General features: G+C 43.9%; 3 protein-coding genes across 6 annotated transcripts; 1 reads left to right on the top strand and 2 right to left on the bottom strand.

The window, feature by feature from the left end:
• Positions 1-10883: 10883 nt before the first annotated feature.
• On the top strand, positions 10884-68052 carry efnb1 (ephrin-B1). Its single transcript, XM_069531418.1, has 5 exons — positions 10884-11925; positions 34865-35142; positions 55892-55984; positions 61392-61511; positions 63853-68052. The coding sequence occupies exons 1-5, from the start codon at positions 11810-11812 to the stop codon at positions 64242-64244; spliced, it is 999 nt and encodes a 332-aa protein (XP_069387519.1). The 5' UTR covers positions 10884-11809; the 3' UTR covers positions 64245-68052.
• A 29269-nt stretch (positions 68053-97321) lies between these two features.
• On the bottom strand, positions 97322-108352 carry LOC109646647 (progesterone receptor). 2 transcript variants are annotated; one of them, XM_069531103.1, is made up of 9 exons: positions 106722-108352; positions 105587-105684; positions 105216-105332; positions 104676-104819; positions 104331-104537; positions 103155-103299; positions 101514-101644; positions 101242-101393; positions 97322-98509 (listed from the first exon to the last, which is right to left on the bottom strand). In XM_069531103.1, exons 1-9 carry the CDS (start codon positions 107588-107590, stop codon positions 98345-98347), a joined length of 2028 nt encoding a protein of 675 aa, XP_069387204.1. In that variant the 5' UTR covers positions 107591-108352; the 3' UTR covers positions 97322-98344. The 2 variants fall into 2 exon arrangements, with proteins under 2 accessions (XP_069387204.1, XP_019968073.1); XM_020112514.2 differs by having other exon boundaries at positions 105587-105723; positions 106722-108351.
• Positions 108353-108435: 83 nt separating this feature from the next.
• Positions 108436-119474, bottom strand: LOC109646887 (moesin-like). 3 transcript variants are annotated; one of them, XM_020112691.2, is made up of 15 exons: positions 119206-119474; positions 118536-118583; positions 118227-118310; positions 118052-118147; positions 117739-117861; positions 116388-116539; positions 116201-116284; positions 115963-116109; positions 115057-115153; positions 114381-114544; positions 114118-114248; positions 113785-113945; positions 113268-113360; positions 112089-112322; positions 108436-110084 (listed from the first exon to the last, which is right to left on the bottom strand). In XM_020112691.2, the coding sequence occupies exons 1-15, from the start codon at positions 119287-119289 to the stop codon at positions 109920-109922; spliced, it is 1863 nt and encodes a 620-aa protein (XP_019968250.2). In that variant the 5' UTR covers positions 119290-119474; the 3' UTR covers positions 108436-109919. The 3 variants fall into 3 exon arrangements, with proteins under 3 accessions (XP_019968250.2, XP_069387205.1, XP_019968322.2); XM_069531104.1 differs by having other exon boundaries at positions 112089-112247; XM_020112763.2 differs by lacking the exon at positions 118536-118583 and having other exon boundaries at positions 119206-119472.
• Positions 119475-120571: the final 1097 nt, after the last annotated feature.

The following is a 120571-nucleotide window of genomic DNA, read 5'->3' as shown; positions in this document are numbered from 1 at the left end:
CACCTCGCGCTCATTGTTGTGGAGCCACTTTCGCTCGTCCCCAGTCGGCCTGAGCTCTGCAGCGAGGATAATAACGTTTCTCCATAGCAGCAAGAGGAAACAAGATTATGGCTTTTCAATTAGTGAAAGGGGGTTGAGACTGAAATACAAAACAAAACATGAGAGCTGGCGAGGTAGCGGTGAGCCACACAAGGCCCTACTTTCCTGCTCCTCCATTTTCAGACCCCTTGAAGCTCATTCAAAGGTGACCTGGCGGATGACTGAATGCGTTTTCTGGGCCAGGCTGCCTCTACTGTATCAGTGAGGTTTGGATGAGTGTCTTATAAGGGCGTGATGAGACAGGTTCCTATAAAGATGACGAAGAGCTCCGCGTGTCACCAGCCCCTGCCAGGAAACCCCATTGATTAACGAGGGCCGGGACACCTCTGCTAATAAGACTCATCTCTTTAATTGGCTCGATGATATGACTGTGAAAATGGCCCTGGGGCGCTGGTGTGTGTGTGTGTGTCTGTGTCCATGTCTGCGTTATGTCCATTAGTGCATGTATGTTGGGCGTGTCTGCACGTGTTTGCGGGGGGGGGGGGGGCATACTCATGCATGTGCCTGTTATTAGCTCTCTCACATCCCTTCTGCACGGATACGGCCCAGCGACAAGATGGGGGGGGGGGGCTCATTAGAAAAGAGAGCATTTCTATTGCTGGCCAAGATTTAACACCTCACCCAATAATTTATTCAATCTATTCTTGAGTATTGCATGCGCCGGGTAGATAGGGGTGAGGTTATGTAAGAGTGCGACAGTGCCTGGTTTGAACGTGATATGATGATAATTATAAATCCGAGGGAAACGACAGATGGCAAGGTACTTTAAAGGTTCAGCAGGTATAAGTATTACTACTCCGCTCACTGCCAGATCAGCCCCCGGGAGAGTGAGAGGGGAGAAAAGAAGGGGGGAGAGGGGAAAAAAAATTAGAGGCAGTCAAAGACAAGAAGAGAGAGTGCAGACACAGTACAAGGGAGAGCTGGTCCCCGTTAGCACGCTATTCATCAGCCTTGATGAGGTCGGGGTTCAGGGAGGCCTGAGGGGTGCTGCGTGACCCGTCACCTCTCACCCCTGACCCTCGCAGCCAGCACCTGGAGCTGAGGTATTTCCTCATAACATTAACTTGTAACATTTTGTCTCTATTACCGACGTCGGGCTGAGCGGTTTGGCTTTGGTTGTAAATTTGGCCTCTATCTGCGGACTTTATCGCACACCAGCCTGCCACAGCTCTGTGTTGGAGAGCGAGCAGGGAGCGGCTGACCCAGGGGCGAATGGGAGTGGGGAAGAGGACGGAGGAAGTGCCGAGAGGACGGGGAGGTACAGGAGACAGGCGGGTGGGAGGGAGGAAGGGAGGGAGGAAGGTAGAGGAGGGAGGTCAGGGTCACAGCTGCAATAAAAGAGGTCAGAATGAGAGATTGTTGCATCAGTGCTGCCCATGAGGAAAATAAACATCCTCCTAAAAATACTTGGCGAGTCCTCCTCCGCGTGTTGTTGCCGTGGCTTCGGCCAGGTGTCAGCAGATTTGCAATAAGACATGTGGTGTCTGCTGACCTCTGTGCAAACCAGATAAATAATGTTAAGAAAAAATGTTCCGCTCGCCCTTTATCCTAACTTCTTCTCAGAGATTGTGTTAACTCCTCCAATAAATATGACATGCCTGTCTGAACCTCTTATCCGCTCATGACCGCTTTGAAATTTAACCCAAACCAGAGCTGTTGACCTTCCTTCTCTTCATATGTCTTAATTTCCTGCGGAGATTCGTTTTTGTGTTTGTTTGGTTTTTTTGAGGGGTGGGGGGGCACTGGCTGATTGACAGATTGCAGTGAGAATGAGTCCAAATGCTCGAGGCAAATAAGACAAGCTGGAACCCACACACACACACACACACACACACCTCCCTCTGCCTTCATCTTTCACTATCCGTTTTTCCTCTATATGCCTTTACATCTCTATTTCCCCCTCTACACTTCTGCCCTCTCTTCTTCTGGATGCCCCTCCTTCCTTTATTTATGCCCGCAGAGCCACTTTGTTGTGCTTTTAGTGGCTGGGTTTGTATATTGAGCAGATGCTGGAGCTGATATTCCCTGATCCTGCAGCGAGCCGAGATAAGAGCAGATTTATGCCAGAGTGAGGGAGCATGGGAGTAATTGCTGAGGCTTTGATGATGCGGCTGAGAGCACTCGTGTACCCTCGACTGCTTACTAACAAGGACACCCCTCAGATTTAGGAGTTTGTCTCCCTTGGTTTTAAAAAGTCGGACTTATTTTCCGATGTGTATGCGTTTGGTCGCCAAAAGGTTTGTTTGTGCAACAGTGCGTGCAGGGGTGCAATCCTTTTCCCCTTCTTTGCTTCAGTTCAGAGTTTGCGTGTCGGGGCTTGTGCAGAGTAGCTGCGTGTGCATTAGCTGTGATTGTTCTTGCATCTTTAAAAGTGTGTCACAATTACTACATTGGCTGTGTGTGTGTGGAAGCACTGTGCAGTCCTCCTCCAGGATTTTTATGGCTTCTTTATTTATAGCTGCACAGAATCGCACTCAGCTGAAAACACATGACATAATCGGGATGACGGATAACATTTTATCTGCAGATAAGGTTATCTCAATGTGATTCTCTGTGATTCATATATAATTGGATTTTCCCCAAAACACATGAGGGCTACTTCTGGATCTCAACTAAAAGTATATTCACTATAAGGACTGCATGCAGGACCCCTGTTCTGCCCCTTAAAATATAAATGCATGATCAAAGCTGCAGCAGCCTCTGCTGTCTCACTGCACCTGCAAAGAGGAGGAAAGCCAACGCTGATGAGGTTGTTGGGGCCTGCTTTATTCTGTTCTCTGATTAGAGTTGGATTCCAGCAGCTCTTCAGCTTCTCGACTGACGATAGCTGAATCGTCTGCTCAGTGTCCCTGGGTGATGATGTCACTGAGGACATGTCAGTGACACCAGGCGGCAACAATGACATGTTGATCCCAGGGGGCTTTGGAGCCAGATCTGACTCTTGACTGGTGCAAGTGGGCTCAGACAGGACAGATATCTAACGTGAGGTATGCACACACACAACCACACAAATACCAAAGCCCACAATACACAGACACACACAAATCTTATCTTTCTGCCTGCCCTGGCCATCACCCCGGGTCTTCCTGTTATTCTCGGGGGCCCCAGAAAGATTCTGTGCAGCAGTCGTCAGATTCGTGTGAGGCTATTAGCCCTGCTGGGAGAGCGCTCTCAGTGGTATCTGCTGTCGAGAGAGAGGAGAGGGGTGATAAGTGGAAGATCATTAGAGGCCCTGAGCCACAACCAAACATGAATTAGATGACGCACAGCACAAGATCATAACACAGGCCAAAATCAGTAAGGACGCTGAGATCAGATTAGATTCGAAATCCCTCCATCGTTTAGCAAAGATAATTTCTTCAACACATCAGCTCTGTGGGCTACTTGTTTCTGTTCCAGTCCTGCCAAACAAGAGAGCCTGCGCCTCGGTTCAGAGGGGGAGAGCAGTGAGTCAGATCCTCTGCCCCAATTATATCTGCATTCTGCAGTCTGCTCTTAAAGCAAACACACACAAACACACATCCTCAAACATGCAGGACAGAAAATACACACACACACAAACACACACACACAAACACACACACACACACACACAAGCAGATACACACTTTGAAATCCACACTGCATGCATAGGTGCCAAGAAATGCATGTAGCAGTCAGAAAATAACAGATGGGGGAAAACAGAATCACACATACCGTGACTGCACACACACACACACACACACACACACACACACACACACACACACACACACACACACACACACACACACACACACACACACACACACACACACACACACACAGCACTTGAGCAGGAGCTTGTTGACCATCACACAGCCAAGAGACTGTGAAGAAGAGAGGAGGGGGAATAAGCTCACAGAGGTCGCTTTGAAGTTTCTATTCAGGTCTTTGTCCCATTCAGGCTGCTGGCAGTAGACATCTCTACTAGAGGCCCGGCCCCTCCCATCGTCACACACACACACACACTCAAAATGAAAAGGAGGCACGTCCACAGGTCCTGTCCATCACACAGGCCTTGATTAGAGTGGATTCGAATGCGCCCCTTTGTACCCCTCTCACTCTCTCCTCTTTCTTTAACCCCCACCCTCACTCGTTTCACTCTCTTTCACCAGTTCTCACCCTCTCTTTTTTTCACCCATACCTCCCTCTCTCCCCTAACCCCCTTTTTTCACTTTTGTTGCCCTCCTTTTCTTGGCAGCGGGTGAGGCACCTCTCCAGACGTTTTCTTCTCTATGCCTTGAGCCCCTCTCTACCTCCCCCCCCTCCCGCATGTGGAAGCTGAGTGTGACCTAATGTTTGACAGACAAGTAGCCTCGGAGAAAGGACTCATCTATCAGAGGCTTGTAATTCTATTAGAATGGACAGAACACAACCCCCCCAGGCCAGCATTTGGCATATTCTCTCCATCAATTTAGCTCTTCTTCTAAACCCCTCTGGCCACGGGGCTACAAAATGCAGTTTACCCTAACAAATAATCACAGCCAGTTAATACCACGTGTGAGTCTGTGTGCATTCTAACTTTCTGCCCAATGTTTTCGCAGGGAATTGTTCAGCATTGATTTCTTTGATAATAAGCATCAAAGGACAATTTTTCTTTTCAAATTCTAATCTGGGCTGAGAGGCTGAAATTGTAAAAAATTCAGGGAGCTGCGATAACTGTAGATGGGAGGATCACATCCCAGCTACTAATCAAGATTGTTATCGTGTTTCCACAATGTTTATATGTAGACACAGACGGTTACACGAAACATATATTGTCTCGGCTCCTTATCAGCCCTAATTACTGATATGTGAGAAGCAGGGAGAGGAGAAGAAGACAGGGTTTCGCTCACATCTCCGGCTGCCGCGATGTTAAATTTAGGACATGTTTAGCTCAGATTGCTGTTTGTCTGTAATCAGTGCTTTCCTGTCAGTCGTGATGGCTGAGATGAGTGGAGGACAGGAGGTAGAGTGAAGCAGCAGAACGAGAACAGAGAGGGAATGAGATGAGGAGGAAGATGTCTGGACAGCAATCAGCAACAAACAGGAAATGATGGCCTGGATGCCCCGGCTGTTGTGTTTGGCCCACTCCAATGTTACAATGAAATCAAAGCAGCATGAATAGCTCAACAGAACAACTTTTTTAAGTGTCCGCCTCCGAGAATAGTCGGTTTACATTAACAGAGTTTTCCCACTGTTTCAGTTGGACCAGTGTTTGGAGTAAATCTGTGTTGTTTGCGTTTATGCCCTTGTGTTTCCTTTTGTGAACACTTTACAGTATGTGAGACGGATGGGAAACATGTGCTGCTAAGTGCCTGTGTGTGTGTGTGTGTGTGTGTGTGTGTGTGTGTGTGTGTGTGTGTGAGTGTGAGTGTGTGTGTGTGGATCTGTTGTCTCAGTGGTTAATGGCTGTTCGATATTGATTACAGCTGGAACGTCTAAGTCACATGTTCCTCGTCCTCTCCAGATAACGAGGGTTAACCACTTGACCCAGTGCATGCCGATGGGGCTCTGCTCATACCTGGATCCATACAGCCCCCTCTTAACGCCACATCTCTCACTACCACGACCAGGGCCACAGCCCTCTGGTCTCCGGCCCTGGCCTCTGTGTCACGGTGCCGCACCGGAGGGAAATGTGCCAGACTTCATTAAGGGCAGATTAAAAGCAAGAAGAGGCCACTTTAGCTGTGATTTATTTTCACTGTGAGGTTGCTGGACCGACTGCAGGCCCACTGTGGCTTCACTCAGGAATGATGATGTCATGGTTTCAGTGTTTGCTCAGTGTAAATATCAGACTGGAGGAAGGAGCTATGTCCTCAGCACCACGGTTCATCTTGGAGGTTTTGAGAGAAGCAAACAAGAGATATACAGCAAATGACTGTTCTCCATTTGAGAGCTGAAACTGATCATTAGGCGATTAAGGAAATAATAACTTACAATTTGGATGATCAGTTGAGGAACCTCCCCCTCAAAAAACACAGATGTGCCAACATGTCTGTCAACACAAAAGGAGGTCATCACCAATTGTGGGTTTACGAGTGTTGCGTATGCACAAATGTGTCTCCACCACTTTTATTTTGCAAAACAATCAGTGCCTTTCAGGAGAGACTGTCTGAAATTGTGTGCACAACACAAGTAAAGTGAATAAACCTCACTACACCAGTGACACTAAATTCAAATGTTCAGACTTTCAAAAGCACATGAAAGCTTTTTGTTATGTCAACATTTGTTTTTGGATTTTAGTTTATTTGACTCAAGTCTGCAAACAGATAATTCCTAATTAGTTTAAGTAAATTTGTTGTTTTTTTGGCCAGAAGCATAATGTCCGTGCTTCAGTGCTTCCGTCCCATTATTGTGAACATGATACCTCAAGAAATGCCCTGAGGGATTTTCCACAAATGTCTGACAAACGTTCAGTTAAACTCAAGGATGAACTGATTAGATTTTGGTGATCAAAGGTCAAAGTTGCTTTGACTTCACAAGGCACTCTCTCTGCCTTGTGAATGAAACATCTTAGGAACACTTTCAGGACATTTCTTCAAACTTAGTAAAAAAAAAAAAGAATTGAATAGATTGTGCTAGTCAAAGGTCAAGTTCACAATGACCTCATGATCTTGTGATATATCAGGAACACCCATTGAGAATTTCATTACATGTCGCAGAAATATTCACTTGGACTCAAGGATGACCTGATATGAATTAGAAGGTCAAAGGTCAAGGTCACTGGCCTCACAAAACCGTTTTTGTCCTTTTAAACATGACATCTCAAGTCTGGCTTTAGGAATTTCCTTCAAATATTGAACAGTTGTCACTTGAACTCAAAGATGATCAGAATAGATTTCAGTGGTCAAAGGTCACGGTGACTTATATGAATCTGAAAAAAAATTGTAGATGGAAACTGCACTGGTTGGTGGAGGAATACAACCACAGGGCGGTGCTCTGTGTTTTTTATGGTCATATAAAAAGTAGGAGGTAATAGGTGATGACGAAGCTACTCTCAGCCCCCCCCCCAACCCTAACCCTTTTTCCAGGTTTGGCTCGGTGAGATATGAGCGGGGCTGAGTGTTTACAAGAGTCGGTTTTGTAAAGAGCAGTGGGTTGTCCCAAATAGAGACGCAAACTTCCACTCATGTCTCCTCAGACTGGGACGATCCTCACAATGTGCAGAGAGTTTATGGAGCTCGTTCAGAGGAAGGTTGTTGTACTCAGTTCGGAACTTGTTGTTGCTTTGCCGGTCGGTGGTTTCTTGTAGTAGGTTGTCAGGCACATCAGCTGGCTCCACATTAAACAGCTCAACTAATATCTTCAGTTCCTTTGTTTGCCTTTTACGTCCTGAAACCTCTCGCCAAATGCCTGGAGCAGTTTTGCACTCAGCATCATATTCAGATGTCATAGCAGGCTTTTGTTCTTGCAGAGTGGGAAAATGCACCAGTGTTTGCACACATTGCACAATTTTACTTTGTCTGCTCCTCGCAGCTCCGCAGTTCCAACAAGGCCCCTTCACAAAGTTTCCCTCTGTACTGGGTTTCAGCTTCTCAGCTATTAGCTCACTCACCACAGAATTTGCCTGCGTAACATTGTCTCTGTCAGAATGCGGTTTTGTGAAAGAGGCTTGTTGGGAACACAAACTCCAGCAAAGAGCATTAACTTTATTCGAGCACATACGTCCTTGTAACTGGTCCAGTTCAGCTGCATGTTTCCAGCTGTAATGACGCTCCGGATTGGACTATTTCATCTCTGTGAGCACGTCCCTGGAAACTGGGCCCACTGGCTATTCTTTTACCTCGACCAAAAATAATCGTTTGTCCATTTCTCTTGGAAAGCACAACATTCCACATGGACTTTTCTTTTGTCCACATTCGCCATGATGGTTTTAAGTGATAACACGTAACAGCTACATGTGTTTCATTCACCCTGACTGTGACCTGACAGGAGCAGAAGGAGACCACCCTGTAGGACATGATGTCAGTAAATTATTTTCATTTATTTAATTGCAGAATTAAATTGATAACTATCATGAGAATATTTTGGTATTTCTGAGTTGAATTCTCTCACAGATCAGATTAAATTGACCTGCGTTTCTGGCCTGAGCACCAGAGGTTCCCCTCCCTTGAAGCATGTCAGGACTCAGTGGTGGAGGAAGTACTCAAACATTTTACTGCAGTAAAAGTACAAATTAACAGACATAAATGTACACAAGTAACAGTAAAAGTACTACATTAATGTTTCTAGAGTAAAACTAGTACTAGTAAGTACTTGCTTTTAAATAGACTTAAAGTATTAAAAGTAAAGGTAACTTGCCAAGTATTTCCGTAATGCAACAGTCTACTACATCTTGATGTCTGAACCCATTTTACATGTTTCTTCTTTACTAGTAATGCTGCTGCTGCAAGAGGCGGAACAAGTAACACAATGCATTGTAAAAAATGTAGTGGAGTAGGAAGTACAGATATTTGCTGATATATATATATATATATATATATATATATATATACACACATATATAGTGAAGTAAAAGTAAAGAGTACCTGAAAATAAATCTACTTCAGTAAAGTACAGATACATGAAAAAGGTACATAAGTACAGTAATTGAGTAAGTATACTAAGGTACGATCAAGCACAGAGCACACTGTGCTCATGTTAGAATGCTGACATTTGCATGTAGCCTAAAGCAACACGGTGTGCCAACAGCTTTCACACCCTCACAGAGTAAACACATGGCTGTAGACAAGCAGCTTGAAGACGTCACCTTGGATTCTGTGAAATAATTTAATCAATTTAAATATTTATTAATCATTAATATAAGTTGCCACCCTGTTCCCTTCTGAAGCATAGGATCTGTGTTATGAGCTTCTGTGGTATCAAAGTACACTTGAGATATTTTTAGAGGCACTAATCAGCCACCTATACAGATTAACACCATGACCTCATTCCTTGGAAATGTCACTATTTCATACGTGGTTGGGTGAGGAGGAAAAAAAAGATCAGATTTCCTTCCGTGGAGTGTGTGGCTGAACATGAATACTGTGCTCAATAATACACTCCTTTGTCCTTCTGTGCACTGCAGTGTTAAGTTGTGCTGATGTAGAGTAATGTGCACAGTCCATTATCTGCTACGTATCGTCTATAATCCTCTTGTACTATATATAATGAGGTTCTCGTGGCATGTGTACTGCTAAAGTCTATATAGTCATAAAACGTCTTATTGCTTCCCAGGGCAAATCTCGGTTTAATGTTGCACTTGGCTAGTAACATGTTTTTGATTCTCCTGATCCTGGCCTGTGATTTAATCACACTCTTACAACAACAGCTTGGCATGTCCGCCATCATTGTCCTGCAGCCACCGGTCACTCGGCCTTGGCCGCAGCTGTGGCAGTCGTCAAAATTGTGCACATCCAGGAGGCGTCTCATTGGCTCGCAGAAGATCAGGTATCTATCTGTGACCTTTTGATTGGCTGTTAAGGTATCAGGTATCGCATACATCCCGGCCATCGGAAGGGGACATGCCAGCCTCTGTGGCAACTGGCCTGTGTTTGCCATTACTATGACAACACGCCGATGGTCTGCACTGTAGCCAGGCTCCTGAGGATGCAGCTATGGCATTCTCCAACTTTTGTGACACCACACGCACACACACACACACACACACATAAATACACACATACATACACACATAAATACACTCAGGTAATTAGAGAGTATAATTATTTGTGGTGTTAAACTGACATTGAGCTCATTGTTTCGTAAAGATTTATGGGCTGTCAGCCGACAACAGGATGTAATAAAAATAAATTCTGGAACCCACAGACGTGTATTTGAACGTCTGTTATCTTTCCTCTCCAATTATAATAAATTCCCCTTGTGTTCCTGTGGGTCTTTTTCATCACAACCGACAGGGGGCGGCATTGGTTGAATAAATGCAGGCAAATGAAGGGAAACTGTCCCTATTTCTCTCTCTTTCTGTCACACACACGCACACGCACGCACAATGGGGGCACAGACATGGACATGATCAATTATGTGTCAAGCGTTTCTTCCTCAAAGAATGAATGGCCCAATGACTATAGGATACCCGGCGTCTATTGTCCACTGTCACTGGAGACTAAGTTCTCATGCAGTTCATTATTTCAGAAAGGGGACAACTAGGAAGAGATCCAAAGAGACCATTAATCATCATTCCCTTCAAGGAAGAAAAAAGAAAGGACTAAAATAACATACTGCAATCCTATACAGTTACCCTTAAGGGCTTTTAAACACTTCAAATGCGTATCAATTTAAAAAAGGCTCATAATATTATTATACAGAGAAAAATATCACAAATCCACTTATCCCCATACCTACCACAGACGTAATTGTGATTCCCTGCAGGAAGATTTTCACAGGCTTATGTTGTAAAAATGTTATGGCATATATGTTTGGTTGGGGGATCTGCTGCTGGGACATTTCAGGCTCTGGACTTAAAGGGGCCAAGAGGTTTTTTCCCCCTTTTTGCTCCTGTAAGCACTTTTACGCACGCTCCAGTGGCCTATCGTTTCCCCCCCTCCACCGAAAAGCTTTTCAGTATGACGAATAGGCCTAACTCCAAAGTCCATTTCAATTTGGGTCGATGGCTCCGGCCGAGGTGGGGGGTGGCGGTGGTGGAGATGTGGGGGTCAGCCCAATAACAGATCCCCCTCCCTCTCTCCACCATCCACCCCCTCCACGTCCCCATAAATGCGTGCGCTTCCTGCTTCCAAGTTCGGACCGAGCGCTGTGATTGGCCGCGGCGCGCTGTGTGGGCCGTCCCCCGCTCCTCCTTAGCTTCGCTCGGTGCTCGGGTTACAGTCGAGCTGGAGCCGCCGCACGCACCGGAGCAGCAGCGGTGAATGTTTCCTCTGTCACGCACGGCTTAAACAAAAAGAGACATACCGGCAATGGACAGGTTGGCAGAGCGGATTCACAGCCACGGATCGGGTTGGTGAAAAGGTCGAGAACCTTCACCTCGGCACCTCGGAGAGACGGGGGGACGCGGCTGGTAGATATTTTACGCACCGGCATGCCACTGTGCTGCCGCTGGGACTATAGAGGCTGGAGCGCAACACGCTGAGAGAATTATTTACAATAGAAACTCAATTCCTTCGCAGGGGAGAATAGCAGGAGGGAGGAGGAGGAGTGAAAGATAACACTGGAATGAAGTGGACCTCGAGATTCCCAGCGTGCTGCGGAGTTGTGACTGATGGATGAATGTGGTCATCTGTAGGGGGGATCTACAGCGACAGGTACAGACACCACCAGGAGAAAGAGAGCTCTGACAAAGACATCAGCAGCCGCATCGCGTCTCCGAAAAAAAAAACTGGTTAGATCTGTTCCATTGCGCATCACATCCTATCGCCGAGTCTCCGCTGTAGAGCAACAGAGGCCGTGAAGGGCTGTTTGTGTCTGAGCCACAGGTCATCCAGGACACTCGGGGCTGCTTTCCTTCCACATCCCGTCCACAGCATCAACAAGAAACCGGGGGGCTCCTGCGGACAGTTCAGTGAAAGACACGCGGTTGTGGAGCATTTCGTGTTGTCCAGTGGGACATGTATCTGACATCGACCTCACATGCTCCCGACTGATCGTAGCTCACCTTCCCACCGCGCTTAAAGGCTGCCAAGCGCACCGTGCGTCCGACTTGCTCTGAGTTCCTCGGCCGCACTCGTCTGCTGCTGTCCGCACACCGATCAGAATGGCGGGACTCGCGTGTTGGAAGTATTACCTCTGGATCTTTATTTTACTGTGCAGGTCGGCGCTACCTTCGGCGAAGTCGCTGGAGACTATAATTTGGAGCTCACAGAATCCCAAGTAAGTCTCCTGTTTCATTTTGTGCCTAAGCTTGCCAAACGTCTCTCTCTGTGTGTGTGTGTGTGTGCGTAATGGAGGGTGGAATGAACATTACTGGAGAAAAGTTGCCATTGTGTGCAGAGTTGGGTTTAATGTTCTGTTAAATGTAGTAATTATCCCCCAAAAAAGAACATAATTTATTTAGATTTAATTGCCACATCCAGAGTTTGGTGCTGAATTTATTCCTCAGTGGGGGAATTTCCCAACAGCAGAGAAACACAGGAGGCACAAGCATCTGCAATATACAGTGTTCCGAACCTAATCCACTGTAATGAATGGTTTCTTGTGACTATACATGCACCTGTATTTTACCAGACTGGAGGTCTTACACACACCTGAGAGATGGTCCACTTTTTCCCTGCAATATTTTTATTTTGCTGTGTTACGAATGAGAGAAAACTCTGGTAAATGTCCCGAGAGGGTAAAGATGTTACCGAGGGTGTTTCCTCCTCTCAGCCCGTGTCAGGAGGCCTGGACATGGGCTCTGTCATGGCCTCAGAGAGGGCCCCAGCTCTCCCAACTTTGAAATCCCACAACAAAATGTACGATAAGATGGTTATTCCTCATATCAGAGGCAGCAAATGCTTGAAATTAATTTAATTGTCCTGGCCTGGATCCAGCCTGTAATTTCTCACCATCAAATCAAGTTCCACAAAAAGGCAAAGCAGCCGAAGCAATTTTTTTTCTGAACATTTATATTATTCCCATCAAAACAAACAGAGTGAGCCCAGACTGCTCATAATAAAACACACTCTGGCAACAATTATCACCCACTTAGACTCGACTCCCACATTTGCATGATGTTGGAAAGCGTACATGAGGTGGGGGAAACAAACTAAAAGAGAGAAAGAGGAGGAGAGAGGAAAAGAAAAGAAAAGAGGAAAAAAAAAATCTCCTGTATTTTTGGAGCTGACCTTCATTTGAGCTGCACAGCACCGAGGGGAAATGTAGAGGAGCTCGACCAGCTTATAACTAGAACTTACTCAGTCAAGTGAATCCATGATTTATCCCCCAAATGTCAGATGTCATAGGAGCTCGTTGTGCAGTCAGTGAGTATGAATATTGCCTGCCATGTTCACTGGGGTGTGTGTAGATATGTGTGTGTGGCCCAGGCCCTAATGGTGAAACTACGGCCCATCAGCTTTTATCTGACTATGGCTTCAGAGGTAGTGGAACAATGAGCGTCATCAGACACACACACACACGTTACACAGACACACACATATTACCCAGGCACACTGAAAAACCTCACACCCTGTGTCAGCCATGTAAGTTAAATGAAAAGAGAGGAAGGGGAGGCATTTATTGATTGATGATGTCACCTTTGTGGAATGTCCAAGAAAGTTTACCACGTTGGTTCTTTTAGGGATTGGAAGATCATTTCTCCATCTGTTCCTCCACTTGTAAAAATCCCCAACGCCGGCCGAATATTTCATAAAGTTCACAGTGGAACAATAATGCGCTCTGCAAAGTGTTCCCTCAACCTAATTATCCTGCTGCTCTGCGCCGTAGAAAACAATAGACAGTTATCTTGCTGGTTGCAGCCTTTGGAATAACAAAAGACAAACCTGTTTTTCGGTGTCTTGATAGGTAATAAAAAAGGAATATTTTTTGACAGCAATCAACATCTGCCTTGACTGTTTGTTGTTTTTTAAACTCCCTTCTCTCTTGTCTTGGCCTATATGTTGCTGCGCAGCGATAACACACTCTGGGAGAAAGAGAGAGAGGCCTATAGAAATGTACTGTACACTATCTGGTGACTTATCTAGATTTATGATGTCTTACTTCCTGTTCCCACTTTTGGGAGCACTGCTGCCTCGGCTAATAAATTAATCTGGCCCTCTGCTTGCACACTGTACCACATGCACACAGAATATAACAATACCAGTGCCTCCCTACAGGCCATGAGTTATGAGACAAAGTGTAGGAAACCAGCAGGTTTGGGCCACTATGGAGTGTGTGTGTTTTTCTTTGAGTGTGTGCAGGTCTATGTATAGGTCCCCCCTTGAGTCTTCCTTCTGTTATGGATTTCCATGTGAGGATGCCATCACTCCCGCCTCAGCATTATCAATAACTGGGGTTTTCTTAATTGATTTCACCCCAGCACGCTCGAGCAGGCGACATACATCACCAACGTTCACGCCACCTGGAAGAAAGAGGAAGAAAGAAACATCCCAAAGTTCTGTAGCTGTGCTGCAGGATGTTTGAGACCTTTTTTTGATATTTAATTTGAGGCCAGATGAGTGAAATGGGAGGGGTTGTGCATGTGGGGGGTGCAGCCGTGCAGAAGAAGGCTGGATGTGTCAGCGTCCCTAGCCGGTAAAGAACCGTCTAACATTTGATCAGCGCAAATCGGATTAGCTCTCATTTAGCTGAGTGGGATTACGCCAGAAAATGTCACTTTGTTATGACTGATCACGTCCCATCGGTTTGGCTGGATCTGCACAGCCACCTCGATGTACAGACACATACTGCGAGGAGCGTACACTCTCACGGGCACATTCGCAGCGTGCTCAGGAATGCTGCAGCCATGCCAATTTTTTTTTTCCACGATAATCTGACAAGGTTGCTGTGAGAGGATCTTGCACGTCCTTAGCTAATATTTACCTCATGACCTGTAGCTCCTCCACGGCCTGTTTGCAGCAGCCCAGGAGACAAACAAGATGATGGGAGCTGGAAAACACACAGGCACCTTCTGAAAACAGCCAGCCTCGGCCTGGGCAGGAGTCCGCTGCACTCCCGCTGAACCCACCTCGCATTTCGAAGAGGCTTGGAAACACTTTGACATTTTTATGAAGCCCGCAAAAAGAACACAAAATAGCCTAACAGAGGGAGGTGTTTGTGCTGATAAAAGTCAACTTAAGCCTGTGTTGCTGCGGGCCTTTTCTTACTCATCTTATTTTGCTGGTCGTTGACCTCAGCCGCCTGGCTCACAGTTTAACAGTTGACTGATTCGGTTTATAACGTGCTTGCATGGTTTAAAGGTTCAGCGAGTTTGATGATTACTGCGGATTTGATTACCACTGTGATATTTAGCAAAACAGAAAAACAAATTTGTTATTTTTTTCTTGGGGGGGAAAAAGCCCATGAGGTGGCAAGTTTATTTTTAAATGCCATTTGGAAGCAGCATAATTGTATTTGTTTGCTATTAGTAGAGTTGGTATACAGAAGGCTTAATTAAAATTCTGGTTTTGTTTTCATGATTAGATTTTTGTGGTAATATAACAGGAAAAAGGAAAAAAACGAACTTCTGCCTTGTCTTTGCTTTTGGAAGCTGCTGTTATTTAAAGCTTTATTCCAGAACACAGAAACCTTGGCGCTCACAAAAGCTCACATTCACATACAACAATGATTTCAACAGGAGCCTACAAAAACAAACTGCAATTGCAAAAGCTGAAACTGCCACAACCTGTTGAACAAGAGCAGGATGAAACTTCAGGACGGGACCATAAACAGGATTTGGTTCCTCGCTAGAGTCTCACCGAATGCTCCTCTCAGCCGGTACGCTGCGGTGCGGGTCACCGCTGAGAGGGTCAGAGGCCTGTTTTTGTTTCTTCCTCGCCGCCTTTACCCTTTTTACCCCTTTTGCGATATACACCTTCTCCTCCTTGCCTGCCCGAGTCCCCCCTTTCTCTCCCCCTTTAGACTCTGATCATGTTTCCCTCTGATACAGATCTCATTACACACAGAGAGGACTTAGAGCCTGAGCCCCACTCATGGAGAAAGAGCGAAGGCCGACCAATAAGAAATACTTGCGGAAAGCAACTGGCCCACAGTTCTGCAAAAAGCCACCCTGTGTCTCGCTGTAAGGACAGCTGCGTTTGCTCTGTGTGTGTGTGTGCACTTCTGTGTGGACGTAACTGTTGTTTCAGCGGTGTGGAACGACAGATTCTTCATTTGGTTATCTATGTGAGGCACCTGGGCTCAGAGAGAAGGGGGCTGCGCGGCTTCAGGATGTTTCTGGAGAAAGAAAAAATGCTGTTTTTCCATCATGGTTTCGCTCCAGATGGACTCACTTTATCCGCTGGTGGTTTTGGCTGCCACATCACTGAAAACTGATCATTGTGCCTTTTGTGTGTTATTGATGCGTACATTTCTTTATATTCAAGCAGCGGTGCACATGAAATCGAGCCCGTTCCCCCGGCTTGCAACTAATTTTTTGCTTTTTTTCCATGTGCATGGGGCACTGCCTGAGTTCCAAACTGGTCCCATAGTTTGGCTTTCTTTCAATTTCAACTACATATTATAGACGCTGTTTTTACCACAGCAGAATGCAGTGAACCACATGAGAGTTTTGAAAAGATTAGACTATTGATTAGTTAGTTGACTGAAAAACAATCAACAGCAGCTTTAAAAAGCCTCCACATGTTAATGAAATCTTCTATTACAGTTTATTGAATTTCGTCACAGTATCAGTAGATAATGTGATGTGCTATAATTTCTACAACCAGCTGAGACACTGTTTGTAGTTATACTAATCAAGCAGGAATGTCTGAGCTTTTTTTTGGCTTATCCAGGAATTAAAAACAATTATTTTATTGTCTCATGGCGTATATAGTATAGCTTCATATTACCTACACATATAATGAATTTTTTCCTTTTAAATTGTCAAACAAAAAAAATGTTTCCAGCATTTCTTTTGTGAGGATTTCTTACTTCTCTGTTTTGGACCATTTTAAATTCACATCTTTGTGTTTTGGAGAATTTGTTGGACAAAATTAACAATTTCAAGGGTTTTATATCCAAGAAACAAAACATGAACCTCAGAAAAGCCCCCAAACCAGTAATAGATAAATAAATTAATAAATCAAAATAATCCCTAATAGAGAATTTAAAGTATCTTGACAACCAGAGTCTGGAACAACAAGACGCACACATAGGCGTGACAGACAGAGGATTAGGTTGTCTGTGGTGACTCATAAAAACTATGACAAATTGTCGAAACATTGCCTTACTCAACATATTTTTTATTTTTACAAAAAACCACAACAATGAAATGTATGAAAAAAAACAAAGTATTTTATATTTGGTCTGTTTCTGCATGGTCTCATAATTGCCAGTCCATTTATTTTATGAAATAAACTGCCAATCAATCTGAGTATTGTTTATTTGTGCAAAGTTTCTGTGTCCATGCTGCAATTAAAGGACATTAAGGCTCATATGAAAGGGACAAGTATAGGATTATGGGAGTGAATGAGTGCTTGAGAGTGCATGTCGGTGTGCTATTGTTCTTTGTTCAGCCACAGTGGAGCATTAAGGAAGTGTTAGGAGCGTGCCAGTGTGCCCCTGTGAAAGTGTTGAGGGCCGAGCGTCGGACGAGTGTGGAGAGGCTGAAACAGTGGCTGCCTCACAGGCAGTTAGTGGCCGGCCTTCATTAGATGGAAGCCTGGCTGGCAGTGGCCAGGAAGTTCCCATCAGCCCCAGCTCTGCCAAGCGGAGGCACAAGGCACTGGTGCTGGAAAGCGTCCCCTTAAAGATTTCAACACGCTGCCTCGACTCGAATCGAGAGAAAACATAGGGACGCAGAGTTACAGGAAGTGGGGAAAAGTTGAATGGGCAGAGTCTGCCTTTTGTTTGCCATCTTAGTTCTTTTACATAAGAGCAGTTGGAAAATAAGGGGATTAAACAGGAGAGGAAAGGAAGCTAATGTAGAGCGTTGAGACGCAGCTCTGGGCTCAACCGCACATCCTTTCAGTCCAGCATAGAGCTCCCAGATTACTTCCATGTGTCAGTGCGATGGGGAAAGAGAGGAAGAAAAGAAGAAAGGGGTACAGGGGAGAGAGAAGTTGAGCGATTGAAAAGCAAGCAGACTTGGGTTGGTGTAGATCAGTGGCGGTGTTGGACAGTGGAACGGATCTGTGTGACAGCCATCTCTAAAACCATTACCCCTGCGGCTACGACTCGGGAACTCGTAACCTCCTCCTCCGGACTGACCTCATAGACTTAACTCTTTCTCAGAGAACCCCTCTGTGCCGTGGAGGCAGCCCTCATCAGTTGCCGGGCTCAAACAGCGGGCAGGCAGCCTTAACAGCCAGCTGCACTACGAGTTTCTTTAAGACGTCATGAGTTGTCACCGGCACACAGGCAGCGAGGGATCTGTTTTCCCCGAGTTTGTGGCACTCCAAAGACTTTAGTGGGAAAGTTTGAATTTAGTGTGCCAGGACTTAGGAGAAGGGGATGACGGATCCCAACAAATAATGACAGCAAAATGAATAGGGCAGGGCGAGTTGTGCATTTGTGGTTTTGCTGAGAAACTGAGTTTGCTATATAAACTATGATGTAAGTGTCGATAACTTTTTCTCGCCTTTTGAGCTAAAAAACAAAGAGATAAAAAATGTTAACTCCGGGCCTGTTTCCTGTTATTTCATGAGCTTGTATGTAAATAATTACAAAACATATTTTAGACTAAAAACATCATAACTCAAGGTCTGCTTACAAGGTTTATGGGAAACTTTCATCTGAGCCTACGAAATTACAAGAAAGAATTAGATTATACATAAAAACATACAAAATATAATAATATCTAATAATATAAGTGTTTATATATATATATATATATTATCTGCACTGCCAGCTTCATAAACAATTAACCAATTTTCTGGTTCGAAAAGCGCAGCTACAAAATTAAGATTTTTTTTACATGTATTACACAAAGTGATTGTAAATTCTAAATAAATTATTTACAACAAACAAAAAAAAGGCAGTAAGTCAGATTTAAGTTGAGTTAAGATATTATAATAGTCAAATTATTATTTTCCGCCCCACAAATAATTTTATACACTCAACAATAATACAATATAATATAATATACTATAATATGCTATAATATAATAGTGACTCCTATAAAAAGAAGAATAGGGAGATTGACTTTTGTAAAAGATAATATTTTACAGGTAGACAGTGGATGAAGCATGACCATACCCAACCAGCCTGGAACATATCATTAATGATCATCATGGAGCTCTTTGTTCACTCTTATGAGTACACTAATGGAGTGACAGTGTAATTGAATGGAGTGGTAGGATAATAGAATGATAGAATGATAAAGTAATGGAATAGTGTGGTATGGAAGCCTCCCTTTCCCAGGGGACACCCCCCGTAAGTGTGTCAGCGTGGCAGACGGGCGGTCTGTAACAGCCCCCCTCCCCCATGTTAATTATAAAGCATCATAATCCATCTATGGCATACAGAGGCAGGACATGGAGACTATTAGGGGGAGCATGGAAATGGCACAGTGTATAATCCTCAGGACTTTACCACTATTAGGCTCCCCAGGCATCGAGCGAATAACCACTAATTTCTCCGGTAATCTAACTTGAGCAGTCCCTCTCTTGCTTCTCTCGGAATGTGTGTCCCAAATTTTCAGATGTTAACTGGAGGTTTGATTTATCTTTTATCTTCTTTCCCCCCCGACTTCATTTTTTTCCCACCATGCCCACAGGCAATAGAGGCAGCCCCAAAAGCTTTCTAGTTTGTGTGTGTGTGTGTGTGTGTGTGTGAGTGTGTATGCATGCCTCCGTTAACCCATTCTGCCAAGTCTTGGCTGAGCCTTTTCTAAGCAAACTCCCAGCATGACCCCGGTCCCCCTTGTGCTGGAGAGAGGAGCTGGAAGAAAAGGCCTATGGGACTCCCGCAGCTCCCAGGCCCGGCCCCGGCCCCTCCGTCCGTGAGGGCCGGGCCTGGGATTTGCCGCACGCCGGGGCTCTGTGTGGCAGCTGTGACTGACGCTTCAATCGCCTCTCCCTGGGACACCCCAGTGCAACCCTGCATTCCCTTTCACACCTCGGAAACGGGGGGAAAAAGACAATTACACACATATTCAGCAAACCTCCCTCTCCCACTCTCTCCACAATCCTGAATCTCTGATGTACGGCCATTGACTAGACCTATAAAAAACATTTCTAAAGTTTCCTGTGCTTTTGCAAATAACTCTCACTGAAAACAAATTACAAATGAGTTTATTTGTCTGGACTGCCTGTCTGCAGTTTCATTAAGTGTTTAAAGTTACTCTTGTTTATTTGATATTTTCCGAGTTGTCCTTTCCCTAAGTAAACACTATAACTCAGCTATTTCCTCTGCATTTCCCCCCCGAAATTTAGAAAATGTAAGTCATGGAAAAAGATTTGAGCCTTAAAGTGGAGTTAATGCTATCATGTATGGGTTGTCAGTAAATCTAGTTTGTCTCTGGGCCATTGGAGCAGGGGCTCGTAAGCCAGCGGGATTTAAGTCTCTTAATTGAATTATTTTGATTGCCGACTTGATTGATGGAGTCAGATGTGGAGCGTTTTCCATGAGTTTTTGTGCGACTAATTCTTCTTCCAATAGAGCCATACCAGACAGATACAATGGGGGAACTCGCAATCAATCACGACTGCAACCCTGAGCATTTTGTTCGGGGTGAAATGTGCCTGCCATCAGGTCCGAGTTCCACAAGCCATCCAGACAATGTAAAAACCAACAATGACATCAGATAGTAGAGCTCCTCTAAAGTCTAATCTTCCCATAATGCCATGCTAAACCCCACAGAGACCCACGGCAGGGAGAAAGGCTTTTTTTATGCCCCAGCACTGCTCCTCCTCCTCCTCCCATGGCCTGTGGCTGTATGTGTGTGTGTGTGTGTCCATGCATGTTGGGAAGAGTAAAAGAATTCATGAGTGAATGGAGATGTCACTGTCAGACTCTGGCCTCCACATGAATCCTCTGCAGAATGGCCATATTGGCAGCTTGTGTGTGTTGAGTGAGAGAGCCTGTTGGGGGTCTGCTGTCCCCCACAGCACCCCCTTCACGTAGACTCCTCGCGGCCGTGATTGGAGCACGGCGGGGCACAGGTCTATATTTCATCCTATTCATATGAGGGAGGCCGTTTCATCTCCCACACACATGTTCCCCATTAGATGTGTGTGTTTATTCTCCCCCATGATGTGCTCGGGCACTGGAAGCCTCTCATCTCTGCGATATTGGAAGTAGAGAGCGAGAGTCTGCTAAAGCAAACACAATATCCTAAACCTCTCCGCTCACTTTATGAACTATGCAGAGAATAAGACTGAAGGCTTTGCGTCGACTCGATGTAATGAGTAACCGTGGCAGTTTTCCCTCTAAAAGCCCCGTAATATTATACTTCACACTGTGATTTTTAACTCGCTATAATCTTAATGTGCCGCACCGGCCTGCTCTCTGCCGTCTCATCTCCGATTTTTCCCACTGCATTGAAAACTTTGACGACTTTTAGCTGTTCTCCTCATCTGTCTCTCAACTCCCCCACTGTGAAACATGACAGGCCGAACCTCCACCACATCACTCCTCGCTCCTCCTGTTCCTTCTCCAAGATGAAAGCTTCTCTTTGGAGACAAACCTCTGTGAGTCTTTTCTGTATGCAACTGGGCCCGGGCCCGTGTTGCTGCTTTTAGTAGCTCTGTTTGCTGCATTTTCTGATTTATTTATACACCTCTGATTGTGGCACCTTGTGCACGGCAGGAAACTCGCAGTCAGAACCTTGCATATGCTGGCTGAGTCAAATTCTGGTCTGAAATATACATGAATGCATGAATATATTTATTGTCGAGAAGCCCCCTGTTCATCCGCCGGATTCTCATTTCCTGCAGTGGCCCTGCTCTGGAATGGAGTGGCGTGATCCTTAAAGGCGCTCCCCACATGCGGCCACCAAATAGAGCCGCCTGGTGCACCTCACACACAATGGAATGGCGGAGGCACGGGAAATGATTTGGCTCCTATTGGATTGGCTGGAGCCCTCCCTTCAAAGCACTGTGCCTGGCTGAGGCTTTAACCGGCCTTCTCTCTGCATTAGATGTGCGTCCTGTGATGAGCCTTTGAAGGGTGCAGGCAGCTCTGGCTGGGAGATTGCGATTGCATTGCACGGATGTTGGGGTTCAGGCCCCGCGCAGAATGTTGCGAGCCTGTGGCTTCAGCAGGACTGTGGTGCTGCTCCACGCTGCGTTGTCTAAGTAGGCCGGACTAAAACGTGTTGACCTGAAAGCCGCAATGTGACGAGGGAACAGCTGCTGTGTCATGTTTAGATATACACACACGCACACATATATCACTAGAGCTGAAGGTAGTGTGTAGATGTATATGTGTGTGTGTGTGTGTGTGTTCACTAGCTCAGTAGTCAGCTGTGGTTGGCTTGTGCAGATTAAGGTTTGAGTGTGCGTTACAGATGGCGGTAATAATGATCAGATAGCCCTTGTAATGGAGACGGCCCAGTTTGTAATGGCTTCCTAAAACAACACATGGAGCGTCTTTACGAGGCCACAATCCACCCGGTTATCACAGAGCAAACTGTGTGAATGAGAATAGCATCATGTCAAACAAGCAATTTATTAGCACACACATCACACAGACACACACATTTCATTTTTATACCGACAGCCCGCTTCTTAGCCGGCGCTCTGCTTGTTAAAGGCGAGTATTATCAGCGGAGACACAGACTCCCGCTGCACCAGTTAGGCCTTCCTCCCCTTTTTACATTCACTGTTAATGAGCCTAATGATGTGTGTCTCTGAGATTGCATCAGTCAATATGCCGTTCAATATGGGTTTTAGAAACCCACTGACAACTTAAGCATGTCCGCCTGGATAAGATCTACCATCCGACGGCAGGCGGGGGGAAGAGAAAGAGCAACTAATTTGTCTTGGATTGGATGGGACATGTGTAGCTGTCTTTTACAATCACGGGCTGAGATCGTAAGCAGAGAATAGACGTGTCACTCACGTTCTCTGATAAGAAGCTGCTTTTAAGGCGCAGCTGTGTATTAAAACAGAAAACACCGTGTCCCAGATAGAACAGCGCCTTGTGTGCTCTCTTCTATGGAGATCTATTGTGTGTTTGGTGTAAATTGTTTTCTGTTGTGCTCCCTTTTTTTTCTTTCACTGGAGGGTTTTGTTTCGGTTTCAACTTTTTATGTTTCATAAGGGGATTTAGCCGGAGTTTTGTTTCAGTTTATGTCAGAAGGTATTTAAGATGTTAGAGAACAGGGGGAACTTTAGCTCCGTGCTTTGTCAGAGAGTTGCAGCAGGAGTTCAACAGTCTCCGTCTACTGATTACAGATGTGCCCTTTTCACTGCGGAACATTTTTCCATCTCTATATTTGGCTTATTATTTTTAGTCACGTTAGTTTTCAGCACAAGTTACCTTCCTCTACTTTTTATATTTAGCTTACTGCGCTATTTGCTTCTTCTATCAGAAATGAAAAGAGTCAGCAGAGACCCCGGTGACACAGAAAAGCTGTTTCTTTCATAAACCACAGTGCGTTTGATTGATCTGTCCTTTGGTCCTGATCCCTGGGCTCGGCTGATTAAACATATCCATCAGCTCCTCTTATCAGCTCCCTCACAGATCGACTGCAGGACACTGAACTAAAACCCCTGTATTGTTGCTACACAGAAAAAGTCAAAGGCTAAGGACAGGGAGCGGAGAGTTTTACCAGCACTCGTCTCTTCAAGGCCTTATGAACAAAGACGAAAAAATCCCCACCATGTTGTTTTAGAGAAAATAGCTCCCGTTAAAAAAAGGTTATGAGATAAGTATCTCTCATGTTACTCACACACATTTGTATAATTGTGCTGCATATGTTGGAGTGACCTCTAAATGAGGTCAAACAGTAGCATTGCAGATTGTGACGAGAGTGTTTCCCCTCTGGAGGGAAATCAGAAAGTAATGTTTCCTGTCCGCAGAGTGTCAACTCCCCGCTAGTGATGTGACCCTGCCCCCCCTCGGTCACAGCTCGCTCACAGACATCAGGCAGATAATGACATTTCTTTCACTGACAGGCTGTCATTCACGCGCCTGTTGCAAGCATTGACTCACACACACACACACACACACACACACACACATTCTTGGACGTATATATGTGCAGGCATGCTTGCGGGCTCGCTGGAAAACAAGGGCAGAAAGGCACGGTCACAGTTATGAATCATTTGAATGATTTGCAAGTCAAATGGCCGGTTTCATAAGACGCGCCTGTTATTTTCTGAAATAAATTTCAGTTTCTCATCGTCCGGGTGACTGTTAAAGCAAATACATCAAGGCTGCTAAAACGTGGATGATTGAATGTCACTTTGCTCTCATTTATCTGCAAGCATCTATTACCATCATGTTGTCACGTCAATGAAAGCAGCAGCGGGAAAAGCCAACAGATGGGCTTTTAAAACTCACAGATGCATGATTTTGGGACAGTTTGTAAAAGATAAAACCCTCTATATCTTTTTTTTTTCTTAAACTTCTTAAACTGCATTGATTTACGATCCTTAACACCCAGAAAAAAACATTTCACATAGTTTGAGATAAACACAGATTTGTAAGGTGGATAACAGTCACAGCCTGCGTGCTGGTTTATCGTGACTTTGCAGCATATCAAAATCAGATAGTGCTGAAGTTTGCAACTTGCTGCCTTATCGAGAGATGATCAACCTGAGTTTACGTAGCCTTGATTTCATGTTGAAAGAAGATAGTTTATTGAAATCCTGTTGAAGCATGCCCTGCAGAGGCAGGTGTGGACCTGCTGCAGGCTCGCCTATTTGCCATTAGGGATTTCTGTGTGCGTGTGTGTGTGTGTGTGAACCTTCCTCTAAATGCTAGACGGCAGAAGTTGCCTGCGTGGCACATTCATTAACCTGGTATCTAACTAATCTCCTGCCTAATTCATTTAGTCCTCCCAGGACTCCTGTGTATAAATATCCTCTATGTGCTGCCGCTCATGGGCGCTGCAGTAGGACCGTAGCCATGGCGATGATTGTGTCATTATTTTGCAGTCAGATGAGTGATATCCCAGAGGGCTGTAGCTGGGTTGTCCAGGCCAGTTGAGAGGGCCTGATTAGAATTGCAAATGGACGCCAAGTGTTGTGTTTATTGTGTGTCTCAATATTGGAGACAATCAGGCGAATCAAAGCCCTCAGCTGGAGAGATGGGACCGAGGCACGGCGGGCCTCTCTGGTTGGCACCATGTCCTCAGTGCTTCCTCCCCCTTCCTCACTCTCTTCTTCCTCTTCTCTCTGTTGCCCCCTCTCTCCTGGTCGACTTTGTCGTGTGTGTCGCTCCTGAAGTACGTGGACACAGCTGGAGAAGGACAGACGAAGAGAGAGCCACTAAATCTAGTGCACTCAATCATTTGTAGTGTGGCGCTCCTCTCACACAGCTGAGAAATATTAAAGACGCTTTATGATAATGAAAGTGCTGGCGACAGACATAAATATCAGAGGCAAAGTGCTGAAGGATTAAAATGTCTTGTACGTTTGCTCATAACACAAATTTGTCATTGATTTCATGGCTCCCTGAATCGTTAGAGGCAGAATTATCAGCTTTTCATCAGTCGAATTCCATTTTTTTTCTCTTCGAAGCCCTGTGTGCGATGAGGAATATCGAGGCCCGGCACATATTTAAGAGGAATATTCAGATATCTGCATGTAATGCTATCCTAGAGCCTTGCAAAAATAAGAAGCCTATTGGCAGCATGTCTGTGTTGTGGCTGGGCGACAGACTGCGGTGCAAAGTGCCCCAAACACATTTTCTCCGCAAATTACTTGTGAATTGTTCTTCCTCAGCGATTGGCCATTACCCTGATATTGACTCTGTGTTTGTTCAGGATTCAGCGAAATCCATCTGAAAGCCATCCAGTGCTGTTGTGCGAGACAGGAAACTAGTGTTTTAGCTCACCGTGTAATTCACTCTGTCAGTCGCACACAGAGAGGCCTATCTTCTCTTGTTTCGCTACTGTTGGCTTGTGAAGAATGTGTGTGTGTATATATAATGTACATGCACATGCCAGAATGTGTGTGTGTGTGAGTGTGTTTGTGCACTCATGCATATGTCCCTGCTCGAGCACAGGATAATTCCTCAGGTCATACATGCTCCCCATATAGCACTGCATGACCAGTCACAACAGGCATATGTGAGGCCCAGGTACGGGCATGCACACTGAGCTATGGGGAAATGACTGTTTAAAGCTACGTTTTATTGCACCACACACGTTCTCTCAAGCCCCGGACACTGTAGGCCAAATGAATAACTAATTTAAGAGGAATGTGTTCGCACTTGACGGAAATCCCTCAGATTTACTGGGAGCTTTCACCGTGACTTGTGAGCGAAAGAGAGAAAGGGCCTGCAGCAGCCATAAAGACTCACATGTCTGACATGATATGATCAAGAGTCACCGGTCTTGAAAGGCTACAGTCGATGCTGGTGGGACTGGAGCAGCAGCAGCAGCTCACTTGTTTGGACAGCGCTGTGTGTGCTGTTGAGCTTGACGAGCAATTGATGAGAGATTGTGTGCGGAGAGACAAAAAAAAAAAAAGAATGGTTGAGAGGGAGAGTGTGCGTCAGATCGCAAACGTGGCTGTTTGTGAGTGTGTGAAACCGAGGAGAGAGTTCATGAGGTGACATCTCGTCAGCTGTTTGACTTTCCCAGTTTCCCAGGGAAGCAGTTTCAAGAACAATGCAGAAGAAAAACCTCCAACCACTGACAATTGAAATGCCACAAAAAAAAACCCTGCGCTGTTTGTTGGGGACTGAATTATTGCCGTTGCTTTGGACTGGAGACGGGGGGGAAATGTGTGAGCGACTGCACTGGGCCTGTAGCAGACACATATCACCTACCGGACTCGTCCACCCATCCATCTCCCATATATAGCGCTCCTCACAATAACAGGAATACATTAAAAAAGAGTGAGTCAGGAGGGAAGGCGACGCAAGATAAATATTGTGTTTGTATTTTCCCTCCCTCTCCCTTGCAAATGTCTCTCACACTGACAGATGAACAATAGAAGTATTTTGAACTTTGCTGCGTGCTATCTTTTTTACTTCTGGATTCAGAGCTGCGCTGTCAAAGCCAGACGTATTCTGACAGAGATTGATTGATTTGCTTTTCTGTGCGCCGTTGTCTTCCCTTTGTTCTCCCAGGAAGCCTTTTGGTTTCCCTCCAGTGCTCCAGACTTTCTGTAGCTGTGTCACATTAACACCTGTTAACAACGCACAGACTCATAAAATATCGATTCAGGCCCCCTTTGATCGTAAAAAGTGTGGCCATAAAATTCGGCAGGTTATTTCTATATTCTGAGAAGAGAAGAAAACCAAACCTTTTTCTGCTCGCTTGGAAGGCAGGGGGCAGGCAAAGAATAAATATCCCTTCAAGGAAATGTCGGTATCAGCTTTCTTGCCAAGGGTTGGATGAGAATATTGCTATAAGTCTCTTCATGTCTGCACACTAAAGCCACAGTTAGCTTCGCTCTAAAACTGGAAACAGGTGAAGCAGCTAGCTCTAGCATCTCTAAATCTTCTAATTAATAAGATGTATCTCATTTGTTCAACCTGCTCCAAATTACACGTTGTGCTGTTGCAGGCAGCGCTCGCAGGCGTATTCTGTTACCCACTGGTGGAACCTGTTTACCCTTGTTTCTAGTGTTTATGTTCAGCTAACAAGCTCCTGGCACCAGCTCTAATTTTTTTGAGCCTCACAGATATGAGAGCGATATCAGTTTTTGAGAACTTGGGAAAGAACGCAAATAAACATATTTCCCCACCATGTCAAATCGTTCCATCAAAACCGGCCTCATTAGTAATGGGTGTCAGGTTTGTTTGGGAGACGTCTTCCCTGATTTGATCCCCAGATGTGTCAGTGCCCAAATACTGTCCTGCGAGGGCAAATAGAAGGTCTGAGCACCACTTAGAAAAATTAGGCAAAGTTAAGCCACAGGCCGTAGCCTGTCCCTCATCCTCAATGAGCTTTTCCGTTTGCTTCATTATTCAGCGTAAAACTGGGATCCCTGACTAAATTTGAACCACGCTGAGATAGGAGGGCAATTGTTAAAAATTGAATTTAACCATGACTGGCTCTATCTAAGCCCAACAGAGTTCTCTACAATATGGAGTTGTGTAAGTGTGTGTAGTCGGCGCGCATGCTTGCGAGTGTTTATTCGCACAGTGTAATGTGCTTATTGAGTAGCGACATTAAAAGGCCGTGTTTTGTCTCAGAATGCTTTCTGAGGCCTTATCAATGGGGTTGGAGATACACAGCAGAAAATGGCCGCTGGTTAGCAACACGGGCAAGCTGCGTGGGTTTGATAATGGTTATGATTCTTTTTCTCTCTAGTTTCGTCTTCGCTCCCCCAAGTGGGAGTGAAACACAATCGGCTGAGTGTGAGACACGCTATTGTTCATCTGGGAGGTTTCTCCTGCGTTAGCTCGCCTCCTGCTCTGCTCGGCACTGATTACAACCTTGCATCCTGGTCCAGATCTTGACACTCGGCTCTGCAGCTCCAAGTCCCGGGAGGATTCCTCTCTCAAGGACTGTCCAGCTTCCCGACCACCGCACACACACTCACACACACACACACACACACACACCAACTCTGGGTGTCTGGCCCACTAACACACACCCACTCAGGCATGTATGGGCACACGTATATCTGCACACACAGTCACACAAACTCGCTCACACATACAGTGGGCTCGGGCCAGGCGGGTTTGGCAGCGAATGTAGACTGGGCCTGTGGAGAGATCTTTACGGAGCATGCAGAGCCCATCTGTGGCTGCTCCTCGGTGATGGGAGGCAGCTGGCTGTGTGTGAGTGTTTGTGCATGTGTGTGTGTGTGTGTGTGTGTGTGTTGTGTCATGGCCAGGGTAGGAATTAGGCAAGGAGGAAGGAGGCTTGTGTGTGTTTGGGTCACAGATCAACACCAGAATGAGGCTAAACTCGAGCTGAAACGGACCCAAGCTCTCCCATCTTATCCAGATCTCCTCTCCTCTCCTCGCCTCTCCTCCCCTCTCCTCTCCTCTCCTCTCCTCTCCTCTCCTCTCCTCTCCTCTTCCTCTCCTCTTTTACCCGCCAGCTGGAAGAGCTCAGTCCCTGGGCTCCAGGATGAATAAGTGGAGACGCAGAGAGCAACAGTCTGGGCCTTCTCTCGCTGTCAGTGATACCGTGGATGACGTTCAATCACGACCGCATACACCCGCGCTCGCTTAACTCCCCTGCTCTTAGAGAGGGATGGGCTCTGCATTGACGGAAACCACAGAGGCCATAAGAAGAAACAGATTATGCTCTTTCTCCTCCCTAATGACTTCTGACACTCCTCTCGCTCGACAGTCCTCCTCAGCTTGTTCGTCGAGCAACAACGTCCACTTCTGTCCTCCTTGTGGCAGGGCCATCTGGGTGTCATCTTGTTAGCTCATTATGGCCGCCGATGGTGCGATGCTAACCCCTCATGTGACAGTGATCGAGGGCAAGCATACTGAGCCTGTTTGGTGAACATGAGAGGTGTGTGTCAGCCGCACTTGTGTGTGTGTGTGTGTGTGTTGAAACTTGCCCCTTGCTATGAGTCACACTGAATCTCATTTGCTGTGCATGCCAGCCTGTTGACTGAGCTAACTGATGCTAGTGTGTGTTTGTCTGTGTGTGAGAGAGAGAGGTGTCTGTGTTCACACGTACAAAAGCAGTTCTCTGCAGGGTGGAATTCAGGATATTCTGTCTGTCTTTTTTGCCTCTGACATCTTCATTTATGTCGCTCTAATGGGGACAGCCCGAAGGGGAAAATACCAAGCTTTTCTGCTTTTCAGCAGGTCGCTGTTGCCAAGTCTGGTCTACTGGAGTTTAAATGAAACTTGGAGTGAGTTTATAGTTTATCCAATACCACTAACCCGTTGGCGAGTTTGTCTTGCTTTTCTATAATAAGGGTCAAATCCTTTCTGCTTTGCTAAACAGTTCTGGAGCCAGATGGTCCTTGTTTTGCTTAATTTCAGGATCCCTGTGTTTCTGCGTGTGCCTCTTTACGTGTGTGTGTGTGTGTGTGTGTGTGTGTGGCCTGCACGGGCATTGAGGGAACTTGTTTACTGTGTTTGACATGTGAGGAAATCGGTGTGTGTACACTCGGGGGCGGGTGTTTATGCATGTGAGTTTATAGTCAGGACTTCCCTAAGAACATCTGCCCCTGCCTGAAAGAAGAAGCCACCTCTGTATACAAGCACTTGGGCCGGGCCGCTGATGACGAGCGCACACGTGTGACCGGGTCACCTGCTGCAACGCTTCAAATACTAGAGGGACACTGGTTCCAGATCTGCTGGTCATATACTGCTGATGCTTCGTATTGATCGACAGCGTTAGAGATGTGGCCAACTTCTCCCGAGCATTACAAACACACTGACAGTTTGATGATACATGTTTTCTCTTTCCCCCCGAGTATGAAATGATCACACAGTGTCAACTGCATTCAGTGGTTCTTAACCACATATGAAGAGCAGAGGCATTTCAGAAGCCGCCGTTTGAATGTTTCCATTGTGAGGCCCGAGCAAGCGTGAGACTCTATCTTGATGGATCTGAAAGCTGTTTGGGGCCGAAACAGTCACTGCTTGCAGACAATTATTTAATATTGATTGACTTGAATGAGAGCAGGATGTGTTTGTAGCCTGTGATTACACACAACATAGACCTTCTCGGGCCAGTGAAGCTTTAAATCCCCACAGCTATACATATATAAATTACACAAGAGCTCAGCGGCAATACTTTGCATTATGCAGCTTTGTGTTCTTTACAGACTTAAGTGTAACTCCCGTCATGTGGGTGAATTACTGTAATGTTCCTCAATCTGTCTGAAGTGTAAGCCCATAGGATATTGATTGAGATGGCTATGAATATGGCGGCCGTATGGAAAGTGGCATCTGTAATAACAGGAGGGAAGCAGCCACGCTGATTTTGTGGATAATGTAAGAGAGGAATGATAATTGGTGAGGGAACACTTTTCCTGTTGTGATAATTATCGTGCTGATAGCGAGGGGGGTAGAGAGTCTATTGTGGTGATGATTGTGTGTGAATGTGTGTTGGTTTTTGCAAGGCGCAGTCATGTGCTTTAACGGGCCAGAGGGAGAGCTAGGCATCAGAACCTACATCCGGGTTGTTCCCTGGTCAAGATGGATTACGGATACGCAGTTGAGGATAATTGATTTTAATTGATATGTATGGAATGTTCATGCTGCCACTCAGGAAGAACAAATCAATTTGACACCATTCTGTTGATATGAGCCGCCTCTTGCCTCTTTCTCTAGCAGTTCCTGTGCCTCGGGTCCATCTATTCAGCGGTCGAGGCTGCCTGCCAGTGCAGTGCTCGGGGCAGAGGCCTGAGTTGACTGGACGGGGGTGGAGAGCGCTGGGGGGAGGGGCCGGTTTGAGGCTCTGTAAGGGGCTTTGAGTGGGCCTTAGTGTAGGCAGCGTTTTATATGAAAGTCTGTGAGGGCACGGCGCTTGAATAGGGGCGGCTGGGAAGTTGGGCTGGGAAGGTCCATGATGCACCCCACAGTGCTTTTGTGTGCTCTCACATCCGTGTGTGTGTATGTGAGGTGGTGGGGGGGCGAGTGTAGCATATGTGAGATCATGTGCTCATATTCACCAGTGGAATGTAAAAAAAAAGGGAGGGGGGGTCTCCTCTCGCCTCGCTTTTCCTCCACTCCGTTGTTTTCTGTTCTCTCTCTGCTGTGCTGCAGCGTTAGGTCTGTTTGTGTAAGCTCTTTACAGGATTGAGCACGATGTGGAGCCGTCCAGATGAAACAAAAAACAACCTCATTTGGTTGTTTTGAAAATGATTCTCTTTATTTAGTTTGGTTCGGGCAGATCCACCTCGTTTGACATGAGGGGGATAAAGGGTCCCTCGTGTCCGGGGTCATTTCCCAGAAACATCGTTTGTATCTGCTCGGCTCTTCCTCTGTGCTCTCAAACTTCTTTCATCAACAGGTTTTAAAAGTCTCCAGACAACATGAATGAAAGATGCAATTCAACCTCCCTTTTCCCCCCTTTTCCCTTTTCGACCTCCTCAAAAGTACAATAATCTTCAGTCGCTCGTCTCCTCCTCTCCATTGCGTGGCTGTGTGTAGCACCGGAGTGGTGCTGATTAAGCCAACAGAGAGACAAACGGGAGACAAAGTCCCAGCCCACCAGTTTAGTTTCGCATCCTGGACTGGAGCTGGGCCGCTGCTTGCCAAGTGTAGGGCTTTTAAACTGGGCTAAACACTAATTGCTGCCCTATTTCTTTTATGTTGCTTCTTTCCCATCTGCGATGGCGCTTCCAGACCTCCACAGCAGCCAGAGCCTCATTATAGCAGACAGTTAACAAAGGCTGGGAAACAGAAGCAGAGAATTCACTTAGGATAGCTATCTAACCGCCAAATAGGAGGCCTGCTCGGAAAATTGAATCAATGACAGGGGGCCGGATTGTGATTAAATCCTTCAGGGATATTAAGATATTACGATTTTGGGAATCTTAATTATTCATCTAAATTGTGGCGGCTCGCTTTGATAATCAAATAAATGGGATGTAAAACTGGGAAGTCGGTTTGTGAGGCGCATTGTTCTATTTTGAAATGGATTATTTCAGGGGGGAAAAAGTTGCACACGGTTTCCTGACAAAGGAGTAGAAAATAGAAAAGACCTACTTGTTGCTTGAAACATATCAAGGTTTAATTTTGATGCACGTCTCTTCTTTCTTTTTATTTCTTCCTCTGGTTCCACACTTGTTTTTCTCAAGGTGTTTTTGTGTGTGTAGAGTGTGTGTGTGTGTGTGTGTGTGTGTGTGTGTGTGTGTGTGTGTGGGGGGGGGGGGGGGGGTAGGAGGAAAAAACAGAATGAGGGAAATGTTGAGGAGGTGAATGAGAGGGAAGGATAAAGCAAGACGGAATGAGATTTTGGGCTAGAAATAGAGGGGGCTGAGATTGGGGGGGGTATAGGGAGGAATAGTGAGAAGGTGGGAAGAGGGAGGAGGGGGGTGGTCAGCAACAAAGCCGAATGTTGCCATGGAAACGTGTTTATGCCTCACTGATGCATCTTGTAGATCCAATTAGAGGCTGATTGTGTCCATGTCTTCATAGACACAAACACGCACATGCACGCACACACACACACACACACACACACACAGATAAAAACATAGGTACGCTGAGCTTGTACACACACACATATACACATGTGAGCACACGGTGAGTGTTGTTGCTGAAAAGCATCAAAAATGTCAGGAGAGGTAGGACAAAGGATACCCCACATTCTTGCTCTTATCGGCCCTTGAATTAGCGAAGCCTACCCCCCCCAGCCCCCGGCTCATCCCCGTGAACATTAGACAATAGCGGGGGAAATAACGTCTCACCCGCTTTCAAAGCTTCATACGAGAGCACATGCTTTCATGACATCATATTCAGAGGGTGGCGGTGGGAGGGCGGCGGACAGTATTGTAAGTATTGTGACTGTTTTGCAAATTTCATTTTGCATTTATCTCTTTAGTGAATGAACTCATTTATTTGGTAATGCCCCCTGTCCGAGGAGAATGTCCATGAATGTTGAAAAGGCCTTAATCCAATCATGTTCATTTTCATGGGGGGTATTTCTTCAGGAAATGGGACTTTTTAAATGATCCTTTTATTTCTACAATGGCCGGCTGTTTGCCAGTGTTTAACATCAGAGCAGGAGGGATGGCGATCATAAGCACCCCCCTCACACACACACTCATACACATCCTCACACACTCCTATCAGTCTCTCTCGGGGGGCATCACGGTCTTCCCTTCCCCGGCCGCAGTCTGAGGAGTGAGTTATTTAGCGGTGAAATGATGTGTGTGATGATGAAATGAGTGGCCGTAGAAAAGGTGAGATTGCTCTCAGAGAGAAAGAGGAAGAGACGGGGGAGACAGAGAGAGAGGAACAGAGAGAGACACCCTGCCCCTGATGTCTTGTTAAAACGTGAGGGATCAGAAAGAACAACAAATGCATTGCGCGCTGCTAAATCCTGCTTAAATCCGCTGGCATGGGCAGATCTAGCAGATAGCCCTGCTGCTGTGCTCGCTGTCTGCAACCACAACACACACACACACACACACACACACAAATACACACACGTACATAAGCACACCCGTGGTCAGTCCGGCTGTCTGGGTTAATGCTTGGCTAACTGGGACAGCAGAGCTGAACCATGTTGACATTTTAAGCCTCAACAAGTCCAGAACAATGATTCAGCCCGTCTGCCCCCCACCCCTCAGCCCCCCACCCCCCATCAGACCGCAACCTCAGCCCATTTTGCTGACCGGGTAGCAAACACACACACACACACACACACACACACACACACACACACACACACACACACACACACACACACACACACACACATAAATGCATAAACATACACACCACTGCCCAAACACACTGCAAGCTCTCAGTTCACCGCCGCCCCCTCTCTTCACACACACTTACACACGCATACTGGGTTCCCTCCTGCCCCCCCCCCCCCCCCCCACCTTTTGTGAATAAAAGAGAACAAGAGCTGATCTGATTGAGTTGGCAGCAGAGAGCGAGGTGGAGAGGTACAGTAAGGCTAGATGGATTATCTTAATCCTCCAGTGGATGATCATGGCAGAGGGAAGATGAACCAGGAAGCCTTAACCTCCCCACTGACCCCTGCGCACCTCTGAAGTAGAGGCAGCCCAGATATTGCGTCCAAGCTGCGGGGTCTTATATGGACCTCCGAAAAATATGAAAAAAGAATCCGCGGCATACTTTGGACGTAATCCTATCTGTAGCCCCTCCTGTGGCGGCCATTTTGTGTTTGGCCATCTTGTTTCCGTCCTCGCAAACTTTTGGTATGCTTTGATTTGGCTCCAAGTATGAAAGGGAACTTTTAGGGGATTTGTGTGCCGCTCTGTTGAGTAACACCGAACAATGTCAAGCTGTTGCATGTAGAGATTTTGTGGGGCCAAATTAACTACGCTCTGCTAAAAGCCCAAGCCAGACAAACCTAAACCCATAACTCCTGTAGCTCAAAGTATTAAGACTTTATAAACTATTATTGAATTATGTGGCTGCTTTTTCCAGACGTCTTTATAACGTGCAAGTAACAATCTGTCGCTTTTGTCTCGTCCCCCAGGTTTGTGGCTGGAAAGGGCCTGGTGATCTACCCAGACATCGGGGACAAGCTGGACATCATCTGTCCCAAGGGGGACGAAGGCAAAGAGTATGAGTTCTACAAGCTGTACCTGGTGAAGAGGGAGCAGGCAGAGAGCTGCAGTACAGTCCTCGATCCTAATGTCCTGGTCAACTGCAACAAGCCTGAGAAGGACATCAAGTTCACCATCAAATTCCAGGAGTTCAGCCCCAACTACATGGGCCTGGAGTTCAAGAGGAACGTGAACTACTACATCACCTGTAAGTTAAGCAGCATAATGGCTGATGTTTAGGCTTTTTAACTTTCATTTCCCCAGAGGAACCTGACTGAGCAATCTGAATATTAATCTCTGCTTCACAGTCAGTTACACACACTCACACCTGGGAGTTTTCAAGTAAAATTGTATTTCCATAGCAACAAGTGGCTCGTACACAAGACGTGCCTTAGCTTATGGCAGAGTTGGGTTAGATGTTAAACACAGAATTTTCTCTTTGTTCTCTGTGTATCAGTGAAAAGAAATTGGCAACCCAGACTGCACAGGTGATAGCTGCTTTGAGACATCGTTGAACTGCAGATATTCCCCAGAAATTATCAAGAGGGGCTGTGTGTAAGAACGCAAATGACGCAAAGTCTGACATTTTCCGGAATTTTTCCCGCCAGTCCCACAGTAAAAAGTCTGGAAAAAATATCAAAGTGAGCTCAAGTGAGATTACAGCAGAAAAAAAACGTTAGGAAAATACAAAGCGAGTGACGGATGCAAAATCAAATGAATAGAATACTAATATCTCATGATGAGGTGCCATACACGTAGGAGATGCAGACGACAGTCAACTTTTGGTGATTATGGCTGACGCAGTGTAGATGACTTTGAAGCATGTTTGGGAGAAAAATATCCTCTCCAGGATATTTATTCAGGAATTTTACAATTTCTTTCAGAGTAAAAGATTAGGGTTAGATCGATTGAGGTAAGAATGCAGCACACCATACGAGGCAGGCGTGGACAGAGGGGTTAATATATTTCTCCTGGGTTAACATTATTCACAGTTTACTGAGCTGCTGGTAAAGTATGCTGAGGGGGAAGCTCCCACAAGCCCTGCACTACTCCCAGACCAACCTTTAGCGCCACCTCTTGTGGTTAGAGCACTGTGGAGCTGGGTGCTAACCTCCTGCTTTCTTGTCTGGATCTTGGCAGTCTTTTGCCAGGCTGACGACTTGAGGATGTCTGTGGGTTATAGTCAATAAAATTAAAATTTAAACCCTTCAGAATTTCACAGACGTATTTAACCACAGATCTTCAACTGGTGATAAATAATGTGTGTCAAAACTGACTCACTGGAAAAATAAGAAGTAAGGCCTCTGGGGGATGGAGAAGCATTCCAGACTTCAAAGTCAGCTTCCCACATTTGATTCCTGATGTTCACTCCTCACACCCGAAACAAGAAGTTACATGTGAATAGAAGTTTTGAAACATTTAGAGATTAAATCAGCATGACATAAGCATTTACTGTAAACTACTGTAAGTGTCTAATTATAGTTTTACCAGCATCGGAATACGTCCTCCACATCCAAATCCACATCCAATTAATTCATTTCTCATCAGCTTGCGACACAAGCAGACTTCATGGTGTATGTGTGTGTTGTTTGTGTCTCAGTAAATCAGGGCATTTTCAAAAAGTCAAACCATGGTCCAAACCAGGCTTCTTATCTTTGTTACATTGTTTAATTTGATCTGGTTATCTTTAGTATTTCTAAACTTTTAGCAGTAAGTGCAGGAGAAAATTAATGAATCGGTTCACTTTGTTAAATATCATTGCAGACACCTGAGATTGTTCTGCTGAAGCCTTAGGAGCTCCACAACCACAAGACAAAGTTTATACAAATTCACCTGTCAGATTTATGGTTTGGCCTTCGAGGGATGAGTCTTGTAACTGCTTGTGTGCCAGCAGAACTGTGGAGCTAGATTGTTCATTAGTTTCTTTGAAAACACTTTAAAATTATTTTAAATGAAACTCACAGCAAAGATACTGTGATGAGTCTGTGGACGTTCCTGCTTCCTTCAAGAAAATTCATACGTATTTATTTACTGTATATCACAATAAAGACACAACCAAACTGTCAAGACAACAACCACTTTTTTAACGTATATGTGAGACGATGGACCTGAGATACCTCAAACTTGCTCCTCACACAAATCAACAGAGTTAACAAATCTTTTACAAATATACCTTTCATTAAATAATTAGGTATAGAAAGACCTTTAAAATGCATCTGTGAATAGATGCAAACATAACACTGTATAAGAAATACTTTTGGTCATCACAATCCCAAAGAATAAAGCTAATGACAATCTGCAGCTTTTATCATTGTCAACAAATCCCATGAAAACACCAAAAGTCCTGGATCGGCATGAGAAGTTTTTCCAAAATCGTACCATGTGTTGCGGCTGATCTGGCCTGAGGATGTTCTGTCAGCTGGGGGGCTCCGCTGCATCTGTAATTGATTCCTCTCTGAATCAATGAAATGATCAGAGTTGATTCAGATGTAATGTCTAAATTATAATGCAACCAGCCGTTCCTTAAGAACTGCTGGCACCTTGAGAAATCAATAGCGTCGCTGCAGGCAGGTTGGAAAAAACACTTCCAGTTTACTCTTATGAAGCGTAATAAATAATATTGTAAAACTGTGACACGATTAACCTTTCAATTTAGTAGAAGAGACATAAAGCTCTTAATATATTAACCTTAACACATGGAATTTCTTTCTCCTGAATATAAATTTACTGCTTCCTTCTATGCTTCGGAGTATATAAAGTTACATCTCTCCTATCTTTAGATAAAAACAGGCTACAGTATGTTTTCCCCTAGAAAAGGTAGCTTCTTTATATATACATCATCTTACAGTGAAGGAAAAGTGCACGCCAAATTAAATCTCATATATGTTTTCCTTTTGATCTGCAGTTCAATCGATATTTGCAAACTCTCCCTCAAAGCCAGAAATGCAGGGCAGCATGAAGCCTGTGATGTTATCAAGCAACTGGTTTTATTTGGAGGAGGAGGGGGGAGGGGGGCAAGATATCATGTGGACTTATATTTCTTTGAGCTTTATTACACCCACATGTATTTAGAAAACACCTTGGGCGATTTTGGCGTCTGCTCAAACTTTCTCCTCGCCGGCTGTTAACGGGGCTGCTCCACATATTGTCTCCTGATTACATCATAAATATTTTATCCGACTCCGCTGACACGTACGTGGGCATGCTTCTTTTCTACAGTGGGATCCAGCACCAAAAGCATAAAACATCAACTTTACTTTGATTTTGCTTTTTGTAACACTCCTATTGTGTCTCCGCAATATCCTTGCTGATGTGAGTATTATGCAAGTGCTAGAAACACTTAACACGGACTACATATCATTCCTGTGACTGTGAACTCATAAGAGAGCCGCTCATAAATCCGTCATGAGGGGGAAGCTAGTCGTGCAGGATCCGGCCTGATTGTGGATCATTATTAGGCTCATATACTGTAACGTTCCTCGCGTCAGCAGTAATCGCTTGCAGTATTTGTCTTGGTATTATGTTAATGTTGTTGTCCTTTGCAACAGGAAGAGCGTGCTTTATTTATGCCACTGCAGCCTGTGCGCACACACCATGACACAATTCATCTATCATTTAGATAATGGCCATGTGTGGATGCTGAATGTGTGGTTTTTTTTCATGGGGGGGGCAGCGAGCACCTATGCTAAACACACTTCTTTTCCTGTCCAATAGAGTCCTCATGTGTGTGTATACATGTGATTGTGTGTGTGTGTGTGTGTGTTGAGGCCCCTTTAGACCAGCTTATCCCCGCCTAGAAGATGTGAGTGTGTTATCCCACCGTCTCTGTTGGCGATGAGGTCCAGTCAGTCAGCAGAGTGGTGTAAATCTCCTCAGCCTATAAAGACCCGGCTTATCTGACCTGATTAACGGCCGAACGTGGCAGACACCGTTGTGAGACGAGAAGAAGATGCATAGGGAGTGGACATTCCACTGAATCTTCCAGCCGCCTTTTTCTCGTCCACCCCCGGTCTCTGCTCGGACTACGCGGCTCCGTTTGTCAATCATCCCCACCCCCCTCCATCTAACTTCTGCTATGTCCAAGGGGAAGAATAGCAGCAAAAGGTGTGGGGTAAAGTAAGCAACAAATGGTATGTGTGTGTGTTTATGTGTGTCCCGTGCCTTGGTGTCACCGCAGGGGATCCCAGTCCACTCGGTCCCGTCCATCCCGGCCCGACTCTTGACAGGAGTCATGGGGAGGGGAGGGGATTAAAGGTCAAAACTCGTGGGCAAGGGGGTCACAGAAACACAGCAGGGGGTCAGTAATGATAACCCTGCAGTGCACTGATCTAAATCCCAGAGCCAGCACCAGGTTGTGCTGTCTGTCATCACCCCCAACCCCCTATGTACACACACACACACACACACACACACACACACACACACACACACTGTATATACATACATGTTACCCCCCTTCTGTGTATGACCAGACAAACTGGTTGTATTTCATAGCGTTGTCTAAACACAGGATACAAAATGAGCTGTTTGGGAGGAAAATGGCCGCGCTGTGTTTAGGGGGTTAGAGGCAGGAGAGGAGTGATTTTAGACAGGAGCCTTTAAAGGCAAAGGAAATATTATGGAGAAAATGAGCAACAGAGTGGGAAAGAAGGGGCACTCACATACGTTTATATACAGACAGTCTTTGTCTGCAGCAGAGTCATTTGCCCCACATTGAAATAATGCTCCGTGGCTGCTTGGTGGTTTTCGGTGGTGAGCTGAGCTGGTGAGTCTCTGTTCTATATAAGGGTAAGGCCATGAGGCAGTAAACAGAGGCAGCCTGTCGTCGTGCACTCCTCTTCCCCCTTGATTTCCTATAGCGGGCAGTGTAAGCCTGATCCTTCCTGACAGCTGTCACTCTCCATCTCAGTGTACCGTCGTGGACTCTGACACACACCAACTTCCCCACCAGAATACGACATGCTGCAGCCGAGCACACGCTATCTCACCTCCAGGAAGATTGCCTCGGTGAAATGCATAATGCCCCCTGCTCGCAGCAACCGGGCCAAGTTGTTTACATTCTCCCTGCTGAAGTTTCTTTGACTTTGCAGGTAAATCCTGTGAAACTTCCTTCTCTTTTTTAGCCTGGAAACACAGAGTGACTGATAAGCACTTTAATATTCCAGGTTAAATTGGAAATGGAAAAGCTCTTTTTATTTCCTTACTCATTGAAACACGTGTGCTGACCCAATCTATGAAAAATAATACTTAGGAATGTATCTGACAAATCGCATTTGATACTGTGGGATGATCCTTCTGTGCCTCTCACACCTGACAGGATTAAGGTTCGGAGGTATGGTGCATATCGCTCACACTCCTTAGCGAGGGCTCTTTTGTATCTCTGTTATGTTCTTCCTCTAACATCCTACACATTATACACCCCTCAGTCCAAAGGAGTCGTCCTTCATTGGCTGATATGCATCCAGCGCTATCTACTTCAGCTTCTTCTTCTCTTTTTTTGCCCTTGGGAGAATTGAAGGTCAAGTTTGAAATCCCTGACCCGGCTGTGGCAGATCACAAGATCCTCCGCTGCCCTACATTTGCGAGGATGTAAACACTCACAGCATATGTGCACACGCGCTCCCACGCAGGTACCGACAGTATAAATGCAAGCAAGCTTGAAACGTGAAAACATACAAATAAGTAAAAACTGTCAAATAAATACAAACATGGGCAGGCTTGTAGCCTGATTTAACACAATAACAGTAACCTGATCAGGAAAAATAAGTGTTTTAAGAGTTAAAATAACAGGACGTCATCAAAAACAACTCATTTGGAACATTCGAAAAAAAGACAAAGGCATTTTGATTATCTGATTCCAGCGCTGTCAATAACTTGCACATTTCAAACTTGCAATTAAAAAACATTTTTTTGTCAAGAAATGACAACTGCTCACATCTGGTAACCTCCCCCTCTGTAAAATCACACCGAAACATTTTAATTACAAGCCAGAGACACTGCAGGATTTTCCTTGTGCATCAATTATGGACTTCCACTTGTGTTGCTTAAAGAACAAAAGACACATTGTTTTATTGCATTAAAATAACACTTACAGAACCTGAACTAAGGTGTTGTTGCACAGATTTCTATCCATTCTGCTTGAAAATGCATCAGTTTATATTATGGGGTAAAGAAACATAAAAATTCAAATGATAAAAAAAAAAAGGTGTTTCACCATTTCATTCCCATGACTATAGAAGTTGTCGTCCATACCTTTAAATGGTTCTATAAACCACTTCAATTACTTTCATCCCAGTATATTTGGGGTTTTGTGAACTAAAACTAAAGACTTTTAAAGTTTGTTGAAGACTAACACAGAGTAGCTGTCATTGATGTTACCATTTGGGCTTTTAAGCAGCTAATCGTGGAGCCTTAACGGATTTCATTTTCAAAGTAAACCCGGCTAACAGGTCGGGTTAGCCCCGGTGAAGCAGCAGCACGGCCGGGGATAAGGAGATTTAACCCCCCCGGCCCCCCTATCTCCCTCCACCACCCCCCCACTGTGAGTGAATATGGCCCAGTGTTTATTAGAGTGCCATAGTAATATATGACTTTGTGCTTGCTTTGCAAATCTATCCAGGCTGCCTCTGCTGCTTGCTCCTCTGGATATTTCATTCGGAGAGGGTTAGCAGGCACAGCGTTATTGTCGCTGGTTATTGCCTTTCGTTTATTACAGAGGAGTTTGTTTGGAGTGGGGGTGGAAGGTGGTGGTGGTGGTGCGGGGAGGACATGAGGATTTTCTTGTAGAGGGAGGGCTGTTCACGTGGCCGCACAAGTGAATGGTAACCATTGGTTACGGCTGAACCCCCGTCGCTGCTGAGATGAAGCTGATATATTCATTTATTCATCTCAATTAGTCCACGCCGTGCATCTCCAAACGCAGACACTCATCCCTCCTCGGCTGCGCTCCATACTTATCTTATTAGAATATTTTATCCTGCATGCAAGTCCTCCCTCGATCCCTCTCCTCGTCTGTCATCCCTTTCTCCCACTCCTCCAACCATCCTATTCTACTTCCATTATTCTGCTCTCCCACATTTGGAAGTTGTTTGTTTGTTTGTTTGTTTGTGTGTGTGTGTGTGTGTGTGTGTGTGTGTGTGTGTGTGTGTGTGTGTGTGTGTGTGTGTTTGTTTAGGTGCTGTCGGAAGCCTGTGTTCCAGTCATGTTTGTTAACTGATAGCCCGTCCTCTCAACACACAGACCACGAGAGACCACAGAGCAAACTCTGCGGAACAACAACACTGTTGATTTCTTTTTTTGTTTTTTGCTCCTCACAGCTAATTCAGACTCATTTGCTGAATGACTCTGTTCTCTGTGAGCAATTTTCAATTGTTGAAAGTAGCTTCCTGCTTTTTTCTTTAATTCCATCTGCTATGCAGAAAACGTCTCTGTGGTTTTGCAGCCCGAAAATAGCTGCAGGCAGAAGAAGAGGAGACATCTTAAGATGATCTGGAAAGATGCATGTTTGGAGTAAGAGTTCACAGTGACGAGGAAAAGTAAATGTAGGACACCAGAAGATGAGCATGATTGTCCATGAGGCAGATTCTATCAGACAATAGTGCATCGCTGTATAAAAAAAACATAAGTGCAGGATAAAACAATGACAGCCCATAATCTAAAACACTCAAGAAACGCATATTTCCCTTTCCATCTGAGATGTCTGAGGTTGTTTGCCCTCTGCTTTGCCAACAACACATATTCTCAGTGTCTTTCTTCTCCGGCCAACAGCTAAGCTCAAATCACAGCTCTCTGTCTGTCAGACAGAGCTCGCTCTCCCTCTCCACCATCCCTAGAACAGTGGTTTCTCTTTTCCAAGGCACACTCTGAAATGGCTTTGTTTTCCGACAACCATTCAGTGGCACCCTCAGCCTGGGTCTGCCAAGAAGTCCGCCTCCCCGAGCTGGAGCCCGGGCCTGTTTACACAAACTCATCGGAGAAATATGGATGTATAATTATAGAGGCTGTTAGTTTTAATGTCGCATCCTCGCTATGGAAACCACTGCATGCTTGGTCAGCTACGATGAGGGGTGGCTGATGAAACCCTGACCGGGGATGGCGTGAACATTTCTGCGGGAAACGTTTTGGGGGAGCGAGGGAGGAAAAAGGAGCTTCTTGATGGGATCGAATCGGTGCCGAGCAAAGCAAACAAACATGAATCACAAGGCGGTGATAGAGATTGCTGTGGTTGTCCGATGCATAAATACAGAGTCTAAATACTGCACACCAGGCCGGGACCAAGCCCGTTTCTGTGAATTCAGCTCAGTGGCAAAATGTCCATGTTCCATTCCAGCACGACCGCAGGCTCACAAACACAGTAACAGGAGCAGACAAACACACAAGAGGCGTGTGTGCGCACAAATACACAGGCATAAATAAGCACAAAGCCACATAAGCAAATTCAAATATATATATATATATATATATATATATATATATATATATACTTATAAGCTCACACAAGAATACAAATAGATGCTCACAAAAAAACACACGTCAGTCCTCTTCTGCTATATGCATTGTGCATTTGTTAATGCACATTAGATAAAACTAGCTTAGCAGAGCACACGATTCTTTCAGACAGCAGTTCCATGGGTATGGATGTGTGTGCTGTCAGAGTTTGTGCAGCATGATGGATGCTGACTGACACGTCACGTCTTCAAATGTGTTGTGTTTGACTTCAGGCTGCGCCACCGTGAGCTGATGATTTCGTCGATGGCGATGGAACAATTTTGCCCCCCCCCCCCGTTGCAAACCCGCAACTTCTTCTTCTGCTCACGTCCCTCTCTCCCCTTTTTTCATCCCTTGACTTAATCTCTCTCTCCTTCCGCCTTTGCCATTCCACCTATTTTCACTCCTCCTCTGCCTCCTCTCTCCTGCACAGTGACGGATCCTTCAGGAAATTGTTTCGAGTCTGCCAGACATTTTTGTGTTGTAGCTGTTTATTTGTGCTGGGTATGGGGCGGGGGGGGGGTCCGGAGCCTCAGTCTTTCTCCCCGCTCCCGGACTAGAGGTTAAGCTCCCGAACTCTTTCACCGCCCTGCACCAAAACACTCCTGATCCTCGATCAGCGTGGCTTTACCGCGTAACCGATACCGGGAATGAGGACAGAAGAGCACCAGAGAGGATGTAATCAGTGTGTGTGTGTGTGTGTGTGTGTGTGTGTCTTTCTGTGTGTGTCTTTCTGTGTGTGCGTGTCAGCTTGCTGGCTTTGTGTGTATTAGGATGTAATCAGCAGCATTTTCTCTGTGGTCTGCTGTGCTCTCTGATTGGGGTTTTGGCGAATAACAGGAGAAGGGAGGAAGAATGTGTCTCTTTTCCTGCTTCTTGTGTTGCAGCCACGGCCTCAGAGCTGGAGGAGCCTCCACTGTGGTTTGGGGCTGCGCTCGAAGCTCTGGCGCTTTACACATAAGCTGCATCAAACCCCTCTATCTATTATATATCTGTCTGTCTCTACGTAGCCGTGTGTGTGTGTGTGTGTGTGTGTGTGTGTGTGTGTGTGTGTGTGTGTGTGTGTGTGTGTGTGTGTGCACTGACTTGGGTCCCATGTTGGCTGCAGTCAGCTTTGTTCAGTTGCCTCTATGTTAGCAGGTACAGAGAATTCCCTCAGGGTTTTAGCCACACATGCTCACGCATATACACAATCACACTCACACACACACATGTGCATGGACACAGGGACACACACCTGTGCACAGTCCCCTCTCTCTCTCTCTCCCCCTACTTGCTCTCTATCTCTTCCTTTGTTCTGTCTCTCTTGCAGATTTAGTTTTTGTGGACAACAGATGGGCCGACATCGACTCTCTCCTCTATAACAAGTACAGTCTCTGTCTCCTGCTCCATCTCTCACATCTCTCTCTCTGTCCATGTCGCTGACTTGTAATCACTCTGGTGCTGAAATGTTTCGTCATCTATTTGTTCGAGGCAGTTTTCAAGCAAGAAAAAAAAAAGAAAAATCCTAAACATTGAGTCATTCCAGCCTCTCAAAAAGTGAGGATTTGCTTCTCCCTGTGTTTTTTATCACTATAAATTAAATGCATAGGTTTTGGACTGGTTCTAAGACATTTTGGAAACATCACCCGGAGCCCTTGGAGAGTGTGATAGTCATTTTTCATTATGTTCTGGCATCTCGTAGATAAAACAATGAGTAAATTATTCCAAAAAATAATCTGCATGTCAAAATCAGTTAGTGGTAGTTCTACATCTTTCCATTTCTTTCCAAAGTTTCATTAGCCTGAATGCAGATCTCTCCTCCTAGCCTTAACGCCTGCAGTGTCACTTCTTACATGTAGCATTGCCCCACCTTTCCCTCTGTTATACCAAAACTGGGTCTACACAGGTTTTTAAATGTAGGTAAACCTGCTAAAAAATGCATGATTGACAGTCACAAAAGACATCGCTTCTTGCCAGTGTTGCATCGTGCACGATACGAAGACAATAGCAGTTGCAAGATATAAAAAACACAAAGTTCATTGCTAGGAAAAAAAAAGTTCGATGTGCGTCATGATGTCGAGCCAGATAAAGTCCATTCTCAGCATCTACAAATTAGCATGTTCACCCCAGTGTCATGTTTCCATCAGTGCTGATATAAACCTGTGTCTGCTGCAGAGTCATTTGACCTGGTAGTGAGTGCCGATTGTATTTAGTTATTGTGTTTGTGGTTGTGGGTGGGGGTTTTGTGACCAGTGGAAAAGTGGCTTTACTCTGAATACCTCATTGGCTTTGTTTTGCATTGCGATATTTGAGATTCCAAGTGCCGAGTCTGTGGTGAGAGTTCTGTTTGTTTGTTTGTTTCCCATCTTTGATGTGTGTTATTGTGCTGCGGAACACGGGGCTGGCTCGGTTGTCATAACGCTCTTCTGGAGGCCAGTTTGAAAAGGTCAGTGAAAATGAAGCTCCCTCTCTCAGCAGAGGATGAATGGACACAGTGTAGGAGCCCCACGCACATACAGAAGAGCCTCGCACATTGACACACACACACACACACACACACACACACAAGGACATCGAAACACATTTCAATACGCACACACCCTGCAAGCACATTTTTTTTTACACGCACCAGCTAGAGCGGCGAGTTCTCTTAGGATATTTTGGCTTCGGCGGTTCATGTGCGTTAACTTGTTCCAGGGCTCCGGCTCTGGTTTCCCTTCAGGGGGAGTTAGCTCACAGATTAGCTCTTTAGTCAGTCTCGATTTTTTGGGAGCCTCATGGCCTTTGACATGTCACTTCTATCTCCCACCGCATTCCGATCCATCCCAGCGCTCCTTTTTATCAGGCTGATTTGTGGCTCGTGGAGGTTTAGATCGAGCAGGGCGACTCCTCTGCAGAGTCCAGAGTCCCACATCACCTATGGAAGAGGCCAGAGAGAGGACAGAGAGGATCAGTTTTATCATCTGTGAGGGATTTAGTGAGTGAACCATGGTTCACCTCATGTGATTATCAGTGCAAATGAAGCAAGACGAAAACGTCAATGAGTCTCCTGCTGAGAAACAAACTCACCGAGAGACCATCTGAGGGCGTCTGTCAGCTGATTACACATGCGTAACCTGACAATACCAATACCACCCACTAATACTGATGTTACTAATGTTTTAGAGGAAAACTACTGGGGTTTACAAAAGCTTTAATACAAAGACAGTTTTTTTATGGACACAATCGTGGGATAATCAAAGCTTTACTCCCTGTTTTTCTCTTTTGACAACCTGTAATTTTGTAAGTTTTATTACAATGAGAAAGAACACTGCAGTTTGTTTTGAATTGGGTGGAAAAATGGGTTTTGACAAAAATACAATTACAAAAAAACAGAGACTCAAAAATCTGAGGAGTCAGAATAATTAAAGAGATTAGAACATTTTTTTTTTTTTTTTAACTTTTCTTAATTTTTTATTTATATTTTAAAATGGGTCCTTTCACCTCCTCGAGCCTCTTAAAGACAATTTGAGGTTAAGGGGTCAGAAGTGGACTGAGCTTCATTTTCAGGGATCAAGAGCCAGAAACTTGACACAAATCATGTAAGTTGGCTTGTTGCTCACACTGATATTATCCAGATCATCAGGACAAATACAGCTGCACAATTACAATATACCTTTTCTCACTTAGAGAAAAAAAGGCCCTGACCCACTATGCAGTCTAATTTGTAGAAATAAGAACAAACAAGGAAACAGCTAAATATTATTTGATAAAAGAAAATTCAATGCATAAATAAATAAATGCTCAATCAAAGCTCTAATTGATTAATTAGTGGTGAAGATTAACAAAAGATGAATCAATCTTTGTGAATATGTTATCCCTCTGTTCTCCATTTTTTTAAATATTTTTTTTGCAACCATTTCTTAGAAGTATAATTTCAGGGCAATTCTTATATTATATCTCCTATAATATTCTCTGCAGTCTCCTTTGTCCTTTTCTTTTGGCATTCTCTCCATTATAAAAGGGGGGTTGACACAGAATTTAATGAAATGATTAATTTCTTTATCTAGAACTCCCTAGAACAATCTCAGTTCTGCGGCATGACCAAATTATATCATGCTTTTGATTTGAAATAGCTGCAGGAATTGATCTGTCAGTTTAACATTTTATAAGAAATAACGGGAAGCGAGTGATGGAGTCATGTTTCGCCTACTATCTTCTGTGGTATGAGGGAAACATTGTGCATTGGGGGATTAATGAAACGCTAATGTGTGTCACTCCCCTCTGTCTTTAACGGGGATGCGTCTGTGAAATATTTGTGTAGTACACACATAAGCTCACAAACGAGCCCTGTACATATAAACACACACAAATGCACACACACATGCACCAGCTAAGAATGAGATAAACAATAACTCAGCCACTCTCATATGTACAGTATTAACCTTTTAGCTTTTTTCTGCTTGTGTTAGAGAGTGTGTGCGCTTCAGCATTTGTTGCATCTCTTCTAACCTTTAGCTCTGACCAATAGGAAGGTGAAGTGACATTTTTTTCTCTGTGACCCAGTTTCCCCTCTGCTTATTTCTCTGAACACGCAACATTTCAGCTGCTATTAGTCAAATGATGCACTGTCTGCGAGGGGAGTTCAGAGGCAACAGTGTGTGTGTGTGTGTGTGTGTGTGTGTGTGTGCATAGCTCTCAGGGCATGTTTGTTCACCTGTTACTATTGTGTATTCAAGGGTGCTAATGTGTGTGTGCCCACTAGGGTCGTGCCAGTTTTTAAAAATAATCATGTAATTGATGAGGAGCACAAATTACAGCAAACAAAGAAAAATAACAGTCACAACCCGCTGAAAGCTTCTTTCTTCTTCTTCCTCTGTTGTCGTGGATCCTGTGCTTATTTAGGTGTACACAGCAGCTGCTGGTCAACGGGAACAAAAAGTCTGCGGGCCACCTCGTCAGGCTGTATCTTTTTTCTCCCCCCTGCTCATGATTCGTGTAAAATTGCTGAGGTTTTCTGCGGCTGCAGCTCAGCTCAGTGATATCGGTGAAAAGAGCCATTACAGCCAATTAGCTACTCTGTCATTAGGGAGGGCTGTGTGGGCTACTGGCAAATTCTCCACACAACAGAATACATTATAGCAGAAAAAGCTGGTAAAGCTGGAATAAAAAGCTAATACCTAAAAATGTTCCATACTGAGCAACAGCAGAGGAGCGGTAGGCTTGAGTTTTACAGGCAGTGTGGTTATGAAATTAATATTGGATACTTTGGCTGCAGTCGTAGCTTCTCATAACTTTAACACTATATGCAACCGCTTATAGTATTATGAGTGATCAGTCCCTCCCCAGGTTACTTTGTTTTATTGTGCCAATCGACCGCGTTCAGACTTTTATGATCTGCCCTCCCCCGGTGCACACCTGTCAGATCACGTGGGGCTCAGCTTAGAGTCGTGTGTCCACATTTGAACAGGCCTCCTTCTTTTTTTTATGTGTTTTTGTGTTTGGTGTGTGTGTGTGTGTAGGGAGCAAGGGAGGGAGGAGGCATGAATTCAGGAGGAAAGGTTGAGGATGCGATGTGCTCTAAGATGAGTCTGTCTGCATCTGTCATGTTGGAGTGCGCTCAGTCTGTTCGTGTTTGAGACAGATGACTTGCTCCACTCCCCAAGGTCCTCCTGTTATTCTGCATCCTTTATCTCCTACTGATCCGACAGACGGCCCTGCACAGAGCCGCATGTGTGTGTACTTGTGTGTGGGTGTGGATGTGTGCGTGTAAGGTTTTAAGGTGCACATCCTGTTCTGTGACTGAGCATTCAGGACAATGTCATCCTCTGTTTCTCTGTGTGTGTGTGTGTGTGTGTGTGTGTGTGTGTGTGTGTGTGTGTGTGTGTGTGTGTGTGTGGGGGGGGGGGGGGGGGGGGGTTGGGGGATACTCATGTAAGTTTTGTGCTGTGTACCGGAGCACAGGGCTTAGCAACATGCTGAGTTGGGGAATGGGGAGGGGAAAGTGCAGCAGTATGAAGGCTCTGCCCTGCTAGACTCACTGGAGAGGTGCGACACACACACACACACACACACACACACACACACACACACACACACACACACACACACCTGCAGCTAAATGATGCAGAATCTCTCTGTGTCTTTGTGTCTACAGGCGCTGAGTGTTGTACAGTCACACACACACTTTGGGAGCCGCTGACAGCTCCTCTGCAGAGGTTAAAAGCTGTCATGAGTAGTCTTGAAGCATGAGCACAGTAGTAGCCAATGCATGACCATAATGCCCAACTTTAGTTTGGTAATCTGGGATAGTCTTGACTAATGTACAAAACACACACACAAATATATACAAATCTATAAAAACATTATCTATAATTCACATACTCAAATATTTGTACACATGGAGACATACAAATTCACAGCAATGCACATAGCTGTTCAAGCATACACACACACACACACACACACACACACACACACACACAACAACTCGACTAAAAGATGATGCTGAAATTCACTTGGTTGCACTGAGGCCAAAGCGCACAGGAGAGACTCAGGGGACAATGCAACAGAAATGGTGAGAGTGAGTGAGAGGGAAGCAAGTTAGCAGACAGACAGACAGACACACACACACACACACACACACACGCGCTTCCTCTGCTTCACGCGTGAGATCACCTCCCACTTCTTTTTTTCCAAAAGGAGCTCTCCTCCTCCTCCCCTTCCTCTCAACTCCTCACTTCATCACCTCCTTCCATATTCCCTCTCCGACATATGCACACACACACACACACTTGCACGCAAGCACACTTCAGACACATCAGGTCTCACTCCTCCCCAGCTCGCACACTCTCTTGTCTTAAAAAAAAGGAATCTCCTGCTTCCTCTCCTGCCCAACACTCCTCTTTCCATCCACTCTCTAAACACCTCACTCCCCATCCCCTCACCACCACACAAGCACACCTCACCACTTCACCTCCCCCCCTCACCCCTCTGCAGCACCACCCAACCCTCCTCACCCCACCCCACCCCATGCTATCCCATAGTGCTCTCTGCCGGGAGGATTTAGAGGTACCCTGTAATTTTGGTGCCGGAGGAGCTCTTAAGTCCTGCCTGATCTTCTGGCTATAAAGGCAGCCAATGTGTGTGTGTGTGTGTGTGTGTGTGTGTGTGTATGTGTGTACGTGTGAATATGAATTTGTGTGTGTGTGCACATGCACAGTGTGTGCTTCAGTGTGTATTTGCTTCTGTTGGTCCAAGTGCTTACATGTCTATATTTTTTTCTGCAACCATTTCAAGTCTGGTTGTACTTGAGTGTGTGCGGCCGTGCATGCTCTTGCTTTTTGCTTGTGTGTGTGTGTGTGTGTGTGTGTGTGTGTGTGTGTGTGTGTGTGTGTGTGTGTGTGTGTGTGTGTGTGTGTGTGTTTGTGTGTGTGTATGTGTGTGTGTGTGTATGTGTGTGCGTGTATGTGTGTGCGTGTGTGAGAGAGAGAGAGAGAGAGAGAGAGAGAGAGCAGTCTAATCAGGACACAGGAGAGGAGCTCCCCCTCTGGCTGTATACTGAAGCAGTGAGCTGAGCAACAGTTGTGTGCACTGGGCTGCTTACCACCTTAAACCTTGACACTAATGCTGCTACCTTCTTACCGTATATGTGCGGCTCCTCGGAGCAGGCAGCGATGCTTGAGCCGCTACATGCTGATGCTGTGCAAAACCAAAACAGGGAAAAGAAATTACCATTACTGAAGAGGAAGATTAGAAAATCAGCTGTGTCCACGCACATTATTCAAAACCACATCTCTTCTAACCTAAATTCAATATTGAAAAACTTGCAGCGCTTGTGACAAAGATACGACTGTTTTTATATTGTCTGCCCAGTTTTATTATCGCAAAGAAACACGAGAGGGAAACATCAGCCGAGCTGAGTGCACCTAATTCATCTGAGATGATATGATAAGTCTGAATGAATTTTCCTAGACGATGCCAAAGCTGCGGAGGAGGCTTCATTGGAGAGATGGCGAGCAAGGGGTTGGAGGTTGATTACTTGATTTCCATTTCTATTTCTAGGACAAAGGAAAGGAGGGCTGATGGGCTTGGACATCTATTTAGATCCATTTCAGTCTGCCATAATCAGGCTTTAGCCTTGCCCTAATACTCAGGATTAGAAAAGGTTCAAAGTGCAAACATCTAGATCCCCCTTTATAATTCCAGTCTGCCAACCTCACTCTGTATGTGTTTGCATGCGTGTGCACGTGCATGGTGGCTTGCATGCCAGATCTGCTGGGGAGGGTTATCTCTGGATCCAGGCCCATAAACCTAATCTGACCCCCCCTGTGCTCATTCAGGAGTGAAATATTTTGGTCAAATAGGCTGCCTTTTCCTTCGCCGGCTTCGACTCCGGTTGACTAACGCAAACAAAAAAGCGGGATAGGAATATTGCAGGTATGATAAATGGCCATTTCAGTTGCGACGCTCTGTTTGATACAGACACACATCCCTGACAGGCTGCGTTTGGCTCCCCGCTCTGCCTCAAATGGATGAAACAGCTCTGCATGCTGGTGTTTTCTCCTTGATGCTAAGTGTGAGTGATCAGATCGTGGTCGAGTCTGTTTATGTATTTAGTTTTTTTTTTTTTTTTTTTAGAAAATGTAGACATTATTACTGCTGGTTACTGTGACTACCCGGTGCCTGCTTGGCTCGTCTGAGTGGAAGTCTGACTGCTGCGGAGAAGAGGGGGGGCAGTGTGTGAAAGGTAGCCAATGAATGTCACCTCTCATCCACTTTCTCATTAAGCAACCTGCTCTCTGTCTGTCACATGGGCTGTATCCATCCCCCTCGTTCGGCGCTTTGGGGCACGTGATCGTGCACGCGCATTCATAGGCGGTGGAGCACATACACACACACAGCCCGAGCTGGACAGGAATAATAAGCAGCAGATGATTCATGATGGAGATGCGGAATGTATTCAGCAGGACCACCTGAGTGACCTCATTTAGCAGACCTGAGAATAAATATAGACCACTGCATCGCACTCCTCGCCTTAGCTTGTGTCTCCTCGGCCCAGTCAGCGCCGCATCTCTCTCACACGTCTCCCACTCTTCTCCTCGGAGCACCTCTGGGACCAGTCCTTCCACTCACTACCCCGCATGTCCTTGTGAAATCCATATGCATTTGTGTACATGTCTGTGTGTGCATTCACATATGCATGTTAATGTGTTAGCAGTAGTGGTGCGTGTGTATTATTGGAACGGGAGCGTTTTTTGCGAGCCAGCTCCATCCCTTGTATGGCTTTCTGTTGGCTGATACTTTGTACTGTAGATATTTCCCAACATCAACATTTGGCACCTGGTTTCTCTTATGACTTCAGCAGCTGTAGATCTTTTGTTCTCCCACTAGTCACTCTGCGGCCAATGATCCACACCCACAAAAAGGGCCCTAAATCATACAAAAACTTCTCTTTGGAGCCGACCGCTTTATTTAAAAAAAAGGCAACATTCCTTCATGCAATGACCAGTTCTTTCGGTATTCTGGACCACTAACGTTCAACCGGTTTGCTCCACTAAATCATTAGCAGCAGACTGGCTCCCTTTGTTCTTCGTCCTGTCGTCGCTTTATCCCCTTGTGTTTTTATCTCCGTTCAGGCTCACAGGAAGATCCAATTCCCCAGTTTCCGCTTTCCAAAACATGACATGACCATCGGCCTTTTAATATCTGGAAATCCAGTTTCGGATTAACGTCAGGGTGCGGGGATGAAATGAGAGAGAGAGAGTGAATGAGAGAGGGAGAAAAAAATAGAGTCAGAGAAAGAGGAGACAGAGTGAGTGAAAGGCTTTCAGATTAAAAGAAAAAAGCTGGCAGAGTGTCATTGTTGTGGAGTAGGTTATGGAGTTGGCAGGTATGGAAACGCTGCTGGCAAAGCATCATTTTTTTTAAAGTGATCTCTGACATGATAGATGTAAATATACTGATATCAGACAGGGATTAAAATGACAAACACAGGAGCGCATGCTACTCAACAGACTGTAATTTTCTTTAAAAAAAGTCATTCTAATGCACTCAGCAGTTATGTCTGAGGCTGATTTCCATCTTGAATAGTACTTAAAAGATGGATTCACATAGGGAAACTTGGTTAAAATTGGACACGGTTAATCGGATTAAGAATTTCCAGCAGTACAGTAAAAGGCCCTGAATTATTTGACATCTTAAGTGGCCTCGATACAAACAACATGTAGAGTGATCATGTCTTTATAAATCCAGGTCGCTTTCTGTTGTTAGCCTAAACAGAGGCCTCCGAGGGCCAACTTATCATGGTGCCACATCAGCGATGCAGGAGCCTGAAGGAAAAGTTAATTTAGATGACAGAAGTAAGTTAACACAGAGAAGATTTGCTCTCCCCGAGTGAATATAAAATTCAAGGCATGACGCTCCCTCTTAGTCAGATTATTCGAGCGCCTTTGAGCCAGATCTTCAAAGAGCTTATTTTTTTTGTATAACCTTGCCCTGGAAATGTTCAAATTGAAAGAAGAGGGGAAATTGGGTGGAAAATGGCAGGTTCGCCCTCGTGGCAGCGTCTGGGCCGCTCCAGCCGGGAGCCGTTGTGCCTTTAAGACTGGAAACGGGCTTGTTCACCTCGCTGTCTTTGGATGTTCCCCTAGCAGAGACATGCTCCCAGCACAGACTTTACATAAATCATAAGACGCACTTAGCCTTGAGTGTTCATTCACATTAATGCCCCACGTAAATTTGAAATCTGTGTGTTGCTGCGCTCAGCTCCGGCTTGGCCCCTCCTCGTATATATTTCAGTGTCCAGTTTGCTCAGTCATGTTGAGTCTACAGTGAGCAGAGGGTGGGGGGTGGGGTTCCAAATAGCTCCTGACACGATGTTATCACAATCATTTTCACAAATTATCACGTACTCCAGCCACACTCACAATATGTTTGTGGTTGGCTTTGTAATTTAGAGCCCGGGCATGATCTGATAGTGTAACATAACATTAGTGCAATTCATTATTTAGTTTTCTTCCATTTCACCCGAGCACAAAGCTGAAATCCCACAGGGCAACAAAATGTCAGCATTAATAATACTTAGGAATGACAAGGCATGAATCAACTAGATGAGCTTTTCCATCGCTGCTCAGCCAGATTCCAACACTGCTCCAGACAGCTTCGGTTTATAGCAAGGAAATACATACAAGCATCCATACATCACTCATACAGATGTACAGTATTTTGATGTTTGTGGTGCATTGTTTAGTCCCGTGCAACCCCCCACATCTGTAGCCCAGTCTGCCTCTCATTGTCATCATCAGATAAGCAGCCTCTCTAAGACTATCTCATCATAATGAGGGTGCCATCCGAAGCAATCACCCAGGGAGATGGTCATTGAGTTAAGAGGGAGGGAAGGGGAGGGGTAGAGCCAGATAGCACAGATAAAAAAAATAAATGAATTGAGCGAAAAAACAGACAGAGGGAGAGACCAAGACGGATAATTTGAGGAAGAGAAACAAAAGCATTCTGAAGGAAGGGAGTTAAAACAGCAGACTAACAAGGATGGAGAGTATTTGGGGAATTCCAAAATTAGAGCTGCCATCGCATGCGCCCACTCGTGCGCGCATACACGCACACACACACACACACACACACACACACACACACACAAACACAGTCACACACACAGTCACACACACACACACTTGCAACTGCCTTGTGCTCAGCCGTTCAGTGTAAAGGTCAGAGTCACACTCTGTCTCCCTAGGTCATTATCATGATCCCTAAAATAGACAGCCAATTGTGTCGCAGCGTCTGAAGTGAATGTGACATTGAATAAACAACCCTCAAACCTGAGCTCCTCACTCAAGTCAGAGCAGAACACACACTTTAAAACAAAGGGAAAGAAGCTGACACGCACACTAATATAGCAACGGACACACACACACACACACACACACACACACAAACAAACATATGTATGTACGAACATTAAGGGAGGCATATAGCTCTCAGCACTACCAGCAAGTAATGACACATGTGGCTCAGAGGGAGTAAGCAGCTCGAGGACTTGGCAAGCAGCTGGAACTCTCGCTGCCATGTCTCACTGCTAAACTATGCACAGAGCAAAAAACACACACCTCCCTCGCTCTCTCTCTCTGTCGCTCTCTCTATCACACACAAACACACACACACACAGGTCTGACCATGTTCCTCCTCTCCACCTCAGCGCCCACCCTCCCCCAGCAGGATCTAATGTTGTTCCATTCATTTGACTTCACTTTATTGTGTTAATGAGAGATACTGTTGAGAGGAGCTGGCGGTTGATTGAGGATGAGAATGGCTAATCACTGGAACAGCTAATCAGTGCTTGTCGTAAATATTGATTAGTTCTGTGCGTTATGGACGTGCTCATTAACCAGTGTGTCATCTTCTCTCCTCCTCTTTGTCCTCTTCTTTTGCTGTTCCTCTTCCTCTCTTCACCCTCCATCACTTCTTGTCTCTGTCCTCCTCCTCCTCTTCAGCAACCTCCAATGGCACAGTCGAGGGCCTGGAGAACCGAGAGGGAGGCGCGTGCAAGAGCCGAGCCATGAAAGTCATCATGAAAGTCGGACAAGGTAAATGTGCGCCCACCTCACATGCAGAACACAACACACTGCCGCTGGTGCCTTAAAGCCATGTTTCACTTTGGTGTGACATTTTCATTTATCGCCATGTGTGCCTAGCGTGACTTTGTCCGCCACCAGCCTCTGACGGGACCTGCTCTCTACAACTTTGAAGTTGCGTTATGAAATGAGTACGCCACCGGCGCTGATGGGTTTTTAAATTTTTTTTTATATATGACTTCTTTAGTGCCATTACCCAGAGCTGAGGGGATAAATCATCATCATTGTTCTGTGACTTTCAGTGGTGTCACGTCATAATGATGGTTTTAAATCATTCCAGCATTTTATACAATTATTTTATTGAAATGAACAAAAGCATAATAAAAAATAATCAATAAACTCATTTTATAAGCAATTTAGCATTTTTGCAGTTAATGTACTGTTTGTAATCTCAGTCCTAATATTGTGATATAGTGTACATCACTATATAGAGATACAATAATGTCCAATCTAACCATGCTTCTCCAAATGTGGTAATTTCCAAACTGTGGAAAAAAAACAGGAAGTTGTCTACAATTTTAACTTCTCTCCCGAGGCATCATAAATCAGCATAACTGGTTTACAAAGGATAAATTAATAACACAGTGTAATGCTGCTTCAATCAAATTTAATGACATATAATTACACAGACAAACAAATCCCTCCAGTGTGTAATAAAACTTGTATTAACTGTTTAAACAAATGTACAAATTAATCACACACGTGGGTTTAAAACACAAACAAAATAATTGCTCGGTTGGCATAAACATAAAGATATTGATATAATTTCCTTCCCTAATAAATAATAGAGTATAATCAATTAAATTTATATATGTAAAATGATTAAACATTTTACCCCCCATTTTCATATGAAATAATAGAACATGATTTATATCATTACAACTGTCCTATACTGAAAAGTTTGAGTTAGAGTTAAATACATAAATAAACCCTTTCAATCTCCTAATGTGTGGTTACTACAAACTGCAGCACGTAATAGTTTGATATAAAATATTTTTTGATTGTATATTTTGGATATAAATGGTAAGAAGTGGGTTTCAAATAGTTTATTTGATTCATAATACAATACAATAAAATTAAAAATTTAATTTAAAAAAATCTATCCACAAATGAAAATATTTCAACAAAAAAATATTTTAAATCAGCTTTTTATTTGGGTAATATGATAATAAACATGTTGATGCTGTCGACTCTGAGTTCACTGTCCCTTTGATCCGTCACGTTGTTTTAGGTCATTGCAGTCAATGCTGCAGATCAATAAGCAGGACTGCTTCATGGACTGCACTATTGAATTTACTGGGTGTTTTTTTTAGCTTCACGGTGATGAAGCTCTCTGATTTGTGAAGTGTTTATTTAGATAGAAATGTTTGTCATTAAACAACAGTCCCATCTGACTAGTTTCTCAATGTAATCATGATCTATTTCTATATCTGGCTGTAAAAAATTACACATATTTATTTAGTTAGAAGATTGTTTCCATATTTCCCAACTCTATTGGCTTTTACAGGAGTTTTGAATAAATCTTTTCATAGACAAACAAATAGTGTAGATCGTTAAGTAATAACATCTAAATAAGACATGAGTGTGATGAATGACTTCATCCTGTGATGTTTGTCAGATGTTCCTCAGCCTGACTCTAATCACAGAACGTTTGAAACAGGAATGTAAGTGCACTAAAAATGCTGGAAGTAAACAAACTAGCTTTGTTTAGGTATACTCGGACACAACATTTGGTTTGCATCGTGCTTTTCACTTTTAGATACAGTTTAGTTCAATCTTTGGACATCCATATCCTGGTTTTGACAGGGTATAATACACAGATGTGTTACTCTGTAAACACTGGGCCTTTTCCTTAGTGTGGTTGTTTTGACTGAAACTGACACCAACCATCTGAGAGGAACATCTGCCTGTCGTGATGATTCCAGCTTAAAAGCTGGATCTCAACTTGTCAAAAACAAACTGGAACTCGCTGAGAAATCTGCAAAGTGTGTGTGTGTGTGTGTGTGTGTGTGTGTGTGTGTGTGAGTGTGTGTGAGTGTGTGTGTGTGTGTGTAAATTTGAGTGTAGATGTTTGACTGTTGGCGAGTGGGATGACAGCCAGTATAGGAGAAGAAGCTAACAAGCTGCTGATGCTAGCAAGGTCTGAGTTAGAACAAATTCAGCAGATCCAGTGAAAACCATCCGACCAGCCATCTCCGAGACAGACAGGCATCGCATTATCTTCCCATGTAGGTCAATTAGAGCACCAGACATCACCGGGTTGTACCACCATCACCAAATCACAACACGGCTGCACAAACTAGGCAACAACACGCACACCTGTGCACTAAACTTTTACCTGGGAGGAAAAACAACAAACTCCCCCGACATGTGAAAAGAAGTTTGAAAGAAAATGTCTTATTTGAGGAAAGTTCGAGGAAAGTTCCTCCCCAGCTTCTTTGTGTGTGTTTCTGTGGCTGCCGGTTGCTCCTCAGCTTCTCCAACGCCGTGCACTGGTTTCCCCAAAGCAGTGTGAAGCGAGCTGTCACTCACAATCAATGTGCCCTAAAAACCTTGTTAGAAAAGATGCTGCTGGCCCAGCTGCTACTACTTAATCTATATATATGTACTAAATCTATTTCTGTGGGTGGAATCCTTGACGCATAATGTGCCCATCCAACCCAGTAATTATTTGAAGACGGGCCGGGAGAAATTAGAGCATTGACAGAAACTTTGGTTTAACTGCTGCGGACACTGTCCTGGGGATTTTTTTTTTTTTGCTTGAAAAAATAATGAAGGCACCATTAGGGCTGTAAGTGCTGAACAGATTTGCTGATTAATTGGCAAAACGGTGGACAGAAAATTCATTTGATAGCCATTTATACCACTGAGTCATTAACAAGCAAAAAACTGCAAACACTTGCTGGTTCTAGAAGTGAAAATCTGCAGCTTTTCTCGTTATTTAATTAGAAACTGAATGTAAGTTGGCTGGTGGAGTCAGTGAGACAAAAAGACGTAATTTGAAGACATCACCTTGGACTCTGGAAGACTGTGAGAGGCTTATAATCTGACGTTTAAATCAATTTATTGAAGAAAGTCCCTTAAAAGACTGAAACAGCCCTTATATGCAGTATTATTTGAGTCTACTTTCTGGAGACACACACACACACACACACACACACACACACACACACACACACACACACACACAACTTGGCCCTGCTCGGCTCTGACCCAAGATGGTATTGTGTTTAAGCCACATTTCCTCTGTCTCTGCTGCTGAATGCCAACACTCTCTGCAGCCAAGTCCCCAAGATCTCCCCATATGTCCACTCTTTTTTGCACGTTGCACTATGGATTACATTTTCATGAATCATCAGAACAATGCAATATGTTCCCATTCTCTTAATGTTACATTTGCATTTCATGGTGGCGACACTCCCGGCTGTAATCATGCAAAATCGTGCATTTGCAGGAAGTCTCAGGCCCAGACGCTTCAATGTATAATTGTGCTTTTAACTCCTTGTGTCCCATCTTTTGTCTTTATATAAGATGTGAGGTAAAAAGGGAGGGAAGCTGAATGAACGGGAAATATGAGGAACCCATATTTCATACACCCAGCTCTGTTCAGCACTCTCTTTCTCTTCCTGCACATCATGTCACTGTGCTCATTAGAAATATGTTGACTCACTGCCTTGCACGCATCTCTCCCCCCTCTCCCAAACATATCTGTCTCTCTCCAGTGTCGCTCGATCATTGTCTCCCTCGCTCTCACCCACCCTCCCCCTGCATGCCTTCTCCCTCCTTCTGGCGGGTTGGCAGTTCTGAGGTAGTTGCTGTCTGCATAGCTAAGGGAAATGTCAGCAGCACACACAGAAAAAAATGGGTCAGAACATTACAAACGCTCGGCGCACATGCTCAGTGGTTGACGCGCAGCGTTGGTCTATGTGCGCGGAGTGAATCAGATCACTGTGTCCTCTCATATCCTCTGCCATGCGTGAATGTTCCCACTTCTCACTCCTGTCTTTTCTCATCAATTATTGACGGCACACAACAGCTCCTGGCTAGATTCACCACCGCTGCTGCAATCAGCGCGGAGCAGTGTGGTGGTCTGGACGTGGACAAGATAGGCGAGGAGTGGAGATCAGTTTGTAAATAAAGTGTAGTTGTAGTCACAGAGAAGTGGATACGACCATGAATTTATGTTCTGTCTTTGTCCTTTCCCCCTCTCTCTTGTCTGGTGTTCGATCTGCCAGACGTCCCACACCCAAATCATTTCTCTCGACAAGTCTCAGCCAAACCGGGATGGAAATAGCAAATAGACTGCTAGACTGTCAGGCCCTTTTCATACACACACCACTCATGCACGGCCACACAGACTTGCCACGAGGGACTCAAATGTAAATTGCCTCCCCACACGCCCTCCTCTCTATTTCTCTCACACACGCCTTGAGCAGGCCTTTGGGCAGTGGCAGATAAGGCCTGATAGAGGAGAGGCATCTGATAGCGTGCTGTGGAATCCATCTGACCGGCTTCGGTAATAGTTTATAACAGTCCTCTGTCTGCCGGCCCTGCCCTCGTAAAAAGCCACGCAGCGGACCCACCAGTGTTTACCGCACAAAGACTTCAAAGTGCGTGTGCTGAAATCACAACAGACAGACAGATAAACTGTCTGTTTCCTTTGCGTTCCCCTCAGAGCGTATATGCAGCCCCCTCCCTGCTGCTTCTACTCCTCTCCTCGTCTCCCCTTCTCCTCCTACATGTCCTGCTATTCTCTCCTCTTCAGAAGTGTGCCAGAGTTAAAGCCGGAGCAATAAATAAGGCATATTATGGCCTTTTAACGTGATGAATAATGTAAAACAATAAAAAGTTAATATATAACTACTTTACCCTCATTCTGCCATGCCTAAGTGTATTGTAAGTATATTCTAGGTGTGTGCATATATGTGTATCTGTGTGTGTGTGTGTGTGTGTGTGTGTGTGTGTGTGTGTGTGTGTGTGTGTGTGTGTGTGTGTGTGTGTGTGTGTGTGTGTGTGTCCTGCGCTCTCATGAATGTGTCAGTGTTGGAAATGCCTGTCTGAGTGTTTGCTGAAGGAGCTGCTGATGCAGATGTGAGCTCATTTTTTACGACAGGACAGGGATACTGGCGTGTTTCACAGACGTTTGCTAACTTGTCCTTCCTCTTTTTTGTGCTTTCATCTTCACTTCTGAAATGCTTTCAACACGAGCAAAGATATCCTTCTTACGTATAAATGATATATCAAAAGATAATAAAAAAACAACCCTTGTTGATGCAGAGGATCGAGTCATTGTAATTCAGCTCTTGCATCTTGCCAAGGCTCACTCTTTGTATGTGTTTTTTTTTTGTTTTCCCCACAGTTCCAAATGCGGTGAACCCCTCAGCGCCGGACGCTCCAGAAGACAACGCCATACCGGAGTCCATTCCCAGTCACCCGCCTGACCAAGGTCGGATTGGGCCCGAGATACCAGGAAACACTGGTGAGCAGATTGGCAGAACACTCCACCCACAAACTGCTTTGTGACACCCTTCGAAGGCTTTCTAGACTGCAAACATTTTAGCAAGATAAAGGTTTTTGAAAAGTAAAAAAAAAAAAAGAGAGAATATTCACAGCCCCAAGGGTTCCGTTAATAAGTAATCACATTAAGCTGAAAAGGAGAAAATAAAAATCACAGTTGACTCACCTTAAGTACGCATTCTCTCATATGGCTCTTTCATGCCGGGGGCGTTGCTTTCGATTGCTGTGGGTCAACATTTGAGAATAGGTGTAAAAAAACAATGTTGTACAGAATAAAAATAACACTCAACAAAATGCGGGTGGCAGTTAAACAATACACAACCACACCCAAAACAAATACAGCTCACCCTGAGTCACTTTACTTATTTATGCTGTACACAAAGGTTTTTCTGTTCCCAAAGGAGACGTGCAGTTATACCGGTTTAGTACATATCGTATTTAAACCTCATTAGAATTGCAGATCAATGGAGATTAACAGCAGTGATAAGTGAAGGAGTCACCTCAGCCTCGTTGGAAGCTCTGGGCCCTCCTTTGCTTCCTGTTTTCACCAGCACCTTTCAGAGCTGCTTCACGCAGGAGGAACCACTTCTCTTTTTTTTTCTTGCATCACTCCCCACCCTAACTTTTTGACTTACTCCACAACTTTGTGTGCCGCAAACTTCCTCCTAGTACAGACAGTTCTGCCTGTCCCAATGTGATAAGCCGTCCTCATTTAATAATTGCTTATTTGACATTAGTTTCCTCTATAAAAAGATTTCCAAATGTCACTTTCCCCCCATTCTCGGGTTTTTTACCTGTCTACCATTGTTAGATCAGTGATTATGTCAAGTGAAGGAGTGGAGGGTGGAATGAAGGACGTGTCGTTTTTTTTTTGAGGAGGCTGATATTTCAGGAATGAGATTTCTGACAGCCTCTTTCCAGCTCTCTCCCTCTCTCCGCTGCCCAGATTGTACGAAAATTCCTCGCGCCTCTGATTTCACTGATAAGACTGAAATCGGTAGCTTTCAGTGATGTCATTACAGTAGTGATAAGACGCGGGGCCCAGCGTGCCCCCCCCTCAAGAAATGCTTAAGTGCAGAGTGGTCAGCGGAGTGCGGAGACACAGTCATTAGTGGGGATTGTGGTCTCTGGAGGTATGTAAGGCTTTTGTGTGTCTGTGTGTGTGTGTGTTTGAGGGGGTGGGGTTGGTGGTGGTGGAGGGGTCATGGACAGTAAAGAGGTGGTGCTGGCAGGAGGTGGGAGGGGGGGTGGTTCCTGCTCTTTTGGCAGCAGCTGCATGCATACATGGAAAACAGATTTGCTTCTTCTCGGATTTCAGTCACTGGGGCAGTCCGTCATTCTCTCTCCCATCCAGTCACAGCCCCCCCCCCCCCGAAACTCTTCAGACAAAAAGGATAAATAAAATCAGATGTTCAGATATGCCCTCCTCATTTTCTTTTTTATATCTCACTTGGCCTTTGCCGTACAAACGTGGCCCCGACATGTCGAGAAAAACCTGCCCGGGTTGAGTCTTTATCGAAGCAGAAATCTTTGTTATGAGTGATGACTGCAGATTTCATTTGGGGGCCATTTTGATTGAGCTGATTCAATTAGATTACATCAATGCGACTGTTGAGTCTCACGGAGCAAACAACAAACAGGGCTGTGATCAGAGTTGATTTAGTACCACAACAGTTACATCTAGATATGTCAGGACGGACTAGCTGTAAATGTTATCACCCCTCTGATTGTTTAGAAGTCTCAGAGGAACTGTATGAAAATTATTGTTGCCGGAAAGGATGTTTATAAATCTTGTGTTTTATTCCATGAGAACCAAGGACGCCCCCAGGGTTATGACAATGTTTTCGTTGGACCATTCAGTACTCTCTCTGCAATATTTCAAAGTAAAATATTTATTCAAACAAATGGTGAAAATACAGTCATGTTCCATTTGCAAATGTGGAGCTGCTAAGTAAACTGTTTTAATAGTTGCCAAATGAGCGAAACGAGAACAGGCGACTGTGCTGCAGGGCTTTTGCATCCCAGCCCATATTGTCTACATATGGCAAAATAGAACTTCATGGCACACGTGAAAACCATCTTTTTGATGTACCTATTTGAGGTTTTTTCATATAATAAATCTCAGAGATATAAAATAGAAATATGGGGAGAAGAAAGACCTTCTCCCGCTCTCACAAAAGTTAGACGACTCTTCCTTTAGAAGAAATAAATTGACGATACCCCCTCCTTCCCTGACCCTCCCTTCCCCCATAATAACTCATACACAGTCCCTAACCCCTGGATCTTTTTATTTCTCTCTCCAGACACCATGAATCAGGATGCGGGTTCCTCATCCAACTCAGACGGCATTCTCGGATCCAGGGTGGCTGTGTTCTCCGCCATTGGTGCCGGCTGCATCATCTTCCTTCTGCTCATCCTCCTCCTCGTCATCCTGCTCATCAAGATGCGCAAGCGCGCTAGGAAAAACGCCCACTCCCAGCCCCGCCCCTCGGCGCTGTCGCTCAGCACGCTGTCCAATCCCAAGCTGCCCGGGGGCACAGCTGGCACTGAGCCCAGCGACATCATCATTCCGCTGCGGACAGAGAACAACTACTGCCCTCACTATGAGAAGGTGAGCGGCGACTATGGCCACCCCGTCTACATTGTCCAGGAGATGCCCCCGCAGAGCCCCGCCAACATCTACTACAAAGTCTGACATGCTCCGCACAGCCCGCGACAGCCAGGAGAGAGAAAGGAGGAGCGCTTGATTTATGTTCCTGGGAAGAACACCTTCCTTTGCATTCTGGGGACTTGATGCTTCTGCAAGCCCCTGTTATTTCTACCACCTGCTGCACAAATCTGGAGAGACACGCACTGACCAGTAACCAGCGGGGTTGTGAGCTGACTGATGAGAGGTTTATTATGTTTGTTTGGATTGTCTGAAAATCCCCACCCTCCTCTTCCTCCTCCTCCCTTCACCTCCCAACTTCTACGTCTCCCTGCTGTGCCCCAACAGGGGGGCAGGGCTGGAGCAAACCAACAGATGGAACTTTAGCTTCCTAGTTTGCTGTCCCCTTTAATGGGCAGGATATAACTTATCTCAGTTCCCTGAAGTACAGTCTTTGCTACACCCAATTAAACACACCACCCGAGCACACATAGCCAGGAACAGGCAGACACAGGCCCCGAATGCCACTCAGCCTGCAGTTTGTGTGCAAGCATAAAATGTGTGTGTGAGAGTGTGTGTGTGCGTGTGTGTGTGCGTGCATGTGTGTGTATTAGTCAGGGCTCCGCGCTGGACCAGGAAACTCTCCAGATAGCTCAGGTATCAGACACAGTGTGTGAAATAATGTGTTCCTCTCCCTTCGCACCTCTGATGTTTGCCTTACTTACTATTTTTGATGGAGGATTTCCTCGAACCCTGCGTCAGTTCACAAAGCAGTTGTATTTTGTTAGACTTTTCCTACAAGTGCACAATGTATAGAGTTGAATAGATCTTCGTTATTACCCCCCATCTTCTCACTCACCCACGTCATCCATTGCATTACATTTTTTTCCTCTCCCAAAAGAATCACCTTGACCTGGACTGTTGATGTCGAGGTGTGTATGTGTAGTTGCATATTAGTATTTGTACGTGTGTGTGTTCCTGGAAATACTTCCCTCTCCACTGGTCTGATGTGAGCTTTACCATTACCCTGGTATTTATGACCTACTTGTGTGTATCTGTGTCCTCTGGGAGTATATGTGTGTGTGTGTGTGTGTGTGTTTGGACATGTCTAGACCAGTCTAGTATCCGGGCAGACTTATTGGCTTATGGGTAGAACAGTAAGTTACTGTATCATGTACTTCAAAAACAAGACAGACAGACCGACGCTCAGAAAAGACAGACATGCCTGAGATCTTACGAAACCCATCTAGCACTCTAGCTGGCATCAACTGAAGGTTTGTTTTTGTGTGTGTCTGTGTCTGATGAGCTTTCAGGCTTTAAAAAAAAAAAATAGCAGGCAGGTTGATATTTGTTTGTTCCAGCTTCTTGTGCTACAGTGTAAGGATCAAACAGTTCGCCGCGTGCCTGCTGTTAGGCGAGGTTGGACGTAGGCTGGGTGCTAGGCGCTGATTGGCTGGCCTACATAGGTAAGGATGCCCTATATATAAAGTTGGACGGCAAGCCGCGGCAGAACATCGAGATGCATTATTGTCAGATGCCAATTGGCTGCCATCTGTAGATGAGTCAGTGGTGTCGCCAGCATGTGACTAATCTATGTGCCATCTCCAGTGCCCACACTCACCAGCCGGGGAGGAAAGAGAGACAGAGGAGGGGGGGGGGGTAAAGGAGAAAATGTTCCTGTGATTTGGCTTTAACCTGAGAGGGAAGATGGCAGTGGGTATGGGAGGTGGGGTGAGGGGGGTGGTGGGGGTAGTTTAACATTCTTTTTTTTTTTTCTTTCCATCCTCTCACCAGTTGTGCTGTGAATAAAAAGTGCTGTGCAGAATATTCCTCAGTCAAGGTGTTCAGCCTGCGAGGACACTGCAGCTCAGCTATCACACAGCCCAGGGCAGCGGCACCGAGGCAGGATTTACTGCAGCTGGAGGTGTGCACACTAAAAGCTCCCCTTTTAGGTGGGGTGGGGGGGCGGCAGGTGATGGAATCTGTCTGTGTGAACATGTAGGGGCTTCTACATGTGCTTATTTGGGCTTATATCCCTCCATGTGTGTGCAGGTGTATATATATATGTGTGTGTGTGTGTGTGTGTGGAGGCTTCTGTGGTCTTGCCGCTGAGCAGACTTGTTTCGGGGACTGGAAGGTGGGCGCTCTCGAACAGTGTGGCTGCCAGAGTGCGGAGCGCCGCAGTCCTGCCTAATGATGTGTGAGAGGAGAGCAGGGGAGATAAGAGAGCGGCCATTCCTCAGCGTGCAGACACAAGCTGACGTTTGATGCACATACACACACACACACACACACACGACACACCAAGACTGACGGGTCCAGGTTTTTATCTCCAGTCAAACGGTCGTACTGCCGGTGAATGTTTACTCACCGGGCGAAGGGACCTATCATCCGCTGCCACTAACTATTGCCATCCACAGACACACACTGCTGAGATAAAAAAAGCAGCCCAGCTTGAAGACTCTGGGAAGACTCCGATAGCTTTTGCGTGTCGTTAACCTTGGGAGTTAACAACCTAAACAGCTGCTCGTGCTTACGCGGTCCTGTGTTTTAACTCAGCATGCAGCCCTCAGTGGCCCCTCTGTGAAACACATCCAGATCAAATATTTTTGTTTCGGACCGATGCGCATCCATTCACCTAAACCAGCCAAGGGAGTCATTACCAAATTACCACAAACCATATCTCATTTTCATTCATTCTCGTGACCACTTCACGTTGTTCAAATTTGGGGGGTCGAAAAAAAAACCTTAAGAGGAGATATCAGAGAAATGTAAATATATGGATAGAGCCCAATTTAAGATGTAATTTCACCTGAACACTGCTCATAATAAAAATTTAAGATTAGATTTTTGTAATGGAGGATGTTTGTAAATAGCTGTCTTTTTAAAGTGTGTTTTGTATGAATCCTTGCATTTTTGTCTCTGTTTGCAATATGATTTTATTTCATTTTCTTTTAGGGTTAAATCCGAATATTGCAACGGACACGCAGGCTGTCTTTTTATTTGCAGTGTCCAGTATTGTCAAAAAAGTCTTTGTTACCACACGTGTTAAAGAAAAAAAGAGAAAAACACAATAACCTGGGGTACAGAGTTTTTACATCGCCATTCAACAGGATCCTAGTTGCTCAGAAAACTGTTCAGGACTGAAGCAGCTTTGAAATGGATATGTCATGATAATGATAAGTTCCCTGTTGGAGACAGCACTTAACTCTGCATATGAAGACTGTGTTATTCCACTGCCTTTGAGGTACCCACACCTTCCACTCCATTATGAGATGTAACAAAAACATTTTTGGTCCACAATGATTAATCTTCTCTCCGTTTTTAATAAGTCGAAGAGAGAGGCGGAGAGAGAGAGCGGAGAGAGAGCGGAGAGGGGGAAAAAATCAGAGGAAAAAAAGAAAAAGGGGGCCACGTATGAGTGTGACCGCTGCACTCGCCAATAAATCATCTGGTTTACACCACTCATTATCTCCCAGGCGGTCCTTTGTTTTAAAGTTGCTCTCTCTCTCTTTCACTCCCTCCGCCCCTCTCCTTTGTCATCTCTCTTTTTCCTAATTTAGCACAAGGATGTCAGTTGCTCATGTTCTGAGTCTCACCGTAGGTTGACTTCTGCTCTTGTTCAAAGCCACAGTATTATTTTACAATGTGCATGTGTAAGCAAAAACCTGTTGAATTTGTTTCCCTTTGTTTGAATCATAACTGTCAAGTTTTGTTATTTTATTTCTTTTTTTTGCCATTCACTTTTTTGCCGCTTCTCAGCGTAACCTATTGGCACCAGCTACAATGGATATAACGTTCCACCAGTTTGGAAACATCCGCATTATTGATAAATAAAATTTTTCCCATGGAAAAAGTGTGCAGAGTTTCTTCTTTCATTGTTTCTCTTCCTTTGAGCTTCACAAATGTGGGTGAAAGATTTCAGTTCCCATGTCACTGACCACCTTGGCTCATGGTGGGAGCATAAACCAGCAGCCCACTCTCACAGCACCCCCCCCAAACCCTCACCTCAGGGGTCAGAGCTGCACAGATGGGTTTGTTCTGATACATTAGTCAGATTGAAATCACAAGCAGGCTTCATAAATTCATATTCTGGGAGTATGGACACGCCTTTTTGCATAGTAACTAATACCCGTATCAACCCGCTCTGCCCTGGTGTCCTCCAAAATTACATTTCTTCATACATGATTAAATCTGATTGGCTGCACTCTGCATTTCCATTGCGTTTTGTCTGAAATAACAGTCTGCGTTTATCCGAGTGAGGCACAAACTCCAAAGTCCTTGGTGAAAGCGGAGATGGCATGAAATGTTATTAAAGTGATTGGGCATTTTTCCTCTGACAAACACATCAGAGAGTCTGTGGGCTTTTTGTGTGGCTGATGAAGAGAGCAGAGGGAGCGAGGGGACTGATGGCGGCAAAGAGAGAGAGAAGTCAGGGGCAATGAGAGACATCATGGGCCTGTGGCTTCACCGCCACCCCCACCCCGGTCCCTCTCACCCCACACCCTTGCTGTTTCTCTCTGAGCCCCGGGGCAGGTATGCTCATCTGGTTTCCTGGCCCGGTCTTGAGACGCCCCCATAGATCCACGTTACTGTGGATTTATTAAAACCTTCCCCCCACTGAGCTACTGTGACTGCATGTTATTTTGGTGTATGTCTTTATATGTGTATGTGTGCGCACACATACGCCACAGGGTTTTTGTTCTACAAGAGTCATCATCACAAAAAACAAGAAAATATATGTATGTTGCAGCAAAGTACAGCATATTTTTACTCCTCGTGTTTTTACTTTCCTCTAGATCTTTATTAAATCAAACATTCAATCGTTGACTTTATCCAGGAGTTCAGGGGTTACACAATTTAATTATATGCATAAATATATATATATATATATATATACTTAATGATCAAGGGCATTCATTCTTGTCCATTTACACACTGTATGTTTTAGAGATTAAACTACACTTCATTTGCATATTTAGACCCCAGTACACTTTAAACTGCAGTGAAAACACCCTCCTGAGTTTTCACTTGATGTGAACATGTGTAATTGCCCACATTGTTTTGTTTTTTTGTACAACATGGTGGCTCACATGTCTTTATAGATGAAACAAGTCACCTGGGAGAGGAATAGCCGCCAGCAGTTTGAGGTGGCTTGGGAACAATTTAACTTACGCTTGTTTTCACCCATGATCATGAATACTAATTGTGGAAAAGAAATTCCAAGGAAGCTTGTTTTTTTTCCTGGATCAGTTTGTAATGTGGAAAAGAAGCAAATCAGTGCAGATAATCGCAGGGTCTCTTTAGGCCTGGTGCACTGTAGAGGAATTTAAACTCTTAGCCGATTTTAAAAATGTTGGAGACCACAGACAAAATGACAGATTTAACCAATATTTAATATTATAATATACAGAACACACACTCTAGGAACGTAAGTCCACACACTTGTTGTTAGTAGAAACATTTTTCACAGTAGAGATTCCAAAGACTTGCTTGATCAAACACAACTTCAGAAGAAAAAGAAAAATGGAGGAGGGGCGATGTTTTCAGCTTGCTGGACTTGCACATGTTCTGTTTTTCAGCAAAAGACAAAGACAGAGAAAAAAATATGAATCAACAGGAGAAGGTGAATTAAGCTGTTGAGGATACTTCAAGTTCTAAGAGGCAAAGCAAACTTTCATTTCTTATTTGTAGAACGATTCTGAAATCTTTCTTCTTCAGCTATGCAAGAAAAAATGTATTTAATTGAATGCATAGCTGTGGCCACCACTGTAATTACTATCAAACTGATGTAAACTAAATGAGCCCATGCAGGGTCTTGTAAGGTGAGGCAGGAAAGATTAATGATTTTCTTTTTTAGCTGAGTAATTCATTTTCGATTGCACTGGGTGGTTGCTCGCCTCAGATGATCACCACTGGTTGTGCATTAGCATAGTTTACTTGTCACTTTGTTTGCCGCTTCATCACTGCCTGGGAACTGCAGGTTGCTTCCCGTCCTGACAAGGCCATGGGGCCAGAGGAACTTGTGAAGACGAAAAATAAAGTTGTCAGCGGGAGATGTGAAGCGATAACCAGATAAAGGAAAGAATTCAATAATGCTGGTACAATACAATTCCTTCAACAGGGCAAGCTGACACTGTTTCTTCTCTCCCACACAAAATCTGCTGCATGTGCAGACGCTCCCCTTGATCCGGTGAAGCAAGTTGAAACTGCAACTTCTCAGCTGTGACCACGCGTCCGGAGCGAGTGGCCGTCAATACGGCTCTTAAGCCGTCTCCTATAATGTTTTTTCATATGGATCATGCAGGAGGCCAGTAACTCACACTATAATCAATATGACATGCTATGGGACATGTTCTTTCTCATGTAATGTACGTATACATATTTAATGAGTTAATGCATCACTCGCCGTTCATAAATAATGCAGGCACACTAATGCCTTTCATCAAATGCTGCTCATCAAATATCAAGCACATTTTTGGTCAATCTCAGGAAACTTGAGATGGCACGGAGCGACGGAAACCGAGGGAAGAAAAACCTTGAGAGGGGAGTTCATTAGTCAGGCAGTAACATATGGATCGTTCATGAAAGGGCTAATTAATGCGATCCAAATTACAATCAATGGGGGGAACTATATCTAAACATTGTTCCTCTTTAACCCGTCAAAGGGGCAGGAAATGGAAACTCCACCAAAGCATTGTGGTCTCCTGGGTTATTGTGTGCCTCATTTTTATGTTTCATTACACGCACTCTCTCACACACACACACACAGAGCTGCCAGCCACATATTGATAGCATTGTTATGAACAGAACATGCCTGATCAAGCCCGGGCCGTGGCAGGGATCCAGGTCTAACCGAGATTCATCAATCATGCAGAGGGTGAGAGAACCTAAGAGACTCACACACAGAAAAAACTGTCAAGACACACACACACACACACACACACACACACACATTCACTCCACCCGGGCGCCTGGCGCCTGGCTCCTGGGTCGCAGGTGTGAAGACCAAGAAAGAAAGAAAGTGGGAATTATTTCCTTTCTTTCTATCCGTCCTCCACTTTAAAGAGAAACTGCTCTAACGCTCTCTCTCTCTCCCTCTCTCTCTCTCTGCCTTCCTCCCACATCTTTGAAAACATCCCATTTCCAGATTCCCTTCACCCAATTTAAAACCCACACTTCATTTGGCCCCCCAGCATCACCACCCCGCTCCTCCTCCATCTCAAACTCTCAATTAGGCCATGCCTCGAATCTCAGGCATTATCTCTGCTGGCCATTTATATAACATGACTCTGAAACGCATTTGCACACTTTTCCAATTACAGTATTATGCCTCCAAGCTTTGCTTCTTTCTGTCTCTCTCATTTCTCCCCTTTCACTCAAACGGCTCTTGATGTTTAACACTACAAAAGAGTCACTGCTGCAAATACAGACACACATTGCTACTTTAGAGTAATGGCCTGTTTTTCCTTCAGACATTGTTGATGCTTATGAAACTTTTTGTGTGTGTGCTTACCTAGGGTGACTGACAGCCAGGTGAAGGACAGGAAAGTCAGTGAGTACATCTGGCAAAGTCCTAGAAGTCACGAAAGTCATAGAACTTAAAAATTCTAATATTTAAAAATACTGAATAAAAATTAGGAATGTTGAATGAGCCTAAAGATTTACTAATACTGCTATTGAAATAATTGAAAATGTACCCAAAATTGAAATATACAAATTAAATAATATGAAAGTATTAATGAAAACTTGAGAGTATAGATCAAACTCCTGAGGATATTAAGTCAAACTTATTCAATATTGAAGGAAAATTTAATTCAAAATTTCAGGACATTGAATGAAAAACGAACAAAAAGTTATTATGTAATGAAAATATTCAGAAGTCCACGACTACCACATGAAAACATAAAGATTGATGGCAAACTTGATAATATTGAACAAATACCAGAAGATTTTATTGGATTGGACACAACACATGAACTAGTGTTGAACGAACAAAGCTATAAAATATTTTTGAGAAAGTGGGAGCGTGGAAGGAAACCCTCAAAATATTTAATGAGAGGCTCAGAATATTGAATGAAAAATGTAAAATATTTAAGGAAAAACTGAGTGTGTTGCGTGACACGTCGAGAATACTGTGCAAACACCCTGAAACACCCAATGAAAGGCTGACAATGACTCACAAACCTACAAGACAATGCACAAGAATGTTGAATCAACTTGAAAAATATGCAGGAAGTATGCATGAGTTATCACTCATCATAATGAAGACATTATGCTGTTGTCATGCTTTTGTTTCTTATACACTGTAATATAGTCATATCAGCCTAAAGTACAGTCAAATGTGCTGTTTGAGTCACAGATTGAGTCCCAGATAAAATAAGATTAGATAGGACAAGATAAGATACCTTTGTTGACAACAGTTTCAGAATAAAACTAAGAATAAAAATAGAAATGCTATATACAATAAGAATGGAAATATACTATTTTTCACTACTTTTTCCAAATACAAAATTAAATCGTGCTCCGGCATGAAATACAAAATGACTTAATCCTGGAACTTTTAATTGTAACTTTACTTTGCTTGATTAAAACATTAAAACATATTCCGTACAAAATTTTGAATGAGAATTTGAGAGTGCCAAAATATAATATTGAACAAAAACATTTTATAAAGGTGAACAAATGTGTATGATAAGAGAAAACTTGATGGTAATGATGATGATGATAATATTGTGCCTGGTGACAGACAATGGCCATAACATAAGTTAAATAATCACATGATCACAGCCACAGTAGGAGGAATCATGGGTACAGTGGGATTTCACAGTGGTCTATATCTTGTGGCCTCAGTCATTAGTCGGCCCTTAATGCTGTTTGGTATCCGTAAGAGAACACTGTCGGTTATGATTAACAAAGAGCTGCACTTCCGGCACCTCCGGGGTGGCCTCGGCACTGACTGGTCCATTGTGTCACTTTCTGGAAACCCAAGCTAATACAAGCGCTGCTGACCACCCATCTGCAGACTAACTGACCTAAATACTCGGCAACATCTGTGGGGGCAGACATGGTGGATGCTGACAGATCCGAGGGTGAGAGTGTGTGCGCATGCCCGAGTGAGTGTGTGTATGTGTGTGTGTGTCTGTTTGACAGTGACAATGTCAGAATAATAATATCTCTCAGTCAGTGCAGCACCCTGAAGGATCTTTCAATGTCAGTCGCCTTGAACAGATGAAAGAAGACTTTTTTTATATACTGGAGCATAACAGACGAATTCATGGCAAAATACAACGACAGAGAAATTAAAAGTGAGAAGAGGAGTCAGGAAGCATCATGGGTGGACGCAGACGTGCCTTTGTGTTCCCTGCGATGCCGTGGCTGAACCGCGGTTGACAGGATGCATTAGTGAATCCCTCAGTGAAGGGTGACTGACCTAAACATGTGAACTAAGTGCTGGCCTAGTTTTTAGGGTGCCACATGAGATCAGGAAGATTTCACTCAGTTGTATTTTATTACTGGCTCCAGACCAAGCATGCTATGCATTTTGTGGATGAACTAGAGTACTCATCCCATGTTTCTTTTTCTTTTTTTGCAGCAGTAAGAACAGCTTTGGGGGAACATTGTTACCGGGGCAACTTGTTTTCCCACACGCAAGCTGACATCAGTGAGACATCAGTGGAACGCAGGGGGTAACTGAATATTCATGAAGGGCAGGGACCCATTTCAAACCAATGAACACTCCCTCCCTCCCTCCCCCCTCTCTCTCCATCTCTCTCTCTCTCTCACGCACAGACTCACAAACACACACACACACATACACACGGTCCAGCCACAAAATCATACACACACGAGAAGAGCAAGGACTTGTTCCATACCAGCAGGCACATACTCATCTCACGCCTCACTGCACTCATTCATATCAAAAGCGCATGCTCATTACATACAACACACACACACACACACACACACACACACACACACACACACACACACACACACACACACACACACACACACACTCACACACACACACATTAGGGCTTAATACAACTCATCTAACTTGACTTCTCTCATAAAGATATAATAAACATTTTAACTTATGAATCCATTAGCTCAATAAGTGCATTTCTTCTTTCATTACAAAATAACTGCTTAAAATGGCTTAAGGCTAAATGTGCCATGTGCAACAGCAAAAAAAAAGCAATGAGAAGAGACAGCTCTCCTTTAAGCAGATGGTTTCTAGCTGCAACAAACAGCTGGATTCATGTTTCCCATTCATGCAGACGTTGTTTGACATCGTGATTATTAAACAGGCCCAATTCAGTGCCGGTCCTCCTCTGTGTTATTGCGATATTGGTATGCAGAGGCAGTGGTGGCAGTGGCGAGAGGAGGAGGAGGAGGAGGAGGAGGAGGAGGAGGAGGAGGAGTGGACGGTGCGATGAGAGGATAGACTTGGATGTGATGAGAGGCTGAGGGCAGTCAGTCAGTCTGGACGTTTGGCACAGAGACAGTAGATTCCATTTCCATGCCAATCTGTCTTGTCTCCCACTGAATCAGACTTGACCTTCACAGACTGATGACTCCTGAGACCCGGGCCAGCAGAGGCCAACAGGAAGCATGCACAATGGGAAAAACACTCCCACCCTGTGCACTCACATCTATATTTGCTTGCACACACAAGCACAAATGAATCCGTAAGTATGCATGTGCGCAAAAGCTTTAACCGTGATTTGGTATCAGTATCAGAAAAAAATCCCTTTCTCTCTTGATTTACTGTAAAGCAGGGATACAAAGGATTGAAACGCGACCAGATCGTCTTCAGAGAGCCAACCCTCAGCGCAGATGGCTCTGTTTTTCATCCTCTCTCTCGTGAGATCTCATTTTCTGTGCTCTGTGCAGCAATTTCACTGTTTTTCGCCATTTGCGTTTGTTTCCATAAAACAACAACAGAATCCAGTTCAACAAAACAAATAATAAACACAGCAAATGGCTCTCCAGAGGTTCTTTTTGTGTCTTCTCACAGGTTTTACTCCCCACCCCCACCCCCAGCACCACCTCCTCCATCTGCATCTACAACCACCCCGAGGTCCAGGTACCCCCGCACCCCCCTCTGTGTTTAAAGCCAGACTAAAATAGACCTTTACAAGTCGTCTAATGAGAGTGACTCTGAGCCCTCTGGTTAATTGACCACCTTTAAGGAGTGTCAAACCTCGGCGGTCATTAGACTGGGGGTTGCCACGGGTCACTGCTGGGGTGAGACAGAAAGAAAAAAGGGAAAAAACTCGGAGACGAGGGCGGAAAAGTGCTCTGCAGTAAAATAACTCTGATTCTTTTCCTTGTCATGAGCTCTGCCGTTGTTTTGCTGTGTTTGCGTTTGTTTGTGTGTGAACACTGCGATGAACATTGTGTATGCATTTCACAGCGTGCACAGCCCAAAGGCAGCACCTGTCCCGCTAACAGGCGCTGGCATAACGTGGAAAGCAGCGGCCATATGGGTGGAAATTCTTTTATATATAATGTTCTACATCCAGATCAGCTGTCCTTCATCCCCCACCAGCCTCATTCAGTTCTTTGCTTCAGCAGCAGCTGGCCTCTTTACCACGAGCAAATCTAATAAACAGGCCAAGAAAAAAAGAAAAATATTCCTCAGTTTTTGCACAAGCCTCCCAGACTCACTGTCAATTTTCATCTCTCGTTATGATTTAGGAACCTTGGGCGGTAAATGACCGCTATCGTTGAGTCTGTCATCGCTGATAGAAAAGAGATCTCTGCTTTCATTTGTTTCAGATAATCATGAACACCTATTTAAAGGCGTGCATTTACTGTTGATGACCTTATTTCAAAAGTATATTGCAAACAAACAAACAGATTGTCCTTGTCCTTTATTTTGTGTACTGTGCAAACTCTCCTCAAGGGTACGCACACAGACACACTCGTAGAATTTGCAGGCATGTGCACACACACTCACATGCGCACCTTAAGCCCCTGTGTTATTGGATTGAAATGGAGCCCACAACACATTTCCTTGGAGTATTGATTTAATCAACTGCATATCATGTTGAGACCCGTATCATCTGATGCAACACACACCAGCAGCAGTAAAAAGAAGCGATCCATCACCATTTAGACGGACAGGCTCTTGTAGTCTAAACACGGAACCATTACGCATGGTTTAACATGGACACTTTGACCTTTGGGAGGTGACAAGGTCAATGACATCATTAGACAGGAGTCAGTCTGGTTGCCGGAGCAAGACTAATTGCTATCAGACCTCAATCACAACTAATAAATGCTTAGATTTGTTTTCAATACTCTTATTATCCACTTCTAATATCCTGACAGATTTGTTGTTGTTTCCAAGCCAACAGGGGAGAAGCTGGTTTGAACTACATCTTGGTTTGTTGCTACGGCAGCACAGAGGATCCCTTCATCTGAAGTCTCCTGTTAGTCCATTCAAAGGTAGTTAAGTTCACCACATTGCTGGAGGGTGAATTCCCACACACAGATAAAGCACGGACTAAAAAAATTACTTTCAAAGCAGACCCTGCTCTTAAGATGCTTTGAAGCCCCGGAGAGACGCTTGTGATGCATGCAAACCGGAATACAGAAATATTGAGACTTTGTTATCCATCTTGTTCGCTGTAGTCTAGAAGGATGCGGCAGTCCACCTCTGTGGTCCAGGCCTTGTCACACCAAACCGGGCTCGCCCTGGAGGCGCCACAGCCGGCCTCACCCATCACAGCTTTGTCAGCGACCTCACTGGACCATGAACGCAGACAGACCGCTCCGGAATGTCGGCAGGGCCGGTATCGACCTAAGGACTCGAATGGACGAGTGCATGCACACCCGCACACACACATGCGAGCAGAAGTAACTTGATCCAATGACACAGGAGCTGCCTCAGTGTGCGGCTAACTGCCTTATCTCCCTTTGGCCGCGCTCCTCTTTCCTCTCAACATTCTTTCAGGTATCTGGCCGAGACCTTTTCTCTTTGTCTGCCCTTTTCAAAGACCTGCTTTATCCTGGGAGCCCTCCAGCCGTTGTTCTGCAATCTGCTCGCAACCTCTCGCTCTCTGTCTCTCCAGTTCCGTCTCTCTGCCCACACATCTCCAAAACTTGTTTCCTTGCTTTTGTCTCCCCCCCCCCCCCCCACTATCTCAGCTCCCAAATAAGACACCTGTGCTGCGTCCTTGAACGGGGAGGTGTAGGGGGGGTTGTAGTTCCTGGCCTGTGACGTTCAGATGGAGGTTAGACTAATGGGACCTGTGATCTGGTCTTTGTAATGGAGCAAGAAGTGCCTCCTTTGAAGAGACAGGTGAAGTGTTTCTGGATACATATAGGGGGAGGATTGCAATCAGTCAGCATCTGTGAAGGGCCATCCACCATCATCAAAAACCACCCGATGAATCTGTCATGGGATGGCGGACGAGTGATCATACTTCAGAAAGCAATTGTGTCCGTCTACCCACACAGAAGCTCTCCACCGAGGTGATCAATGGTTTTTTTTTCGTGTGTGCACATTCCTATATGAATACAATCAACACAATACCTGTGCAGCTTTTGGAGAGCTTTTGGACTAATCAGCTCTGACAAGTGGAACAAAACAATTTAATACAGGGCTGATTTCACATCTGAGCGGCTCGTCATTTACATAAGCTTTTCACAGTCTGCTCACTGAGCTGCGACAGGCATGTGGTGCGCCCAGAGAGACCGAGAGGCTGCTCCGAATATTCCCTTTCCATCTGACCTCATCAAGGAGAAGGCTACACATGTGCCGCTACACGCAAAGACTCATTAGGGACACACATTTGTGCAGATCTTTGTCCACAGTCACCTTGTTTCCAGCGTGCACAACACACACACACGCACGCACACACTTTTAGTGTCCTGTGGTTAGCAGAGAGAGGAAGCAGTGGCCCATCTCTGTGCTGACTTAATGTCTTTTAACAGTTTGGCTCCAGGACCAGGGGTTGGTCAGAGCTGAGCTAAAGCCAAAAGTGGGCCTGATCATCTGTGACGGCAAGAAAAACCTGAGGCAAAGTGTGTCTGTGTGTGTGTGTGCCAGTGAGTGTGTGTGACAGAGAGAGAGAGAAAGAGAGAGGGGGAGAAATATGTGTCCTTCCCATCTCTCTCGCTCTCATTTTCTCCGTTTCAGTCTCCCCGTATCTGCATGTGTGTGCATGAAGTGTGCGCAGATGTAGCTTCCACCACTTTGCTGGTGGAAGCTACAGGGGACAGAAACACCAGTGGACTAAATTACCCTGGACAAAGCCACTGACAGAGGCATTAAAGTGACAATAGAATATTTACAGCCCACAGAGTTGATTCACTCTACTGCCTAATATGCAGCACATCAATATCCTGGAGAATGCTTGTAGCACACTGCAGTGCATCGCAGTGGAAATTAGCCTGGCGCAATCTCATAGACACACACACACACACACACACACACACACACACACACACACACACACACACACACACAGAAGAAACTACTAACTGGCGCTGACTTGAAGGCAAGCGGGGAGGGATTGGGAGCAGAGTGGAACAGAGCAGGGTGGGGAAATAACTGCTGCTCTGCTTGAGTAAGTTCTTCTCAGCACTGAGGAGAATAGATTGCTGCGTCCCCGTGCAGAGTTTTACCTCTCAGGTGACCGACAGGACACCAAGTCACCTTGTCATTTAATATCAGACACAGTAAAACAGCTGTACCCTGCAAATGTTTATGCTGGTGGGGATTGGTGGCATAATTACTTGTGGCTCCAGCTCTGTTTGTGTGTGTGTGTGTGTGTGTATGTGTGTGTGCTCATGCATGTTTGGAAATGATTTGAAGTTCATAGCCCAAAGGCTCTGGGTTACCCCGTTCCACCAGAGCTCCTCAGAAAAAAAAAAAAATCTGCATCAGATCACACAAACATGTCATTCAGTTTGCTAACTTTCCTCCCCGACCGCTAACCGCTGGTCCATTCCCTGTATTCACAGCCAGTTAGATCATGCTCACATGCACGGCAGATCTCTCTCCTCCTGTCTCAGTTTCACAGTCCAGAGCTGCAGAAATAGCCAACATATGTTTGGAAAATGAATGTGCTGCGTTAGAGGTCAAACAGTTACGCAGTGCATGGCTCTGGGCTCATTTAGTTAAGTACGGACCACCGCGTACTGAGCTTGATTATGAAACTCTCTCTGCCATTGCTCTATGCTGGTTTTTAAATATTTCATATCATTCATAATTCACCAGCGCTGGAAAAATTAAGAGCACTTATTATAGTTGTAATCTGAGCGTAGAGACAAGTTGGTGAAGTGCTGCGTGTTGACAGTGATGTATGTACGCAGCGCTGATTAGAAATGTACAAATTGCAATGTTACATGCATTAGAGGAGAAATAGAGACTGATATATAGCACGCTGGCAAACAACGCAGAAGAATGAAGTGTTGAAATACACTGAACTGTGATCCAGGAGTGTGGCCTCTGAGAAATGAGCCAATTCCCTCAGCGTTTGGCATTGAGCATAGTGAATAAGAAGATCTAGGGAAAGGATCTGTGCAGCTTTTTTTTTTCTGCAGCAAAATGATGTGTTAAACCTTGACTTCCTGCACAGCGATGTTGAAGTAATTAAAGGGGGGTTAATGCTCTTTTATCACTGGCGCTGCAAAAATCCCTTCACAGCAAACAAGCAAAATACTGCAAAATATACAAAACTAGACTACTTGGTAAGTTTACAAGGGAAGTCACACATAAAGCAATGTTGCCATAAAAATAAGAGCTGGAGACACTTTGGTGCGATTTGATAACCAATTCTTACCAGACACTCAAGTGGATGGTTCTCTCTGCCAAGGAGCTTGATTGTCTGTCTGGCAATTAGCAGAATCACACAAAAAGGATGTGATGTGGGTCAGGAACCCATTACATTTTGGTATGGATCCAGATCAGGGGCAGATCCAAGATAATTTGCTTTCACTTTAGTGAACATAGTGGGATTGGCAGTGTGCAACATTTTTGTTGATTTCTCAGAGAATAATTCATGGATCTTGATGAAAAAAATGTGACATTTTTAGGAGACTGATATTTATTACGAGATGGGGTGTTTTCATCATTTCTGTTGATTTCTCATTGAATAATTCATAGATCTTGATTGAAAATGTTTAGGCGACTGATATTCATGAGTATCTGCAATTTAATGCTGATTGTTGGATGATCCTTGGCAATAATACTGAATGCAAAAAGACAAATTACTTTATAAATGTAATGGTAATGATATATGATAATGTATAATCCATACTTTAAATAAATTTACTTTTCTTATGAGGTTGTTCTTTACCTGTTCAGGAATATAAAATGTTGTGGTGATTATTGAATAATTCAAAGTATTTTTTTTTATGCAAAACATTATTTATGGTTTTGTGACATTTCTGACCGAACATAAAACCTCAACTTTTCACTGACTTTTTCTCTTAAAAAAAAAAGATATGTTTTCCTTTGCACAGCGCGGCAAGCATTATTAATGTGGGATACGTATCTGAGACGAGACTGAGATTAAATGGGTTAAATTAGGCAAAGCCGTCGCGTTACAGTAACAGATGTTTGGGATGTGAGTGTGACAAACCGCACAATTAACTTTTCAGACTCGCTCCTTGTCAGCTCCAGCTGAAAAATAGAATGAATATCTTAGTAAGACAAATTAAGAGCAGTTGCGTCATGTTAATAATTCACGACAAATGGTGCTTGACAAGATTGTTCATCTTGGATATGAAATGAAATTAAGATTTAATCATTGCCTAAAATATCATAACTTTCCTGAATTGCCTCTAAGTTTATCCTTTTGATTCACGTCACACTGAGGTCAGTGTGTTCCCACAAGCAGAGAGAGGTGCAGGTGTTGGTGGGTTTACTCGCCTGAAACAAACCAATCCCTCTGTGTGATGTTAAAACTTTTCCCCTCAAAGATGAGTGGAAGCGGGAGTAGAACCAGAGCAGCGGCACGGAGGTGTGGAGGTTGACCAACAACAGACGACAGATGAAAGAGTCCAGCCTGTCTGCTGTCCTTCATTAGGACTTGTCCGGGATGCAGATGGATGTACTTACCTTTAATAGTGCTGATAATTAGCCCTGCCATTCTACATTCTCCCGACGTAAACACACCGCCACTCACACACGCACACAACCACACACACGCCGCAGAGTTTATTACTTGGAAGGGAATCATTATCAGGGATAATTTGAAAGCAATTTTGAGGCTCACCTATTACCTCTGTTTTGGTTCCTCCTGGTCATTAGCAGAGCTGTCAGGAAGATTGAATATTACACATTTCGAGGGGGGTCCCTGACTCCAGGTGTCAGGAGAGGTTACGTAGAGCAAACGCAATGACAGACCGTCATGCCAAAGAGCGCGGCCCGTCCCATGAACTGCACCTACATTTGTGTTTCTTGTTGAAAAATTAGTTTAGTTAGTAATTTCGCTAGTTTCCGTATCTATCATCAGGGGGTGATTCTAGCTGAGAGAATTCTAGCCTCTGATTGGTTGAGCCAGAGGTGCAGGAGGAAGTTAAAAAAAACATTTTCACTGCAGTTATAATTTCTTTCTTTTCTCTTTTTGTAAATGTGAAAGATTAATCACTGTTTCGGGAAATGCGCTGGAGTGGCTGCGGAATATCAATAAAGGGACTAATTATGAATTTGAGGTGCGGCCATTGTCTGTGGATGGCTTCCTCTTTTGCTGGATTAATTAGGAGGCTGCCTTTTACCTGCTGATTTTATTCAACCTTTTCATGTCTCAGGTTCCATCTATTATTTGGGCATTAATATGCAGATCAAAAAGGGGACAGTTTTTCTCTGGCAAACAGCGAGGTCACGCTTCAAAATTAGCATATTGCTAATCTACATAAAATTGCTCCTAGTCCTATCAGAGCTGCAGCTCTGGGTGCAGTTTTACGGCGACTCGACTGTGACAAGGTTGAGTGGGCTTGTTATTCTAAATGTAACACTATTAACTTTACACTGGTACATTCCACGGTATATGCTTGCATATACTTTGTCGCGATGGGGCTGCGTTCATGCCTGGCGATTTACAACTGTTGTATTGAATATCAGTCCATTTTAAAACTCCACTCACTCAACTGCCTGGACTCATAGTAAAGAGGCAAAATGAAAGATGGAGAGAGATGTCTGTGTCGATGTCTGAAGGCTTATTGAGAGACAGCAGTGAAACAGGCAAGCCTAAACCTACTGTTTGAATAATCTGCCTGAGTGTTGTTGATATTTACAAGCTGAATGAAAATGTCATCTTCTCTATAGATCATCTTTTTTTACCCCCCCCATGCGCCTGCTGCTCGGATCTGTTTTGTATTCTCTCAGCACTTTAAGGTAAAGCCAGAGAAAATTAAATCATGAAATCATTACGGAGAAAGGTCAGAACATAAATATTTCATAATCTGATATTTTCTATGTTGGATTGAGTTTATGCATGGTGACAAGAGCAGAGAAATATCAGGCCGCTGTATCTTTATCTTAGCTAAGCAAGTTCACACTTTGATGGCAGGAAAATCGCTGGCAGTATTTCTGCTGAATGTCCAAAGTCAGGCCACAATCTGGACAATGACGGATGAAAAATGGAGCCGCTGCACTTCTTTGTAGTCTTTGCTCCAGCTGTCTTGCATAAGTTAATCCTTTTTTACCACTTCAGGCAGATCAATAAAGTTCTATACCTGCTGGTCCGACTAATAAAACGGTCGGGTAACTCAAGTCTCCACAGCGTGTCATGGGGTGCTGAGGCCCACAAGTCTGTGCGCCCTGGCTGCCCCACACCCTTCCCTTTCTTAATGATCAGGATTAGAGAGGCTGGGGCCTCTACTGTAGGAGGAAGCAGCTGCTTCCATGCTCATTATAACTTCACAACTCCATAGAGTGGTAACAGCTGGAGCACACGTTTCAGAGGGAGAGCACTGGGATACTACGGAGATCTCATGTGGCGGCGAGCATTCCACAGCGAGCTGCGGCATCGCATGACAAGCGGATGACAAGGGAAACAGAAGTGAACTGACTCATGCGCTAACCAAATCATTTGTTTAGGTGTTTTTGTAATTTGACGTTATCAGCTGATGTCTGCTGACGGGGAATGCCGCTTGACATTCCCATTACTTTCGTGTCATCTTGTTATCACCCAAATTTCTGTGTAGAAGAGGAGACATATCAGTTGGCGTAATAACAACAGAGCTTTATAATGGAGGGCTGTGGTGTAGTTAAATGACAACTGCTATCTCCAGTAGACTATATCTGCTGCTGATGATAATAACACGACGAGGTGGCCTAATGAAAGTGATGGTTGGAGTCCTCTGATAAGGCTGCCTTAGCCACAGTCCGGACTCAAATATTACTTTAATGACTTGATCATCCTTTGCATGTATAATGGGACAGGCCTTGTCTGCACTGTCTTGATAAAACGGTTACAGTTGGCTACAGTGACAGGCCATTTGCTTAGGTCTCGCAGCCGTCCCTGCAGTGAAACACCGGCACACTGTGAATACAACAGCAGTGACAGAGACACATAGACACTTAACAATAACGTTTAGTGAGTGTATGGCTGCCGCTACCTCACTCGACATCTCCTTAATACCTGTAGAAATTGAGTTTGCCCCCATTTGAGTTTTCTGAGAGCTTCCATTCTCTGTGCCAGAGGCATCACACCCCGCACCCCTCCTGCTGAGAAAATGTGGATATCCCTATTGGCTGGCGAGACCAAAGCTATAGGGCTGAGGCAAGACGGACTCCGTAAATTACCTAACGCCTTGCTTTTCTATAAATTCCCCCTTATTGTCTGATGCCTGGGCATTCAGTTGTAGAATAATAGTGACCAAAGTGTGTTGAAATTCCACAGCTCCACTCCCTGAGGGTCATATTCACAATATCCAGCTCCACAGCGCTTTGAATCTGGAGTTTAGCCTCCTGCATGAGGTAATGAAGAGTAGTGTGCATTCAGAAGACTTCCATTGCGATGAGGCAGTTGCACCTTTGGGCTTATTATCGCAGCACCGCTATGACAGGTACAGACTTCACACCCAGACACCCTGAACTTTCATCACAGAGCACCTCTGCAGAGGTGCCGGAAAAGTAACAGGGACTTTTAATGCTCCTACATCCATCCTATCATGTCTGGAATAGAGCTCCTATAATGGGATGAGACAGAAGAAGAAGAGGAAGAAGAGAGAAGAGAAGAGAAAAAGAAAAGTAGGAGTAAATAAATGAAGCAGGCACAATGATAGATGATAATGGAAAATAAGCAAGACAATAGGAAAGGGTTGAAAAAAAAGAAAGGATTTAGCATGATAAAGTGGTGCATAACAAAAGCTCCACACCAGGGCTAAAGCAACTCTCCTCTCCATTGTAGCCCCCTCTATTGAATGTATGGACACCATGTGGGTATGTATACATCCAGTATCACAAACTCTTCCCCATGATGACTAATGAAGTTGACACAGGGGGTTTCAACTATGCATGACTCGAGGTCTGAATTATTTGTTGGGTTGATGTAGGCAGGCAAACCGTTTCCAGCGATCAAACCCTGGAAAAAAAAACTGTCCCCACTGTGGGAATCTTCTGACTAGGCGTTGCTTTGATATCAGGAGCACTGTCTCTGTTTCCTACATCAGCTCCTCGCGTTTACAGCAGCTCCTCTGGGTGGATGCTTTGTGCAGCTGTGGGCATGTGAGAGGGAGATGAAGAGACACAGGAAAAGAGAGGGAAGAGGCTAAGCTAAAGCTCATTATGGTTCTTGCTTACAGGCGTTGTGTGGATATTCTATTAGCCATATCTAAAGTGTAATTGTACCATTGGGTGGGGGGGCAGTGTTGTCGGGGTGCCAAGCTTTCTCTCAGCGACTAGCGAAGTGTGGTAATCTCACACACCATCTCATTACAGTTTAAACCCCCAGCAGCTGCTCGCATTAGACTTTTATTACACGCTGCCGCTCACAGCTGTGCTGGCATAGCCCTGGACAGGATGGTGAGAGACGGGAACAAAGACAGACAGACACAGGGATTCCAGCACAACATTTGGCTCCCATCAAAAAAGTGGAAATATCGAAGCAGAGGGTTGTAATGACCCTAACAGCCTCTCAGTGTGATAACTCTGCAGCCCCCCCGCCTCCACTCCACTCCACTCCAGACCCTAAACCGAGGCCAAGGACAGTCGCACAGATGGACCAAGTCAAACTCAGTCAGATTGGGATTCAATCAAAACTGCCAGAGCAGTGGTCATGCAGAAGCGTCACGCAGGGCCAAGCTTTCACAAGCATTTGTCTCGTTCTGAGAGCAGCATGGGGCGGTGGAGCTCTGTTATCTCAACAGTCACATCTGTTTTATGCAACTGTAAATGTGGGTGTGCGGGTGGTGGAAGTGGAAGTCTCAATGCATGTATACACACACCAGTGAGCCTACAGTAGAACATATACTATATGTTAAAATATGTCTTATAAGTCTGGAAGTCCAAACCCCACCCAGAGAAAATCTGAAAAAAGTTTGCATGTTGTATTGAGTCATCTGTTCCAACTTTATAGTCTATAAATGTATATTTCAAGTATGAAGAGAGATGCATTTTAAAGCCATTAAAGCCTCCAGTGTTATTGACATTATATAAACTGAGTTATACTGTATACAGCCTTAAACAATGTAAAACATTTGAAATGCAATCTTTCTCTTAAATCAACCATTAACTCTCACTACGATGAGATTCACAGAAAAAATACTGACAACATCGATTCAGTGTCCAGCAGCTCTGCTGGTAGGAGTAATAATAAGAGATTCACCGGTAAAACTGGTACAACACACACCAGAATGTTTTTTTTAAATAAGGCTGGAATTAGATAATAAAGAAGAAATACAAAATGATGATTACAAAGATAGTTCCAACCATGTTTGTTAAAGTGTATTATCCATCCATCCATCTTATACTGCTTATCTTGGGGCGGCTGTGGCTCAGGAGGGGGTCGTCTAAAAGCCGGAAGCTTGGCAGTTCAATCCCACTGAATATGCATGTGAATTGGTGAATGGTAAAACTGGACTATAAACCAATTTGAGTGATCAAAAGATTAGAAGATCAATATATAAACACAGACCATTTACTATTTATCCTTTGAGGGTAAGGGGGGGGGGGGGGGTAATCTACAAATATAGCAAAATACAACTAACCACTCACATTCACACATGCGGACAATTTCGAGTCAAAAGTATATCAAAGATTTAATGAATACAAAATTATAATGATAATGAAGAGGCTTTGTAAAAAATCTCTCTATTTTAGGTATGGGAAGGATAAGTTTACCTCTTTTTGGCATTCTGAGAGAGGTGCTGGTTTCTATGTCTGGTGAATACAGACTGAGCCAAAAAAACATTCAGGTTTACTCGAGAAAATGGCTTTCTTGATAAAAAGCAGGATAGCAAGAAATCATTTAGTCTAGACAATTGGCTGGGGAACCAACGAATGTTAAATGTCCTGGAAGGTATTTATTATGACTTAAATAATACAAACACAGTGCAATATAAGCAACCCAGTGAAATAGCACCAAAATAAGAAGTAAAGAATAAATCAAATTAAACTGCTGTATTAGGTGTTAGTGTTATTGTGCCCATCATTTGCATTCATATGCTTGTATATTGTGCACACTGTGTGTGTGTGTGTGTGTCTGTGCATGCTCGCTCTCTCTCTGTGTGTGTGTGTGTGTGTGTCTCTCACCTTGACTTGAGTGTGTATGCGGCGGGCAGACTTGCAGAGGACATTGGGACACAGAGCTCAGCCCAGCTGGGGAGGGAGATGAGGCACAGCTGGGGATAATTAAACTCAGCACTGTCTCCGTGAAGGGGACGGGCAGTCAGGCCGGCCTCGTGTCCCCCCCCAGACCGAGCAGCTTGGACTGGGCCCTCGCTACGCCACAGTCTCCCCTCACTGTGTTCTCACATCAGAGGAAAGAGGCACCAACCTGACAGCGACTCAGCGGTGGAAATATGTCTGGATAAAAACCAGCATGTCTCTGTTGTTATCTCGCTAAATGAACAACCCTTTATGATGCCACTCATTTGCAGTGACAGACAACGCACGTGTGGAGGCATCTGAGAGGATAATTGGCCAGACCACTGATAACATGGAGGTTAACCGTTAGGGACCCGGCCGACTTCTTCAGCTTCAGAGCTGGCTCCAGTACGAAGTGTGGAACCTAGCCATATCACAGCCAGGGCTCGCCCGCATCAAGCTGGGGCTGGGGTCTAATCTGGGGAATGCTTTTTCCTGTTTCTCCTCCACAAGGCTGATTAATTTACAATGGCACCACACTCCGTCTCTGCCGCACCGGCTCTGCATCATTGGGAATGAAAAAGTTTACTTTGGATGTTGTGTTAGAAAAGTGAAACCCTGTCCAGATCAGCCCAAATATCTTTTTAAAACCCACACAGCATGCCAACTTAAACAGTTTTAGATTGAACGAATTGACCTGTCCTACATTTAAAACGTCTGGACTTGGTGTGATGATAAAGTGACACTTTCCAAGAACCATCAAACCCCTCGCTGTTGCCAAAACTGCAGAGGTGAATGACCTACAGCGAAAAAATTGCAGCGTGATTAATCAGGGAGGGCTTGGGAGCAACACGCTGCCGCTGCGCCTCAGCTATAACCACTGTTTTCACTTCCCACTATTTGTTTGAACAGGTTCGACTGCTGAACGGAACCATTTGATTACCTGGGCATTGAGCTGGCTCATTAATGATGCCGTTAATGGCGTCCTCCATCATTGTGGAATCACTATGTTGTTCCGCAAGCAGTCAATACAGCAGACATTCCACCGCCTTTATTAAGTTACACTTTACTGGTCTGTAAAATTTGACTGCAGACATTTTATTTGCCACTTCTTGATAGCAGCTCTTGAAATATGGGCGGTGTGGATTATGTAGGGGCATCTATCTTGCTCCTCAAGATGAGCCTATCTTACGCTCGCTGGGCTGTAAATAACGCTTGTGTCTCTCGTCACTCTTTACCCACCATTTGTCTGCTTCACTGCAACCTTCACCTGCGTGTAACTCTGTCGCCTCCACCGTAAAAGGAAACGAACAAGGCCATTGGGAGATCATTAGCTGCAGTTAGGTCACTTATTTTTCTGATCACAGCCTCGATGGCAAGTCTGAGAAAGTGCAATATGTCTTCATTACAGAAATCATTACTATGTATTCTGAGTAATGGACCAGTCGTCAGCAAACAGCCACAGGATTTTTGAAGAAATCCCGAGGTACAGACTTAGATGAAACGAGCATCATTGGCAGGGATATTAGTATTTATTGCCTCAGCTTTCACAAGAAATGGTATTTTAACAAAGTAAAGCTCCTCTTTACCAATGCAGTCAATTTCAATGACAAACTCAGATGTGTCGGTAGCAAACAACACGAGCAGACACATAGTCACGTGCACCACGCCATGATCAGTCAGGCATGTGTTGCAGAATAAGACTCTGGATACATTATCAAGCGGATTAAGGAGCAAAACTGATAAAACCCTGTGAGCAGAGCAAGTCACAAACCAGTCGTCTTGTTTGTTAATTTCCTTCGTATTTACTCCAGCCTCTGTAACCAACAGAGAGTGGGAAAGACTCTCATTTCATATCAGGTAACTATAGAGATTAGCAAACATATACTCTTCTGCTTCAGTCGCCATCGCTGCGCACAGATAAGAGCTCCCTGCCTCTGTGTTCTACACGTGCACTGTGCAACGCAAACAATTTGATTTCAGTGCATCTTCATGTCTGTGAGAGGATCATTACACCGAGGCCTAATAAATGTAGCTAACCATGATGGATGGCTGAACAACTTCATAGTCTTCTTCCTGCCTCCATGGAGATAAGTTGTCTCTGCGATGCCACATGAACGGTGACGTCTCCTCTGGGTTGTGGCGCAGAGGGAAACTCACTCCACCCCCCTCGAATCCATCAGACTTTAGTGGGGGGGCAGCTTGTTAGAGTAACACGTATGACCGTGTAGGAGCCCTAATGAGCAGGGAGCTAGCCAGGAGAACCGTGTCTGGACGACAGAGAACATAAATCTCCTGTCCCGCTCTGCGCCCCGGGGACTGCACGAACACCAAAATTGTGTAAGTCTGCATGAATCCACAGAGCGTGCACGCATGCATATGTGTGCACACAAGGCGAACACACACATAATGCAGATGACTATAGCAGTATCCTCCTGGGAGCCTCATCTAACATAGTTGAAAGAAACAGGTTGTTTGAATTATGATCTAACAATAGTGTTCCATTCCCACTCTATAAATGAATGCAATACTGGCATATCTATCATTACCACAGGACTCGCACTCAGCTTGCCTCTCTTTATTTGGAACGAGCTTTGGAAATCAATCCATCTATACTCTGCTGTGCACAAACCACACTGCAGGCTGTGATCATTTCTCTCTCTTTTCAGATCCCCCTGTACATAAACTGCCGTCCGTGGCATTGATCAGATTTAGTGTGATCAGATTTACTGTGTCTCGCTCGCTTCCTTCCTGCTTCCTGAGAGAAGATCTGCTATCGCTATCTGCTGCAGCTCAGTGATATAGAGTAACGTGGTGTGGGCAGTGGTCTTTCCTTCACCGTGTGGAGCAAACAACTGCAGCGTGAGGTGTGTGATGAGGGTATGAAAGTCCATCAAAGTATTGATTCGTGGGTGAAGTTTACCTCCTCCGCTGAGGGATACGAGTTTGTGTTCAGCTTTAAATAAAATGGTGTGTTCATGTCTGGATGTCTGCATTAGAATGAGAGAGAGAGAGAGAGAGACATAGAGAGAGAGCTATAGGCATTGTGTGCCACAGGAATGTGTACCATAGTGTGTGTGCATGAGAGAGAGAGACAGTGTATGTGTGAGTTATGTAGCCCAAGGGAGCTGCTATGGTCATATTTTAATAACTCGCAGTATGTTGCATTATGTACTGTGGACTTGTAATATCACACCATCAGGGCAAAGCCCTAACAGATTCTCTGTTAGCTGGCCCTTAGCGCTAAACACACATATCCACACACACACACACACACACACACACACACACACACACACATATCAGGGGACTAGGCGAAACATTGTTTTCAGTTTTGCAGCACTTGTGAAAATGTGAGCTCCCACATGATTCCAGTTCAAAGGTATGCCTTTGCCTTTTTGTCTGCCTCAGCACGCGGAGCTCTCTCTCCCGGCTACAATGAGCAGAGCTCCAGGTTTAATAGGCCTTAAGTAGCACACCCCCTTTGCTGCCTTTGAAGAGCAAACACTCTTGCTGGTGCACACGCACACATAGACGCGCACAAATATACTTTGTGAACAATAAAAAAACAGTGGAACAGTGGCTAGTTCACTCACTCTGACACATCAAAAGGGGAGCTGAGGGGAGTAATGTGTGGAATGATGTGTGTATAGACCGAAGCCGGGATGCCATTCATGGTTGTAGTGTTGTGGTTTTAACTGCCGGAGGAGGCTTCAACGCCGTGGCTGCCAGGCAAGTTCCACACAGTAGTTTTAACACATCGGCCTGCTGGAATCTCAGGTGCTGGTTGTGTTTTCGTTTTACCTGAACACAGTGCAGAGAAGATTAGTCATATATATGACGGTCAGCTGATTGCCAACAGTATCACTCGTCATTAGAGTCACAAAGTTCACTCTATAAAGCAATAAAGACCATAAAAGCAGCACTGAGAAACACCCTGTTTTGGAGAAAAACAGAAAGTGAAACTGGGTACACACACGTACACACACACACACACACACAGAATGGGTGCATCTGTGTGGGTGTGTGCATGTGCATCTAAGCACATATGCATGTTCACATGTCTGACTCTGAGCTATCGTATAACTCAGGCACTGAAGGAGAAGGGGAAAGTTACAATTAGCCTACCGCCGAAAGCACAGCCTCATGCTCTGAGGCATGTTTACGCTTTAGTCATGCGGTAATTACATATGTCGTCTTTTGTTTTCCATTTCCCACAAAATGGTGAACATAATGAGGGAAAAAGAAAATCAGGAGAAAAAAAGACTACATGCTGCTCTTTTTGTCTTCAAGCTCATTTAGGCCTCGGAGAACGTCTATGGGGTTTGAAATGGGAGGAGAGAGGACTGTAAACAGGGACCTTGCTTCTCCAGATGGGAAACTTCTGCAAAGCACTAATGTGAATGCACAATGACGCAAATAAGCTTGATGGAGCTAGACATGGCAGCGCCTCTATTTAGGAATAAGCAAAAAAATCTATTATAACTTTTTCTTCTTCTCTTGTTTTTTTCTCTCCTCTGTGATATCCATTTCAAGCCATAAGTGGAAGAGAAATGTCTTCATTAAATGTTTAAGGGAACATGTTTCATTTCTTTTTTCATTTTTCTTTTTTTTTTTACGCAGTCCTGCTCGACAGGGAGAGTCGATGAAAAAGGCAAGAACAAATGATAAAAAAACAAAGAATAGGAGTGACTGCTCCTAATGGGACTGTTTTCAGCAGCTGCATTAACAAGCCTGTTTGATTCCCTTTCTCCTAAGTGAAGTTGTCAGCCTGTGTGTCCGACCGCGCTATGTTTAGGATGTCTAAAAGAGTTGTGTTTTCTGGCACCGGCTGATAATAAATGCTTCAGGGGCGACCTTAAGTCTCTTTCCTCCGTGTTGCTCTACGGTCATTCTCAAAACAGACCGAGAAATCTTCCTGAGCTGGGGGTCAAGAATCCATCACTGGGGTGTTTTTTGCAATAACACGCGTTTCTATGCAGGCCCTGTGAGAAACAGGCCTGAGGGAAAAAAGACGAGGGGTGAACTGCCTCTGGTCAGCAGTGAACCATTCTCAAAATATCATAAAGCAACATATTATTTTCAATTGGATCCCTCCTGTGTTAAATAGGGTTAAAATACTTGCAGCTCTTTGAGTGTGGGTCTTTACATATGCTAATGTGAGTGTGCTGAATTGTCTGCTTTCATTTCCATAATGTGAATCATCAATGTGCTGATTTGCTTGGTTGATTTCCAGCTATGCTCAGAAACAAAATCCATGTTTTTTTTTTACTGTAAAAAGGAGCAAAGATTTGAGTTTTGTAAGGAACATCAGATCACACTCACACATATATATGTGCACAAAAAACACACTTTTCATAGACCAGTGTATTGTGAAAGAGTCCTATCAAAGTGAATTACTTTACCATGACAGTTTTGATGAGAATGCATCGCCCCGTCCTTGGAAATGTGGCACAGCAGTCGATATGGTTCTACAGACCCGGTAATGCTCCTCACTGTGGAGGCAACAGACTAAAGACACTTTTTCGACTGATGAAACAATGAAGGAGCGGGAGAAGGGGGAGGAGGAGGAGGGAGAACATTCTTTTGCAGAGTCTGCATTATTGGATTTGGATCGTAACATGGTAGTATCAAGTTAGGCTGGAGAGGGCTCTGTGAATATCACATTGGAATCACAATAGACAAGGGGCGATTGTTATTGCACCGCACTTCCATTAATAATTCAATCATTTGACCCGTGACATGATTTCCCGTAAAACAATCTGATCCTCTGAGGGCTGATGGAGATATTTGAAATCTATGAGAAAGTGTGTGTGTGTGTGTGTGTGTGTGTGTGTGTGTGTCTGTGTGCATGTGTGTGTTTTGACCTTCCCAGTGTGACACAGAACCGATGCCCGAGGCTACAACTACAAGTGTAATATTTCGAGGGGAGGAGAGGAGAGACGAGATATTGGAAAGTAAGAGTGCCACAGCTGAACTGTGCAGTAGTGTTTCCCCCCAATCGAAAAAGATGTGCCCCCCCCAAGGGTGCTCCAATGAGAACGCCACAGAAATGCACAAACTGCAGCACTTTAAACTGAGCAGCACTCTGAGAGAAATCAGAAACAATGTAGGCAGAGTGCATTAAAATATAAAAACACAGGGTGCGAGTGAGTGGAAACAAAGCCTAGTTTTATTATAATATATAGTTTTAAGGATCACTGCTGACAGAGGAAACGCTGCGGCTCCAGCTTTGGCCTGCTCCAACACAAAGACACACACACATATGCGGACGTAGATGAATGGAGGGATACAAATGCAGTTGCACACACACACAAAATCAAGACGCTCTCATCCAGGCACAGGAAAAAAGCAGGGGTGCCATTTATCAGACTGGAGCGTTGGAAGGGGAAATCTGTCCTGTGATGGCTGTAAATGAGGGCTGTGGCAGTGCTGTCACATTGTGTTTGGCTGGGACACTGGAAGCTATCAGGGGCTGTGAGTGGCGGAGGGCACGGACACTGTGTACAGATATAATGAAGTTGGGAGATAGCTGGAGCATTGACAATGTGATTCTGTCACAGCTACTATAGCGGTGCATCTGCTGCTGCTGCTGCGAGGAGAGGAAGAAAGAGAACTAGAGAGAAGAGAGGGAGAGGAAGGGAAAGGAATGGAGGTAAATTGAGTGCAGAGAAGAAACGAGTGAGGGAAACAGCAAAAAGACAATGATCAAGATGGAAAAACATGAGGGGAATGAGAGACAGGGAAGCAGCAGGGATGCATAAGCTGCCCCGCAGGAAAAAAACACTGAGCTAATCGCTGCTGGATTGGTGAGGCAATACTGGTGTTACAGCCCAAGAATATTTACTCTAATTAGAGGCAGCTAATGTGTCTCCAGGTATCAAGGCTGTCGGCACTTTCCTGAGAATAATTAGAAGCGTGGAGCATGGATTGTCCAGGAGAGCGGTGCAGGGCTCCCTTTGTACGCCATTAACAGTTCACCGACAACAAAAGCAGAGTTAATAGAATGTAATGTGGTTTCCTCACCCATGAGTTTGTCCAAACGGTCATTAGGGCGATGCAGAGTAATTCTTTCCTCCTGTGCATCAACTCAAAGTGACTCCTCCCATCTCCCATGTGCCCCTCTGAATTTCTCTCCCTCCTTTTTCCTGTCATTCCCCTTGACGGAGAATTCTCTCTCCGTTCCTCCACATCAAGATGATAAACATAATTTCATGGTGTGTTACAGTCACCAGTCTTCGTAAGACAAAAAAAACACACATGAAATCCTCTATAAAAGAATTAATTCTGCTTTGCGGAGTCAGAGCCAAAATGTATAGATTTACAATTCTACACTCGAGTTCCCCACCGTGTTTTAATGCATCATAAACACTTGGTGTTTTTTGGTCTCTGTTCCAATAAAAACAGAGCGCGGGGGTGTAATATCTGGAGCTGGGGGAAATTAAAGCTGAAGTTCCTCTCCTCCTCGGTGCACTCCCAGCACACGCACACACACACACACACACACACACACACACACACACACACACACACACACACACACACACACACACACACACACACACATATGCTTACACAGACAGATACACACACGGTTAATCAGCAGCCCAGAGAGAAATCTAAGACCACATCTACACCCAGTGGAGGGAACCTGATACAACCACATCTTTCCCCCCTTCCCACATTCCCCTCTTTCTCTTAATCATCAACAAACACACACACACACACACACGGTTTCTGCTGATAAATTAGTCGCAAGGTTCAGTATGATTAACTAAAGTTAATGAAGACTGAAAGTGATCTCAAACAAGGTAACCATAGAGGGGAAGTCTTTAAGAAAACATGAACACTGCATTAGAAAACCATTTCTTTTTCTTTTTTTTTTTCTTTTCCATTTCTGCTTCTGCTGCTATTTCCAAAAGTCCTTTCAGTGTGTGGTGACAAACATAACCCTTCTGACTGGTGGAAAAATAAATCATACTTTCAAGTGAAGACAAATGCCTTGTCCGCTGGGAGTAGCCTCGGGCTATAGTCATAATGGCCTCCCCCTCGCTTTCTTGCTGCCTTTCTTTTTCTCTCAAGGCAGGGAGTTTCCCCTGATCTAGTTTTAAATGTCCACCCAAAGCAGCTTCACACAACACAACGCTAGTGCGATCACGAGCAAGGTGGATATTCCTGTTTTTAAGGCTTATAATCTTCCTGATAAAGTTCAAGGATGGTGAGACACACTTCAAAATCCCGGGGGCAAAACTGTTGCAAATTTCAACAGTCAACAAGAGACAAAAAAAACATTAGTCACTTCTTTGACTATTATGATCAACTCATGGCACAAGGTCATCGCTCGTGTCTGATCTCGTGTCAGAGCCATAAAAAAACGTAGATTTCCTAACGTTGCAATCCTTGTCTGTGTGTGTGTGTGTGTGTGTGTGTGTGTGTGTGCGTGTTTTGCCAGGCTCAGGCTTAGGCTCGGTGCGGGACAGGCCAGCTGCAGAAGTCCGTCTCCTCTTCTCTCTCCATTCCTCTGCTCTCAGTGCTATCAGGTTGCCACTCCTCCTCCTTCAGCCCATTACACAGGCCTCTTTATGCTGCGCTAAAAGCTGCTCATGTTCAAACACTCCTGGGAAAAGCTCCTTAAAACACGTCAGGATGAGAGGCCCTGTCTGGTAAAATATTAATAGGAAGTTAATTGGTTGTTAATGGACTGGTGCTTGGGTAGGAATCGCTCCTCCATTAGATAGGCCGTCGAAACAACCCGTTCAGAGGTGTCGTCTTACCACCTCTGCAATCTAACTGTTTTCCGGTCACTGTAGTTGTAGAGTTGCGGTAACCTGGTGTTAAAGACATCATTTGCAGGAGTTTTATGAAAGGTCCTGTGAGCGTTGGCCGTACCCCGTGCCAACCACATTTCCTTGACGTCTTGGTATTGTGGGTGTTCGGTTACTTGGCGTCAAGTTTAAACTGTCGCCACTTTTCTATTAGCCCTGCGCTGTTTTCATTTTGTGTCATCCTCGTACACTGGAAGTGAACCCGTTCCCTCCCATCGTCCACACATAAGGAAAGAGTTTTAACTTTTGTTGTTCGAGGCCAGTTTGTTTGTGTTCTCTGCGGTTGCCATTACCGAACAGGAAAAAATCCCTCTTCTGCTAGAGTAGGCATGTAATATTGATGCAAGACTGACTCGGAGAAAAACACAGAAATCAAATGGAATCCAAACTAAGTTCAAATGTCGACATCAAATCATACATTTTTGATCATTGCAAAACCTACAAGATGCAATTCCTTTTAAAGGAAAGCCACCAGGGCAGGAGAAACTGGGAATGTATATTTAGAAATAAGTGATATTTCAGCGTCTTCTCTCGATCCCGACTTCGTTCAGCTCCAATTCATTTATGAGAGGGACAAATACTTGTTGAAAGAGCTGGTTCAGGAAATGGGACTTAGAGGTAGGCGGGAGAGGTTACCCAGACAGACTGCTGCTTTTTACAGTTTGGGTTTTTACATGCACCATGAACTGAAAATACACCAGCTCTTAAAGATATGTCATTTTCCCTCTCAGCCTACAAACAATTGCACATATTGTAAAAGGCTATTTGTTTTCCTCCTCTATTATCTGCAGATTCTTTAAATAAAACATATTTAAAAGTTCTGAAATAATGTATATTATCATGTTTTTTCTTATGTGTTATGTGTAATAATGTGTTACTTTTTCACAGTTGAGCCCTGAACTGTGCCTTTTGTTAAAATACATTGTGTGTTTGCCGTCACATGCTGTGAGAGCTCCCTTCTCGTGACTCTGACTATTTAATGGTAACCTAGTTCAAACATCGAGTGAATCCGTGTCCAATTACATTACGAAGCAAATGTCAATGGATCCAACAGATGTAGCCTGCTACCACTGCCGAGCCTCATTGAACGGGTGCAGCTACTACATCCGCCACTGGATGGCATTAAAACCCAAGCAAGATCAGCAGGCCTGGGCTGTTTCTGTTTCTCACAGGATGAAGAGATTGAATAAATCAGCCAGGCCTCCTCGTTTCACTCCGTCATATGTTCTGGGACCCTGCTGTGATCTATTACCTAGCTGGGTGGAGACTGAGTTAATCCCGAGGGGTGGGTAATTCCACAGTAGAAAATACTTGTGATGTTTTCTAAAGCCTGTCTGTCCACTTGACTGCACCACAGACTGAAATGAATCTATCAAGACAGAGGGGAAACGGGAAGATTACTGTATTCTCACTGGCATGCACTCAAAAAAAAAAAAAAGAGACCACACTTTAACCAGACTCGTGCTATAAAAGAGAGAGCGACTCATTAACAGCCCTCAACCCTCATTATCGACCACCAGATACACACTCATGCTTCAGTTTTATTACATGTTAGGCCGTAAATGTTACAACAAAAATCAGCAGATTCATTGGACGTTTAGCGAAACTGTCAAAAAGCTACGACGAGTACATGATGATACACAACAAAGCACCTGCAAAGAACGCTTTAAGAAACCGTAGAAAAGTTAAAACAGTATGAAATGCCCACTCTGGAAAAATCTGTAACATTTTGACACTTGGAAACAAGCAAACCTTAAAAAAATGAAGTCATCATTTAGTGTTAGTCGACTGACGAGTCTTCGGAGAACGTTGAGTTTTGTCCAATTATCTTCTTCGTTGTTTCTGCTGTGGCATTTTGACAAATATACATTTGAAATTAGCATCAATGCTGTCACTTCAAAAGTGCATTTCATTTGTCGCCACCTTAAACCAGTCGACTGTTAAATATACGAATGAGAACAGTGTTCAGAAATGTCTTCATATGGTGCTGCCTCTTAGCATGCATGTCACAACCGTCTATTATTAACTGTCACTCAACGACTTTGTTCATCTCAGGTGCACACAATAACATTCATTGTGGGGAAGAAGAAGAAAAAGGCCAGTCCAAATGTCAAACTACTGCAAACACAGACAAGCTACGGTGATGTGAGTTTTGCAAGAAGAAAAAAGAAAGCTTTCCTTTACTGTCCTACCTCTCAGAATGAAATATGGCCTCTTGTCACAATCTGTATGAAGGGCTGTGGAAGTCTACGTGCCAGACCACTGGCCACTCATGGGCTTTGCGTGGAGGAATGCATGCTAAATAGTGTTTTAATCAGCTCCAGAAACATTTGCTGTGCGTGACACAGAGAACAGGCAGCGAGAAGCACAGAGTAGATGTAACTAGATTAGATTAGGCTGGAAGAATGTGCAGTATTCCCTTCTGTTAAAACCCGCTCGTAGCCTCGCTGTAAAGAGGGGCTTATACTTCTTTCACCTCGTAAAATCATGACTCCTCTCTCGGAGGACTAAGTGTAGGGACTCTCTCTCTCTCTCTCTTTCTAACTCTAGGCCGTATTGTGGAAAAGGATGGGCTTGACCATGCCGGAGAGGATCTTGGGCACGTGCACGCTCACAATCTCCGAGATCATCTCTGGGAAGTTGACGCGTGTCTGCAGGGACTGAGCTTGGATGAAGAGATCGTAGGTGAACTGGTGCAGCTTCCTAACAACCTGAGATGAAGAGACAGAGGTAGACAGAGACACAAAAAAAGGAATATCAAGCAGGGGTTATTAGCATCAAACACGATGCACTTAGATGTGTACGACATTGAAAGAGAACAAAGTCTGCAGATGAAAAAGGAAACAACAAATGGCACCAAAGCCCCGTCTTTTGACACAACCTTTAAGACGGGGTTTAAAAAGATGATACTCATTGTGACACTCTTAAGCTCCACGGGCAGGGTAAAGCCGAAGGGGTCTGAACTGCAAAGTCTCGATCAACTCTGGTCTTCCGACTAAAAGACAAGCACTGGCTGCCTGCCAGCTCTTAAGGCCTGGGAAGATATGAGACGTGAGGGGGACACAGACAAAGCTTCAGGGGTAAATCCACAGTGAGAGACGTGAGGCTCAAAGGGCTGCTGCTCGGCTCACTGTGGCTGCAAACTTTCCTGCAAGTTGTGCCCCCGGTCACACCCCGATCAGGGAAGTCAGGAGTTTTTCCTGCGACAAATAATAGTTCTCTCCAAAAATAGTAGTAGTTAAAGGCTCTGAAGCTATTAAAGAAAGAAGCAACTACACCCTCTAGAGGTCGCTCATAAACCATGAATCTTTACATCCTTTTAACCCAATTCATATTCATTCATTTTTTGGACACCACAGTAAACTAACTATAACTACTGCAAAATATATTCTATATTCTTTTCCCCAATACTTAACTTAATATATTTTAAATGTATTCAACAGATACAATGGCTATAAGGATTCATTGTTAACAATTTAGCCCCCTCACCACTGGTCTCACATAAGATCTTAAGTATAATAATGTAAAAAATAACAATACAACAACAACAACAACAACAATAATAATAATAATAATAGGGGGCAACCAGCAATTCCCTCTTCAAATATTGATTAAATAACTGATAAAGCATGAGAACCTATATATATATGTATATGTATATATATATATCAACACATTCAAGCAGGAGTTTAAACAGAATGGTGTTAATAATGATGAGTAGATGGGTGACAGGAGAACATGCATTGCATTTAATGAGCTAACTCATATGGACCCACACTTGATATTACTACCTATACTCAGACAGGCACCTCAACTATGCCTCCAGCCAAAATCCAAGTAGTTTTATTACAGTTTCATAAAGTGCTTTTTTTATATACCTGCAGTTTTTTTTAAACATTTACGACTCATTGATCTTCTACTTTAAAATAAAATAATTTATAAAAGTGAAAACCCCTGTGTCAGACCATCCTCCAGTGGATATTAATCATACAGAAAAATAGGGTTCACCTTGTGGCTATAAAACAGCAAATGTTCGGTGCTCTGCCTCAGGCTTAATCTGAGGCTTTTACAGGTACTTGACAGTCAGAAAGGCGAGTCTGCTAAGTGTTTCTAGGAAGTAGTAAACTATCCAGAGCTGACTGTGGAACAAAAGAAATTATTTTAATAACACACACTTTTAAAGTTTGAGTATTTAATTATGGAACAGAGTCAATGAAAATGTTTTTGTGTTGCTTTACTTTCCTCCGTCATCGAGATTATTTTTTCACCACTGTCCAGAGCTACCAGATGGATTACCATGAAACTTAGTGGAAGGATGCAGTGTGGGAAGATATCATAATATTTTTTCTGTTTCGGATCAGGGGGCAGATCGAGTAAGTATTTTTTCAGTGTCTTTAACATCGTGAGCAGGTGAAACACAGGTGAGACAAGTGTCAGAGCTGCAGGAGCTTCTTTCTCTGGGTGTAGATGTGTTTACAGCTGCAGATCTGAACTAGAGCCTCAGCCTTTTTCTCTGCAGCTACTGTGCAGTCTGCAACTACTGGATGATATGAGATGCAGATGGTTTCCTGCTTCGCCTGTGTGCATGTGTGTGCGTGGTCCAGGTATTACTCTTGTTATGGGGACCTACATCTGTAATTCTATAGTCACATTATGCGACTTGACTTCCTTATGGGGACAAAGACGAAGTCTCCATGACTTCAATAAATAGGTTTTAATTTTAGACGAAGGTTAGGTTTAGTGTAAGGTTACACTTAGGTTAAATATAGGTTAGGTTTAGGGTAAGGATTAGAGTTAGGCAAGTAGTAACTATGGTTAAAATTAGATTAAGTCTCCAGGAAATCAATGTAAGTCAATGTAAAGACGTCTGAAGTCATGGACACATGACTGTGTGTGTGTGTGTGTGTGTGTGTGTGTGTGATGTTTATCTTCATTACACTCCCTCAGGGACTATTCCACCTCTTTTGCTGTACCAATGCTTCCACCAGAGGATTACTCTGTCATTTTTCCATGCCAATACGCAGCCAGTACAGTGAAGTCACATGACACATTGGTGTGTTTATTATTTGTCAGTGGCTGGAGATCTGTGCACAAACTGGTGCTGCACCCTCGGTTTGTCAGTTGGTACAGAAATTAGAAGAATTTGTTTTGTGAGGATGACGTTACTGTTTTTACAGATGTGTCTGTAACTGAATACAAAAAGACTGTTGCTTGGATTTAAAATGTAATTACTGCCATGAAATTATAAAAAGTCAGTGCAGTTTAGTTAGTGAATAATAAAGAAACCCTATATTGCTATAGGCCAAATACACTGTTTGTGTATTTAAGAGGTGAACTTTGATCCACACATTTCCTGCTCATGTGGTTCAGTGACACCAACTCAAATGACACTTATACATATTGTTTCAGAGTGAAATATGAAATGGAGCTCCGAGTGTATTACCGACTGGAGGTAGTCCAGCAGCTGCGTGAGCTGAAACAGCCTCTGTGTACGGGTGGTCTCTCCGCTGTGGCTGGCCAAACGGTCCAGCTCCTTGATGTAGGAGGTCCGCAGTTCATCAAAACAACGTTGGCTCTTTAGACCCTCCACTGGCACTGTGACCACAAAGCCAGAACACAACAATAACTCTCACGGACTTTATCCAGCCCCATCAATTCTCTGAGGTATGGCTCGCTCTATTGTGGCTGTATTTCACTTGGCCCGAGCTGACTCACTGATGCTGAAGAGGACCAGCGCCTTCATGCACAGGAACTCCTCCTGGGTGACCTTCAGCATGCAGAACCTCTGGGAGAGCAGCTTCATTCTCACACAGTGTTCATACATACTGGACACTTGCATCCGGTGGCTGTGAGGAAGGGATTTGGGGAAAGAAGAAGAAAAAAAAACAGCATGAGAGGAGGCGGAGAAGAAAAAGAAGAAGGAGCACAAGTTGCGAAAACCAAGAGGAGGTGAGAAGCCAAGAGAGGGTCCGACGGAGAGAAATATAGGAAGGTGAAAGACAATTGGTGGTGGCAGAAAGAAGAGTGGATGAAAAAAAAGAGGAGAAAGTGGCAGAGGTGAGAAAAAATGAGTGAGATGGATAATGGAAAAATCTGATTGGCAGAGAGGCAGAGAAAAATGAGGGTCAGCTATAAGGCTGGCTTATCCATGACCATGCAGGTCAGAAGCAGCATGATAGAGTGACAGAGGTCTAATGCAGACAGAATGAGTGTCTCGCTATTGTTGTGTGAAATAGCAGCCGTGTGAAAGATGCTACGAGGGGCCTGGGGCCGGCTTCAGTTTTCTGAGCAACAACCTCCTTTAACCACGAGGACAATGTACTGATGTGAGGCTGTGCTTTGCTATTTATACAGCTGCTTCCAGACATGCACTGAACTCCTGATAATCTCCAGACATTCTCCGGAATAACTGTATGTAACACAAATATTTAAGGCAGAGGCTCTGGACTTTTTCTGGAATTAGTCTGGCCCGCCCCCGAGTAAAAATGTGTGAAAACAGCAGGAAATCCTCTAGAGGTCGTGTTGATGAGGTTTCTAACACCCGACAGGCGCAAAAATAAAAAACAAAGAGATCTCAGGATGAAAAAGCGGTGCCATACACGTAGAAGACATCGACCAAAATGTCAAGACAGCTTTTGCTGATTTGGGCCGAGGCCGGTGTTGGTGTTCTGTAAGCAAAAAGGCGTGATCTCCTCAGTGAAATGTCTACATCACATCCTGCCTCTGCCTGCCGCATCAGCCCTCACCTGAACCCTCCAGAGATTTCTGTGTTGTTGTGAACACGTCTGAGAATCTTCTGTGTGGTTCATGTGTAAAAGGTAAATTGCGCAGAGATCCTCCGGAGTTTTTTTCTAAAAAATATAGCTCCTGTTTCATACACGGTCATGAACTTTGTGTTCGAAGAAAAAACAAAAAGAGGAGAGTTGAAGTGTCAGAAGTGTTTTTCTACAGACTGGAGGACGTTGCAGTACAAATCTAAACTTGTGCAAGTAAAGAAAATGAAACAGAAACTGCAGCGGTTCTTAGAGACTTAAAAAAGATGAAAAGGAATAAATCATCTGAGGTGATCCCTCTGCGGCCACGTATATCAGACAGAGAGGTAAGAACAGAATATACTTGTTTAGTGTCTCGCCAAAGACGGCGACATTGGCTTTCTCTGAAGCTCATATTAGACTATGCCTTTCTTTCCAGTTGTGGTGACAGGTGAAACCCTAATGTCACAATGAATATTACAGATTTTTAGTGTGAGCAAACTTTTCCCTAATAAAACAACTTTTATTTGAACTTTTGTCATTCAACATAAGATCTTTACAGATATATAATGACTGACGGGAGTTTTTTTTTTTTTTTACTTACTCATTGAAGACGAGGTCTGGAGCAAAGTAGAGCATGGAACTGTTTGTAAGTGTGTAGGACCTCCAGCCCAAAGCGAACACCATCACCCCCATCCATGACAACTGAATCACTGACATCTGATCATCTACATGCAGGTCACGGAAACCTGTTAACAACACGTGTTTTTAATCACACGGGCCCGTCTGTTGGAGTCGAAGTGGTAACACTATGAGAGAAGTTTATGAACACACTGCAGGACAGAAACACTTGGCTTGTACGTTTTGTAATGCAACAGATGAAACATTAGAAGACGTTTCTTTTCACGCCCTGTTTCAAACTAATTGTGGCTAGATATTGGTTTGAGTGAATGACATTTGGATCTTTTCCAGCATATCCTGTATCCTTTTTATTTGGATAATCTAAATTAACTGTTTTTTGACATGGTTAACATGATAATGTTTATATATGCAATGTACTCATTGCAATAAATGGAATTGAATGTTGTAACAATGATTAAAAAAAATATTTAATCACTGTGGTAAAACAAGGACGTTTTATGTGGATATATCTAAATAATTTTGCATTGAGATTCTGAATCTACACAGAACCTTTAAGTGTTTGATCCTAATTTTGTGTGTGTGTGTGTCTCATCCCTGACTGTCATATATCCCCTTTTGTATACTTCACAACATTTATACTGTCTTTGTTAATACGCGTGTGCTCTCTGGGAGTGTCTTGTATGTATTTTGTGTATGTTTCAATAAAAAAAACACATGACTTCAATAGGACCACATCCCCCTCTAGTGGTTCACATTTGAACAGGCTGCTTTGCACGTGGCAGGTAAAGTTACACAGACATGGGTAAATATTTGGCCCATTATCTGGTTAACAAGATTCTGAGGCTCCTTACAACCAAACACACATTAGATACTTTCTCTGGTAGATGTTATAAAAGTGATGCTACTCTCTGCTCTTTTTCCACCCCCCACTGTGTCTTCCATTCATTTGCTGAATATGGTTGGCAGGCCTGAACTTGCAGAGTTTTCCTAAGCATGACGTAGACATGGCTTTGTCTGGGTAGTATACTGAAACTAAAACGAGTATGACAGCAGTTTAATGCACACAGCCTTGGCAGAGGAGAACCATGGGTAGGATGGACTAGTTTGCAGCATGTTGCCTTGGCCCAAGCTGTGTTACCTGGTATTGCCTTGGCCCAACGCACCACAGTTACCAGCTGTCTCTCCCCAAGCTCATTGAGGCTGGTGAGAAGTGACGCAGGGCTGTCTGGCTGCGCATGGTCATGTCCGGCATTGACCACAGCTGGCTCGATGGCCTGCAGGACGCTGAGCAGTGATAGGCAGGAGCGCAGGGTCGGGGGTATGCTTAGAGCCAGGGCCTGGGACGCTGTTTACAGACATACAGACAGAGTGAAACAAGAGCCAGGAGAAATAGTACAAAGAAGAAAATATTTGATGGCAGCAGTATGCTCAATATTGAGTTAGCATAATATTTGAGCTTGTATACGACACTAATTCTCACCACCTTGAGCTCTGGCAGCTGCACTTCCGGCCTCCAAGATTAAATCTTTCTTCCCGGACCTCTCTTGTCTATCTCCGGGCCCCCAGGTGGCGGAAGGTTGCTCCTCCTCTCCGTTCCTCGTCTGTCCGGCTCCCTTCAGCCGGCGACCTAGAATCAACCGCAGAAAATACAGACGAACAGAAGATAAAAATGGGACAAAAAGGAGATAAGAAGTGTTAATGTTTTTATTGTCTTGTCTGATTACACATTTCACAGCAGGAGACATTGTAATCACTTTAAATGGGAGTATACTTAAATGAATGTTAAGCCTAAGGAGCTGTTCCTCATCGTAACCATGTGGAAAGGTTTTTGATCATTGGCTGGTAGACGGCCTTTGCTGAAATGCATTTGTTACACTGTATTTAAGCTAGAACATTTTATTAGTAAGTTCTGATCCAATGCATTTAAGGTATCTGACCACGCTGACCCCAATTTTTTTTGGACACACCACACATACTTTCTTTCCTCAGTCTCCCCCTTCTGTCCTCACCTTTAATTCCTCACCTTTAAGACTCATTCCCGACATGAAGCATCTCTTAAGGCGGCACGAGGCGCAGTTTTTCCGCCTCAGCTTGTCAATGGTGCAGTCGTTACGGCTGGCACAGAGGTGGTTCTGCTTACCTGGAGGCACACAAAAGTCCCAGGGGGATGAGGGGAGTGATTTCCACAATACCTTGGCTTCCACTCATAGCAACGACACGTGGGTGTTTACTGATAACAAACAACTCGCCCTCCTAATGTCAGGTCACTGTGTCCTGCCTACATGGAGCGAGCGAGTGGGTGTAAGAAATTAAATCAGCAGATGTGTAATTGTGAGGGCGCACTGTGTCTTTGTTTTGTGTGTGTGTGTGTGTGTGTGTGTGTGTCACACCCACCTGCAGCAGCCCTCTTGAAGAACACTTTGCAGCTGCCACAGGTGACTGCTCCATAGTGACAACCCGAGGCATCGTCGCCGCACACCTGACACACTCTCCTGTCAGACAGGTACACAGCTGGAAATAAATTCTCATGCCTGGACACAAACAAATAAAAACTGTTTTAAAAGGATTAGACAGTAGTGAAGCATTTATAAGCAGTTGAACCCTTTTGGAGCAACAAAATACCAATAAGAACTCGGGCAGACAGTCAAATAGATGCATTCACAGCAGATTTAGGTCACTAGGTCTGTCCTCGGATAGTGCAAGGTTTCCTGTTATGCTTAAACCACTAATTCCCTCAATCAAATTGTATCAGGAGATTTCCCTATCTCACCATTTATTAAGTGACAAATTAAGGCAATTAACAAACAAAACAAACCCAGAATATGAATTGTCCTTCTGGTGAGTGCAGGATCAGCAACAGGTGCTGTATCTCTTGTTTATAGTGACGTTGATATATTAACTGGTGCTTTGCATAGCTAGTCACAGCACAGACAGGGGCAGTTGTGAAGAGTCTGTGATAGGGTGTCCTTTGACTCAGTTTAGAGACCATGCTGAAACGCTTTGCCAAGGACAGAGAGGGGGAGGCACATGGGGCTGTTAGAGCTCCCTAATGATTCATGCTGAAGCATTGCTGCATCTGCACCTGCACCTGCACGGCTCTACTGTGAACCCAAATAACAATAATCCATAATCATGTTTAGCACGTTTGATTAACTTGCACTGTGATGATGATAATGCCCTGCAGATCTTTACAGAAATATCAAGACATTAAGTGAAATACCCGGCGGGACAGCACAGCTTAAAAAAATATAAATCAAATTAAATAAAGCCTCAAGTTCATTTGTTTAATACAAAGAGACAATCCAACAATGCAACGCTCATTAGAACCTACTTTTTTCAGCTTGTTGGATTAAAGCGTGGTCACCAGGCACGATGTTCACGCTGCATTTCACCTTTTGTTTCTCATACAAGAAAGCTGAGACGCAATGAACGGTAGGAAAGAATGTGTGTGACTATTAACGGAGCTGCCCTGCTGACCCGGTGCCAACGAAAAACCTGAACAAAATGTTGTAAAACTCTCTATATTTACCTGAAAGTGCGGTCTGAGCAGTCCACCCAGACAGATGGCTCCGTCTTGATAGTGGGAAAAGTGGCTTGTCCTTGAGCGATTGCACTTTGGTATCTTTCAACTTGGCCGTACCCTTGTGCCATCGCGCCTCGTATGTCACCTTTACCGCACTGCTGCTGCTCGCCCTTGCCGTACCAGACACAGTGGCATTCTTGTCTGGATCCGAGAGAGGTTTGCACACAATTACAGTATTTACCAAACAAATTATGTCCAGCGTTTCCGCCTCTCTCCGGCTCGGATCGGCCGCCGTGTGCGCGCTCGTTTGCGCACCACATACCCGGAGCGTCCCTGTGCAGGTTCGGGTGGGCAGAGTAGGCAGAGTAGTGTTTCTGAAAAGGCAGGAGCTCGTCCGCATGAGAGGACACGGGCAGCTCCGCCACGGGGCTCGCGAACAAGTTTGACTCCTTGCAGACGTATCTGGAGATCACCGGGCCGCGCGTCACGGTGCCGTGCGCTCCGTCCATTATTTCGCCAGCTCTGAGCATATCCATGCAGCTCACTTGCTGTATGCCGTGGCACACTTCTCCAAAGTCGTCCTCACACAACGAGCTCGCGTTTGCGGCTGCTCCTAACTCTGACACCGTCCGGGATGAAGTTCCGTTCCCCGCGACGGAGGAGTCACAGCCTGGGAAGGCGCAGCCGGTGCAATGGTTGTTGTTGTTGAGCGGAGAAGAAACCGAATCCAGCCCTAAGGACACTGACACTGCCTCGCTGAGCTCGGCGGTGGTCGGACACGCGTAGGAGTCCACGGTATCCGAACGGTCAAGCTCATTCTTCATTAACGAGTGTGTCATTTCCTCTTTTTCGGACAGACGCGAGTGAAAGGCCATGCTCGGCACGCGTCGGCAAGAGTTAAAACAGTGCGCTCTGTTGCGCGGAGAACAAATAGAACAACACTTTCCAGAGGAGAGAACGCCTACTCACTGAGCATCCGCTCATCTGTCTCAGAGGAGAGAATCTGTCATCGACGTAGGCTGCTGGTTTCAGGGGTAAGGACGTCCCATCGAGCTCTGCTCTGCTCCGCCACAGAAGAGCTGGTGAACTTTACCTCGGTTTAGCTCGATTACATGCGATCCAAACTCTCCTCGTCAGGAGCGAGTGGATAAAAGCGCACGGAGAGTTTGCTGGTTTAGCAGGTAACACGGTTTTACGCGCCGGACAATGACCCTTAACGCAACTTATATCTCATTTGACAGCTCTGTACCGCGCCACAGCTCATGTGAATACAAAACTAACTCCAGATCTCGCGAGAATGATCATAATTAAAAAGTAGATTCACTTTAATCGCTAAAATATTTTTGAGACAAGCTGTAACCATGCTTACACCTTCACTGATAACCCCCACTGTATTGAAGCCTAATTCGCAAATATATAGTCACATTTATCACATGAAATACAAGCCCACCTGCTCAATTTCAAAGCCAACACATATATCACTAAAAACCCTTTATGGAAAATCACAGGAATGTTAATGGGGGATCTGATCTGCACTTTCACCCGTTTATTTTTGGGCAGTATTTGATGGATGAGCAGTCAGTAACAGGAGAGGGGAGTAGTGGCTGAGCCTACAGAGTGTAAATGGCGTTGACACAGAGAAACATCATCAAAACAAGATCGGTGGGATTTCTCATACATACAGTACATCACATGAGGAGGTGGGGAGTCTGGGCTGGGCGCAGTTGTCAATGACAATGAGATAGAGGTGCAGCTGTTGGGGAATTGGGGATAATATACAGAACATCTCCACCACTACATTAATTTTCGTTGTTGATTTATACAAGATTGACACACATCTATTTGAGGGTGATAATTGGGTTTTATTTTTGATTGCAGCTGCTCAGTTCTTGTACTGCATGAACTGTTTGCCTCATTAGGTGGACTGAAGGTGATGCTTATTCAGTCACAACCGATGCCAGACACACACACACACACACACACTGATGGTGTTTGGTGATGGTGTGTTTCTTTGTATTTTATTTCTGCAATTAAATATAGATGATTTAACTTTTATTTTTGAGTGATAACACGTTCTTTGTTATTGGGCTATATGACTGCTTTCATTATTCAGTACTAACAAAGTTTTTCACGAGTCAGCATAAGCATACCGTTTTATAACTGACAGCACTGATGATATGTTCGCCTCATATATTTGCAACATTGAACCCGACTGGTAATGTGTTTCTTGTTCCTTCAAAATCAAAAATGTATTTGGAAGGTGAGTTCTGACCTCTGCTGAGGAGGTTACATTTCCACCCGTGTCTGCCTGTCCAACTGTTTGTTTGTTTATTTGTCAGCAGGATTACGCAACACCAATTAGCACCAAACTATGTGGCTGCGGATCCAGTTAAAGAGGCAGATCACTTTTATCACTTTCCTTACGAGATAGGGTATTTAATAAAATAATATAGGGAGATGAGATAATGTATCAGATGTAGAAATCTCAGATATTGTCTCTATAAAAGGTTAATATCACTTTATAGATCTCTTGATATAGATTATATAATAATCTGGATCTGAAGAAAATACTGAATTCACACTACAGAATTGTACTTATTATTCAAAGTGCATATGGCACTAGTAATATTGAGGAATGTATACATCAGTTTTTCATTCAACATGCAATTCATACCATTACACAATAAGAATAGTGGTTGCGAGATAGATGTGTAGGACTGTTTCCTTGGTGGAAGTAAGTACATATATTCAAGCACTGTACTTAAGTACACATCAGAGGTATTTGTACTTAACATTAGTATTAATAAAATGTATGCAAGGTTCTCCTTCTACTCTATTACATCTCAGAAGGAAATATTGTACTTTGCTCCACCACAAATGTCAGCTTTAGTTACTTTTCAGGTGCCAGTGTAATGTTTAGAGATGCATGGTTCTCACAGACATTTGATGATCATATAGAATATGATGCGTTGCTGTAAATGAATGGCCTTGGTGGAGGTATCTGTGCTCTATTGAAGGTTTTCTAAAATCATGGACATTAATGGCATCAAACCATAGTATCAATATAATATTCAATGTCAGATTTTTGCGTCATCTTAATTTACTACCTACAGTATTTAAATGTCTGCAACTAGACTTCTAAAATCTCTAAGTGTGTCCAACTCATCATCTTTCCTCGTCCTGCCTTTAAAAAAACAGACTGTCTCACATGGACTCAAATTCATCAATGCGCTGTTTGGTGTTGCCCTGACGAATCTGACGCAGGGTCTTGTATTTGTCGCGGCCCGCCTTCACATTCTCGGCATGGATCAGGTCATTGGGGGTCTTTTTGCTCTCGTCCACAGCTCCAGCCAGCTCAGTGCTCAGGAACTGAAAGAGAGCGCAAACACGGTGAATGAAATATTCTTATAGAGATTTCTCATTGGGAAGACTATTCAAAAGCCTTACCCCTCACCGCCACACTACCCCCAATCCCCATCTGAAAGCATTCTATTGTCCATCATTATTAAGCCCATTTTTGTGTTGGGTCCTTCATACAACATCATATTTTGCTTTGTCTGTGAGATAGACACCAATTTTATTTCCTTTGAAATAGGCCCCACTCTGTATGGCATTTCTGACTTAAATGAAACCAGCAGAGTGATAAAGTATGCGCAACAATGTTTAATTATTCAAAGTGCACTGAGTTCTTAGTGAAACACAAGTTTCGGCTGCAATTAACTTTACAGCAGAGTCAAACCTACAGATATTAGTGTGTCAACAGAGACAGCAAATGCACCAAAGCCCTTCAAAAATCTCAAAACAAACAACAGCGACAAAAAGGCAGTTTTCAAACAACGAACAGTATGAGGTGGTAGAAGAAAGTGACACAAAAGCATATCCGCTATCCATCTTATTAAGTCTAGACAATCAAAATATGATTTCAGTGATGAGAACCTGAATTTCAATGGAAACAAGATGAGTGGCCCTGTGAATTTGACCTTAGGCACAACATTGCTTTGAGCTGAATCTTACTCGCAGAGGTAATATTAACATGCTGACCTTTAAATGTGCCTAATATTCACTCAGTTAATGTCATGTTAGTTGTATCTGTGGTATATTTCTGTGAGCAACAAATTCACAGCGAAGTATTTGATAGTCGTAAAATATGGGCCAAAAATATCAACCTGCTTGTGGTGCAAAAATCTCCAAAGAGAGGACATGAGAGCTCCCCAAAAGTGAGGCCCTTGATTGTCACCTAATGGCTGGCTGCAGTGTAGGTTATAAATCCCACCTCCTCCATGTTAACAGATGGGACATAAACTAGAATATCAAAGTACATATCAAATACATTTTTCTCTGGTTTTAGGTAGCTCTTATCACACTGATGTTTGTTCAAGTCTTAATTTTCCCTGTAAGTTTGCTTTGAATATGTTTTTAGATGCTATAGATATGGGTTAAAACATCATGATTGAAAGCTGGGACTGACTCATGATTGACTTCATTCTATCCTCGAATGTTACTGTACAGAGTTTGACTCCAAATGCGTAAAATATTTCTGCTTCATTTCTGGATGGTAAGAGGATGTAAAAAACACATCATCTTCATATACAACCAATGCAGGGGACAATGAATGTCAGATCAAAACATCAAGGGAATCCATCTCATCATTTCGAGATGTTTCAGTTTGGAGTGATGAACCAGGCACCAGACAGACCAACGTTACCATCACTAAAGCCACACCACAAGTGGGTGGAATGCTAATGTTAGCATGTCATCATGTTCACAATGGCTATGCTAAAAGGATGACATTCTGTAGGTATCATATTCACCATTTTGTTTTGCTAATGGAACTGCTGATTAGCTGATCATAAACCAAAAAAACTAACAAATGTTTGTATTGGATCACCATTGTTATAAGTTAGTCCTTCATGGCAAGACATCGGTTGTTGGTCTTGAAATCACAAAGAGTGGCGTTAGAGGAATAGTCAAGAGATCATAAGGAGTCATCCCCTGGCTACCAAAAATTTCCAAAAATGGAAATTCACATCAACACAGTAGTTCTAAATATGCGTCAGTCTGGACTGCAGTGGGCAACTTTTTATTTAAAGAGAGAAGAGGGATGCTCTGTTTTGTTGCAGCTATCAATCAGTCCATTAGAGTCCATTAGAGTACGCATCAGGTACAGCCACGTTGACTTCAGCATTCAGCTGGGACGGTTGCAAATTTAACCTTCAAATTTAAATATTGAATGTGTTTTGTGATTTGTTTCTGGGCAAACCTAAAAGCTCAGGGGCAGCTCCAGGGCTGCTAATCTCTTACTGAACTTGACCTCTTACTTAAACGGAATCAGTAAAATAAGACATTTTACCATACCGTATTCATTAACCTTACCTTGAGGTTTTTCTGCAGTCTCAGGTTCTTCTGAGCCTCTGTGACTCTCTCCTCTTCGCTGCGATCTCGGACCATGCCCGGGGAAGTTAGCTCAGCGCTGGCCTCTGCGCTGCTCTCGTCCGTCTCGTCATGCTCATGCATGTGGGGATGGACAGAATCCTGAATGTGGACACCTATGAGTTTAGTCTTCAGCTCGTCTTTGGTTCGCTCCAAATCAGCTTCAACCATCATCGCCTGTCAACACATATGACTTGCAGTGAAGCACTGTGGTTGGATATTAAAGTGCAAGAAGCCTACTAGATATAATTGAAACACGGGGTTCCAAAAATATACCTTTTAAGACTGTAAATATGATAATCTGTGAGGTAAGGATGAAATGGTTACCGGTTTCACAGTAAGCCGTGGTTAAGTTCCTGACTGAGAAATTTTTCAATCTATCACCATGATTACCATGGTGATTTGGTTGGTGCTGTAACAGCATAAGGTGCCAGTGCTTTGGCCATTGCTAGCAACTGTTAGCATCCCCAATCATGGGTTTAAAAGAAGACTCCAGACATGTAGGGTTTATGTCTGCACTTAATGTGACAAATTCTAAACTTTCTCTCCTCCACTCCGCTTGTTTTGTTTCTTTCTTTTACATGTCATCACCATCTGTCATTTGGTTAGTTCACATATGGTTGCAATGCTCTTCTGTGCAGATACTTTGCTCATCGTAAAAGTATCAGCATCGTAACAATAACACGATAATATTTGATCAATTTTTGTCACTGTAGGTGTGATAATGTTCACACGGTTTCATCTTTACTGTGAGGTAATTTATCCTGTGAACACACTTCACAGCATTTCGTGCAGCGGTCGCCCATACTCATCAGAAAAGTACACAAGTACAGATCTCCAATTGTGCATGCAAAGATTTACATCCATCTTAGATAAATCTTTTGCATTAGTTTAACATATACATTTGTCATTTGTTCCTGGCTTCTCTTGGGGCTAAAGTTTACTATATGTGACAGTCCAGTGCCAAAGACACTGTTCAAAAACCTAAGGATATTCTCATCTGTGGTTGACGCCTTTCTTCTATTTTACCTGGGTTTAACACTCAAGCAGTGTCACACATCCCTCTTTGCTCATGTTTGATTCATCCTTTACCTCTCTTGTGGTTCTTTGATTAATTCTCACCCTGTTCTGCCATCTCATCGCCTCCTCGTCCTTCTTTTTCTTGGCATCTTCCAGCTGGGAGATCTTAGAGGTAAGCTCTGCCAGCTCAGTGGCCTACACACACACACACACACACACACACACACACACACACACACACAGTCACACAAATGGGAAGAGAGGAAAGAGTGCTTTTGATATAAGGTCAATGTGCTCGATCTGTGTGTATCTGTCAGTGTGCGCTCATGTGAGTTCTTATGCAGCCAGACAGCTTGGGTTAATTTCCATCAGTTCTAGCTGAAAATATAAATCAAATACATGGTTGTAGCTTTGAGGACTTGTTCAATGTTCAATGGACTGTATGTAAATGTACCATAATGAGTCCTTGGGTAAAGAAATAACATAATTGAATTTTGTCAGGCTAAACTTTGATTTTAGAGCAACACGTTGTTTTGAGGGGGTTGAAAAAATATCTGTGTATTTGAATCCTTTCAATTGCATTAATAACTTGGAATGCCAATGTGTCATGCATGAGTACCAAGCTCTCCTGGTTCTTGATCTGGGTTTCAGAGTGGTATAGCAGGGCTGCTTTAGCTTCCACAGCAGCTCTGCGGTCCTTGTCCAGGCGCTCAGCCTCCTCCTGGGCAATTGTCCTCTCCTTCTCCAGCTCAAGAGCCCTCCGTGTCTGCTCCTCCAGCTCTGAAATACAAACGCACATGTGCACACGAGATGCCCATCACAAATACAAGCCCACATATGATGAGCTTTAAAGTGATCCTGCGTTCATATTTCCACAAGCAAAGCCATTATTTTTATGTCAGACAGAGAAAATATAAAGTCAAAAATATGTATATGCAAAATGTAATCAGACCATCTTGAGCTCTCTTTGTCTGCTCTTCTATCTGTTTCAATCTCTCCATCAGCTCCATGGTCTCACGGGCAATCTTCTCTGTTTCCTTCTCAGCGTTTTCTCGCTTTTTCTTCTCACTCTCAAGTAGAGCCCTGACAGGAGAATTGTGCATAAATACACATCTTAAAAAAAGTCGTATCGCCTCACACTTATTTCTTAAAGCAGAGAGAACAAACTGTAAACTCTTAAAAAAAAAACCTACACAATTTCAACTTGACACTTACCTTTCCATCTGCCTCTTATTCTTCTCCTCTCTGGCCTGGGCCTTCATCTGCTGCACTTCGATGGTATCAGGTTTACGTCTGCGCATGTATAGGTCGTGATTGCCCATACACAGTGCAAGGATACGTTTGTTGATGCGAAGACGAGGAACGTAGAAAACAAAGTCCTGCAACACAAAAAACACCAAGCTGCAATCACCCTGGATTTTATTTATGACACATAATCAACATCACATCTGTTTTACATTCAAGTAATGGCTTAAATAACCCATTTTGGGGGAGTTGAATTACTTTTTCTCTTAAACTTTTGGATTCTTTCCTGCAGTCAGAAGGCAAGATGAACTGAGAGGCTAAACTCATGTTTGTGAATGAGCTCAAATACCAGTCGCTGTCATTACATTGGATTCCCTTGAACCTACTGATTACAGCCACAGTGAATAAATATGAATATGTCAATCTTTGATAAAGTATTCTGTGAATATTCCTCTTTCCAGGGCTCAGAGTCTAACATTCCATCAAATTTCACAAAGGGGCATCCAGTTTGTCTGACTATTGGTGTGTAACCTCATAATATGGCCTGACAGCATTAAAGACATGTGCTTTGTAAACACTTTATAGACATAAGAACTGCTGCAAAACAGAATCACTATTAAGGATAGCTTGTTATTTAATGGAATACCGGAGACTTCTTGTCGATTGGCTTGATGACGAACTTCTTGTCGTTGAAGGAAATATTTCTGATCTCACTCCAGGGGAAGCCAATCTTTGGGGTCATCCTATAAAACAATGGTATGATTTACAATTCCAGTATGGTTCTCAGTGCGGTATCATTAGCATGTTTTTTAGATTAGGGCATGAAGTTCAAATATGAGTTATGGTATAAAGTATTGGAGTTGTGCTCTGAATTGAATGCTAACATCAGCACTCTATTAAACTCACAATAAGCATTTATATACGCGAATACACAAGTTTACCGTGTTAACCAACTTTTTTCAAGTAAGTTAGCATCTATCTATCTATCTATCTATCTATCTATCTATCTATCTATCTATCCATCTATCCATCTATCCATCCATCCATCAAGATAGAGAAAGTTGACGAGTCACCAAAAATCATTAGAATTCATCGACTAAAAATTCAAATCTGTACAAGTTTTTAGGGTGTATGATGGTTGACCTGTAGGTGGCACTAGAGAAAAAATCTGTCTATCTGTCAGTAGTCAATAGGATTAATCCTCTGAAAACCATGGATATTTGTGCCACATTTCTTGTCTATCCAGTAATTGTTTAAACATTTCAGTAGAAAAAGTTCACTGTGACTTTTAGAAAAAAAAGTAGGATTCACTCAAATTTAGCAGGATTTATCCTCCAGGGACCATGAATGTGGGCACAAACTTTCATGGAAATCATTGTTAAAATCCAAAACCAACCAACCAACAGACTGATTAATTGTCACCCCAGAGCCATGTCATTAGCATGGCTACAAAAAGACATACATGTAGTATACAACAGTCATAGTTAGCGTGCATTGACTCAAAACAACTTTGACAAAGACCGACATACATAGATAGATGTGCATTTTATACTTGTCCTTTTTGTCGTAGATATTGAGACCCAGGGCGTCTACTCCCAGCCACAGCTCTGACCCTTTCTTGTTCTTGATGCTGAAATAGTTGACCCCATACATCTCTAAATCCTGGGCTATCTTCAAGTACTCCACCATGGCGTCTTCTCTGTGGTGGGGAGTAGTTTAATCAACTACAGACCAACTTTTTGCCAAATTATGATATCATGACTTTGTTTAGTAATGTACTAGTGGGGTACCTCAGCATTCTCTTGTGCTCTTGGTGCCACACCTGGATTCTTTCCTCCCACTCATTCTTATTCAGTCTGTGCTGCTCCAAAACCCTGGATTTATCAGTGAATAGGACACATCAGTTAGAATTCAGGTGACTGACACAGGAATTAGATTGACCTTCGGTTAACACCAATAGGCACAAAGGCTCACTACCTCTGTGGCAGCAGCTTCTCTTTTGTCAGGTATCCTGGTACGTGATAGTCTTTCCTGTAGTCACCATGTTTGACCTGCACCGCATATGAGGCCAAGAGGACTGCAGTCTCAGGTGGGCAGTATATGTCATCATTTAGGATGCTCTCTTTGACCTAAAACACAGATAATACAGAAAGATCTTTTATACTCGATTTCTTTCTGTTACATCATATTATTGGTCATTTGAAAAACAGTAAAGACTATATTTACTCTCTTGGTGGAAATTAACTTTACTTGGGTATTTCCATTTTATGCCGCTTTATACTTCAACTGTACTTCATTTCAGAGGGATATATTGTCCTTTCCACTTCACTGCATTTATTTGGCAGCTCTACTTACTAGTTATCTTAAAGTTAAAGATTTCAAATAATGGATAATATAAAAAGCTTTTAAAAATACAACACACTGTTAAAGATTAAACCATCTGTTTCCAAACGTTCTGGCTTCTGATGTCTTACAAAAAGCAGTGTGTAGTCAGGATCATATTTCATAGTGATTGCTTTTCTCCCCACTAACTTTTTCCACATCCTTTAATTTTAATAAATATTCAAATGATCCAACATCTCACCCAACATCCAAGTTTTTTTCTTCTTATGCCACAGTCCCTCAGATTAACTTCATGCATGTATATAAAACTGAATATAAAGTAGATCTTGTACTTACTGCAGCTCCAACAATAACATGCTGGGTACACACTGATGATTCAATATGAGTCATCTAATAATCAAAAACAATGCATTGACTGAAAATACTTTAACAAAATTTTGCTTTAAAGCACTTTTACTTCCATGCAGGATGTGTATGCATGGTTGTATTGTCACATTAATGTGAGTGAAGGATCAAAATATTTCTTCCGTCACTGTGTTTTGGTGTTTATTTGTGTGCATGTACTCCCTAATGGAAAACCCATGAGGATTAACGAGGATCTGCGCAACTCATTGTGGAACCCCCACTGGTCGTTAAGACCGGTTCAGCATTTTGTTTTTATTGAGATTGGTTATTTGCCATTAGATCTAAACTGTAACTGAAACTCTTGCGTAAGACAACAGCATTAACACAGTGATAATGACTCGACCAAGATTGGATATTTATGTCTAGATAAATACTCTAGTTATGTTGAGGTCAATTTATTTTTTTAATTTAAGAATGTGGAAGGTTTGTATGGTATAAAAACAAAAAAATGTGCAATATTATTCAGAAATTCTGTGGAATGCCCATCTTTCTCTTTTCATGTATCAAGGTGCTGGTTTACACAATATAATTCCTTGAAAAACATCAGTATTGTTGTACAGTGTGTGTGCTCATCTCCAACCTGCAGAAAGAAGAGGCGCTGCGTTGTCTCCTGGATCAGTTCATCGGTGACATCCTCAGGGTAAAACTTTGCCCTGAACTTAATCAACAAAGGGTTGTCCCTTTTCACATCCTGAGCTGTCACCTGGGATTGACACCCCACAGCAGTGGGATGCCGAAGTAAAGAAATAGGTGCTAATTAGCCTCAATGGGTTATACAGTTACATTACCAAAACCATAATCATGATTACATCTTCATTTATATTCAGCTGTCAGGGGAGTCAGGTCATGACATTGCGGGATGTCGAACTCATGCACAAACTTTTAACCCTCACCCTCTTGTTCAGCTTGAGCCATGTGGAGAAGCTTTTGCTGTCCTGATACTGAAGGCCAAAGAACCAGGTTTCCCTCAGCCCGATGGTCTTCACTATCTAAACATAGTAATAAGTGTAAGTGAGTACATATTTTATGTCTGGCAAAGTGCCTGTTTGATTGTAGTGCACAGCGTACCTGGTCAAAAAGCTGTTTGCCAGTCGTGCTGGGCAGGATGGCAAACTCCAGCTCAGCGTCCATGGTTGTAACCCGAACATTTATCTACAAGAGAAAACAGGCACACTGAGATACAGGAGGAAAATACATCCCTGCTGTTCATTCATCTGTGTCACTGGAGAAGCATCAAGGAGCATGCAGACTAACAACTGAGTGAAAAAGAGCATTAAGGATTCTGTGATAACTTTCTTTGTTCTGAAACAATGCTAGATTATTTTTTTTGTAGTTTTTTTTTTGACAGCAAAAATGACCAAAAAGAGGTTCTCTTACATTCTTCTGTTCAACCAGGAGCATCCAATCGCAAGAGGTTGGTGGGGACTACAATCAAAAAATGAAGCCCATAGTATATTTTAGACTTAAACCGAGAACATGGGTTTTATTCCATGATGCATAACTATAAATTGACAGGGGGAAATCAGTGACACCCACCATAGGTTATTCTTGCATTTAAAAACAAAACACAAATTTGCAATTGTTGCTATAAACTGACTTGTGATGAAGAAAAAATGCAGCTTAGAGGAAATATTGTTTTCTTCACTCCTCAACAGCTTTTCTGAGATTTATTGAGCAAGACAGCCCTCCATCAGTGCCTTCATATTATTCATAATAATAACATAGTCATAGTCATAATCTGCTGCATTTGTAAATCTTCCGTTCAAGATAAAAAGAGCAAATTTAAGATTTACTTTTTAACTTTTTACAAGAATAATTCCAGGAATGCAAACACAAGAAATTAAAAACATCAACATATATTTTGCTCTAAAAAACACATCTTCAAGTTTAAGAACTACACACAACTGTCGTCTCACAGCAACACAATTACAATACTGAGTAGGTTCACAAATTTCAAACATACCAATGCAGTTGCAATCTAAACCTTTTTACCAAATATGAAACATGGTGAAAACGAAGCGATAAACAATGAAAAATAGCTACTTACAGTGGACATTTGTATTTTTTTAATCTCTAGTCGAAACTCTTCTGGAGAGAGGTGCTTGTAGAAGCCTTTTCTCTGCAGAGTCATATGAAACTGCTTGCAATACCAACAAGGATTATACTGAATGAGAATGGACCATTGTATTGTTCCCAAGTATTTCTCTCTTGGTTAATCCAATGGCAGCCAGAGGCCCACGCACTGTGAACAGACTCGCCTCCGTCTTTACTTCCCACTTTCTTGATTAAAGTTTTGACTGCGCATCATTCACCGGAGAATCTGGACAAGGACTGTTTCTCTCAAACCTTTTTATAGAGGGGCAGGAATTGACAGTGACTCATCAGCTCCCGATGTTCCAGTAGTGGTCAAGTGCCAGCACTTTCTGCTAATCTAATAATCCTCCCAGTTAATGTTTTAAGCATATGTTGTTATGGCATATAGTAATTATGTGGCCTGTGGGGTGGTGTGTTTGGTTGTAGGCCTTAATGTTGCAACTAGAGAGACAAACATTTAGAAATACTGTTGAAATGTGTTCAAGAAAATCACCACCCCTGCACAAAAGAGACTGATTGAACTGTATTCATTTATTTCATTTTAAAACCTTTTTGGTTGGTTTTTTTCACCTGTAAAATAATTGAAGTGGGAAAAACTATCATAGGGATAAGACATTATATCTGAACTATTCTTTAATCAATGGGGAAGGTCCTGTTCATATACAAGATCTCTTTAGCCAGCGACCCCTTGTCAAAATGAGAGGCTATGAAATGACAGTTTCAAATATAAATAGGAGCAGGGACAAATAACACACACAAATGTACTAAAACACAGAAAATATAAAAACAAAGAACATAAAATGATAAAGTTAAAGATTAAAAAAAAAGCCATATGATAAAAACTATTTTTTCTTTTACTAATAAATATACTTTTTCTATTATGTAGTTGTACTTTACTCATATTTGATTGTACATTCTTCTTTATTTCAGATATAAGTAGCCTACTGTCATTCGCAGATAAATATTTTAGATGTAAACAAATGTTTTTGATACAAAAATATGAAACTGGTATGAAACTTAGCTGGTAATATGGAGAAAGCCTGGGACAAGTAATTTATATTCTATTATATGTAATAATTTTTTGTATTTATTCCATCAACATTTTCTTTGTCCTCCAAGTTTTGTATATGTAATACTGGAGGATGTATGTGCTTGTAAATTAGAGAAGAGAGTTGTGGGATAGGCCAAATACAGAAATGCGAAAGTATATGTATGTGTGTAAGCTGCACACAAGGACTGTTCCACTTCTACTTTCAGTTCTGTTATATTCTTCTTAGAGTATTTCATCCTTGTGGTAGGCCTCTCGTTTTAACTTTCAG

The sequence above is a fragment of the Paralichthys olivaceus genome, chromosome 9, assembly GCF_024713975.1.
Source record: "Paralichthys olivaceus isolate ysfri-2021 chromosome 9, ASM2471397v2, whole genome shotgun sequence".
Classification (NCBI taxonomy): Eukaryota; Metazoa; Chordata; class Actinopteri; order Pleuronectiformes; family Paralichthyidae; genus Paralichthys; species Paralichthys olivaceus.
This window is presented reverse-complemented; position numbering and strand designations above follow the sequence as displayed.

Coding starts and splice junctions, on each gene's coding strand:
- efnb1 (XM_069531418.1), top strand. CDS start 11,810: ATGGCGGGACTCGCGTGTTGGAAGTATTACCTCTGGATCTTTATTTTA. Junction 35,143..55,891: donor CGTGAACTACTACATCACCT/GTAAGTTAAGCA, acceptor CCTCCTCTTCAG/CAACCTCCAATGGCACAGTC. Junction 61,512..63,852: donor CGAGATACCAGGAAACACTG/GTGAGCAGATTG, acceptor TTCTCTCTCCAG/ACACCATGAATCAGGATGCG.
- LOC109646647 (XM_020112514.2), bottom strand. CDS start 107,590: ATGGCCTTTCACTCGCGTCTGTCCGAAAAAGAGGAAATGACACACTCG. Junction 104,820..105,215: donor GTCGGGAATGAGTCTTAAAG/GTGAGGAATTAA, acceptor GGTTGATTCTAG/GTCGCCGGCTGAAGGGAGCC. Junction 101,645..103,154: donor CCAGACCTCGTCTTCAATGA/GTAAGTAAAAAA, acceptor CCTTCCTCACAG/CCACCGGATGCAAGTGTCCA.
- LOC109646887 (XM_020112691.2), bottom strand. CDS start 119,289: ATGACTCTGCAGAGAAAAGGCTTCTACAAGCACCTCTCTCCAGAAGAG. Junction 116,285..116,387: donor GAGAAGCTGCTGCCACAGAG/GTAGTGAGCCTT, acceptor TGATAAATCCAG/GGTTTTGGAGCAGCACAGAC. Junction 116,110..116,200: donor GAGCACAAGAGAATGCTGAG/GTACCCCACTAG, acceptor TCCCCACCACAG/AGAAGACGCCATGGTGGAGT.